Raw genomic sequence first — 144,179 nt, 5'->3', positions numbered from 1 at the left:
AAAATCATCATGCTGCTTTTTGGTCCAGAGGCGTTTTTCGATTTCTTCTCCGTTCACATTCTTCGGTGCTTCATAACCATATTTCAAAATTAATAAGATACTAAAATCTGTTTTAATAAATACCTCCATTCGTCGTTTCCAAAGCGCGAACTCCCCCTTGAATGTTGGTGGGTAGATGTTTGCTCCGGCCATCGATTCAGTTGCTTCGTTCGACGGTTAGTCCTCCTGAAGCGCCTTGGCTCTGATACCACTTGTTGGACTGTTGAGCCAGCTAGAAGGGGGGGGGATTGAATAGCCTACAAAAAAAATACAACCCTTCTCGATCTTTCAACAAAACACTTGCATAAATTATAACTTAAACAGAAAAACAGAAAAGACGAGGCACACCAGGATTTACTTGGTTACAACCGGAGAGGTTGTTAATCCAAGGAGAATGTAACACTAAATACTCCTTCAGGCGGAGAAGCCTTGTACAACGTTGAAGTGCAAAACAGAGAAGCTAATCTAGAAATTGAGCGTACAAGTGTTGGAAATGAATTGCTTGTGTTGATTAAAAGCTTCTGGACCAAGGCTGTATTTATAGCCTTGGTCGGGGCGCCCCAAAGGGGTTCCGGGCGCCCTGGGGGGGATAAAACTTTATCCCCCAATGTTCAAATCACGATTGACGCGATCCTTGTCAAAGTTCAGGTCCGGACGCTTGGAAGCATTCCGGGCACCCTGGACTGGTCCGGGCGCCCCGGCTGGAAATGTCAACCCCATTGACTTTTTTCAGCCCGGTTCTTCTGCTCCGGCTCCGTTCGCCTCAGACTGAGTCTTCCGCTTGCTTGGGTGATCTCTGCCATCCGGAATAGGGCTCACCCGAACCCAACTTCCGGTCTTCTCGAGCAGGCTTCCGCTCCGCCTTCTCGTCCCTCGGAATCGCCGCGTGCTTCCTTCTCGTCCGCCAGCATACTCATCCGCAGTCTTCGTCCCTCAGTCACACCCAATGCCAACCTTCTCGCTAGCTGTGTCTCTTGCTCCTCGAGCAATCTTCTGCTCCGGCTTCTCATCCCTCTGAACCACCGTATGCTTCCTTCTCGTCCGCCGGTGTACTCTTCCATAGCGCCTCGTCCCTCGGATGCACCGTGTGCCGTCCTTCTCGCTAGTTGCGTCTTCCGCTTGACTACCTGTGCTCCTAAGCTCCTGCACACTTAGACACATGGTTAAAAATACACAGGACCTAACTTAACTTGTTGATCACGCCAAAACAACCTTGGGTTTCCAATAATTTGTAGTAGTTAGAACTAAGTTTTGACACCATATATAGCTTCTCCTTTCTCAAATCTTCATAGGGAATATGAATTTAACGAAATCCAAGTACCATACGACCATCACTAGGTTTCGATTAAAATCTACTGATGAACCTAGATATCTCTGATTGCACCCATTTCAAGTCTTGTGAGTTTTTAGTCTTGTAAGGACTCCAACGGTGCTATCCATTACTTATTTAAAGATCTCTCTATAGGTGATCTAATGTTAAGAAAAATTTCAACATGATTATGGGCCTGATATGGGATACTATCAGGTTCAACGTGGGTCTGATAGATTGGGACCTTGGCTACTTTGTTCAACCAATCACTACTAAGTTTTTGATCCCAATATCTAAAACTTGAGACCATATCTCCCTTCTATAAACTAAAAACTTGCTACGGATTGTGACTTAGTTTAGAAATTCAAATAGGTTAGGTTCAACACTAGATATGTGATAATTTAAATTGGTGGTTGTTTTTGTAAATTAAAATTTGATAAGGTGTGTTGTTCATTAAAATCCTTAAGGTACACATTATTTAAAGCTCTCTAGAGGTACTCGAATGTATAAAAAAATTTAGCCTAATTGTGGGTCTGATATGTGATAATATCAGGCCCAACGTGGGCCTTATATGTAATTCAAACTCTAAAACACAGAAATATAGTTCAAAAATTTTACAACTGTTCAACTAAAATTTGATATAACATAATTTTTCTTTAAACAAATAGTATATCATTACAAGAATAACATATTATACTTATTTTTAATTACAAATATATAATTTACAATTTAAAGCTTTTGTCAGTCATTATTTTATATCCAAGACTAAATCTATAAGAGCATTTCAGCTTATATAAAGTCCGTTGATCTCTGAAACATCAAACTCTCTGCATAGCCCATCATAAAAAAAGCACAATCTAACCTATAAGAAAATAATATTAAACTTGTAAGAGTCTATTTTGAGGTAAAGATGATGTAACATAAACAAATACTTACAATTTACTTTGTGTGGGACCATTTACTTTAATCGATTTAAAGTCTCTCCTAGAGAAAGGTGCTAAACCACTATGACATATGTGATAGTATGACCAGTTTAGCTCCTTAAAAAATGACACCTACACATAAATGACATTAGTAATTAATACATATCCAATGCTTATTTTGTGTGTGTGTGTGTGTGTGTGTATATATATATATATATATATATATATATATAACATAATACTTATAGTTTTATCAAAAATAGCAGTGTAGTTTTCTGTGACGCCGAGAGAGTTATAATGAATTATATGACCTTCCTCCAGGTCTATGACCATTAGATGCCAATGATCATCTTCATTATTTAGAAGACATAAAATATGTCTAATGGGCTTGTCTTCATCAGTTTTAGCACTTTGTTTCAATGTGTCCACGTGCATTATTCCAAACATTTTCTATGTAAACAAGATAAAATTTAAGTTGACTACATCCAATATATATAAAAACAAGATCAGGTGCTCAAATACTTACTTTAAATCCAACCCCACAAAATATGGATGGGTAGTATGATGAGTTAGAGGTTTTGGCTTCATTAGCTAGAATAGTTCAATAAACATTTACGCAATCTCCATTGGTGTATTGAGTCGAATCAAATATTGTTATAAAAGATTGCATATATAATGAGAAAGTATTGTTGGCCCATATTGGAAGCACCGTAACCCTACATAATCAGTCAAGAACAAAAAAAAATAGTTAGCACTATTAATTATTATTCAACTCCAATAATCATTATTGGTTTACATGATTATTCAACTACGCTACCATAACTTACTTTAACTAACTCAGCTTTAATAATGCATCTACTATCACGCTATCTTTATTCTTCTTAAAAAATATTTTCACTTGCTGAAAAAATTCAAATACTAACATATCATTAAGGATTATAAAAGAACGAATTACCTATAATCGACCCTACCTTCAATATTTTGGTCTTGAGCTTCTTAAGTTCAACACATTTTATTTCTATATTTGATGAACATGTATCTTCAGTCTTTGATAGGGCAGGAGCTTCTGGTTCTACATCCTGAGCAATCTGTTTCCTTTTTTTTACATTCAGATATATGTTTTCTCTGAGTTCTTTTTCTTTTGGGGCCTAGTCCAAAATTAGTTAGTAGTCTTGGTGGCTTAGGTTATATGCCCTCTTTATCCGTGGTAGGGGATGCTCATGGCTCTTTTGAGACCTTTGTTTTACAACACTTTTTGGAGCTCTTTGATTTTATTTTGGGCATCGACTATGATTTTATCTTTTACAATTAAAATTCTATTATCCACAACAACATTGTTAGTGTCAACAATTTTGGCACTCCTATCCTGTATCTCACAAAGTTCACTTATTTGAAGATCTTTTTCTTTAAGCATACACTCCATCTCAGCAATTAAAATATCCTTTACTGTTAAGAGACTATCCTTTTCATTTATGACCATGGCCATGCTACTCTTAACATCCTCCAAACTTTTAACAGCTTTATGTAATTGTTGCTTTAAAATTTCAATTTGTTCTCCCTTTTCCTTACACTGACTACATTCTACCATCTCTGGGCACTGTAGTATACCTTCTTAGGCTTGATGTGAAGATCCTTGGCCAATCAACTCAATGGCTTGAGTTGGAAGAGCCCGGTGTGGTACTAAATATAACTCTGACTCTGCTAAAATTAAATTTACAATAATTTTATCTACAGTCACACGGTCTATAAACTTTTTAATTGGGTCAACATGATAGTTAGACCAACTCCACTGTAGGATTCTAGGAAATTGTTCAAGATGGTATGGATCAATGATATTGATGTGCTCACACACCCATACCTATAATGTGATTATAAAAATAAATAATATTCATAGCAAATATCATGAGATAAATATAATCTAACTTATAGCCAAAATATTTGGAAATCCCTTCAGCAAGGGTGCCTTGGGCGGTGAATCAACAATAAGCGGTTTTGATCTAAATATAAGCTCCAACCCAATGACTTCTAATTGAGGAGCCAAGAAACTGTATACCGTACTGCACCAATTAAACCTAGCTAAGTTGTCAAAATTATCTACACAGCCAATTAGGGATAACACAGGTATTCTAAGAATGCTGCTACTACCACAAAATAAAACAATTGCAAAAAAAAAAAAATACAAGATATACAGCTGACAGAACAACTTGTCATTTGATCTTGACTTCTTTATAAGTTTCTCCAAATGTTTGGTAGAACAATCAGACTCTTGGAAATACTCCATGTATAGTGGGTTGGAGGCCTTTTTTAAATCGAGATGGACTATCTCTCTATTATCAGGTAGGCTTAGAATAAATGCAACATTTACCTTTGTAAATTTCAATTTTTTCCCATGGAAGATAAAGTTTTGTTTCTCCTGATCCCAATTATCAAACATATTCTAAACCTGAGCTCTTACAAAAGAACTAATAGTGAGGTCGAGAATCCATGAAAAGGATGTGACTCAAATCATCTATTCTTGTTTTACAGCTGATTTAACAAAAGAAATAAATTTCCTGAAATGGCAAAGAGTATTTTTCCAATTCATTCTTTTAATTCTTCCTCTGTTGACATAACTTGGATAACTGGGTCAAGCAGCACCTCTACTTGTCGACGCTCCTTTTGTAGCCATTCTGAACTTAGCAACCATAAATCAACAATCACACACAGAAAAAAACTCATAGATTCCGTAATAATGGTTGTGCTCTTATTCTAATACGCCCTTAACAATAACAGAAATCCTAGGTGAAACCATTATAGAAATAATCACTAAATAAGCAACAGAGCTACGTACAAAACTAATGGTTGGATGTTTTGGTGCTAGAGGCACGCCTCGAATGGAGCTACGTAGGTTGCCTTCGAGAAGACGACGGCAGCCAAAGCAGGAAAGTGTGAGCTTGTGTTGTGATTCATACTATGACTTAATATCCCCCAATATCATGCCCAACGGCTGAAAATAATTTATTTTAATTTGTTAACTTTTAAGTTATTTATTTTATATTTAATCTATTTAATTTATTCTATATATTAATCCTTTTTTAATATAATACAAATGTATTTTATATTTTATTTATATATTTCATTTCTGATTTTTTAAATCTAATCTATATACTCTAAGTTTTTTATATTTTATTTTTCTTTAATTTTAATATTAATATATTTTTAATTTTTTTTTAACTTTTAAGTTATTTATTTTCTATTTAATCTATTTATTTTATTTTATATATTACTATACACTTCATTATATGATTTTCTAAATCTAACACTACTAGAAAAAAAATACTTTTTGAGATGCAACAAAATATGTCTTAAATTAAATTTAGTGTCTCAAAATATTTTTAAGACGATGATAAGATGGTAATGCAGCTGTCCCCAATACAAGTGTCTTAAAAAAATATTGAGACAGTTGTACTATCTCAAATGTTTTTTAAGACAGTGATGAGACAGTTGCTCAATTGTCTCAAAAGTATTTAAGACATTTATTTTTTTTGTCTCAAATGTTATGTCTTATCCTGTGAAAAAACTAGAGACACTAAATTGAGATGGTAATGTACCGTCTCAAATAAAAGTGAAGACAGTAAATTACTGCCCCTAATGTTTTGACTTGTTAGCGCCATTTGTAACGAAAATTAATAGTCTTAAAAGAACATTTACTATACAAATTAATTTAGATCAAATTTATCAAATTGTCATTTCAAAACAGAAGGAAAAACTTTCTCTTATAAATTAAAAGAGATATACATAATATAAAATTCTAATATTTTTTTAACTTACAAGTCAATACATATCCATCATTAATTTGATAAGAAAAAAGCTACTTTTCCCATGAAAGTAACAAGAAAGCCTAAACAACAACTCCTCATAATCTTGAGATAATTTCTATAATCCTTCTTCATTAGAATCCTGAACATTAAAAAAACTCTTATTAGAGGTAAAGATGATTTATATTATATACTATTCATAAATATCAATAAATGGAACTTTTCAATAAGAAATCTCATCATCTAACATATAATCCTCTTTCTTGCAACTAACATCCCAAATACAACACAAACAACCCCAAATTAAACAAACATCTTCATCTCGTAATAAGAAATGATGGTTCATGTGTTTACCTTTATCATTGTGCCTTTCAAGTTTTTGCACCTGTAAAATAGATTTATCTACAACATAAAAATATGTACAGTACATCGCCAAAATTTTTAATAAAACCCCCCCAAAAAATATTGTGAAAACTATTGGATCGAAGAGTTTCACTAGAGGGGGGAGGGGGTGAATAGCGATTCAAAAATATCGTATAGAGTAAGCAACGAAAAACTGAAAACACAACGCTAACAAAGGTCATTTTTACTTGGTTCAGAGCCATTGTCGGCTCCTACTCCAAGGCCTGCACACAAGGGTGCTTTCGATGGGCAATCACTAATTATTCAAAAGGTAATTATAGAATTGAAGTACAGGAATTAATTAGAAAAGGAAAACCGACAATAATTAGAAAGAAACAGAAAAGTAGAACTTGCCGGAGAGCCTTCGCAGCGTCGCAGGAGAACAGTTTGTGTGTTGTTTCATTGTTGTAGTGACTCCAGCCTTTACCCTCCTTATATAGAAGGTTCAGGGCGCCTGGATCCCTTCGGACACCCTGAATATGACGTAGCCGAGCCAACCAGGGATCTCCACGTGGCGATGCGACGTTTGTGGATAAATCTTGCCTCCGGGTGGTGGAAGTCCCGGTTGTTGGTGCAACCTTAGGTCAAGGTTGACCTGGTTGACCCGACTCGAGGTGACTTGACTCGAGTTGTATTTTGATGTTTGACTTGGGAAGATTGTCGGTGCAACCTTAGGTCAAGGTTGACCTAGTTGAGTTGCATGTTGATGTTTGACACTCGTGAGAGAGTTCTATTCTTGATGTGAGACAAGAATAGATGGTTGAGAATTTATTGGTCCAACCCTAGGTCAAGGATTGACCTGGTTGACCTGAAAAGTCCAAGTATGGAGACTTGGCACTGGGAAAGTCCAAGCAGGGAGCTTGGCACGCAAAAAGTCCAAGTATGGAGACTTGGCACTGGAAAAGTCCAAGCAGGGAGCTTGGCACGGGAAAAGTCCAAGCAGGGAGCTTGGCAAGTGGAAAAGTCCTAACTGGGATGTTAGGCAGTGTGGAAAGTCCTGGTGAGTGAAGCCGGGCAAATTGGAAATCCTGGTGAGTGAAGCCAGGTAAAAACCCTAGTGAGTGAAGCTAGGTGAAAGTCCTTGTGAGTGAAGCCGGGCAAGGAAAAATCCAGATGGATCAAGGGTGATCGGACATCTGGTGTTGAGAAGGTCAAGTAGGTCAAGGGAGTGACCGGATACTTGACACGAAGAGAAAAGTCCAAGTGGGTCAAAGGGATTGACCGGACACTTGGTAGGGAGTCTTAGCAGGTCAAGAGAGTGACCAGATGCTAAGCATGAGATACCAATAGGTCAAGGTTGACCGGATATTGGTTTGGAAGACTTGGAACTTGGTTTGGGCAAAACTCAAGCTCTGGATCGATCAGTGGATCGATCCAGCGATACGCTGGGTATCTGATCGGTCTGGTGACCGATCAGATATCGATCAGTGGCTTACTGAGGTTCTTCTGATCGATCTGCAGACCGATCAGAAAGCGAACAGAAGGCAAAGAGAAAAGGAGGGGATCAGTCTGTGGACCGATCCACATGCACCCTGATCGGTCCACAGACCGATCAGGAGACGATCAGAGAACTTGGGCGAGTTCTCTGTGAAGAGTGCTGATCGGTCTGGGGACCGATCAGCACAGGTCCTGATCGGTCCACGCACTAGCCATTGCGTAGCAACGGCTAGTTCTCTGCTCTTCTTCTTCGCAGGTATAAAAGAGGGCTACAGGACTTCGGTGAGATTCTCTCTGAAGCTACTTCTTCTTCCTTCTGGAAGTTCTCTCCTGCCTGAAGCTTCTGCTTCTTCTTCCTGCTGAGCTTTGTTGAGCTCGTTGGGTGCTCAAGCTTCGCGTGAGCTTCTTCCTGTTGCTGGTTTTCTAGCTAGGCTTGGATCCGAGAAGCTGCTGCTTCACCAGGGTTCCTGCTGACTTCAAGAAGGCAAGCAAGTGTTGTTTACATTTCTGTTCTTGTTTTCTTGTTCCTATTTGTACTCCTATTGCTGTTGCAAAAATTGTGGTGAGGTTTCTCCACCCACAAGGAGTATCTATTAGCCGGGTTTCCGGGGACTCATCCACCGACGGATTGGTAGGCTTCGTCCACCTTACGGACACGCCGAGGAGTAGGAGCCCTAATCTCCGAACCTCGTTACATCCTTGTGTTAAGGTTTGGTTTTCTTCTTTTTCGTTTCTTTGTTGTATTTTCCGCTGCGCTAACCCTAGTTTGTAGAAAGAAACGAGAAAGATTGGGGTCGGCTATTCACACCCCCCTCTCTAGCCGTACGAAGGATCCTAACAAGTGGTATCAGAGCAAGGTCGCTCTTCATCGGATCAACACCCGTGGGAGCAAAGCTAGAGATGGATCAACTCGGAGAAGACATCACCATTCCACCCTTCTACGATCGCGACGACTTCGCGTATTGGAAGGTAAGGATGAAGTATTTCCTTATGACTAACATTGAAAATTGGACTTGTGTACAATTAGGTTTCACTCTTCCGATGGATAAAGAAGGAAAACCTTTTGAGAAGATGAAGTGGACGAAGGAGCAAATTCACCAATCCACAATCAACGACGAGGTAATGAAAATATTTGAATTCTCATTACCTAACGATATATTGTGTAGGATAGATGGATACAACAATGCCAAGGAGTTGTGGAACAACTTGGCTAAGTTCCATGAGGGGAACTCCACTTCAAGCCATGAAGAGGAGTCAAGTGAGCCAAGTAGCTCACATCATGGAGAAGAGGAATTAGAAGTTGAGGGCTACTCAACATATAAGGAAGAAGAGGAGGAGAGTTCTTCTTCAAGAATGGAGCAAGAGGAAGAAGCTTCTATCTCCGGAAGGGATGAAGAAGAAAGCATACATCCCACCTCAACCCTAGGTAACTCAAGCATTTCAATTTCAAATAAATTACACATAATGTGCTTTGAGTGTAGGGAGTATGGACATTACAAGAGTAAATGTCCAAAGAGGGTTAGAAAGACTCCACCGGCACCAAAGGTCAAGGAAGCCGGAGTCCCAACACGCAAGGGCAAGGAGCACGTGGTGTGCTTCCAATGCAAGCGAAGGGGACATTATCGGAGCCAATGTCCGAGAGGAAGGCAATCTCACAAGGACAAGAGATCGAGCACATGTATAGGGGGAGCTAGGGCAAACCCTAAGGTAATCTCTAAGGCACATTCTTGCAATTCTAGTAGGATGCATGCTAGTAGCCTTATTTCTATTGTCAAGAATGATAAGCATGTTAATTATAGAAATCGATACACATGCTTAGGTGCCAAACATGTGAGCCTAGATAAGGATAACACTAGGAAAGCCAACCCTAGAATTAACTCATCTAAGGCTAAGGAAAATCTAGGTAGAAATCCCAAATCATCTAGACATATGCCTAGGAATACCTCAAAGAAAAATGACAAATTAACACTTGAGGTATTAGAGAGGGAAAATCAAGTCTTGAGGTCAAGACTTGATAATTTAGAAAAGGCTCTTAAAAACATGGAGAAGTCATCTCTAGGGTTTAAGAGTCAAAAACCCAAGTCCAAGGACAAGAAAGGTTTGGGTCACAAACCTAAGTCTCAAGTGGTCAAGCCCACTTATCATAGTGTTCCATTCGATTATGGAACAAAACCTAGGACTAGGAAGACCACCACCAAGGTCACAAGGGGAGTCACCCCTAGAGTTGATCTTGATGAGTCCCAAATGACCAAGGCTTCAAAGCCTAGGAGGGTCATTAGGAGGGTTGCTAGGGAAGTCATCCCTAGTGAATATTTAGTGAACCCAATGAGCTCACATAGATATTGGGTTCCTAGGAGTATCTTCTCTATCCCATAGATGGGTTAGAGAGTGTCAACTCCAATTAGAAGGGTAGTTAACCCAACTTTGAGGAAATTGACACTCAAGGAGCATTTTCAAGGTTTTGATAACCTTTGAAAATGAAAAAGAATTATTATTTACTCCTTGAAGAGTAAATTGTGCCATATTTGAAAAATATCGATTTTAATCTTATTTGGCACAATTTAAGAAAACCTAGAGAAATACCATAATTGGGATTTTGGTTTTCTCTTAGGGATATATGGGCAATCTAGGGTTAGATTTTAAGTTAGCTAAGGCTAAGGATACTTAGATAGGGAATTTAGGTATTTTATTTGTGCTAACTTGCCATGATTGGTTGTCATATGCCATGCCATGACATCATATTCATTTTATTATCATTTGAAATGTCATGATAATGCTTAGGCTAGTTTATATGTCATGCTTTATTTAAGTTTTCAAACTTTATGCCATGACATCATGACATTGGCACATGTTTTTACTTATGATATCATTATATGCCATGTCATCATCTCTTGCATTATAATCAATGAAATTGATTTGAGGACAAACATATAATTTGATATTGAGATCAAATTGGTGTTTAGAAAATGCATGAGAACTTAGCCTAAGTTGACCTTAACCCATATCTCACATCAAATTGACTTGAATGTGGTTTGATACACCTTAGATGTGTGTGAGATATTAGGATCATGAGTTAGGATCAAGGTGCATTGTCCTTGTACCTAGATGACCCTAATTCAAGAAATTAAGGATCATAGGGAAAGCTTGTGTACAAGTCATGTACATCTAGCTCTAAGATTATGGTCCTAAATTCAAATGGTTTTAAAAGCATTTTAAAATTGATTTGAAAAACCTTGATGAAGCTTTCCTAGTGATAGTATTCATCATTGAACATTGTGATACAAAGTTGAGTTAAACTTGAACTATTTCAAAGTTTTTGAACTTTGTATCAAGATTGAAAAATGGAAACTATATTCATAGAAAACTATTTTTCCTTGATAGTGTATGATATGAGGAATGTATCCTCAAAGTTTCGTAATTTTGGAATTTTCTGTAATTTTCTGTGAGTTTCTGAACTGGGAGATCAGAAAATCTACGATCTGAGGTCGGATCGGTCCGGGGACCGATCCGAGAAGATCTGATCGGTCTGCGGACCGATCCAGAGATGTGGATCGGTCTGCAGACCGATCCTGAGTTCCGAGTACGAGTGCGATCGGTGAAGGGATCGATCGGGGACCGATCGTATGCGTCAATTTCGATTTTTTCGTTGTCTGAAATTTCAGTTATGGAAGTGGTGTTTTGGATTTCTAAAGGTTTGGAACTCTCAAAGACATTGTTGGTGCAATGGTCAAAGGGGGAGTTGACCTTTAGGGGGAGTTTTACCTAATTGTCAAGGGGGAGTTGACTTTTAGGGGGAGTTTTTACTCCTTAAGGCTTTTGAGGATTAGTGATATGGGATTATCACTAAGTTGATTGTTGAGTTTAGTATCAAGGGAGAAATTAAGAGTTTCAATGAAAGGTATGGGACTTTCATTAGGAAGAAACTTTTGACCTTGATACCCTCCTTTTTCTTTTTGATGTGTGTCAAAAAGGGGAGAGTGTTCATTGGAGAGTTATTGGAGAACCCAAGTTAGGTTATCGGGTTAACCTAAGCTAGGGGAAGAATGTCAAGGAATGTTCGAGGAAGAACATTGGAATTCTTTTTGATGTGTGTCAAAAAGGGGGAGAATTATTGGAGAACCTAAGTTAGGTTATCGGGTTAACCTGAGGGGAGAATGTCCAGAGAATGTTCAAGGAAAGAACATTGGACATTGGAAGATGAGTGGAAAACCTAAGTTAGGTTATCGGGTTAACCTAACTTGATTATGGGTTTTGTCAAACATCAAAAAGGGGGAGATTGTTGGTGCAACCTTAGGTCAAGGTTGACCTGGTTGACCCGACTCGAGGTGACTTGACTCGAGTTGTATTTTGATGTTTGACTTGGGAAGATTGTCGGTGCAACCTTATGTCAAGATTGACCTAGTTGAGTTGCATGTTGATGTTTAACACTCGTGAGAGAGTTCTATTCTTGATGTGAGACAAGAATAGATGGTTGGGAATTTATTGGTCCAACCCTAGGTCAAGGATTGACCTGGTTGACCTGAAAAGTCCAAGTATGGAGACTTGGCACTGGGAAAGTCCAAGCAGGGAGCTTGGCACGCAAAAAGTCCAAGTATGGAGACTTGGCACTGGAAAAGTCCAAGCAGGGAGCTTGGCACGGGAAAAGTCCAAGCAGGGAGCTTGGCAAGTGGGAAAGTCCTAACTGGGATGTTAGGCAGTGTGGAAAGTCCTGGTGAGTGAAGCCAGGCAGTGGGAAAGTCCTAACTGGGATGTTAGGCAGATTGGAAATCCTGGTGAGTGAAGCCAGGTAAAAACCCTAGTGAGTGAAGCTAGGTGAAAGTCCTGATGAGTGAAGCCGGGCAAGGAAAAATCCAGACGGATCAAGGGTGATCGGACATCTGGTGTTGAGAAAGTCAAGTAGGTCAAGGGAGTGACCGGATACTTGACACGAAGAGAAAAGTCCAAGTGGGTCAAAGGGATTGACCGGACACTTGGTAGGGAGTCTTAGCAGGTCAAGAGAGTGACCAGATGCTAAGCATGAGATACCAATAGGTCAAGGTTGACCGGATATTGGTTTGGAAGACTTGGAACTTGGTTTGGGCAAAACTCAAGCTCTGGATCGATCAGTGGATCGATCCAGCGATACGCTGGGTATCTGATCGGTCTGGTGACCGATCAGATATCGATCAGTGGCTTACTGAGGTTCTTCTGATCGATCTGCAGACCGATCAGAAAGCGAACAGAAGGCAAAGAGAAAAGGAGGGGATCAGTCTGTGGACCGATCCACATGCACCCTGATCGGTCCACAGACCGATCAGGAGACGATCAGAGAACTTGGGCGAGTTCTCTGTGAAGAGTGCTGATCGGTCTGGGGACCGATCAGCACAGGTCCTGATCGGTCCCCAAGACCGATCAGGCTTCAGCCTGATCGGTCCACGCACTAGCCATTGCGTAGCAACGGCTAGTTCTCTGCTCTTCTTCTTCGCAGGTATAAAAGAGGGCTACAGGACTTCGGTGAGATTCTCTCTGAAGCTACTTCTTCTTCCTTCTGGAAGTTCTCTCCTGCCTGAAGCTTCTGCATCTTCTTCCTGCTGAGCTTTGTTGAGCTCGTTGGGTGCTCAAGCTTCGCGTGAGCTTCTTCCTGTTGCTGGTTTTCTAGCTAGGCTTGGATCCGAGAAGCTACTGCTTCACCAGGGTTCCTGCTGACTTCAAGAAGGCAAGCAAGTGTTGTTTACATTTCTGTTCTTGTTTTCTTGTTCCTATTTGTACTCCTATTGCTGTTGCAAAAATTGTGGTGAGGTTTCTCCACCCACAAGGAGTATCTATTAGCCGGGTTTCCGGGGACTCATCCACCGACGGATTGGTAGGCTTCGTCCACCTTACGGACACGCCGAGGAGTAGGAGCCCTAATCTCCGAACCTCGTTACATCCTTGTGTTAAGGTTTGGTTTTCTTCTTTTTCGTTTCTTTGTTGTATTTTCCGCTGCGCTAACCCTAGTTTGTAGAAAGAAACGAGAAAGATTGGGGTCGGCTATTCACACCCCCCTCTCTAGCCGTACGAAGGATCCTAACACCGGTGAGTGAAGTCGGGCCCCGATGAGTGAAGTCGGGCCCTAGTGAGTGAAGCTAGGTGGTGGAAGTCCCGGTGAGTGAAACCGGGCCCTAGTGAGTGAAGCTAGGTGGAGGAAGTCCTGGTGAGTGAAGTCAGGCCCTAGTGAGTGAAGCTAGGTGGAGGAAGTCCTGGTGAGTAAAGCCAGGCAATGGAAGTCCTAGTGAATAAAGCTAGGCAACCCTAGGAGGTAACCCTAGGTTATACTTGAATTCTGTTAATACTGTGCTAACTCAGTGTTGCAGGGAAGCTCAGCTAGGTCGATGGGCTGACCAGGTAGCTGACATGAAGTCTAGACGGGTCGAAGGGCTGACCGGACGTCTGGCAAGTAAGTGAAGGTAAGTCACTGGAGGAGAGTGACTGTGAGGACGCGTTCCCGGGAAGGGAACTTAGGCGCCGATCCGACTTAGAACCATTTCGAAACTCTAAATCGAGATCTTGACTAGATTCCGGTCTCGGAGAGACAGAATATAGCTAATACTCTAATTGTTTAACTTAAACTGTGCTAACACCTTGTTTTGCAGGATATATACATCATATGTTTGCCTTTGGACTAACATTTTCTTGCAGGAAGGAAGCTGCTGGAAAACTGGGGTCCAAGTGCTTGGGATGGATCCGAGCGCCCGGAGGTCCGAGCGCCCGAGAGGGATCTCAACGCCCGGAGGTCCGGGCGCCCGAGAGGGATCTCAACGCCCGGGAGGTGAAATTCTATCCCAGCGTTGCCTCACCAAGTGGAGCTCACTGATTGACTCGGCTACGTCACAACCAGGGTGCCCTGAAGGTTCCAGGCACCCCGAACCTCCTATATAAGGAGGGTCAAGGCTGAAACTCCAACAACAACGAACGATCTACTCTCCCGTGCTCTTGCGACGCCTCTCCGACAAAGTGTTGCTGTTTTCATTTTCTTGTTTGTCGATATTATTTTCTTAAAAGCAATTCTATACTTTACTATTGTAACACTTTCCGAATTGCTAGTGAATTGCCCAACGAAAGCACTCGACGAGTGCGGGCCTTGGAGTAGGAGTTGTCGAAGGCTCCGAACCAAGTAAAAAATACTTGTGTTAGCGTTGTTCGTTTATTATTTCCGCTGCGTACGCATCTCGATAAATTTTTAATTGATATTCACCCCCTATCAAACGTCTACGATCCAACAGTGCGTGGATGCTCGGTCCTTCTAAAAGAGACATTAATCTTGCACACAAGGAAACAAACAAAAAGATCCCCAATACTTGGTCTTGGATTAGCAGTGCTGGAGAAACAATATAATATTTCACAAAAAAATAATAAAATATTAATAACATATCAATAAAATATTAAAAAAATATTATTTCAAAATTTGGTAAATGCGGTATTTTATTAATATTAACCAATGGTGAAAAAATGAAAATAAAATTTTCAAAAATATTTTTGGAGGGAAAAAATGAAAGGCGTTTTAAGAACAAGCGATATCTAATTTTTCTTTTAAAAAAACCCCTTTGCCTGATTGGTAGTTACACCAAATCAGAGTGGTACCTGCTCTGATACCACTTGTTGGATCAAAGCATTTTGCTAGAGGGCGGGTGAATAGCGATTCAAAAATATCGTATAGAGTAAGCAGCGGAAAACTGAAAACACAACGCTAACAAAGGTCGTTTTTACTTGGTTCGGAGCCTTTGTCGACTCCTACTCCAAGGCCTGCACACAAGGGTGCTTTCGATGGGCAATCACTAATTGTTTGAAAGGTAATTACAGAATTGAAGTGCATGAATTAATTAGAAAAGGAAAACCCGACAATAATTAGAAAGAAACAGAAAAGTAGAACTTGTCGGAGAGCCTTCGCAGCGTCGCAGGAGCACAAGAGAGCAGTTTGTGTGTTGTTTCATTGTTGTAGTGACTCCAGCCTTTACCTCCTTATATAGGAGGTTCGGGGCACCTGGATCCCTTCGGGCGCCCTGAATATGACGTAGCCGAGCCAACTAGGGATCTCCACGTGGCGAAGCGACGTTTGTGGATAAATCTTGCCTCCGGGCGCCCGGACCCATGTTTTTCGGCAGCTTCCTACCTACACGAAAACGTTAGTCCGATGCAATTATATATCCTGCAAAATAAAGTGTTAGCACAGTTTATGATTAAATAAAATGTTAATTAGATTCCGTCTCCTCGAGACCGGAAACTAGTCACGATCTCGACTTAGGTGTCCGAAATGGATCTAAGTCAGATCGACACCTAATGTTCCCTTCCCGGAAACACGTTCTCACAGTCACTCTCCTCCAATGACTTACCTGTACTTACCTGCCAGACGTCCGGTCATCCCTTCGACCCGTCTGGACTTCGTGTCAGCTACCTGGTCAGCCCGTCGACCTAGCTGAGCTTCCCTGCAACACTGAGTTAGCACAGTATTAACAGATATCAAGTATAACATAGGGTTACCTCCTAGGGTTGCCTAGTTTCACTCACTAGGACTTCCATTGCCTGACTTCACTCACCAAGACTTCCTCCACCTAGCTTCACTCACTAGGGTCTGGCTTCATTCACCAGGACTTCCTCCACCTAGCTTCACTCACCAGAACTTCCACCACCTAGCTTCACTCACTAGGGCCCGACTTCACTCACCGGGACTTCCACCACCTAGCTTCACTCACTAGGGTCTGACTTCACTCACCGGGACTTCCACCACCTAGCTTCATCTAGACTTAACTAGACTTCTCTCTCTCTCCCAAACATCAACTCTTGTTTGGGTCAACGCTTGGTCATATTGTCAAACATCTAAACCCTAGAGGTTGATTGCACCAAGAAAATCAACTACTAATGCACATGTCAGTTACCCAATCCTTATACTTGTGAAAAAAACAACCAATAATTTCATATATCACCTGACTTTTTCATCCATCCCAACTAAATCATCTTCTAATCCAAATCATAGCTATTGTTGACAACAAAAACATCTTGAACCATCCTAAACATATTATCATCTATATCTATATCACTTGTACCTCCAAAAGATAAGGTTGTTTGTTGAGAACACTATAACAAAAATGACTATCCGCAGGACGCAATTATGCTATCCGCATTGCATGCTACATGCTGCATAACTACAAGCTGTTAAAAGTCATAAGACATCAACAACATGCGTCGCACACTGTGATTAAGAGCATTCACAGCTCTCACTGCGTGCTGTGGTTAAAGAGCATTTGCAGCGTGGAGCATGTGCTACGGTTAAGAGAAATCGACAACATTCAAAGCATTTGCCGCACACTGCAGTTAAGAGCATTCGCAGCGCACCCACATGCTACAGTTAAAAGCATTTGCAGTGCATTGTAGGAGTTGTTAAGAACATTCACAGTGCAAAACATTCGCAGCACGGAGCATATGCTACGGTCAAGAGCAATCAATAGCATTCGTAGAGCTCACTATTAATCAACTGCTTGTGCATTGACTACTTTGATAGGACTTAAATTATAATTGGAAACTTTGACTTTTTTTCTTACTTTAAACAAACACAAGGGCATAACCTGACAAGTCTTGGCACGGATAAAGGTTTGGATGTTTGATTATTGACCCATCACAAACTTTGCACAAAAAATCATTAAATAAATTGAAGCTACAAGACAATACCTTTTGTAGCCATTTTCTAATCCGTGTATGATACGCAGGGACCTCTTTTGATCTCATTTTCTTGTTTTTTATATTACATATCTTCTCGAGCATGAATTTCATCTGTAAATGAAGAACAAAAAAGTAAGATAGTGTACAAATTGGTATGTAGATAATAAAAGGAGCACATTGATAAGAATTCACTCTACTAATACTTTGCTTCCCTTCTTGACTGTCATCAGAAAGAGATCTAAATTCAGTTACTTTCTTCTGAATATTAAAAATGAAATCCTTCGTAGCAACGGGATCATCACCCCTGAGCTTCATTCCAGAATATGCTCAATCATCATATTGATCATATCAGCATATACCATTATATAAATATGTAGAACCAATATAGAGTCTTGTTACGAAATTAATGAAAAGTGTTGAACATGGGTTTGGAAAGAATATACTATCAAGAATGTATCAAAGGCAAACACATCCAACTCTATCAACCGCTTACTCAACATCGAAAGCAGGTCGCTACGAAGAGGGAACGAAGAGCGTCGAGTTAGACCACCACTGAGAGGGAACGTGTTGGTCCCTTGGTGGCTGGCAAGAGGGGAGGGGTGAATTGTCCTGCACAAATAAACTCAACCATTTCTCGACTTATAACTTAATTATGAACACTTGTATTAAAAAATAAGAGACTAATTAAAAAAACAGAGACACAAAGAGAATTACTTGGCTTACAATCAGAAAATTACTAATTTAAGGAAAATGAAGCGCACTTATGAAGATCTCCTTCGGGTGGAGTAGCCTCTTACAACGTTAATAGCTCACAATCAAAAGTAGAATAGAAAGAAAATGATTTACAAGTTGTTGTCTGAATTATTGAAATCAGGGCTATATTTATAGCTCTTTTCCGGACACCTGAAAGGGTTCCGGGAGCCTGGAGTGAGATAGAATTCTATCCCTGCCTGCACATTGATCATGATAAGATTTGGGTTTCGAGCGCCTAGAAGGGTTCTGGGCGCCCGGAATGGGTCCGGGCCCTCTACTTCGGTTCTGCTCGTCTCGGTCCGGATCTTCCGCTCCGGCTCCGCTCGCTTGGGTGATTTTGGCCATCCAGAATAGGGCTCATCCAAACCCCACTCCCAGCCTTCTCGAGCAACCTTCCGCTCTGGCTTCTCGTCCCTCGAAAATGCCTCACGCCTCCTCGTCCACCTGCGTACTCTTCCGCAGCACCTTGTCCCTTAGACACATCGAGCCCGTCGGCTCTCTCTCGTGCCGTCATTCATGCTACCTGTGTCTTTTGCTCAACTTCTTGTGCTCCTAAGTTCCTGCACACTTAGACACAAGGCATCAAACAACAACAGGACCTAACTTGACTTAGTTGATCACATCAAAACCTCCACGGGGTACTTACAAAATGAAGATTGTCAAGTTAGACCGCCACGAAGAGGGAACAGAGAGTGCTGAGTCAGACCGCTACAGAGAGGGGTTCGCCAGAGAGGGATTGGACAGAGAGGGAGTTTAGGGTTTCGACTGGTGAAGAGAGTCGTAGGAGGAGAGGGGGAGAGGGGTTCACGATGGAGGTGGAGAGGGATTCGCAAAGAGGAGTTCGCGAAGGAGGAGAGGGGGTTCGCGAAGGAGGCAGAGAGGGGTTAGCGAAGGAGTTTAGGTTAGTCCCGAAGGTTTTGAAAAATATAATATAATAAAAATTCATTTAAAATTTTTAAAATATTTTAAAAAATTCTATATAATCATATAAATTTATTTTCTTATTAACTATTAATTATATTATTTTTATTATTTAGCTAAATAAATTTAATTTAATTAAATTTTAATTAATATCATCCTCTCTCTATATATATATATATATAATAAATTTATTATTTATTCTCATGATTATTATGTTATTTAGTGCTTTAGGCATATAAAAGATTAGTACATCATTAAATATTTAATATGTTTTATTTTCATAATTCTTAAATTATCAATAGTTTAAACACAAATTATAAATTAAAAAAATTCTATTAAGTTAAATTTGTAAATATTTCTCTCTCTCTCTCTCTCTCTCTCTCTCTATATATATATATATATATATATATATCGTCAGGGGCGGATCCAAAGGGGGGGCGGCATCGGCGATCGCCCCTCCTTGTCGACGGTGTAACCCCTAGTATTATGGGGTTTCACGGGTGGAGATAGAGGATACTGCCTCTTGTTATGCCAATAATCGCCCCTCCATGTTTGAATTTCTGGATCCGCCACTGCATACCTGACTGTTCAATGAAATGATATTAGAACTGGAACGATAGAGTCCGTGACGATTACCATGACCTTTCTGATGAACAATATTCAATATAATCTGAGACATACTTTTTTTACCGTCTTATTTAAATGTCTTATATAATTATATTTTTAACTGTCTTTATTAGGTGCCTTATTTAGTTGAATTTGAGACAAAATCTTAAATACTGTATTAAATTTAATGTCTCCATATAAATTTTGAGACATCAATTATTATTGTCTTAATTACTTAATATTTGAGACAAATTTTATAGATAAATTTTGTCACTGTCTTAAAATTTTTATCTCAAAAACCTAGTTTTCTAGTAGTATAATCTATATACTCTATTTTTTTCTATTTTATTTTTATTTAATTTTAATATTAATATTAATATAACTATTTTTTTATTTTTTTTTATTTTTTTTAACTTTTAATTTATTTATTTTCTATTTAATCTATTTATTTTATTCTATATATTGCTCCTTTTTTATATTATAAAAATATATTTTATATTTTATAGATATATTTCATTTCATTATATGATTTTTTTTTTAATCTATATACTCTATTTTTTTTCTATTTATTTCACTTTAATTTTATTTAATATTAATATATATTTATATATATTTTATTTTATTTTATTTTATTTTATTTTATTTTATTTTTATCAAATTTTTTACTTTTAAGTAATTTATTTTCTATTTAATCTATTTATTTTATTCTATATATTACTCCTTTTTTTATTATAAAAATATATTTTCTATTTTATTTATATATTTCATTTCATTATATGATTTTTTAAATCTAATCTATATACTATTATTTTTTCCTATTTTTATTTAATATTAATATTAATATATATATATATATATATATATATTATTTTTATTAATTTTTTAATTTTAAGTTCTTTATTTTCTATTTAATCTATTTATTTTATTCTATATATTACTCCTTTTTTAATATTATAAAAATATATTTTATAGATATATTTCATTTTATTATATGATTTTTTTAATCTATATAAGTTTTTTCTATTTATTTTTCTTTAATTTTATTTTTAATATTAATATATATATATATATAGTTAATATATATTTATATATATTATTTTGTTTTATTTTTATCAAAATTTTAACTTTTAAGTTATATATTTATTTTCTATTTAATCTATTTATTTTATTCTATATATTACTCCTTTTTTATTATAAAAATATATTTTATATTTTGTTTATATATTTCATTTCATTATATGATTTTTTTTAAATCTAATCTATATACTCTATTTTTTTCTATTTTTATTTAATATTAATATATATATATTTATTTTAATTGTATTTTTAATAATTTTTTAATTTAAGTTCTTTATTTTCTATTTAATCTATTTATTTTATTCTATATATTACTCCTTTTTAAATATTATAAAAATATATTTTATATTTTATAGATATATTTCATTTCATTATATGATTTTTTTTAATCTATATAAGTTTTTTCTAATTTATTTTTCTTTAATTTTATTTTTAATATATATATATATTTGTATTTATATTTTATTTTTCTTTAATTTTACTTTTTTAACTGTGGCGTACTAGTCGGCATAGAACATTGCATCTGATTTGTATTCAATGAACAATAAACCTTATCAAATTTTATTTTAAAAAAAAATAATAAGAACCATTTTGTTCAAGTCATAACCTCATTTTAGTTTAAATCAAATTACAAAACTATTTTATATTTCCAAGCGCACCCTATAGACTTGAATCCAATTGTTGGTGCTAGCTTATTTGAATTTCTAAAAAATATCTCAGCTACTAGCAAGTTTTTTATTTACACACCTAAGATATGGTGTGAAATTTTAAATATCAGAATCAAAATCTTGATTGTGATCAATTAATAAAGCGGCCAAGTACAGATCATATAAGGCCCACATTGAGCCTAATATGATCTCATATCAGGCCCAATTATTCATATCAGACCCAAATTGGGCCTGATATGGGATCATATAAGACCCATGTTGGGCCCTATATAAGATCATATTAGGCCCAAGTATATATAGCACTGTTAGAGTCCACTCAACACCAGAAACTCATAAGACTTAAAATAGGTGCAATCGGATCTGTCTAGGTCCATTAGTGGATTTTGATCGAAACCCACTAATGACCCTAGGGTATTTGGATTTCTTCAAATTCACGTTCCCTAGAAAGATTTGAGAGAAGAGAAGCTAAATATGGTGTCAAAACTTAGTTTTAACTACTACCGATGAAGTTCTTGTGGCATGTCAGTTGGCATATAATAGTGCACCTGATTTGTATTGAATGAACAACAATCGTTGCCCTATTTTATTTATCAAGCACAACAATACTCATTTTGTTTAAGCCATAACTTCATTTTAGTTCAAATCAAATTACAAGACTATTTTATATTTCTAAGCGCCCCTTTTAGACTTGAATCTAATTGTTAGTGCTAGCCTATTTGAATTTCTGAAAAATATCTCAACTGCTAGCAAGTTTTTTGTTTATAGACCTGAGATATGGTGTGAAATTTTAGATATCGGGATCAAAATCTTGGTTGTAATAAATGAACAAAGCGGCCAAGGACAGATCATATAAGGCCCACGTTGGGCCTGATATGATCCCATATCAAACTCACAATCATGCTGAAATTTACCGTTACGTTAGAGCACCTCTAGAGAGCTTTAAATAAGTAATATATAACACCGTTGGAGTTCTCACAACACTAGAAACTCACAATATTTAAAATGTGTGCAATTGGACCTGTCTAGGTCCATCAGTGGATTTTTACTGAAATCCACTGATGACCCTAAAGTATTTGGATTTCTTCAAATTTACGTTCCCTAGGAAGGTTTGAAAGAGGAGAAATTACATATGGTGTCAAACTTAGTTTTAACTACTACCGATGAAGTTCTTGTGGCGTGTCAGTTGACATAGAATAATGCACCTGATTTGTATTCAATGAATAACCACTCTCATATTTTATTTTTTAAGCACAACAACACTCATTTTGTTTAAGTCACAACTTAGTTAGAGTTGAAAATAAATTTACAAGACATTAAAATTTCCAACCCCAAGCTATAGAGTTGAAATGTACTGTTGGACTAAACCTATTATATTTCTAAAAATTTACAACTACTAGCGAGTTTTTAGTTTACAAAATAGAGATATGGTGTAAAGTATTAGTTTTGCCTTGCTGGGATTGATTTACACTTATCATATCATAGATAACACTGTATTAAAAAATAAATACTACATACAAAGATATAACAGTAACATCACTTTGCACAGCTATTTTTCTTACAACACTATAGATGTACTGTATACAAAATATATGGATCCACTCCTCCTACTTACAAATTATATAAATCAAGCAGAGTATTCCTGTATACATATACAAGTAAGTCAAGAATCAGGGGCTGACAACATTCTACAAGTCCTTTGATTATGGCATAGTTGTTTGTACCGGCTGCATTTGATTTTTAAATTCCCATTATGTTTCCACTCGATCTATGCCTTCTTTCGCCTACCCGGCTGCACAAGGCTATGGGGACATAGAACTATAATGTTATTTATACCTCTAGGCTAAAATTCTTTTCTTCAACAGGGGTAAATATGATCCATGTATGTCGCATTCTAATTCTGTGAATGAAAATAATGCTCATAATATGGGAGTGTATCCATGTTCCGATGAATGATGATGGCAATAACATGTGAGCAAGGCAGTCTTGAAATTTGAAAGTCCCCAGAATTACAATATTTTCTTTCATAATCAATAATGAATGAAGTACCCTATATCTCTACTTCCATTTCAGATTAAGAGTAGGGGTGGACTTTATATCGTCTAGCTTTATCTCTCCTTGAATCTATTTCTTTTGTAGCATGAGGTGTCAAAGCAACATACCATTTTGAGACTTCCTTCCTAAGGTTAAAGAACCATTGAACAACCTCTCTTATGGTATTATCAATTAACCTATTTATGGGAAGTTCACGTATATGCTTGAACAAAGTATTTAAACTTTCTGCACAATTGGTGGTTAGCATTGTATACCTTTTCCTACTAAAGTGTGCATTAGCCCATCTTTTAGGGTTAATGTTCTGAAGCCACTTATGGGTATCTGGATGTTTTTCAAGCATGTTATGAGATCATATTCGAGTGTTGTGTTTACTTGTGCTACTGCCCAAAACAAGCCTAAAGCTGACCTACTACTATTATCTGTTATTATATTGCAAGACATGTGGTGGTAATAGAAAGCATGATGGGCGGTTGGGTAGACTTTCTTAATTGCTTGTATAATGTTACGATATTTATCTGGTACTATGATCATTGATTGTGCATTAACAACAAAGAATCTCTTCGCATGATCCAAAAATTACTCCCATATAGACCCACATTCAACTTCAGTGATTCCAAAGGGTATTGGGAGGACATTGTCATTAGCATCAATTGTTGTAGTCATCAATAACACATCCGGATACTTCCTTCTTAGATGTGTAGCATCAATTCTGATCAATTTATGTAGATAAGACCTGAATACTCTTCGACAAGCTCCAAACTCTGAAAACAATACTGGAACTGATTACCACCATTCCTGTATAGTGCCACATAAGTTTCAGGATCCCTGACTCTTAACTCATGCGAATATAGTAGAAGATCTCTATATGCTTGGTCATAATCTCAACGACCTTCTTCATCGCTTTCTCCCGAGCTATGTATGTTTTTCTGTATGATATGGTCACTCCAAACCTAGCTTTTATATCTAATATAATCATACTTGGTTTGTACTATTCATTAGCAACAAATTGCTCTTCAATAAAAGACGCTACAAAGGAGGAAGAGTATGCTTGATGATCAACTCTTTCCCTAATGGTGCCACATTGGTGTTCCATTACATATTCTGTAACAGTGAACTTTATATCCCTGGGCAACTACTCTCTATGTACATAGCTGATTGAAGTAGATGACTTTTACTTTATTTTTTCAGGTGTCAACTGGGTTATATCTCATTTGTTTAACTATGACATATTTCACAAGTGCATTCTTGAACTCTTGTCGAGAAGGAAAAATTTGTCTAACACAAAATTCATACTCATCTGTTGCATCTTCAATTGGCCTTTGGAGCAATCGAGAATTTAAAATATATCGATCGTCGGCTATTGGGAACTCCTCCTCTAAGTCACTGTACTGCTCTGGGAGAATTTCATATTGTTCAATCTACATATCATCAGCTAAGAATTCTTGTACATCTGTATTACATTGTAATTCCTCTCCAATTTAGTATAATGCCCTTCCTCCTCACTCCAAGTAGGTTCAAAGTAATCAACAAGTGTTGTACAAAGATTCAGAACCTCAACTTCTAGAATACTTACATCTTCATTTAGATCAAATGTCAAATTGTTACTTGTATTCTATTTGTGTTCTGCACACCACTATACTTAGAAGACGATAGAATATTTGTTCTGGATAATTCTTCTACATTAGCTCCATCTCCCATGTAAGAATTTGCATCAAGCATATTCCATATCTCAGAGAGAATTTCTTTAGTAATATGGTCGTCCCTGCTAAATAAATTACAAACTAATTTAGCAAACTTACAACTTCATAATCAAGTGTTGTTGTATATATTAATTTAGCAAAGACTAAGTAACGATAGATATGATGTACATATTAGATTTTTATAATTTATCAGTGGTTGTGACACAATCTGACTGATGACCTAGGGTTTTCGTAATTTTGCATAATTTCAAACACTAGGAAGGGTTAAGCGAGGAAAAAGTATATATAGTGTAAAAGTAAAGTTTTAACCAAAGATCATGTTCGGCCTGATATGCTCCCATATCAGGCCCGCATTGAAGCAGAAACTTCTCGTAACGTTGGACCACCACTGAAAGCCCTAAATAAGTAATGAATAGCACAATTTAACTCCTTGTAACACCAGAAACTCACAACATATTAAATAAGTGTAATTAAACAAGTTTAGGTCTATAGTGGATTTTGGTCAAAATCCACTGATGGACCTAAGGTAATTGGATTTATGCAAACTCTCAATTACTACTAAGGGTTGAGCGAGGAGAAGGTAGATATGGTATCAAACTAAAATTTTGATCAATGAAGAAAGTGGGCGTGATATGATCACATATCAGGCCCAACGTGCTAATACCTACCATATCAATCTAATATGCATGAGCAAGGTCTAGTTGAAATCTAATATCACAGTGGAGCACCTTGCAAACCAATTAAGTAATGGAATACATCATATTGCAGGTGTTGTTGAATATTTATTACCCACACATCAAATGACATCATAAACATGGTTTTTTGCCATCACCCTTTGCTACCAAACAACAATATTTTTACATGACATACTTATTTTACAGTAGTAAATTTATACATACATCGCTAAATCTTTAACTGTCTTTTTCTACTAATTTCACTCTTCCTAGAAATTTGTCCTTCAACACCGAGGTTCTTAATCACTATTGTCCTTTGAACTCGTCTCTTGAAACTCTTACGACAATATCCCTAAACCCTAAATAGCCTTTTGCAATCCTGTCAAACAGCACGAGGAGGTATGACAAGCGAAGGAGGTTAATGATCATTTCATATTTATAAGACCAAGAAGAGGGATGGAGGGAGAGAGAAAGTGAGACCACGTGCATCCAAACTATAAAATGATATTAAAAATATGACTTGGATATTTAGAAAATGTTGAATGAAAAGAAGAGGTTGATAGATTAATAGGAGGAGTAAAAGGGAAATTGTATATATTTTTTTATACCTTTTGATATAAATAGAACTACGATACATCTTTTTGATAAATACCATATTTAACATACACCTTAAAGCCGTTGAAATATGGACACTAAAATCTCTTTAGGTCAACTTAACTCAAAACAGAACCGTTGTGGTGTTTGTAAGACGAATCACGAATCCAATTCAATTGATTGAATTCAACTAACTAAATTATTATCTATATATTAAACATGCAATAGGTATAGTCTTGAGTTGACTAAGTGGGGTCCCACTCCACAGGTATATATCGATGGGTCTCATTTCATATGGGGTAAGTTCGATCTTCAACATGAAAGTTCGTATCCTCTGTACCTAAATTTTTCTATTTCCGTATTTCCTTGTCGATTGGACGGATTAGATTACATCTCAAGGATATTTTGCACATCACGAGGATACTGCACACATCTTAAGACTTAAGGATGTCATAATGTTTTGAAATATAATTTGGTCCGTTCAATAGATAAAAAACACGAGTACAAAGAAATTTAAGGACAGAGAATTCGAACTAGAGAATCCGAACTATAAACATGAGGACAGCGCCTGAATCCAAGCATGCAAAAGTGATTGAGTTTAGGGAATTTAGGGTAACAGCAACGCTCGATTTACAAAATTCAAAAAATTAGATTTTATAAACCTACTAGTATTATAAATGATATAGCTTTTATAAACCAACCCAGCATTCAAAATTTGGATGCTGGTCAGGATTGTTTAAAAATAAAAAAGAATTTGTGGTGGGATGAAAATTAAAAATTATTAAACTAATTATTTATTAAAAAACATTAAATAAAATTAAAATATATTATTAATAAATTAATCAATATGTATATTATAAATATATATTTATGATCATATATAAATAAATATTAAATAAAAATAGTAAATAAAAAATATAGATAATGATATGGTGGGACTAATATAAAATTATTTGTTGACTTTATGATTATAAGGAGAGATTTATAAAAGTTATGGAATTTTTACTTTTGACTTGACAATGATGTGGTATAGTAAATTCTACGATGAAATTGGATTTATAGATTTAAGATTATGGTTACTCTTAGAGTAAAGTAGAGAAAAATCCTCAATCACAACTTGAATTTTGCATGCAATCCCCACTCATAAAAAACTTTGTTTCCACTCCCTGCATGCAAAGTTTTATTTGTTTCAACTCCCTCATGTAAATATTGTGACCTAATTGCCCCTCAAATTTTTCAGGTACAAAAGGTCCAAAAATGAGTATAATTTAAAGAAAATCTAGTATATTTTCTATCCAATTGAGTATCATTTAAAGAAAATCCAGTATATTCGAGTATATTTTTAATTAAAATTGTCCTTCATATATTTTAGGTATAAATAGTCTAAAAATGAGTATAATTCATATTAAATTAAGTATTTTAAACTAGAATCGAGTATATTTTCTATTAAATTGAGTACAACTTTTTTCTTATTTAATATAATTCCTCCTAAATTCAGTACCATTTGAAAAAAAAAATCTAGTATATTTTTGATCCAATTGAGTATCATTTAAAGAAAATCTAGTATATTTTACATCTAATTGAGTACCATTTAAAGAAAATCTAGTATATTTTCCATCCAATTGAGGTAGAAAAAGAATTATACTCAATTTGATAGAAAATATACTAGCTTCTAGTTTAATGTACTGAATTTAAGAGGATTTATACTCATTTTAAAACTTTTTATACTTAAAATATCATGAATAATTAGATAAGTATATTAGACTAAGGAGTGAAAAAAAAAAAAATTCATAGAGAATGTATATAAAATTATGTTTATCAATAGGACTGCATATAAATTTTTCCTTACTCTTAAGTGATTCCCATCGACATGACAGTGTTTGAAATTTTTGGGTGATTTAATTTTTATGTATATGATAGTCTCTGATTGAGTTCGTGCGGCCTGATCGATACGATTGATTACTTCACATTTATATTGTCATGGGTCGGCGCCTGTAATTTCTAGTGGGAAGAATTATGAAGCATGTGAAAATGCTGATTGCCTTGCAATATAAAAAAGAAAAATGACAATAAAATATTATAATGATAATGGAGAATAGGACGTGGATAGTCTGCATGGCCATGATACAACAATAAGAATAATGATTTATATTTAAAGTATTTTTTAAAAAAAGAAATCTTTATTGAATAATTTATTTTGTATAATTCAATATCTCAGATATTTAATTAATATTTAACTATGTAAATTTACTCAAAAAATAAATATTATGAGCATGAATCACATGGCTGACTCATGGCTTAATTAATAGGATAAGGTATGGTACAAATTATTAAATAATAATAATTTTGGTAATTAAAAAATATATTTTTTGGATTAAATTGCTCATGCTACCGGTTAACGCCGGTATCCATTCATTCGATTCCCCCGTTTTTTTAAAAAAAAATATTATTATTCTTCCGATAAATAGTTTTGGAATTCCTCGCTCATCAGTTCCGTTCTGCTGCTGGGATTTTCCCAAATCTCATTCGTCGTTGATAGAGAGGCGGGCAAAAGGTAATTGTTGCTTCCAATCTCTGATCTTGGACGTTCACCGCCATGTTTGATCTTAGATCTTGAGCTTATTCAAGGCTCTCACGGTGTTATGAGCTAGAACACATAAGAAATTCGAACCTTTTTGGGGACTTTGATGCATTGTTTTGGCTATTATCCGCCAAAAGGATCGAAATCTGTGTTGTTCAACTGGTATTTTGGTTTTCGATTGTCCGAGAACCGTCGGGATTTCAAATTTCTAGACGTTTTTGATGGCCGGCCTTCTTCCGAAAGCTTGCTCTTGTGTGGATTTTGAAGTGGCGGCGTTCCAGATCTGTTCTTTTTGAACGCATTTGGTGTTACTCGAACGATCGGAGGACTCGTTTCACGGATCTGTGCCTCTGCAGGCGTTGCGATCGCGGATCTCGAAGACATTGGAGCAGATACGAATCACTGTGGGATGCAGCAGCAGGACGCCTTCGCCGCCGGCGAAGAGATCCGGGCTCCCTTCGCCGTCCCCGAGCGGAGGCCACCGGTTTTCTGCCCCAAGCCACGGAGACTGAGCCAGTTGACCACCGCCGTCGCCGATCCGTTCCTGCCCCTTCGATGTCATTCGAGGTAATTTCTTCTCTTATTCTCCGATCTGAAGTCTCGTCATTCACTCCGTCTCTTTCCTCTTTTTTTTTCAGTTACCAAAAGAATTTCTCAGATTCGAAGGCCGGAGCAGATCTCCTTGACATATTTCTCACAAAGGTGAGATTTGCTTTATTCTTGTAATCTCCTTCGATAAATCGATTGATCGATCAGTCTTTTTATGGAAATATGATTGTTTTTTTTTCTGAGCTCGTAGTATTCGATTTGCAGGGCGAAGATCAGAATCAACTAGCTTCCTCGCCGCCCTTCTTCTGTGGCTCACCGCCGACCCGTGCGGCGAACCCCGTCGTCCACGATGCCCGCTTCGGTGAGGAACGTCCGCAACCGGCTTCCATCGCCCCGTCCCTATTAACGCAACCTAACCCACCGATGTCGCCCAAGCAAGTCCGTGTGCACGCCAAGTTCGACCTGGCTCCGGCCGCCGTCCGCGTCGAGGGTTTTGACTGCCTCGACCGCGGCCGCCGGAGCTGTAGCAGCATCACTGCCACGGCCTGAACAGAAGAGAAAGAGAAAAGAAAAGAATAACATAAAAAAACCAAGCTTAACAACAGGGAAGGAGAAGAATTTTGAGGTAAAAATTGGAGCTTTGAGGTATTTTCCATGACCTTCAATTAGCTTTCCTTTCCAACTGTACATTTTGACCAGTAGCAATCTTCTTCTACGTAGAAACCAAATAAGGCAAACTAGAGAGGAACGAAAGGACAATCTTTTATTGTCTTTTTGGTTTTTCTTTTTGATCCATGAATTGGATTTGTTTAAGCTTCAAACTTGTTCCTAGGCTGTTCTTGGTTTGTATAACCTTTGAGAGTCCTGAAATATGTAAATATCTAATCTGTAAAAAGTAGGTTTCTTTTATCTTCCCTCTTCAATGTTCATAGTTTGTGGTTGGTTGTTGTCACCATTGGGAATGAACCAAGCGCTTCGAATACCTCTTTCTTCTTCACACTTGTTGCTTTTCTCCCTTTTTGTTGTTTTGTTTTGTTTTTGGAAGTTTGTGTTGTGGTTGGAATTCTTTATGTGGTTCAACTGCAAATTATGGACCCAATTACTTAGCAGGGTCAGTGATTTCGACTAGGGTGAAGAGTCAGGAAAAGAAAAGAAAAGAAAAGATCACATCAGACTCAATTTGCCTGCCGGAAACCCTACAGATCAAACAGGTGTGTCATGTGTGTAGCATCTGACACGCTGCGGGAGGGAGAGAAGTGACTAGCTAAAATCAGAGGTCAATTTTTTTTTAAAAAAAAAAAAACCTCCTTTATTTTTGGAATCATACGCTCCCATTTTTATTTTTTTTTTATTAGAATGACACCCCACCCTGTCGTAAAATGTTCAACTATCCTCTTGGCTTTACTATCTCTCATATACCTTTAGTCAAAATTCTAAATCTAGGAGACTTTGTAGCAACTAGGATCTATAGTCCATTAATCCCTAAATCTGTCAAATAATTGTAGCATAAATTGTAATGACTATAATATAATCTTAAAAAAATTAAGACTGAAATTATTTTGAACCGAATATTATCAAAAAAAAAAAAAATCTCAAGCTTTTAATATGAATACATACAGTTGTTCGAAAATATCATAATAAAAGGACCATGAAAATTTATCGCTAGATAATTGACCAAATAAGATTGTTCAGTTCCTATAGAACCTATCACTAAAATATCTCTAAAAAGGGATAGGGATAAATGGAGCGAGAAGGATTTTCCATGAGATGGAAAATGAAAACTATTAGCCTCACACGAGATTTGTGAATAAGTGATTGTCTGATAATGAACAACAAATATTCGTCTTTCTACTCAAGAGGATCTATTAAACTCATAATTCATTAGAGCTTAGGGATCGTTATGGGAGAAACCATTTACATTAAACTTGAGTTTGAAAAGGTTTTATAATTGTAAATCTCTAAATGAGTTTTGATTTGATATACAAAGATGGATCCTAAAATTAAAGATTGACAGACAAATCTCGAGTTAGCCGAGTTAACTATAAAAGAGATATGAGTTCACTACATGCAAGCACATTATCATCTCATCTTTTTCTATATTTCATCGAATTTTAAATTTTGATTGAATATATTTTTTAATTTACTAGTAATTATATCTAGATGGCAGACATTTAAATTTTAGAGGCTATGATGGAAGGCCTAGCCGTTGATATTGTGTTAGAGAGTATGTTGTTGGCGATGGAATTAATCTTGCCAGGGCATCAATCCCGGTTACTCGTCTCTTATGTATCCTAACGGGTAAGCAATTATATTATATTAATCATGAAATTATGCCTATGAAATTTTGAAACATAAAATTTATTTATAATAGTTTTTTTATTTATATCCTGATTTAAATCTAGTTCTAAACTGATAAAAAAAATCATCCTCTATTTGAATTATGAACCGTCATCCTTACTCGAAATTGAATACAATAGTTGTTCTTTAATTGAAATTGAATACAATAGTTGTTCTTTAATTCTTAACTCTAGAGGACTTTTTATAACCTCTTGGGACAAGCTACCATTGGTTGGAGGCACCTCCCAGGACACCTCTAATGAGGATAGAATTTTATCCACATTATTACGGTCATTACAATGGTCACATCAATAGTCACAGTAACTCAAGGCACCTACATTGGAGGCGCAAGGATGTCTCCATCTATGTTGGAGGCACCTTCCACCATGGAATTCGACCAGTTAACCTCCAAAAACTAGTGAACTTTTCCTCGCTCTTCTTTGGGTGATTTTTCGACCGTCCGGAGTTGAGCTCACCCAAACCTAATTCTGACATTCTCCTTGAGCAGATTTCCTTCCTGGCTTCTTGTCCCTCGTACTCCTTTTTCGTCCATCGGTGTACTCTTACGCAGCACCTCGTCCCTCGGATGCACCGAGCCCGTCGACTCGCTTCCCGTATCATCCTTCTCGCTAACCGCGTCTTCCGTTTGACTTCCTATATTTCTAAGCTTATGCACACTTAGACACAAGGTATCAAACACAAGAGGATCTAACTTGACATGGTTGACTACATCAAAATCAACTCAGGTACTTACAATCTCTTTTTTTTTTTGATGTACATCAACCTAAATTAAATTAGAGTAATAAATAATAAAATAACATATGAAATATTAAGTATAAAATATTTATAATTATTAAGTACACAAAAGAATTGTAATAATGGAAACATCAAAATATTTTCAATATCTTCTCCTAACTTAATACTTATATTTTTTTCTCTTTGATCACATAAAAAAAAATAAGAAAAAAAAAATAAAACGTATAGAAAATTTTGAAATTTTTTTTAGAGTTTAAAATAGAGTTTTTAGGAATATTGTTTTTTTTTATCAAAATTAATTGTCAAAAGTAATCATTTTTATCAATTAAACCTCAATTTTGACAAAAATAATTTAAAAATTATTTTTATGTTTTGAAAAATACTAAAAATTTTTGTTATGGTCCAACAAAAAAATTAGGACCAGGAAAACATTTTTATGAAAAAATTATTTTTATTTTCACCAGAATACTTATTTTTAAATAAAAATAATTATTTTTAAATTTAAATATTAACAAATATATTTTTTAACTCAAAAATTTTTGATAATTTTTCTTTATGTTCATAATACAATAGTAATTTAAAAAAAAATCAAAAATTTTAAAATTAATTTCGAAAAGAATTTTAAATTATATTTTTTATTAAAAATTCATAAAATATTGGATATTTACCAAAAAAATATTTAAAAAATTTAATCTAATAGAAAATAAATTTTATTATGACAGAAATATATTTGAATAAAAAACATGAATACTAGGTATATGAAATAATTAATTTTCCTAAACAATAATATGATTAAACTAAGTTTTTATTTTAGCATATATAAAAATTAATTAAATCAAACTAAACATGATTTGGGCATCTAATATAATTTTCTACCTACTAGATTAATAAGATAAATTTTTAGAATAAATTTTTGAGTTACTTTTTTAATTTGGCTCTTATGAAACATAAAATACCAATTTAATCCTTTATAGGTTTTAAGGTTATTTTGTGGAGCATAGGAGTTTGAACATGCAAAATATTTTTATGATTTTAACTTTTCTATTTGTTCAATTAATTTTGTATTTTTCATTTTTAATTCTATAAAAATCTTCTAATGGACATGCTTTAGCTAAAATAATTTTTAATTCTATGTTGTCCTTTTTCAATTAATTAAGTTAGGATTTGATCACATGATTAACCCTAATGGAACTCGTTTATCGATTGGTTCAATTAATTTGATCACATGATTAAACTTGATCTAACTCATGTTCAACCCTAGTTTAATCCATCCAATTAATTAAGTTAGGATTCTAATCATGTCATTAACCTTAATCTAATTCATTTATGTAATTAGATTAGGTTTAACCCTAAGCTAATCCTAATCCATTCCATACCCTACCTACATTAGGGTTTACACCATATTCCATCATCTAAAACTCACCAAGATTTGTTGTAGTCATTGATGGATGGCGGCTCACAACTGGGGGCGCTGCACAGTCAGAGAAGATGGGCAGAACTCTGGAGCTGCAAGAACAATGATACGATAGGGCTATCAATTCCAGAAACTTCTTCTTCTCCTGTGTCCTCCTACAGCAGTTAGTGGAACACCTGAGTCGAGTTTAGGTCATCAGTGGCAGTGCTTGCAACAATGGCAGCAGCAGCTGCCCTTCGCGATCGCAAGGACTCCAAGGATAACTCTCCGACTGGCAATTAGATTAGAAGAAGACTTGCGGTAGATACTGCGGCGACGAGCAGGCGCGAAGAGCACAGCGGCTAGGAGATTCGTAGCTCTCACAAAGGGCGGTGGCATCGCCTCCCACGATGGCAGTGACTATGATGTTGAGAAAAGGGCACTTCGACAACACGAGTGGAAGATGGCAACGACGGATCAGGGCGGTGCGAGTTGGCAGTTGTGCGATGGGGAGAGAGAGCGATTGGGAGGAAGAAGAGAGGGTGGCGGTGTGATGAGAGGGAGAAAGTTTGGGAATTTGGGGATTCGATGGAGAAGGAAAAGAAATGGAAGGGAAAAAAAAAGTAGAAATGAAAACCTAGGCTTTTAATAGGAACTTAGGTTTATTAATTCATTCAACTCCTAACTTAAATTGGATATTCAAATAGGCTTCCATAAACTCTAATAGATTTATCCCCTATAAAGGTATCATACAGACTCCATTAAATTTCGAAGAATTTCTAAAAATTTCAAAAAATTGTATAAGGTTATTTCTCATATAACGTTTATTATTTCATTATTATTTATTATTATATCTTATAACAGGACCCCACATAACTTTGTTGATCACATCAAAACTAATTCAAGATATTTACATGAGTATCCTATATTCTGTACAAAGATATGGTCTCACGTGCCTCTGACAATCTCACATGCAGCATTAATTGTGGAATGTGCTCTTGACTTGAAAGACCCATTGGATTTTCTGATCTTTGTCCAAAAGGAGACCCAACCTCCAATCATGGGTTGACTAGTCTGCTTATATGTCTATCCATCTTATAGGGAGGTGAGGGGAGCAGGGTCCTATGAGTCGGAGATCCGATCGAGCCAATCAAGAATCAAACAAGAGGATGTAGAGGAGCAAAGTCTCGTGATCTGATCGAGAGGACGTAGGGGAGCAAAGCCCTGTGAACATGTGAGCCGATCAAAAGGACATAGAAGAGAGATAATAGTGAGAACAATAAAGTGAATTACAGTTGTGTCATTTTACATAGCATAGTATCTTTTTGATAAAAAAATTAAAGTGAAATGTTCTTTATTTAAAAATAAAAGGCACTCTTTTTATTTTTATTTCCCCCCAAAATAAAACTTCTTATAGATGTAGTTTTCTATGTTTCAAATAGAAAATGAAATGTGAAACTTAATGAGAAGAAAATACTAAGAACTCTTGTGTTGAAGACTTAAACTTAATTGTAAATCATTAGAGTGTTTGAACACCTGAGCACTTATTTCTTTGAAGGATGATGCATAGCTCAAAACCCTTAGTCTCTATATAAGTGTAGTTCCAATGAGTAGATATTGTTCGTTTTTAAAAGATATCTGTGCAAAAGTCGTTTGAAAAATTGATCCAATCATAGCTCAAGATCCTAACTAGAAGCTCTATTCAATTAATTGTTACTTGAACAAAACCTTTGTGATCATCGAACTAGTCCAATTAGGTTATGGATTGACTAAACTAGTCGAGTGAACTCCCCTTTAAGCCTGAACAAAGATATAGCATCGAATAAAATCACCTACTACAATTTGAAACTTGTTGTCCATTGCTCTTAAATTTCAATAAAGCCATTAACTAGTGTAATTTTTAGAAATTTGAGTGTCATATATATATATATATATATATATATCTATATATATATATATATATATATATATATATATATATATATATATATATATATATATATATATATATATATATATATATATATATATATCACTTTAAAATTATACAATAATGTAAAAATTATTATGAGCAAGTATAAAACCGTTAGTATAATAATTTTAAAATGATTTTAATCAATTATAATAAATTTTGATAAAATAGTATTATATTTATAATGATTTTATCAACTAATAATGTTGAAATAAACATATTATTAAAATAAAATATACATTGGGTGTGTTATGTTGATTTTTTAAAATAAAAGGGGTACATTTTAATTTTTATTTATTTATTTATTTATTTTAACAAATTACTCTAATTCACTTTAGTCCCTCCGCATTTGCTCGCACCTACTCCAATCAAGTATTGCAATAGCAATCGATTCACATATTGTTCCCCAAATCGATTGCTATATTGTTATTTCTTTCGATATGACATATAAAAATGATAGTTGAGGGTATAAATATAATTAAGAAAATTATATAATACATGATTTCATATTATTTCGAGTTCTTTAAGTCAACTAAAATTGACTGATGGACACATAAAATCAAGTCATATGTGCTTGTTTAATTTTTTGATTATATTCATTCTCTCAAAAATTATTTTCATACGTTATATTAAGAATAATAATTTTTTAAACACGAATAAAATCTTTAATCAATTGCTAAATATAATAATGAATTCAGAATCAAGATATGTGATTTGATAATTTAAAAAGTTACCGAGGAGATTTATATCTAGATATAAGATAATGTTGATGAGGGGCTGGTTTGATAACTAGGGGTTTAGCCGTTGTCACATGACGAGGGGCTGGTTTGGTAACTAGGGGTTTAGCCGTTTAGGGCACGAAAATATAAGATGGCTATTCTCAGTAATACTACTTAAGTAAAGCAGTTGCAGTTTAGCGTTAAAAGCCCCGCGATGTCCTCCTCCCTCGCCGCCACAGCGACGCCTCTTCTTTTTCCCGATGACGATGGCGGCGGATGAATGCAAGCGATAAAGATCAGCACGGAGGTTGCTTCTCCAATGCCATCAGAGCCCTCCTCCGTAATGGTCGTAGGAAAAGGGGCGACCTCAGAGGCGATTGCCGCAAGGAAGGAAATCGAAGAAAACGAGATCCCTAATGCGGTGGCGGCCCCGGAGTAGCTCGATTCGTCTTGCGTTTGCCGTCTGCGCCGGTGGAGGGGGAAATGCGGACGGGGTGGGTGGAAGAGTCGGCGGAGGTCACCGATCTGTGGTGGTCTCTGATCTCTGTGCGGAATCGAGGAGGAGAAGCTCTCCCGCTGGTTCCCCTCCGTCGATGCGACTTTCTCTGCGCCGAGATCTGCGAAGAGGCGGTCCAGAGGTCCCGCGAAGGGCATCAAAGTGATGGCTGATCGAAGGCTTCAAATTTTCGCCAATTAGGGATCAATACGAACCGTAAAAGAACACCAGAGCTACCAAAAAAAAGAAACAGTAAGAATTCATTAGTTTTGACGATCGTTTTGATTCGGAGGTCTCAGTACAAATTGCTTAGTGATTCGAATCTTCTGAGTTTTGGTTCTTTCTCATCTCTGATATGTTCATTTACTTCTGAGCTTGAGATGATTTCCAATCACTTCATCTTTCCAAGAAAGCTCAGTTCTTCTTTTCCTTCTGCATATCGCACAAGAGGTCAAGTTCATCTGCTCATTCATGAAAGATGCCCGCAACTCAATATCTGAATCAAGATTTACCCTGAAAGAACTCAACAGTAGAAACTCTTCGGAGTTCACCAAAACTTGGATGTTAATGCAAACACCACTTCGATCGATGGTATGTCTCTGTATCACTTTGCTCGGTTTCTTTCTTGATTAATGCTTCATTATAGTCATTGGAAAACTGCAAGCTTGGATTTTTCTAGGCTCGAACGTATTTAGGTTGGGCAAGTGCCAAATTTTCCTGAATGTCAATGCAAACATCTGTCTCTACTTGAGATTCATATATGCTAGAGATGTAGATGAGCACAAGGGAGGAAAAAAAGGTTAGCTCTAGAGCTTGAAAACTTCTCCTCCATTGTTGTAGCCCATGTTCATCTCCAAAGTGGATATGAATTGTTTTCCTGTTGCACATCCCTTAGTTTTCACCAGATCTTGCTTAAGCTCCTCTGTAGTTTTGAATTGAGTTTGTTGGCCTTTCGATTCTCCATTCGTATTCAAAATTATCAAATTCGGGCCGAACTCAAATATATTTGATAATTTTTTTCGAGCTGAATTTCAACCCATACTATTTTGTTTGATTCTTCATGAGTCGTTCGCGAACTGAGCTCTAGTTATTTTTACACAATTTTAATTTACATATGCTTAAATTCATATTCAAATAACTCAATTTAAATCAGTTCAAATTATAATTTGATTATGCTTGAATTAAAGTTCGAACCATTGGAACCAAAATTGAACTTGAATTTTATTTAAACCGAGCTTAGTCAGAATTATTTATATTTTGGAGCTTTGAATTGAATTTGAATATCACATATATTTTTAAAATTTAAACTCAAATATCAATATTTTCATATTATTCGACTTAGATTCAATTGTTTTGCATCCCTATTTTTGATAGTGTGACTCTAAAAAAAGTGAATGATCTCTTATTTCCTTTAATTTCCTTTTAATGCGGTAAAAGGTGAACTCCAAGTGTCTCACATGGTCAGTCCTATAATCATATGTAGATGACTTTGTATTAAGGAGGAATCTCTTATTCTCTTTAATTTCCCTTTAATTATATATATAAAAAATCATTACACTCACCTCTCTTATAGCCCCTCCCATGAAAGAAGGTAAATCACTACCAAATGGTTAGGGATTGATTTTTACTAATGAGGTTTTTAGTTCATTGTTATTATCCAATCCTCTTTAAGTAGAGATACCTCAAGGTTTTACGTAGATGGCTTTTTATTGAATAACTAGAACGCATGATTAATTAAATTCTCTTTATTTTGTTCTAATTTAATTATTTCTTACATTTTCTTATGCTAATCTAATTGCATATATAACAATGTTCTTTTACTATTTCTAAATTTTATCATCAATAAGTTATTTTTTTTTGCTATTGAAGCATATCAACAATATAGAAAGTTTAGATTTTGTTTTTAATTTTTTAACATTTTACTCATTCTAATACAAAACATTATCAAGTACGGATTCCTCTCATAAATTAAAATCCATAAATTTAAAATTTTTGTGATAAGTATAAAAGATATTAAAGCATTTAAAGACAAAAATAATTTTCTTATTTATCTTTTCTGACTTAAAATATTTGAATACAATTATATTCTTAACCCCCTAAAATAACAAGTCAACAGATAAAGAAGATTTCCGATGCAATTATAGAAATAAATATTAGCAGATAAGGTATATTAGTAAAGATTACAAAAACAAAAATACTAAAATTGTTTGATAATTTCCTATAATTTGGGGGAATAAATATTTAAATTAATAATAATAATAATTCCAAATCATTTTATTTTTTATTCCAGATTTGTTCGCAACGATTAACAAAAAAATATTTGCCCATGTTCTTTCTATATATCGTTGTTTGCGTCTCCAACTTAACCGGCGTATGTATATCAACTGCTGATTTTTCTCTCTATTCGTTTGCAACATCGTGGCCGTCCTATAACCACGCCGCCGTCGACGTGGAGAATCTTAACCGTCGGTTGGTTATCTTATCCCGCCCAGTCCGCCGCTTTGGGGTTTTAGCGACGGCGGCTGCGGCGGCGAGCAGGCCGATAAAGCGAAAGGTGCAGAGGAGTGGGCAGCGGCGAGCGGTCGAATCGAGGTTTGTACTCGCAATAATGTTGTCTGTTGCCGTCGATCTATTCTTGTTCGCCGGAAAGTTTGAATCTTTCGATCGGCGGCGAGTCCGTTTTGATATCCCTCCTCTCCTCCCCGCTGGGGACGAAGAGATGTTGAAAAATGTTGATTTTGTGGGGGTTCTGAGGTTGCAGGTTGGATTTGGAGCGCAGTGCTCTGGATTCGTCTCGTTGATGTTCTTGAGAGGAGCTCGCGATTGAGTAAGGGAGCAGGAAATGGCTGCGATTCCACATCTGATCGGGAAGCCACGAGAAGAGGCGGCTGAGAGGAAGCCCAAGAAGAAGCGACACCGGCCATCTCATTCGGATCTCTCCGTGAGAAGAATCCGCGTGGTGTTCGATGACCCGGACGCAACTGAGTCGAGCGAAGACGAAGGGATCCCCCACAAGAGGAAGAGGGGGATTTGCGAATTCCGGGAGGTGGTTCCTTCGTCCTTCCCCGCCGGCCTTCCTCCGGAGAGCGGTGGGAGGAAGCGGAAACCGCCCGCCAAAACCCCGCCGAAGGCCAAGGTCAAATCGTCCGGCGGCGAGTTCTCCGGCAGGTTTAAAGGCGTCAGGCAGCGGCCATGGGGAAGATGGGCGGCCGAGATACGCCACCCCAGCAGGGGCAGGATCTGGCTCGGCACCTTCGACACCGCGGAGGCCGCCTCCGCGGCTTACGAGGCCGCCGCTCTCAGCTTCAAAGCCGAGGAGAACCAATCCTCCACCGCCACCACCCTCCCCTTCCCAGTCAAGAAGAAGCACTCCGTCAGCGGCTCCTCCTCCTCCGGCACCGCCACCCTCCGCTTCCGAATCAAGGAGAACCTCTCAGTCACCACTTCCTCCGCCTCCATCGATGTCCCAATCAAGGAGCCGCCTTCCCCTTCGTCCGTACTGGAGGTCTTCTCTTCCGACAGTCGCTCCTCGGCGGAGGCCGCAGCCGAGCCGGAGGGAGAGGAGGAGTCCTTCGCGGATCTCTTCAACGCTCTCCCTCTCGAAGCAGATCTCGCATTCGAGCCCGACGACCTCCTCTTCTCGGACCATTTGGAGTCCCAACTGCCGTTGGACGACATCACCGGCGCCGAAGACACCCCCATCACCGATTCAGAGATCGCCCGGTGGCTGGACTTTGACCTGTAACGCCGTTCAAAAATTTTGCAGAATAACCGCCACACCTCCCAACGCTATTTCTTTCTACTACTTTTTTATATATAATCAAAATAAAATTCAGAAAACATTTCTGAACTTCAATAAAATTCTTCATCCGTAACTTAATGTTTCCCAGATAAATTGATCAAACTTAAGAAGGTTACAAATTTTTGATCACTGGAACAGAGACATTCACAGGTTTAAAAATAAGATTACAAGCTTTCAGCCTTCGAGGGGCTGTCTAACATTTCTATTAAATTGATATCGTTCTCAACTTACCCAAGACTAACAATAAAATGTTCAGAATAGCTAGGCAGTGTTAATACATAAACAAGAGACCCTGCAAAGCGTCGGAAACCGAAAAACAAGTTTCATTGACACCGTCTTGTGCAGCGAGGAGGAAACCGAAAAACAAGTTTCATCGACACCGTCTTCTCGAATCATCCAGTTATTTAAAACATACAAGAAATGGTAATGCCTGGAGGAGGAAATATTGCAATGTGTTAGTTGTCGTCGCTATGAAAAAGGATTAAAAGTAGATTGAGTTTATGATGAGGGTTAAACTTTACCAGTCAGTCATGCATAATACAATCAGAATCGGCCTAATCGACAAAGGCAAATTCACACACCAAGGAAAGATGATCGCTACCCCATTGCTGCAAAATAAAATAGTAGCCAAATAAGAACGGGGAGACTCGGATTGTCGGGTAAAGAAGGAAGATGAACAGATTATCTTGTTGCTAGAACAAGGTTAACAAGCATTTGTTATATTATGAATTCCAGGTAAAAGCTTTGTATCGGAACTTTAAGCTCACTAGAGAAGGCATTTCAAGGTGGATCTCGCCATTGTGAATCTAGCTACACAAGTATCTGCGAAACTGGATCGTATCGAGGTTCGAAATCACATATGGGCAAAGTGGCAAAAGGCTGCATTGTGCTACAAATGTTGGCTCTAACTAAGTAGGTTGTTCCAAGTGTCACCTTAACTAAAAAATCCTTCATGATCAGAGATGTTTAGATCTCCCTTAAAATAAGTAATCACTTCATCATACTGCAATACCAAATTCCAGGAACGCAGAAGAGTCAAATAAACTCGACGTCGAAAGTTCACAAGAAATAGTAGCAAGAAATCAATGATCTTAAACGACATAAACTGGTTGAGCTGATCCATTTAATCAATGTAGTGGTTGGCATGGTTCATTCTTAAAACTCATATGATACATTTAAATTAAAATTTAATAAAAAAGAACTGGAATCAGAATTCAGCAAGGGTCAGCATTTACCTTATTTGGAAGACCTCCTAATCTTTCTAAAATTTTGATTGGCAAGGTGTCAACGACTCCAACAGGAACAAGGGACGAAGAGTGCCTGGATATCATTTGAAAAAGTTGCAACGACATTCATGCATTCGAACAAAAGAAAAATATTACTCGTAACAAATTCTCACCAGATGTAGTCAACTGTTCCCATGAACTTGGAGTGATAAGAAGTCGCCAAAGGTTCACCATTTTCATCTCTTGTTTTGCAACCACCCTGAGGAGTTGCAATACGAAAGGCGGTATGTTTATTGTTTTTATGATAGAGTAACAGACTGGAGCATAACTAAAAGCTCTAGGAAGGACATCCTAGATATCAGGCTCCTTGTGGAACTAAGAAAAGTGTATTGTGGGTTAAAAGCACATGGGCATACAACTAGATGTGTAGCCCAGTACATAGTCCATTTTTTTTATTCAAAGCATAAAGATGGCTAAGGAATATCTACAGAAAGCAAAAAAAGGGTCATAGACAAGAAATTACCGGAACCCCTTGATATGCACTTGAAAGAATAAGAGGGTTTCGCAGATGGGTGCATCCTCTTCTTCCAGATGCAAGGCATATTTCTTCTTCACTCCAACTGTACTTCATCTGACTTGTCATGCACCTCCACATCCTGTGGATTGGAAATATAAATATCACAATATTAGCTAAGAAAAGATAGGCTCTCAAAGTGATGATTCATGTTAACATAGAATACAACTCAAACACAATTCTGAAAAGGAAAAGGACCTTAGTCGATCATTCTGTACAGCAAAAGACACATGTCTAGTTGAAAATTCAACTTGCCCAGACATTTTCTTGCGATCATACTGCAGAATGTCTAGCTGCAAGTTAACTTGTTAGTAAATTTATGCTAATATGCTTTTTATTGTAGATAGACTTGAAAAGAAAAGGAGAACCAAATTACCACCTCTGTTGAAGATAAGAACTGGCAAATTGCACTCTAGATCATAGGAAAACATGTCTTAGTTTCCAGCAATAAGTAATCATAAGTACTTGAAGATGAAGTTCTCTTAAATAAGATCAAGGACATAATAATGTAAAGAAGAGAAAATAATGCGATATATCTCACCTTTGGTGTACTGTTTAAATCGCCAGATATTACAACAGGAGCATTGCCGTATTTTTTTGACAATGCATTTGCTCTCTCTAGTAACACTCGCATCTACCAGACCAAGAAAAGAAAACCAACAGATTAAATTCCCAGTTTTAACAGATAGCATTAATGCTTCATGATGTTACAAATCTGAATGCAAAGTATTACAGGCAGAAGTTATATGAATGGATGTCAAGATAACACATAGACATGAGTTTAAAGACTATGTAGACACAATCAATTCGTCATCTATTATATTAATATCTAGCTTCATTTTCATGGTGTCTCAAATGAATGATAATATTATCACCACAAAAAGATGATATTCAAAGGAAAATAAACATCTTGATAAAAGAGAAAACAGTTTGGAGGTTAGAAGATTTATATAAATTAAATATCTGTGAATAATTTGTTCTTAGTGCACAAAGAGGTAGAAAAGAGAATTAGGAAGGAAAGATGTAAATAGCATTTCAACATTCTCAAATGGAAAAGTATTGGAGAAAAAGCTGGGACTAGTTTGAAGGATATAATTGGTCCGCAGAAAGGCGAAGCATTGTCTATTAATGAAATCTTTCATCAAATTATAGAATGGTTAACTAAATGCAACTCTCAATAAAATAAAGAAAAGACAAACTAAATTGCAAGTTGTGAACATTCTAATCAGACATAATATTTGCTTAACAGAATTATCTATATGGCGATATATATAAACCAACAATTTCAATTCTATGACTATAGTTGTATGGATGAGTGTGAGAAGTATATACATATAACCAACGTTAAACTATAAAAAATATTCAATGAATGAATTCATTAAATTATTGTGTTAATGCTAGGTTGTTCCCGGAAGGAACATGTTACAGGTCCGACTATAACGTCTCGGTAAGAACTGCCTCGAAAGTCGATAATAAAAGTTATACATCTTCTTAGACAATTAATTGAAAAATATCGGGATCAAAAATAAGATCTACACATAATATTCATTGACTTAGAAAAAACTTATGATAGAGTTCCAAGAGAAATTATATGGAGAATTCTAGAAAAGAGAGTTGTTAGCATAACATATATTGAATTGATTAAATATATGTACGAGGATGTAACAACCAAAGTAAAGACTTTAAGCGGAGTAATTAAAGCATTTCTAATAAAGATAGGGTTATATCAGGATCAACTTTAAGTCTTTATCTTTTTACACTAATTATAGGCGAACCCACACACACATCCAAAACATAGTATTATAGTGCATGTTGTTTGTAGATGATATTGTTTTGATAAATGAAACACGTGAATGAGTAAATGCTAAACTAGAATCTTGGCGGGAAATACTAGAAGGGAAAAATTTCAGGCTTGGTAAAATAAAGATAGAATATATGAAATTTAAGTTTAGCAATATTAGATGTAATGAGACAATTGTTAAGATTGGAGACGTCAAATTGTCTAGAACTGAGAGCTTTAAATATTTAGGGTCCTTTTTGCAAAATGATGGAGAGATAGAGAGAGATGTCTTATGTAGAATACAAACAGGATGGTTGAAATGGATGAGAGTGTCGGGTGTTTTATGTGATTATAAAGTACCTCTAAAACTTAAATGAAAGTTTTATAAAACTATAGTTTAGCAATAATTAGACCTGCTATGTTATATGAAGTTGAATGTTGGGTTATGACTCGAACATATAAAAAGAAAATGAGAGTTGTAGAAATGAGGATGTTAAGGTGAATGTGTGGGTATATGAGGATCAACGTTGTAAATGGCGATAGGCGATGGTGGTGTTCAGTGACTGCCTACCAACGTGGTTGAATTTTTTTTTACTAATTTTATACATAATTAAATAATATATTAACTAATGGATAAAACATTGAATAAAGGATCAAAAATTTAAAAAAAATACTATAAAATATATTAACTAAAAATAAAAAATTAATCTAAATATTTTTTTTTAATAAATAATCATAATTTTTTAAATATATATTAAACTAATGGGACAATTTTATTTGGCTATAATTAAGCTTATTTAAATTATCCCAATCATGATTAAAATTATTAATCTAAAATTTTAATTAAATCCTAAGTTAAAAATAAAAACTATTCTATTCGGCGATCGACTTCGGCGATTCAGCTTCGGATGCGTCGCGTTCAGACCCGTCGATGGGTCCAGGCAACGAGTATGCACCCGTCGCGCGAGACAGACACATCACCCGAGCCCGACAACGATCTTGGAAGCATCGCCTGAGTACGGTGACAGGCCCTTCGGCGATGCATCCGGACACATCGCAAGCATGTCGAGTCCAAAGCGGAAACACTGAACTGCCGCCTAAAGGCGGTGCGATTGAGGTTCGCCTCCCGCTTAGGCGGTGCCTAGGCAGCCACCATTGCGATTTGATTAGCAATAATAAAATAAAATAAAATGTATTTAAGTATAGATGATGATATGAGACAATTTTATAATAGGTTTGACCAGAGAGGTTCTTTAGAAGAGAACCCTCTACCTAGGATTTTCATAGGCAAATTGTCAATTAACTAGCTAGCTTTTAAAATTCAAAAGACTATAGCTCTTTGACATAAATTCAAGTCCATGACCAACCTCACATGAGTAAGGCACTCTTTTGTCCAATTGATACTCATAATCGTATACAAATTTACACCTTAACTAACAAATAATTGTCTCCTCATAGAAATTGAGAAATTTAGGGGAAAAAAGAAATAGAGTTTCAAAGACATGAGCAAGAAATTAGTTAGATTACATTAGAAATTGGTGAATAAAATAATTTGGTCAAATTGATAATGGAAGTGGATGGAATCAAGTTAAAATTTGATCGAATTGAGATGACTATGAAAAACTTGATTGATCTAGCCTTCCTGTGATCACAGTTTGATTCTAGTTCACAAGGGAAGGAGAGAAACTCTTCGTCAACCGCTTGAATTGCTTAGCTTTGGCTAATTAGATTTAAATATAATCTTAATGTACGAATCATTACAAAAGAAAAACCAAAAGACTTCAAACTTGGTTAAATATGATTGAAGGAATAAAATAATTCCAACTTAACATTACATTCATAAACTTTGCTAAATAGAATCCGTTATTAATAAAGAAGCTAAAAATCCTGTGGCAACAAAATAGATAAACAACTCTTTGGACATTCCTTTTAAGTATAAATCTAGATATTTGAGCTTTAGAGTTGTTTAAAAAGTAATAATATTGATGAGTTAAATAGCATATCTATTAATTAATATGTTATTAATGGTCATTATGTGGCAAAAGGCGATTCGCTCGTTGCTCCCGCCAACCCGTCCCTGGGCTAATACGGAGAAGGTAAATCATGGGTGGCTACTAGCCATTAGTGCATGTGGCCAAGACATGAGGGAAGACATGCTCAGATACGCTAAGTTTCGACCCCTAGATCTCATGTAGTAACACCCCACCGTCCCAAGGGGACATTATTAATGATCATTATGTGGCAATCGCTCGCCTCCAGCGTCCCCGTTGCACCCGACCCTAGGCCATCACGAGGGAGGTAAATCACGGTAGCCGAGAGGGCAAGTGGTGGTGGGGTGAGTTGCACAGGGTCCGGGGATTTACACCCCGACAACCCTGCGGTTCAACCCCGCGACCTCATGTGGCAAGCATGCCACCACTTATCATCTCAGATGACCCGTGGGGTCATTATTAATGATCATTATTGTCGCAAAAGGCGAAACGCTCGCCCCCAGCGCCCCCGCCGTACCCGACCCAAGGCCATCACGAGGGAGGTAAATCGCAGCATCCGAGCGAGCATGTGACGGACAGGGTGTAATACGGGGATAGGGGATTATTAATGATCATTATGATACTACATTGAGAGGTTTATCTTCTTCATGACAATGACATTTGGCATATTTTGGTCCGCTTATGAATGCATAGGTAGATTAAAAAATACAAATGGCATCATGTGATTAGCCATTAAAAATGCTGTCTAAAAGCATAATTGGCAATAATATGAGAATCCATGTGGTGGATTATCCTTTTAGATATATATATATAGATAGATTTGGACAACCATACTATGAATATATGCTAGTAAACGAGATATTGCTCAAACTTCATGCGGTGTTGCTGGCATTTCATTATGCTGCATAACTGAGCTTAAGTTAAACTACAACATGAAAGATGTATTAGTTTTTCAATTAAATCATACCTTCCAAAAAAGTCACTGATTTGCATGTCTAATAGAATCAGAAATAAAACACATTATATAAATTGTATAGATACTGGAATCAATACCTGCCCCAACTTGATATCTCCGCGATTTGGATTGAAGAGGACATGTATGTTGCCAACAACTAAAGTCCGAGAAGACACTGGCGTAGCAAATTTGCATCTACATCAGTTTTCAATTAATGTTAAATAGACAAGATTAAAATTCCATCTAATCAGAAATGTGTAAATACTTGTATGATATCAAACAAGTAATCATGAAAGTTAATGTATTCACAATTACTTAACTCCATATGGATAACCCTAAAGCCAAAAATAATCAAAGTGCATAACATTGAACAATAGATAAACTACCATTTCAACAAGATTTGGCAAACTTACTCTGTTCCAGAACTCGTATTTTTATCCACCGGATGATTTGAATGGTTGTTAGAAACCTATGAAGAGGGAAGAAAAAAAGAAAAGAAATGATATATTATCTAATTAGAAATCATCCAGGATTTTCCTATCAGGAGACAATGCTGTGAGCTAAGTAAAGCATTTCAAATACTCATAGAAATAGAAAATTATACAATGCTAAATTACATGGCCAAACTGACAAAGTTAAATAACATAACTACAAAAAAAATGTTTCTCATTATCAATTATTCTGTACTAACACTCAATATTAGATGACAACTTCACAATAGGGTTGTTTCTAAACACAGCAGTAGAGCATAACTTGATGTTTTGTCCAAAGGTTAAGTGTTGGATAGATGGCACATATCTAAAAGCACATCATCTCCGACGAATAAGTATGACCCACCAAGCTCCAAGAATCAACAAATGTGATAATATATGCCTGTCAAACTGTTGTTACTTAAAAGCATTGAATCAACTGTACCTTCAATAGGCAAAGTTGTGCAACATTGTTCCGAAGGCCAAACTTTTGAAATTCTATGTCTTCTTGATACAAGAGAGTAAACCTAAAGAGTATACAAGATAAACAACTTCAGTATGATGTAAATGAATCTGAAGAGAGAGGTTCTATCTGCTAGGAAATATACTCAAATTGTGAGCAAAAAGATCAGATATGTTTACATTTATCAATACATGGAGTACACACTATGGTCATGTAAATTTTAATGTATAGTTTCTTGGAAGAAAAACAACTAACTAAGAAAATGATTAGAAAACAAGTCTTGTAGAGAGAGAGCGAGAGAGAGGAAATAGACTAGGCTTATGGTCATATTCCCAAAATTAAATTTAATCCCTTGAAGCTTTTGTGAAATGTCTAAAAGGTATAAGTTGAATAAAGAAACTATAAGTGGATTGCTAAATATTTTTGGTTACTAAAATACCCCATCCCTTGACATTTGCGATAAATACTTTAATAACTTGACTTCTTAGATGATCCATGAGTCAAACTACTGAAGGAATCAGACCGGTTTCATAGCTTTGCATATGTGAGTTGCAGATTCAACATATCATCATGTTCATCAATCATCCTACTAGAATCTTCTATTCAGATTAAAATAACATTACATTAAGTCAAATATTAGAAAAGTTTCACAAGATAGCAGGTCACTATAATTTAAACAACAAGGAATTTGATGATATACAAGCTTACTCTTTCTCCTTCCAGAAAATAGCACAACCATCATTTGCTTCCCCGGTCCGTTGCTGAAACAGCCAACATATGAAAAATACAACAATATAGGAGGAAAAAAAATCCAGTTTAGCTCAAAACACACCTTATAAATACCAGCATAGCCATCTGTCTGAAAAATACTGGCCAACTCATCAAATTTATCAACCTCCTGTAGATCAATGATAGTTGTCAACTTGAGGATTGAATACCCAAATTGAGTAACTATCCTGGTGAATCACCAAAGAATGTATAATATATACAACCACTAGAATTGTCCATCAGTAAGAATTTATGTCACGGACTCAAAAGGATATCATATACAAATGTACTACAACCATGTTGAAGATTCTTTTATTCAGCTTTTATTGGACAATGTACTGCCAATTTGACTATGAGAAAGACCACTACTCTACAATCACACTATCACAACATAACATGTACTATTAACACCCTTTTTCAACACCAGAATTAAGCACACGCATAAGCATAAGCATGATATTTCTAAATTGAACAAACAAAAAGGCATCAGGGAGTTTTACTATACCTGGAAGCATAATATGTTTGGATTATATAGAGTCAGTTCCTTATGTATTTGCCTTTTCCGTCTATCCCAATTAAGACAGTGAGAGGGAACTGAATGATATAAATCCAAATGCTTCGAAGCATTTTCAACACCCAAAAGGTTGTATGAAACAATTACAAACCTCTCTGCAAAATGAAAGACGCATTGATGACAAAATTGTACGATAAAAAGAGTAAAAATAGTTGCATTTGAAGTACAAAGGTTATAAAGGTGAAAAGGTAATACAATAGCAAAATAAAGCTCAAAAGATGAAAGTAGTAGTGCTACACAATTTAACACAACTGTATACCTGTAGCATTTCCAAAATGACGTAGTACAATCAGAAAAAGGTCACAATGGAAATTAAAAGACATAAGAATCATCGACAGAAACAAGTGTATGAAGTAAAATAACTACAAGAAATTTAAGAAGACGTATTATCATAAGATTTGAAATAATTAATTTGATCCACTCGAGCAGAGGAAGAGCATGGCGGGTACGAATCTACCACTTTCTAAGCTAAAAAAAAAAAATACATTTTTATCATATAAGATTAACGCTTTCATGGAAAACAATTACCAAGATCCCTATTCGGTCTACTTAGTTACGAACATTCTGTTCCGGGGTACGCCCGAACCCTACAATTCACGATTTCCAATGGGCGGAGGAGAAGAAACGGTTGGAAGCGAGTCCCTTACGCATTGAAGACGATAAATCTCGTGGTGAGAAGACCCATCGTCGAATCCCATCTTCCCCGCGTCCTCTAGTTCGCCGCCGCTTGGTCTCGACGGCCGTGTGCCTGTGACGGTCCGCTTCATGCTTTCGCTTCAATACCCGTGGTTCCGCGGAGAGAACAGGACCGGAAGGGAGCTTGAGAGGTTCCGGATCGCCCTCCCCCGTCCTCATCACAAGCTGCAGAACGCCGGCTACTCTCGGACCTCCCACTCTTCTCTCGCCGCCGCCGCCGCCGCACGCTTGGACGTTGCGCCTCTCGCCTCAGGTTTTTATTGGGCCCGTTTTGAGACATTGGGCCTGCCTTGAGAAAAATTCCATTCCACACCAAAGTTTTATTGAATTCCCCGCTTCTAATTTTACTTTGTCCTTGTACTCCCTACACTTATAAATATGACTGAAACACCCCTAATAAATTTCACTTTTGATGACAACAGAAAGACAAGTTAATTAATTGTGATCAAGAACAATAATTATTAGAAAACAGGTATTTTATCTATTTATTAATTAATTGTGATCAAGAACAGTGTATAAAGACCAGGTGCCAATATTTTTTTATAATTAATTCGAAGTGGCAGAAAAGACAAGTTAATTAATTATGTTGGTGTCGAATCACACAAGATATGCTATAATTATGGTGCTTAAATTGTGGATAATATTATAATTTGCCTGCATTAGTTTAAGTGATACGAATCTAATTAGCAGATTTTTAATCCTACTTTAATTTTCCCAACAAAAAAAAAATATACCCATTCGTTTATTTATATTAATCTAGCTATTCAAGCCTTCCGCCGACTCAATTAATTCTATAGATGGACGACTTGATTTCTAGGGGCGGAGTTAGAAATTACAAATCGGTAGATAATAAAAGTTATATATAAAAAAAATCCCAAGTTGATTGTAAAATTTAATTTAGAGATTTAGAGAGTAAATAATTGATTAAAATGTTAGATATATGGAAAAATTCATAATTACAGCTTCTCTCGTCCTAAAATACATTAGCCCATAAATTGGTCATCAGGAAAATCCAAGAAATCTAGATGAGTCCTGGCATGACATCTAATATCATCATTTATTTGAACTTCACGAGACATTAGGGAGTTCAATTAACTCAGATAAATATTTTTATTATGTGTTAGTCACTATTCCAAAGGTTAGTAGTCGTCTGTGATTTACCTTCTCTATGTTGACCCTATGACAGATTAACAGGGACACTGGGGCGAACATATTCGTCTTGTACCACCATGTATTAGGGAGCTCAAATCTCTTAGTACATAAAAAATAGATCACTTGTAATTACAGTCGAATTATAATCACGATTCGATTATAATTTTTTACGATTCCTCTTTAGGTTTACCATTCCCTCATATTATAATTTGGATCGGAACGGATGGTCGAAGACCATCCAGAGGCTACTCTCGCTCGGTGTTAGGCTACCTGATCATTTGTCCATCGTCAATAGTCTCTGACCATCCGTCCCAACATAAATTATAATCTTAAGGATCGGTACATTTAAAAAAAAATCATAATTAATTACAACCAAATATAATTATAAATAATTCATCTCTTAATTCAATTCTATGAATCTATTCTTCGTGTCATTATCAAGTAACAAGTATTCATCCGACTATTGTACACCCCTAAGATATTAGCGGAATAAAAAATTTGAAAAGTTCCTAGATGTGAATCCATTTGTGCTCCACGAATCAGGAATTAGTCTAAATAGATGGATTATAAAAAAAAAATCACCTAATTACGTACGTGTAGGAACGAGTCGAAGCGAATTGACTCGGCGACTGAGTCAGAACTCAGAACTCACAAGCGACTGTGAACGGAATTATCAACTAAATCAGATTTTTTTTAAAAAAAAAGATTGTTATTCAGTGATTCAAATTAATTAGTTGAATAACTCGAAGCAAATTATTATTATTTTTTGTTTTTTTTGAGGTAAAAACACTGCATGTTTATCCTGATTCTCCGATCCGAGTCACAACCCGGCGGGAGCGAGGCTGAGTTTGAGGTCGAGTTCGCACGACTCGGCCGGAACGGGCGAGTTGCCCGCCGAATTGCGCGTCCCCTTCTCAACGGAGATCCTCCGAACCGACGGTGCAGCTGGGTCGCCGGTGGAAGCGCGGGCGAAGACGGCGGGCCCCGAGACGGCCGGCGCAGTCGTGGACGAATAAGAAGGGAAGGCGCACCCGTGAGACACGTGCATGGGCGCCGCCGCCGACACAGGGGCCGTCGGCTCGTGCGTGCGGGAGAAGTAGAGCCACCGGACTGAGGCGCCTCGGAGTAGCTGCGCCGGAGGAGAGAAAGCCGACCCGATCGAATTCCGAGGAAACAGTAGGCCACCGCCGCTAGCGGCGGCGGAAGCGGCGAAGACGAGGTTCTGCTGCTGCAACTGCGCGCGCTTCATCTTCTGGCGCTCCTTCTTGTGCGCGTTCTGGTGGCCGCCGAGCGCCTGCGAATTAGTGAACTCGCGGCAGCAGTAGTGGCACTCATACTTGGCCCTGTCTCCGCTGCCACCTGTGGCGGCGGCAGCGTTGGCGGAGGAGGAGGAGACGGAGGCCAACTCGGCGGGCTCATCGGTCTCGGCCATGTTGAATCCAAACAGCTTCATCGCGTTGCCGCCATCGTCCATCGTCGTCGCCGACGAGTTATATAGAGAGGAATCGGAGGAAATGAAGGGATTAAATTGAACCCATTTCCTTTGTGAGCTCATTCATTTCTCCTTTCCCTTTATATATACCTCACCTTCACTTTGGTGCATTTACAATCACACTTAAGAAAATATTATATATATACATAGTTCCATATGCCCGAAACCCCCTCCTTGATTCACTTTTGATAATTGGGACATCTAAGAGGGCATCCGGATTTATGAAAATCGTTCAGGAGTGTGCAAGATAAGGGAGTACAAGCTATTTATATGATTGATACGTTAGACGATTATTCATTCGCGTCGATGCACAACAGGTGCTCGAGGCGCCTGGAATTAATCTAGGTGTCTCGAGCATTAGTTTAGCATAACCTTTTTTTAAATTCTAAGTTCTTTAAATTCTACCGTCCTAAAAATTATATACCAAATTTTAAATTCTAAACTCTAAAAAAATTTAAAAATTATATATACATCTTAAACACTATATCCTAAATACTAAACCTTAGATCCCAAATTTTAAATCATAACCATAAAGCTTTAAAAAAATACACACCCTAAATACTATATACACCTTGTGAGCATCTATTTTTTTTTAAACTTGAACACTATAACTCAACTTCTAAATTCTAAAAATAAAATTTAATTGGTTTAACTCATAAACTAAAAAAAAAATAAACAAAAAAAAAAGAATTTGTACCTATACTAAGGCATATGAATCAATTCGAGACACCTTAGTAAAAATCAACATGAAAAAGATAGATTTTACAATTGAGGCTCCTACGTATATTTCAGGCGCTTTAGTTGTGCATATATATATATATATATATATATATATATGGATGATCTAGAGGATAATTAATGAGCGTCACATGGATAAAAGAATATTGGAAACCTTTGTTGAGATAACGATTCCAACAGAGAAGTCGAGTTGACACCCCACCCCTTGGCATCTCGGCTCCTTGGCAATGCACATCAGAATGCATGACCATTTTAGGAAAAGAATAATCATCGCACAAATCTCTAATAATTTCAAGAAAAGAATAATCCTTGCATAAATCTTAGATTATTTCGAGAAAAAGATAGTGGTATGAATAAGTCTGACATTATTTAAGGAATTAAATCATGATAATGTAAATATCGTAATGAAAGAAAAAAAATTGTAGTCTCTCTATAAAAGGTAGCACTATCCGACATTCAAGGTACACACACACCTACATATATCAAAACCCTAATATTGTTCTTTTCCTCCTCCATCCTCTAACTTAAGCGCCAGAGTGGCTGCATTGGGAAACCCCTGACCATCATTTCAACCTCTTTTTCTCCAGTTTTGCTGTCATCTAGGCTCGTAAAACCATATCGTTCTCATTGTCATCCAATGATTAACGATTAAGTTGGCAACAAAGCTAATTCACCAGTGATTCACTCATCGATATTCATGAGCAAAATTAAATTGACACCGTCTGTGGAACCACTAAGTTAAAGACCTAAATTGAAACATTAAGATGAATAATACTAAAAGACCTAATGTCATCGCCATAGCAACAAAGGATTTTGACAAATCAGTAGCGACGACAATGTAAGCAGTGTTAAAGGGACAACCCTCGCATCCTCCACCAACGATCAATCCCTCAACCAAATTGCATCCTTGGTCAGTTGAAGCAACACAGTCATACCAGAGGGTACCTTGGCCTACGGGAATGCCGCAAATTGCTTCTTCCATACCGATTAATAAGTCTGTCACGAGAGAACATTCTGTAGAATCTTTAGGTGAAACCCCTCATCAAGATTTTACAAGCAAAAAGGACCTCAAATCTAATGGAATGAAAGCTCTTCGAGGCCATTCGTTTTCAAGGGATATCCTCCAGGATGAGTTGCTAAGATATTTTTGGGTGTTGTAGATCAAAGAATATAATGGTACTACAAATCCCAAAGATCACATATAAAAGTTGAGAATGTTTCTTTATTTCACTATTATATGGATGGTGTCAAGTGTCAAGGTTTCTTAACTACACCCTCAGGCTCGGTGCAGAGTGTTGGTGCAATCAACCTACGATTGATTGGGTACAATCATTGTTTTGATGTGTGTGTCAAAGAGTTTAAGTTAGGTTTCATATTGGTTTTAATATGTACTTAAGTCATGCAGGACTTGGTGAAACACACAAGCTTAGAAAGTCTCATCTTATGGCTCAGGTCCTTAAAGATTGGTGAAGGATGGTGCATCCGAGGGACCGTGGACAAGGAGTAACTGAGTGAAGCCGAAGGAAGCAGACTTCAAGGCAACATAAAGGATGACACGAAAAAGAGCTACGGCTTGAGTGCATCCGAGGGACGAAGGCTGAGAAAGAAGACTTCAAGGGAAACTTTGGAGAGGATGAGTGAGAGTGTGTAATTGGGACCAGTCGACTGATGGTTATGACAGTCAATTGGTCCAGTTAATTGATCAGTTAAATGAGAACGAACAGAGACATTTTGTTCTCCCAGTCTGCAGCTACCAGTTAACTGGTACTTTTACAGTTGATTGGTGTTAGATCGAAAAGCGCTAGGGGGGTGGTGAATAGCGCTCGTGGCTTTCACTTATAGAATTCGAAAACGTTCGAGTAATGCAGCGGAATAACAAATGAAACACACACAAGAATACCCAAGTATTTTTACTTGGTTCGGAGCCTTGGGTGACTCCTACTCTAAGGCTCACACTCGTTAAGCATTTACTTTAGGCAATCACTATAAGTTCGTAAATATACAACGATGAAGTACAAGAAATGCAATAAATAAGTTATACCGACAACAAAAATACTAAGTTTGAAGCTCCTAGTCGTCGGGGGTGTTGCTACAGCTGTTATGGATCGTCTCGTTCACAACACACGGAAGAAGGATTGTTTGGAAGTCGTTGTTATAAGCTGCTGGTCGAGACCTCTATAAAAGGGTTGTTGAAGGCACCTCAAAGCCCCTTGAGGGTGCCTCCATCACAGCCAAGTCAGTCACGCAGATAAGCCCAGACTCCTTCGTCGCTTATCCACTTGAAGGTGCCTCCATGCTCCTTCAGGGCACCTTTAAGGCTGTTCAAGGCGCCTCAAGCCTCCATGAGGGTGCCTCCAGCTCCGTTGTGTGCACCTCTGCCCCTTTGCACCCGAGGCGCCTCCAAGCTCCATGAGGGCGCCTCGGGTACTGTTCACTCGAGGTAAACTTTGCTCTTTTGACCATGCAAGACATGTTAGTTCACAATACAACAACATATCCTACAAAATAAAGTTAGCACATAATAATAGCATAAAAACAAATGTATGACAGTCACCGGACTGTCCGGTTCTGACTTCGGATTTCCGACTAGAAACCCTAGGTCGAACCGACGCCTACTGTTCCCTCCGCAGGAATGCATCCTCACCTATTCAACTCAGGAGAGCATACCTGATGTCAGTCCGGTCCTCGAGACCGACTGGACTTTCTACCTAGGGTTACCACCCCCTAGGGATTTCCGTCATCTAGGATTACCTCCCCCTAGGACCTAAGGTTACCCCCCCCCCCTTAGGATTTAATTTCTACCACCTAGAGTTACCACCTCCTAGGACCTAAGGTTGCCGCCCCTTAGAGTTTTCCTCCACCTAGGGTTACCACCCCCTAGGACCTAAGGTTACCGCCCCTTAGGGTTTTCCACCTGCCTAACCGCAGTTAAGACTTTCCTGCAACCTCATTCATACATGTTAGATAACAAGACAACTTAACTTTGAACACTTTGACATAATCAAAACACAGGTTCGATTATCGAATGCTTCCTGCACCAACAATCTCCCCCTTTTTGATTATGGCAACACAGTTCAAAGTTAAGTAAAAATATAATAGTAAATAAGAAATTTAGACATGAGCATTAATGTAAAAATTTATGCTCCTCCTTATGTTTAAATTCTTAATTTACTTAACTTCTTATTAACTTTAATTTTTCTCTCCCCCTTTAACATAAATCAAAAAGAATAGGTAGAGAGAAAAAATAGAAAAATATTCTATGTAATTCTAAGCTCCCCCTGAAGAGTAGCATTTAGCTGAATTTAGTTTTAAAAATGCTTAGCTACTTTAGAAATGCTTTGAAAAAATATTTAACTTTTTCAACAAAAACTTAGATAAACACAAGTTTTGTATCTTTTTTGAAAAATAAACTTAGCTAAATTTTCAGCTTTAAAATGGTTGTGTTGATAAAACACCTTGCTAAATAGCTAAGTTTAGAAAATATTTTAATTTAATATTTAGTTTTGAAAATGATCCTGTCCGAGTCGCTGAATCAACGAACGCTGGGTATGTGGCGCTCTCCGCCGGCTGACGTAGATCTCCGACTACTTGTGCTGACTTTCGGCGAACCTGCAAAGAAGTCGGGCCGGGAAGGGGTTCCCGGCGACGACCCTCCGACGCTCAAGTCAGGCAAGAGGAAAACTATGAAGTGGCTCCGAAGATGAAGAAATTTGTACCTCCGACGAAGTCTGAGGGCTCTTATATAGAGCTGTGGGGAGGCTTGTGCACACCTACCGAGGCATACACGTGTCCTGTACCATACCTTAGTATGGGCTTGCCAGAGGAGCATGCCTGACACTATACTGCTACAGTCTGAGCACCTCTCTGATAGGACAGCAGAGCCTTCCGTCGTACGATTCTGCGCATGGCCTAGTCGTCAAATATGCCTACTATCAGAAGATGATGTTCCCCAATGTCCCCTTGTCCTTGTCTCCTTTTTTCCCCGAGCCGAGCGTTCATCCGCTCGGCAGGCATAGGTCCGACCGGGTGCTCGGCTGAGAGTGTTCCACAGTAACGATATTTTATGCTTCGGCCGAGCGAGCTATCCGCTCGGCCAGGTGACCCTTTTCACTATGAGCGTCGGAAACCCGCCCATGGTCGGGTTGTCTTCTGTCCGGCTCGGGAAGCTCCTGGCCGAATGTCAGGTCGGCCCGGCATCCTTCCGTTCGGCCGGCATGCTTTCGTTCGGCGCGGCATCTTTCCGTTCGGCCCGGCATGCTTCCGTTCGGCACGGCATCCTTCCGTCCGGCTCGGCATGCTTCCGTTCGGCGCGGCATCCTTCCGTTCGGCCCGGCATGCTTCCGTTCGGCGCGAACTTGGGGTTGACCTCCACGTGTCTTTGACCCTCCGCCCATGAGGGTCCCCCGTCCTTACCACCGGATCACATGCCTCCCCTTCAAGTCTAGTCGAAGGAGGCGCATAGTCCGACTGACTAGACGCCCGTAGTGCCGAGCGGTGCATCCAAGAAACCATCATCCGCTTCTCCTCGTTAATCGCCTCTCATCCCACCTCTCTTGCGTTTTGCAAGGGATTTCTCACAAAGTATTTTGTATAGCTAGTCCGCTCGGCTGAATATATCTCGTTTCGCAAATGGGATTTTCGTCAGATGTTTACAAGGTACTCTTGGTAACCCGTCCGCTTGCACACTTGGTCCGCCGGACTCGCTTAGTTGAATACATGCATGACTTTAACTGGAATTACCGCTAAACAACATTACTTCCGGCCGGAGGGTTTATAGTCGCCGACGCGACTCTCGATATTTAACGTCGGAGCTCGACGGTCTTCCGGCCGGAGGGTTTATAGTCGCCGGCGCAACTCTCGATTTTTAACGTCGGAGCTCGACAGTCTTCCAGCCGGAGGGTTTATAGTCGCCGGCACAACTCTCGATTTTTAACGTCGGAGCTCGACGGTCTTCGGCTTGGAGTGTTTATAGTCGCCGGCTCGACTCTCGATTTTTAACGTTGGAGCTCGACGGTCTTCCGCTCAGAGTGTTTATAGTCGCCGGCACAACTCTCGATTTTTAACGTCGGAGCTCGACGGTCTTCCGCTCGAAGGGTTTAAAGTCGCCGGCACGACTCGATATTTAACGTCGGAGCTCGACGGTCTTCCGCTCGGAGGGTTTATAGTCGCCGGCTCGAGTCGATATTTAACGTCGGAGCTCGACGGTCTTCCGCTCAGAGGGTTTATAGTCGCCGACCCGACTCGATTTTTAACGTCGGAGCTCGACGGTCTTCCGCTCGGAGGGTTTATAGTCGCCGACCCGACTCGATTTTTAACGTCGGAGCTCGACGGTCTTCCGCTCGGAGGGTTTATAGTCGCCGGCTCGACTCTCGATATTTAACGTCGGAGCTCGACGGTCTTCCGTTCGGAGGGTTTATAGTCGCCGGCACGACTCTCGATATTTAATGTCGGAGCTCGACGGTCTTTCGCTCAGAGGGTTTATAGTCTCCGGCTCGACTCTCGATTTTTAACGTCGGAGCTCGACGGTCTTCCGCTCGGAGGGTTTATAGTCGCCGGCTCGACTCTCGATATTTAACGTCGGAGCTCGACGGTCTTCCGCTCGGAGTGTTTATAGTCACCGGCACGACTCTCGATTTTTAACGTCGGAGCTCGACGGTCTTCCTCTCGGAGGGTTTAAAGTCGCCAGTACGACTCGTCGGAGCTCAACGGTCTTCCGCTCGGAGGGTTTATAGTCGCCGGCTCGACTCGATATTTAACGTCGGAGCTCGACGGTCTTCCGCTCAAAGGGTTTATAGTCGCCGGCCCGACTCGATTTTTAACGTCGGAGCTCGATGGTCTTCCGCTCGGAGGGTTTATAGTCGTCGGCCCCACTTTCGATTTTTAACGTCGGAGCTCGACGGTCTTCCGATTCGGCTGGCGATGCCCTATACTTAGTTCTAATTTTCCGATCTTTTATTCCTGCATTTCAAGTACACAGCCGAACAGAAAATATGCAACATACAGTACATTGGCGCACCTTTCACCCCGCTTGGTAAGGCTGGAGGTGGTTCGCACTCCATGGTCGATCTAGTTGCCGTCCGTCTTCATCTTCCAGATAATAGGCACCCGAGCAGAGCTTTTAGATGACTTTGAAGGGGCCCGATGAAAATGGAACCGTGGCAGGCGGTGCTTCCGCTCGGCCACCTGACGCTGACATCGCTTGTTGCTCCATCCGTTCGGCGTGCGCCTTTTGTCTTTGTTGCTCCACAAGCTTAGCTGCTCTTGCCTCGATTAGAGCGTCGAGCTCCTTCTGGGAGAGCATTACGGTGTGTTGTCGTCCAGCTTCGTTCATCTCTTCCGCTCGGATGCAGGTGTGTTCCCACAGACGGCGCCAAATTGATCATGTCCGAGTCGCTGAATTAACGAACGCTGGGTATGTGGCGCTCTCCGCCGGCTGACGTAGATCTCTGGCTACTTGTGCTGACTTCCGGCAAACCTGCAAAGAAGTCGGACCGGGAAGGGGTTCCCGGCGACGACCCTCCGACGCTCAAGTCAGACAAGAGGAAAACTATGAAGTGGCTCCGAAGATGAAGAAATTTGTACCTCCGGCGAAGTCTGAGGGCTCTTATATAGAGCTGTGGGGAGGCTTGTGCACACCTACCGAGACATACACGTGTCCTGTACCATACCTTAGTATGGGCTTGCCAGAGGAGCATGCCTGACACCATACTGCTACAGTCTGAGCACCTCTCTGATGGGACAGCAGAGCCTTTCGTCGTACGATTCTGCGCATGGCATGGTCGTCAAATATGCCTACTATCAGAAGATGATGTTCCCCAATGTCCCCTTGTCCTTGTCTCCTTTTTTCCCCGAGCCGAGCGTTCATCCGCTCGGCAGGCATAGGTCCGACCGGGTGCTCGGCTGAGAGTGTTCCACAGCAACGATATTTTATGCTTCGGCCGAGCGGGCTATCCGCTCGGCCAGGTGACCCTTTTCACTATGAGCGTCGGAAACCCGCCCATGGTCGGGTTGTCTTCTGTCCGGCCCGGGAAGCTCCTGGCCGAATGTCAGGTCGGCCCGGCATCCTTCCGTTCGGCGAGGCATCCTTCCGTTCGGCCCGGCATCCTTCCGTTCGGCCCGGCATGCTTCCGTTCGGTGCGGCATCCTTCCGTCCAGCTCGACATGCTTCCGTTCGGCGCGGCATCCTTCCGTTCGGCCCGACATCCTTCCGTTCGGCCCGGCATGTTTCCGTTCGGCGCGAACTTGGGGTTGACCTCCACGTGTCTTTGACCCTCCGCCCATGAGGGTCCCCCGTCCTTACCACCGGATCAGAAAATTACTGAGCTAAAAACTTAGTTGAAAGGGACTTTAATAAACATTAGGGTTTGAAAAAAAATTCTTACAAAAATACTTAGCTTTTAAAAAAAAACTTATCCCCCCCCTTTCTTTTTTTAAAAAAATAACTTAGTTAAATTTTTGTTTTGAAAATATTTTTATCAAAGACTTAACTAAACTTTTGAAAATAATCATTTTGTCAAGTATTTAGCTTTAAAAAGACTTATCTTTAAAAAGACTTTGAGAATTTTAACACTTAGCTTCAAAACATAAAACACTTAGATTCAAGTTAAGGTTTTGAAAAAGTACTTAACTTAAAACAAATTTTGATAAAAGCTTTTTCTAAAGGACAAATTTAATAGAATCTTAGATTTAAAGTTAAAAACTTAACTAAAAAATATTTTCTTGAAAAACTACTTAATTAAGTATGTGATTTGAAAAATACTTGAGTAAATACTTAATTTTTGTAGATAATTTACTTTTCATTTTAAAAATAAATTAAAAATTTAGAAGTATTAAGAAATTTAAGAAAACTTAGCTCGACTTCCTTCACCACCCTTGATTAATGCCTTAATAAATTCTTAGGGTCCTAGAATCCAAGAATACAAATTAACAGAAACTTAGCAATTGTTACATATGATTTTCGTAAATTTCCATCTCACCTATTTTAGGTTATCAAACATGTTCAGCTTATTAGTGAGTGTGAGACAGAGTTAACTTTATTTAATTTTTTATCAATATTTGAAATTGAGATAAGTTTGAAAATTTAGTGAGTTTGAATTTCAAATGAGTAAACATTTAAATTTTTGAAGATTTTGAATTAACTATAATTTGAAAATTAATTATTATATGATTTGAAAATTCAAAATTTAATAATTGAAAATTATAATGATTTTGAATTTTGAAAATATTATGATTTGAAAATCATAATTTTGTAGTTAATGATTTTAAATTTAGAAATTATTATGATTTGAAAATTATAATTTTGTAGATAATTATTTTGAAATTTAGAAATTATTATGATTTGAAAATTGAAATTTTAATAATTGAAAATTATAATTTTGTAGATAATGATAATGATTTTGAAATTATTATGATTTGAAAATTATAATTTTGTAGATAATTATTTTGAAAGATTAAAATTAATTAAGTTAAATTTATTAAATTGATTAAATTAAATTAAGGTTGATTAATTAGATTAAATTAAATTAGATGAATTAAATTCGACTAAGTTCATCCTAGGTCCATCTCACCCGATTCTAAATTATCAATCAGGGAACTTTATGTATTTTTGTGAGATAACTATCTTTAATTTAGATTATATCTAAGGATTAATTTACATTTGAGTTAGATTTAGGTTTTTCAATTATTCAATTAAATACACATTTCTAAGATTAACTCACAGGCTATGGCAAGGCACTAGGCCTTCTTGGGTATGTGATCATCCACCACTTCTAGACAGAGCCTTTCAAAGAAATTATATATTTAATTTTCTTTTTGAAATCCCTAGGATTAACTAATCAAGTGTAAATTATGTCTAGGTCCTTAATCTAGCCTAATCAAAGCATGCATAAAAATAAAGTAGAAAATAACAATCATCAAGCAATTATATTTATTTATTAAGATAGTTTTTCTATTGACTCTCCCTGGATCATAGCCTCGATATGGTCTATCAAGGTAATGTACTTGATCCTTGGGGATCTAATATTGACCAAGTCCAACTTGATTGACCAAGTTGGACTTAGGTACCCATGTTTGGACTACCTTTCTATTCGGCCTGTTAACAAGCGATAGATAAGACTGGTACTTTCTTCTAGCTTTAAACCCTAGTCCGGATCGATTGTATACGACTTTTTGTTTTCCAAGAATCAAGTCAAGATTCTGGAAACCCAGTGTGAACCGTTCCAATGCTATCTTCAAATCCTTGACTTGTATTTTTAGGCTGGAATTATCTTCCTCAAGCTTTTGGACTTGAGTTGAGGTTCCAGTCTGAATCGAGTCAGTCAAGGATTCGGAGTTGGTCACTTCTTTAAGGGATGTTACCTCCTTTAGAAGTGATCTAATCCGAATGTTGGATTTAGCTAATTTATGTATTAAATAATTAATTAAATTGTATAGGCGAGAAGTACTTACAAAGAAGTTAGGCCCTTTGAAAATGAATACGGATCCGTGACTTCTCTCGGATTCAGCTTCCGATTCATCCTCGCTTCCGGATTCGTTAATTTGGTCTCGGGCCACCATTGCAAGGAAACTCGTCTGTTCGAGTTTTTCATCGTCGGACTCTTCTGAGAAAGACTCGTCCCAAGTCGCCTTCAGAGCCTTCTTCTTTCTTAGTTTCTACGCGTCTTTCTAGTTCGGACAGTTTGCCTTGATGTGCCCCTTCTGGTTGCATCTGTAGCAGGTGACTTCGACTTTCATCTGTAGACAGAGCCTTTCAAAGAAAATATATATTTAATTTTCCTTTTGAAACACCTAGGTTTAACTAACCAAGTGTAAATTACGCCTTGGTCCTTAAGCAATCCTAATCTAAGCATGCATAATACAAGTAAAATAAATAAACAATCACCAATCAATTTTATTTATTTATTAAGATAGTTTTTCTATTGGCTCCCCCTGGATCATAGCCTCGATATGGTCTATCAAGGTAATGTACTTGATCTTTGGGGACCTAATATTGACTAAATCTAACTTGATTGGCCAAGTTAGAGTTAGGTATCCATGCTTGGACTATCTTATTATTTGGTATATTCACTAAAGTTAGATAGGTTCGATATTCCTTTTTAGTTTTAAATCCTAATCCAGATCTGTTGTAAATGGTTCTTTGTTTTTCAAGAATTAGGTCAAGATTCTTGGAGCCCAAAGAAAACCGTTCCAACATTTTCTTCAAATCCTTGACTTGAGTTTTCAGGCTGGAATTTTCTTCCTCAAGTTTTTGGACTTGAGTTGAGTTTCCAGTCTGAATTGGGTTAGGCAAGGATTCGAAGTTAGTCACTTCTTTAAAAGTTGTTACCTCCTTTAGAAGTGACTTGATCCTAATATTTGATTTTGCTAATTTTTGCATTAAATAATTTACTAAATTATGTAACTGCGAGATACTTACAGCGGGGTCAGGCCCTTTAGAAAAGGATACGGATCCGTGGCTTCTCTCGGACTCAGCCTCCGATTCGTCCTCGCTTCCGGATCCATTGATGTAGTCCCGGGCCATCATTGCGAGAAAACTCGTCTGTTCGAGTTCTTCGTCGTCGAATTCTTCCGAGGATGACTCATCCTAGGTCACCTTCAGAGCCTTCATTCTCCGTTGCTGCTTCTTTGCATCCTTTTAATTTGGGCAGTTGGCTTTGATGTGCCCCTTCTGATTGCAACCGTAGCATGTCACTTCGAATTGTACGTTTGACTTCGGTTGAGCCTCCTTGGATTGGATTGCCTTCTTGAGGTCCTTCTTGTTGAAGCCTTTCTTCTTCTTGTAGAGTTTCCTTACTAATTTAACGAGTTCAGTCGTAAGTTCGTCGTCTTCATCGTCTGAGTCAGTTTCTTCTTCTGACTCCGGTTCGGTTCTGCGCTTTGAGCTTGGTTCGCGTGGTCTGCTACTACCTGCAACCAAAGCTATACCCTTCTCGACCGGGTGTGCATTAGTTTGCTCATGTAATTGAAATTCAGATAAGAATTCGTCTAATTTAATTGAAGATAAGTCCTTGGATACCTTGTACGCATCTACCATGGATGCCCACAAGGTATTCCTAGGAAAGGCGTTGAGTGCATACCTTATTACATCTCTGTTCTCCACTTTCTATCCTATGGCATGGAGTCCATTCAGCAAATCTTGAATTCTGGCGTGAAGATGGCTTGCTGTTTCTCCTTCCTGCATTTTGATATTATATAATTTATTGAAAAGCAGATCTCACTTACTTACCTTGGTTTCTGATGTGCCCTCATGTAGTTCGATTAGCTTTTCCCATAGCTCCTTTGCACTTGAGAATGGTCCTACTCTATTGAGTTCCTCCTTTATCAGACCACACTGGAGTATGCAGGTTACCTTTGTGTTCACCTCTACTTTCTTTATTAAGGATGTGTCATAGTTCCGGTATGATACTAATTTGCCCGTGCCGTCAAGTGGGAGTTCGAGGCCTGTCTTGGTGATCATCCAGACTTCGAAATGGGTTTGCAGGTACGACTCCATTCGCCCTTTCCAGTAGCCGAAGTCTTCGCCGGAGAAGAGCAGGGGGCGGACTGTGCTGTAGCCTTCTTGTCGGGCCATTTGAAAACTTGCACACAAAAAATAAACGAAAAGATTGTCCCAGGACTTGATCCTGAATTAGCAGTGCGGTATAAAAGTAAAAAATAAAGTGCGATCTCGAGTGGTGTTGTACCAACTTCGAGATAAATCTGATTATGAAAGAATTAAGATCGGAAGACGACAAGAATACTGATTCCGATCGACTCCGAAAAAAATGAAATCACCACGATAAGAATGCTTGATTGGTGGTTGCATCAAATCAAAGCGACCCCGCTCTGATACCAATTGTTGGATCGAGATCGCGCTAGAGGGGGGTGAATAGCGCTCGTGGCTTTCACGTGTTTCATATTGGTAAAATGATCAAACACAGCGGAAATAAATAAACAACCACACACAGAAGACCAAGGTATTTACTTGGTTCGGAGCCTGTGGCGACTCCTACTCCAAGGCCCACGATCGAAGATCGCTTTTGATGGGCAATCACTATCAATCCGAAATTCTTTTACAATTAAAGAGTACAAGTGCTGAATAAAGAAATAATACCGACAATACATAAGAATTGAAGAAATGAGGTCGTCAGTTGTCGGAGTAGCAGCGCGTGGTGGAAGCGTTCGGAGAGCGTTCAAAAGCACCGTTGTTCTGTTCGAGATTGATTATCAGGCTGCTTCCCGAGGCTCCTTTTTATAGGCTCCGTAAGACTGATCCAGATCCCCAAGTCTCAGGACCAGATTTGACCCGAGGTGGATCGGTCGACCGATCCCTGGTTCGGTCGACCGATCAAGTGATCTCCTCCTTATCCGATCCGCTCGCCCCGCTTCGATATGGTCAAGTCTTATCCCCGGTTCGGTCGACCGAAAACCCGGTTCGGTCGACCGATCCCCTGTTCGAGCCCGGTCCACTCGTTGGAAGTCTGATCAGCTGCTTTGGGAGTTCGGTCGACCGATAACCCGGTTCGATCGACTAATCCTGGTCAATTCTGACCCTGCACAGAAATTGTTAGAAATGTTCTCCTGCAAAACAGAGTTAGAATATAGCAGATAATATATAAGTAAATAAATTGACAGTATTCAGACTGCCCGGTTCTGACTTCGGATTTCCGGCCGGAAACCCTAGGTCGAACCGACGCCTACTGTTCCCTCTTCCGGGGAACGCGTCCTCACCTACTCCACTCAGGAGAAGTTACCTTTTGCCAATTTGGTTCTCCAGACCGACTGGACTTTTGCTCGACGCTCGAATCTTCCAATCTTCATGTTGGACGCCCACTCCACGACTAGTCCAGACTTCCACCTGGTTCGCGACACCAGGATTTCCACCTAGGGTTACGTCCCCCTAGGATTTCTGCCCGAAGACTCCGACCTGCCAAGACTTTCCGCCTAGGGTTACCACCCCCTAGGATTTAGGGTTATCACCCCCTAGGGTTTTCCACCTACCTAACTGCAGCTAGGACTTTTGCCTAAGTATAACTTAGAACTTTCCTGAAAAGCTCAATCAACATATCAGATAACAACACACCTTAACTTTGAATCATTTTACCATTATCAAAACTCTGATTCGATCATCAGATGCTTCCCGCACCAACAGGCTATAGGTCAAAACTTTTCAAACATACTTAAGATATTATAGGGACGATAGATTTTACTACAATAGTGATAGAGTTTTTCACCAGTGGAAGATTACTAAGAAGATGAAATTATACTTTGATAGTGTAGAATTGATGCACATGAGAGGGGAGGACAAATCACATGATTAAAAAATATTTCTTTTTCTTAACTTAAAAGTGAGAGCATAGTGGAATAAGATTAAACAAAAAGAATTAAACCAAAAATAGAACACGGTCAATTTTATTTGGTTCAGAGCCTTCAATAACTCCTACTCTATGACCTAGGTCATTTGGACCTTTCTGACGGGTAATTCACTATTATTCACAAAATCGAATACAAGATTTAAGAAAAGTATAACACTCGCACTTTCCTATGCAAATAATAAATATGAATGTACAACTTTAAATTATACCAACTTTTGTGGTTGAAGATCGTGCTCGAAGTTGGTGTCATTCTAACTGCAACAATCGAGCGTAGCATAGTTGTAGAGTAGCAACTTAAATGATTGCAGGAGTTAGTGTAAGAGTTATACTTCCAAAGCTGGTCGAACATCATTTATAAAAAGTGTTAAGAGTATCTCCATCCTTAACTAAGGCACCTCCAACCTCAAATTCAATCATATGTGTAATCGACGCATTTTATCTTCTTGAAGGTACCTTCAACCTCACTTGAGGTGTCTCCAGTCTAATATGAGGCAACTTCAACTGTTGAAATCTCATCCTTTATCTCTGCGGAGGTGCCTTCAGTTATCTAAGACACCTCTAGTCTCAACTAAGGCGCCTCTAGTCAGCTTGGTGGCACCTCACATTTTGTTCATCCAAGACTTATTTTTAGATTTTAACCTTGCAAAATGCATCAGTCCAAAAAATAAAGTGTAACATACAAAACAGAGTTAGCACTATTAAAATAAAATTACTAATTAGATTATAGTTTACTAAGATCAAGATCTAGTCATGGTCTCAATTTAGACTTTCAAAATGGATCTAAGTTGGTCCAACACCTACATCCTCACTAGGGCTCATCCTCACCTCTCCTTCAGCGCTTACCTTACTTACCATTTGCAGACTTACTCAACCCTTGACTCACCAGGTCTTCTTGTCAGATGCCCCATCTGGATTTCAGCCAGTTGTTAAGTTTCACATACCCAATTGGACTTCCTACTATATATCAACCTATATGATCCTCTTGTGCTAGTTATCAGGTCCTCCAGACCTAACTGAATTTCAGTCTGGTTTTAGGTCCCATCAAGTCTTTTAGTCATGCACACCTGGTAAGCATGTTAGAAAATACAATATATAACTTTAAACTATTTATCATTCATCAAAATTTAAGTTTGACTATCAGTGTTAATTGCATTAACAGATAGCTCTTGTTCCCAAATCACCACATGCTTGTAAAGTGATGGACTACTGATCAATTTCCTATTGTTTGGTGTTATATAAGGTCATATCCAAGTTATTAGTAGCTCGATTCTCAAAAGTAGTTCATGGAATCCTTCATTAGTCACATGCAATGTTCTAAAAATAAGCTTAGGAGGCCACCTAGGTGCCAGCCAGCTTAACCAAAAACATGCTAGTTGGTCAATCTAAGCGGTCTTGGCGCCTAAGCGGGATTAAGCAGCCCTAGGCGCAGACTAATCAGTCGAATCGTCTAAGGATCATAGAAATAGTGCAGAGTTTTCTTGATTTTTTTAGTTTGAGTTTTTAAATTTAAAGCCCAATTAAAAAAATTTAAAATGTAACCTTTTTGTGTTGGACTCAAGTTTTATAAGTCCTAAACTTTAGTCTAACAAGAAAATTGATTTGTTGGCTTGCCCTACTAGCTAGCACCAAACTTCATCTTCACCAGAGCTGGAGAAATCAGAGTAAATGAAGAAACTCATATTTTTTAAGAAATCAGAGAGTTAAAAGGCTGGAGAAATCGATTTAAAGACAAATTTGTTGGAGAGTCTTTCCTCAATTGAGTGACTTAGATGAGATTGAATTGAAGGTTGGCTAACACCTCATCCTTTGGAAACGTCATTTCATCGAACAACCTCGAAGAAACTCTAGAGTGAGAAATTTTCATTATGATGATTTTGCATTTGAAAAAGAAGAGAATCACAATAATGATATTAAGTTTGTGTCTGATGAAGAACAAATTGTTAAAAATTATAGAGAAGTAGAATTAATTTATGATATTTTATTAGTTGTATAATTTTGTACTCATTTTAAATTTGATATCATTGTGTTGAAGTTATAGAATGTGATTTATTATGTAATTTATGTTGATACCATGGAATTTGCCTGACGGTGCCTAGTCCCTACCTAAGTGTCTTAAGCGCAAGGCACTGGTCTAGCACTCGACTAACGCTTAATGAATTTTAGAACCTTGGTCACATGTAATTTTTGTGTTAGGTAGATTCATTATATATAATATCCACTTAGCACAGGAGTTTTTTTGAAAATATAAAAGGAATCACATTTCTCCTAGTTGTATTATGAAAAATGATCTCTAGAAGGCTTTTGATTTAGTACATTAGGATTTCTTGCATAATGCTCTTATTGATCTAAAGTTTCCTAAGAAGTTTATAGCATGGATAATGGTTGCGTGACTACTACATCTTTCTCATTGACTATTAATAGGGGATATTTGGGGTTTTCAGAGGTGCAAGAGGACTACAACAGGGAGACTCATTATCACTCTACTTATTTGGTATCTATTTGAGATCTTTGGGAGATTGATACAACAATGCACTGTCAGATCGAGTTTCAGTTTCTATCCCTAATGTGGCCACCTCAAATTAGCACACTTAGCCTATGCTGATGATTTGCTATGATTCAATCAGGGCGATTTAGCATCAGCGGGCACATTGATAGCATCTTTATAGGAGTTTGGAGCAACAACATGACTACATGCTAATTGTCTAAAGTCGAATATTTATCTGGCTAATGTGGATGACATCCTAGTCCTAAGAAGTCATGGGATAGACAGTGTGGAATCCCTATGTATAATCGAGTCACATAGGTACCTTTTGGATGCTAGCATAGAGGCATCTTCCCACTAGAGACAAACATGATTATATGGAGGAACGACATTTCACCTTCTGCAAGTAGATGCTAGAGATACAAGAGCATCTATTCTTTGGATGCCTCTCGATTACAAATCTATGGAGGAGAGAATTAGGGGTGCTACATATGAGACATGAGATGTCTCCCTAACGACGTATTTGAGAGTTTTCGGAAGATACTATTGTGGAAGTAGGTTGTTGACAAAGGCTAGATATCTTGTCTTGTCTTCTTTGATACACTTTGCATGGAACGTTAGAAATAGTAGTTTATTTGGTGAGAAGCAATTAGATAGTGATAAAATTTTTAGAAGGTACAAATTCATGTGTACTGGTCTATAGGAGTGCATTCTGATCTAATACTATGTCAGACATGAACCACTCCTAAGTCCGTCTATTGTACTCTTATTTTATGTTTATTCATTTTTACTTATCCAAAAAAGGTGAGGTGATTAGTGTCTGTCTTTTATTTTTATAAAAGGAATGTCCCACCTCATCAACATGGGTGGAGGCAGGTGTTAGTTTACCTAGGCTTTAGCATGGGATCCATTTTAGGGTTTAGAGAAGAACCCCATATATTTATGATTTTTTTCATATATTTAATGATTTTAGCCAATTGTTCATTCAATTAGCCCTAAATCCGCAAATCAAATTCCACGATCAACTTGGGGGATTTTTAATATATATACAACTCCTATCATTGACCGATTAGCCCAGGTAGATTATAATTTCTAGATCTGTTAGTGCCCATTAACTCCCTATAAAATGACACAATTACCCTCATTCAATATTATTATCTTCTGCCACCCACATTAAATTCTGCTACAAGTTATGATTTCATAGTGACTATCGTAGTTATACTAGTGACATTTTCATAGCTATTACAATATTAATGTTGTTGAACAAGACAAGTCTATGTTGTAACAACTATTAAACTATAACTGTTATAACCATGGTAATAGCTACTAAGTCGTAATCACAATAACACAAACTTGTGTTGTTTATACAACTAGCTGACCAATTTAGGATTTAATGAGTGTGACTTGAAATAATAACGATGAACAATGTACTTAAGAATAGCTGTGTTACTGGCGAGGCACTGGGGACGAGCGTATTCACCTTTTGCCACCAATAATAGCGTGTTACTTTATAGGAGGATGATGGGATAAGATGCTCTTTTAATTTTTGCCCATTTGTTATATAAATTTCTCTACCTATAATTGAAAATTCACTATCTTTAATTTCTTTCTTTTTCTCTCACTTTTAGCCCCCTATCTATATCCTTTTGACAATATTCGATTAGAAATTTAACTAACTTGGTTCAAATATTCACTAACTAAGTCCTAGTCTTCTAATATTGAAACCCTAAACGTACGAAACACTTATAAAATCACTTGATTTGAAACTTATTGTATGCACAATATTATTTATTTTCAAAGTTGAATATCAAGAATCCATAAAACAATCGATTATTAGATATCGATTTGTCATCTCTATAAGTTGGTAGATGCCATATCACTTGTTATGTAGGCCATGAATGCATGTATTATATATATTCCCCTAATTAAGTTTTCAACCTCAATTGGTGGGTAGTATGATGTTTTCCATTAACTAGATCCTTTGTTAATTAATTAATAACTATATTAGAGTAACTCAAAGAAATAACTCTATGGGTCTTAGGGTTTTAGGTCACGGAGTATATTTAAGGGTCAACTTTAATTAATAATCTCCATTAATTAGAGTTGTGTTGCCTAAGGGAAAAGTTAATCAATCATCTAGTGAAGTTAGACTAGGTGTTGCTCTCAAAGTTTACCTTTAATTATAATATTAGTGACAATATTATTCTTTTAATCGATCTCATTAGATGGAATCTCTTGCAATCTTACTAACCCTAAGCACCTAAACTACATCATTAATATTTCGCCACCAATGCAAGAAATCTATCTCCATTAGATTTTAAAAGGTTTCGATTCAAAAAACATTGCTCAAGTCCAACCTTTAGAAGAACTAGTTCATCAATTCTTTGAGTTTATACATGTAAAAAAATGAGAGTGGTTGATTCATAATGACAAATTAATTATCATAATTAATCAAATCATGCATGTCCTCTTCTTGCAACAAGAGGATTAAGTATTTAATTATTCTTTTCTTTAGGTCTAGAAATGACACATGAAGTCCATCTCAAACTTAATTATAACATAAGTAAACTCTATGGAGAAAATATTTTATGTGACTCCAAGTAAAAAGTGTGCTTCTTCTAATTAATAATATCGAGTTTTGTTACTTTACCCGCCGACACAATCTATAGGATCAAACCATTTGGATTTGTTTAACATATCATATTAAGCCAAACAGATCCTTAAGGTGATAGAGGCAATTAAAAATTAATTATATGGTGTTCGATGGGGGCATATCGCCAAAGGATCTTATAACTTGGGTCTAACTCAAGCATCCATTCTAATCTAAACTATGAATAAGTGTTACGTAAAGGCATCTCTCATTATATTGTTCATGGGCATGTGAAAAACATCTATGTTGTTGCTACATGAATCTTGACGATATCAATCTTAAAATAATTATTAGCCGTCGGCAATTTTATAAGATCCATTGTGTCATTGTCATATAAAATAATTATAGAAGACGAGAGCTTAATTAAAAAAAAACAAAAGATGAATTATTGAGATTATTGAATATTTGTTTAATCTTCTATGTTAATTGTGGACTTCTAAATAGTTAGTTAGTCTAGTGCTTATAAGTTAATTGAATGTATAATTAATTAATAATTGCAATAAGTGATTAACTAAGACAAAAGGCTTCACGATCATGAATGATAATTTGATTTTGTGAATTTTTTAATTCAATATAAAGTATTTGTCATTAACCTCTTAACATAGTTGAAATAGTTATTTGTATATATTTTCAAATAAAATATAAAGTTTTAGAATTTATTTATATATCCATAAAATGATAATGACATTTGGTAAATTAAGTTTACATATTCTTCTACGTTCTTCAAAGTTAATGGGCCTAGAGTCAATGGGCCGTCTCGTTACGCTTACAAGTTACTTCGGAAGCCGAAAAAAAAGCATTTAGAATTTATCAGAGCCAGGTTTCGATCCTGGGACCTGTGGGTTATGGGCCCACCACGCTTCCGCTGCGCCACTCTGATTCGTTGTTATTATCAAGAAATTATTTATTATTAAGGCCTACTATGTAAGTTCTGACTTAGAATGAGTTGGATTCTGGAGACCAGTTTGTTTGGGAGGGACTGGGTTGGAAATATGTTTAATTCACGTGCCTTGCCGAAAAATGGTAAAATGGTGGTGGGCCGTGGGCAGTCAGTCCGATGTGGCAGTGCTTTTCATTTTACTGGTTTCTCTTTTTTTCTTTGTTTTCTATGTTTTAAGTTTTATTTTAGTAAAAAAAATGGATATAAAAAAGATTTATTATCAAATTTCTAAAACCCTAAATCATTTGGAAAAATGTTGACAACTATAAAAGTTGAGGATAATCCGTTGCTTGTGCACTTGCATTTATAAAATTTTGCATATATTTATTCTTAAACGGCGAATTAGGAGCCGCCACGTAGTTAAAATTTTAAAATACCTAAATATAACTTTTAAAATTATCAAATAACATCACGAGTACCCATTTTACTTCTTTTATCGTTCAAAAATGATGGATAGATTTACCAATCAATTGATACAGTGCTTAAATGAGTTTAAAAAAAATCATTAAAAAGATTATTATTCTTAATATAAAAGAACAACATCTATTGATGGACTTAATCGATTAAATAATACCAATTAATTGGTAGCCATTGTTAATAGATTGGAAACTTGTATCGCGAAAATAGAAGGTGCCGAAATCAATTAGAGTAATTGATTAGGTACTAATTTCTCTGTAAATAGAAGGTTTTTAAATTGACTAAAGTAATCGGTTCAGGTTTCACCAATTTATTAGAGGCATTTTCTCAAGAGAACAGTAAGCCTCAGAATCGATTGGGAAAATCGATTAGAGACTAACCAATCAATTGGTATGACTCATCAATTGATTGGTCTAGCAAAAAGTGTCATTCTGCAAGTTTGACGGTCTGATTTAACGTGACAATCGATTGGGGATAAGGCCAATCGATTGGGAGACATTTTCTAGTTTGAAAGAAACCTTAGAAAAGAGAGTTTCATGAAGTTTTTGAGTTGTCGGTTCTTAGGGATTCTGAAGCGAAGTGCTTTTGCATTTCTGAGTCAACAAGAGATATTTTTAAGCAACAAGATAATAAGTTAAGCAATATCTCATTGTAAATTGTTTATTTTCATTTTCGCTTGTGTATTTTGTTGTACTTGTTGTGTTATTGTGAGAATAATTGTACGAGGCTTCTTCGCATCCGAAAAATTTCTGAGAAAAAGGTATTCTGTGAGTGTGAGGAGTGGATCTTTGAATTAGTCATCTCAAGGAGGTGGATACCAAGTAAAATCGAAGTGTTAGCATTGTGGAGTATCTTCACTTCAAGTTTCGCTGCACATCAAACTATCAAACTAAGTTTGAAGAAGTGATTGGAGCTATTCACCCCTTCTAGATCATAAGTTCCCTAAGAATCTAGACTTTTGTACTCATTTAAATCTTCTTAATACATTCTAGACATAAAAAATTATGTTAAATGTTTATTATTCATTATAAATACTACAACGATAATACTGTCTAACTGACATCACAAATGACTTTATACGACCCTCCTCTATACGATAATATCAAAATTTTAATTTTCTAAATAACATAGATTTATCAACCAATTTTATTCAAAAAGTGGTTGCTAGATTTAGAAAACTCTGAATCACTCCAAACTAAGGTTGATATACTTGTATAAGTTTCCTTAATACGTCTATGCCCAAAAATATCGATATGAATTTTCTTTAAACTCATTTTTGGTTGAGTAATTACTCATTTATCATATAGAGACCTCTGAATCTTCAAACCAAAATCGATATACTCGTCTAAGTCTCTTTAATACATCTATGTCATCAAACATCGAAGTAATACACTATATTAAAAATACCGATTTTTTCAACTCATTTCCAATTGAATTACATTCCAATCGAAGGAAAATATTATACGACCACATAATCATTCTCAATTAATTAATACATTTATCAATTAATTACTATACTATAGCTGATAAATGTACCAATCTATTGGGAAAAATAGGGATAACATAGATATTGGATAAATAATTTGATAATTTTAAAAGTTAGGTATGTGATTTAAGCATTCCAAAACTTTAATTACATGACTCAAGGGCTGCTTGTTGAGGGTTTGTTAAAAGAGGAATGAAAAAAGAATGAAATATAGATAGCTGATTTGAGGGTTTTATATTTGCACATTAGTTTCATTCTTTATTTGTTGATAATCATCCATTCTCCATTAAAACAACTTTATTGAAACTCATTCCCGACAAAAAAAAATATACGGAACACATTTTTTCCCACTCTTTTTTTCCAACCGAATATCTCTTTTTTTTCCCCAAATATATTAGTTATCATTCTTTTATCCTATCCACCGCTTGATAATCTCGATCACCCTCAATACCATCATCGTCCTCGTCACCATCGCTGTCATCACCTTCACCACCACAATTGTTTTTTCTCTCACTCCCCTTTATTTGCCTAACATCGAATTACATTAACTATGTCATGAAGCTTTGCATGCCTGGCATCGAATTTTTTTTTTCTTTTGGAAAACTGGTGGTATTTTGTGAATTTGTTCATCAAGATCTCGGTTGTAGCTTTTTATTCTTCAAGGGGGTTACGATTACTATTACAATATCGTATTTGTACTCAAAATCACTCGGTGGATTACACAGAGTGTGAAAGAAGGAATTTTCGTTTATGTTGTCATAGGAGTGAAAAATAACTTTATCAAGCAAAGAGTTCATTCTCATCTTTTTTTTCTTGGGTCCTCATTTAAAGAATCATTTCCAGAATTACTTGGACTTATATTTTCTATTGTCATTCTATCACTTCCAAAATAAATACAGAATTAAACTGCTATGTTGATGGGCTACAATCAAGAACACACACAAAAGAAAGAAAAGAGTATTGCGTTTGGTTGGAGAATCACTATTTTTTATTTTTATCTTATTTACAATTGTCTTACATTATTTGATCCACTACACTTATGATATCAATAGATCAGTTAGAGCTCCAAAAGCTCCTGAAATTCTTTCTTCAATTCTTGTATTGATTTTTAGCTTTTGATATGAAATATAGTAATCTAGCGAACCATGACATCTTGTTTGCAGGCTTACAAACAAAAAAATGTAAACTTTTGGAAATGATGTTTTAATGTGGTCATCAATTTGTGAATTACTAGTAACATTTTCAGTAGACACCCGGCTAATGGTAATTAGGTGCATGATATTAATTTTGCAATTACTCTATCAGTTTATTTTGTGTGTAGATTAAAATAGCTCGCTCGCCTAGTTTATTTTGTGTGTAGATTAAAATAGCTCGCTCGCCTATGATCAACTGAAGGCGCAAACTAAAAAAAAATTTGTTACTTCAACAAACAACCAATAATATGTTGGTTTTTTTATTTGCCACCTATTATGTAGTCCTATCTTTGTATCTTCGAAATAAGATTCATGAGTTCAAACTAAGAGATAATTATTAGTCGAATGAGATGGATGTTTAATTTGTCTATGGATTGTTATGCTGCTTGTAGTGAGCTTCAAATGGACAAAGATATTTTTAGAATATTGTATAATATGATAAGAGATGTTAGGGGTAAAAACCTAGTAAGAATGCATCCATAAAAGAGATTGTGTCATTTATTTACACCTTGACTCACTATTAAAAAAAGTAGAACAATTAATCTATTTTTTTTCAAGGAGTAGAGAAATTGTGAGTACTCGATTTCATCAAATTTTTATGTAATTATGAAATTACATGATATTTTACTTAAGAAGTCAGAACCTAGCACTCAAGATTATCAAGATGAGAGATGAAAGTATTTTCAAGTACTTGAACCATATAATTAAAATATAAATCACATTTAATGCACCCCCTATATCTTAATGAAAACAAACAAATAAACGAACATCTCTTACGGAATTGTTTAAATATTCAAATTTGCCATTAATATTCAAATTTTAATGGCAAGTCCAAATCCTCACCTTTAAAATGACAAATATATATAAATAGGAATTTAAAAAAAAATTATTAACCCATTATTATTCCCAAATAGAATATAATCAAGCAACATCTTTTAGAATGATACTCATCTCATTCCGTTTACTGAACCAAACAGCCCCTCAATAATTTATTCATAAAAGAATGCAATTATTCTGTTTAAATAAACGAAATTAATTGATGGATTTTAAAATTAAAAAAATAATTATAGTCCAGATAAAAAAAAATTATTTTTTTTAAAAAAATAAAAATTAGTAATGTGCACTCAATAGAAATTTGTAAAAAGAAAAAAAAAATAACATAAAAAATAAATACCTCATTTTCTTCTCCTTTCTCACTCTCTCTATCCAGAAACATAAGTCCTCGTTTCGATTCCGTCGAACAAAGACAACGGAACCCCTCCCATGTCTTCCGAGTTCCGACCATGGAATCATCAACGATAATCGCCACTGCCGAAGGATACGTTGAGTCCGCACTCCTCCCCTTCCCCCCGCGGCAGGGAATCATGGGACAAACCCTACTCCACCCCTGAGGCGCCCTCCTTACGGCTCCGCATCATGTGCAGCTCCGACGGACCCTTCCTCCCCTATGCACCAACAAGGACCTTTGCTGTCGCAAAGGCGAGACAAGGATGGTTGTCATCAATCACCATGCTCCCCTCGCCGACCTATCGGCGAAACTCTCTCTCCTCGAGGACACCTCCTTTTCTCTCAAGTACCTGTTCCCGAATGAGGATCTCGATTCTCTTATTTCCATCTCCACTGATGACGACCAGTAGAACATGATCGAAGAGCTTGATCACATCTCCACCTCCAGAAACAGAGGTGACTCGACGTGCTCCAGCCGCCTTCGCCTGTTTCTCTTCTCGTCAAAGCCAAATTCGGCCCCGAATTCAGGGACTTCGTCTACAATCGGGTCTCTAATAGATGATTCAAAGTCAGGGTTCATCGACGGTCTCAACAACACGATTAGGGAGGACACCCCTCGTGGTTCCAACTTCACCTCTATCAATTGCCTCATTAGCCGCAACGACAATTCATCCACCCACTTGCAAGGCACCGGTAGCTGACAGCCAGAGCCCGAGCCACCATTCCTCCCCTGTCACGGCCAAGAAGTCACCAATGCTCGACGACAAGGCATCTTCCTTCAGATCTCCGGAGTCGAAGACAACTTCTCCAGCACAATTCATTGTCCTGACTCTGCCCACCATCACCACCCTCCTTCCATTCCTCTCCTGGTCGCCTCTGATCTGACGATGACAAATCCAATCATGGCATATTTCGAAAGCCACCACAGCAGCATCCAAAGCCTACTCCAAACGACGGATCCAAACTCCGATCCAAAGGTACCTTGTAATCCTAGCTATCTCGTCAACGGACACCCTAGCTTATGTGACGCCGTGGCCGATTATGGTTATGATACCGCAATGGCCCTCAGCCATCCGCTGATGCATTACTCTCAGGCTGCTCCGCAACCGGCGACGCCCCGGCCGTATCACAGTCAGCGCCACAGCGGTTATTCCTGAAGGAGCAGCTACCATAGATTCGCACACCTCCAAAGTAACATGATCTCTATCCACTGGCTTTTTGCAGTTGTATGTGTGTGCGCCTGTGTGTGTGTTTCTCAAAGGGTATTGTTGTTGTGCTTCATCTATTGAGATAGGAAGAGAGGGGGGAGACATATTATCTTCTTGTGGTTTCAGCCTTCAGGTTTGATCGATGTGTTTTTGGGGCTTGTGAGGTTAACTTACAGAAATTTCTAATAGCCAATTCCTACTGGAGCTCCCATGATCAGCAAACTTAAAGTTTTTAACTCGAATGAAGCATCAGAATTTTAATCAGAATACAGAAACATAGAAGACTAGAACTTACTAGTTACTACGATCAAGCAATGGATTTAAAGAAAGCAGCACGAATTTAACATAGAAGACTCTAACAAAATGTTAAGACGAAGGCCCAACTTTAGGCAAAACAAGTACGGAGGTATTTAGCATCTCGAATGCAGAAAACATCCTAAATGTCGAAGCATTGAATGCTGATGCATAAACGAAAAAGAAGAATTTTTTAAGAGAGAGGGAGGACCAAACGAGACGGATGAGATCAGTCAATCTCCTGGAGGGAAGCAGCTCCACGGGCGGCGACCTCATCCACCGTGAACTTGCCCTTGGACTTGTCGGCGGTGCGGCCTCGGGCCTTGCGCTCGAGGAGGGCCTTGCGGTCCTTGTCGAGCTTGAGCTTGGTGATGACCACCTTCGAGGCGTTGATGCCGACGTTAACGGTGGATCCATTGACCTTCTCGCGGGTGATGCGCTCGACGTGGATTACCCACTTCCGGCGGTAGACCTGCACGACCTTCCCCTCGCGGCCCTTGTAGGTTCCGCGCACCACCTGCACTTCGTCGTCCTTGCGCACCGGGACAGACCTCACGTTGTACTTGTTCCTTAGATCGGTCGAGAGCGGCGCGCTCATAAGAATCCGCCGGACGCTCGATGGGGCAGTGAAATGCGCCTTCCGGCACTTCCGGCGGGAGCTTGATACTCTCGGATTGTACTTCATGGTGACCTACGCCGGAGGGAGTTGGATGCGGCGGCGGCAGAAGGAGGTGGATCGAAACAACGGGACAAAGTGGTATATATATACATCGAAGGCTAAATGGGATCCCTATTTAGGGTTTCCGTCAAATGACAACAATACCCTCATTCTTCCTACCAAAATCTACGGGTTTCCAATGAGTCGGTCACGGCTCGGCTTGATTTGGGCCGAATTGGCCCAAAAGGCCTAACTTTGGCCATTTATTTTAAATAAAATACAAAATAAATATAGTTTCACGAATCAGCGGCTATGGCGCCAAGCACATCGTTCGCCGTCGATCCGTTTAGGGGTAACTCGTAAGCCAAGTCGTGGTTGATAGGATCCTCCATTTAGATAAGACTAGAACTCGCAATCTATTAGTGTGACGTGAGTCGTGACTGAAAAATATCGTCTTTTCTTCCACGAATGTCCGCGTTGTTCCTCCTCGATCGGTCTACTTTTCGGGAAGTCGTCGAAGGCTTCGGCGATCGAACAATCTGAAGGTTGAGTGTGATCCTAGATGCATACTTGATGATCAAGATTTCTCTGCGAATTCCCATATCGATTCGTTTCCTATTTATTGGCGATCGACTCAACTTTTTTTCGAGGATTGGAGTCCAACTCTAGGGTTCTTATTCTTAAGATTTCTTCTTCGCCTTCCCTTTTATCGGATCGAGATTGTTGCTGCGATGTATAGCAACTTCAAGGAGCAGGCGATTGAGTACGTGAAGCAGGCGGTGCAGGAGGATAACGCCGGGAACTACGTCAAGGCCTTCCCCCTCTACATGAACGCCCTTGAGTACTTCCGCACCCATCTCAAGTACGAGAAGAACCCAAAAATCAAGGAGGCTATCACCCAGAAGTTCACCGAGTACCTCCGTCGAGCGGAGGAGATCCGCGCTGTGCTCGACGATGGCGGCGGCTCTGGTCCCGCCGCCAACGGCGACGCCGCCGTTGCTGCCAGACCAAAAACCAAGCCCAAGGATGGAGAAGGTGGCGGCGAGGACGCCGATCAGGCAAAGCTCAGGGCAGGGCTCACATCCGCGATCATAACCGAGAAGCCCAACGTGAAGTGGAACGATGTCGCGGGGCTCGAGAGCGCCAAGCAGGCCTTGCAGGAGGCCGTGATATTGCCCGTCAAGTTCCCGCAGTTCTTCACTGGTTTGTTTTTTTTCCCATTAACTTTGCAAGATGCGCTTTGTTGCCCGAAGCTTATCTTGCTGATTTTCTATACACACCAGAATCACTAATCTTGAAAATTTATGGATTGTTAGTTAGGGAGAACTTTGAAAATGTTAATTTGCCCTCGCTTGTCAGGCCCTTTTGTTCGTTAAACATCTGCTCTGCCTAATTGGGTCAGGGATTGCATATAGGCATTGAAACAAAGGAACTGTGTGTAAGTAATATCTATGCATCACAAGTAAACGTTTTGAGCTAATTGTGAGAATTAGGTAGAAAAATGACTTCGATGTAGCTTCTGATAAAACTCTCCACCGTAACATGGATGTGAGAATAGGAAGAGCTACATCTTCGTGGGTTGGACTGGATGAATTTAAGAGTAGAAACAAGGATGCATGTGGAAACATTTCTATTGATAAAGACTGTAATTGGGAAAAGTGAGATCCTCGCCTGTTTTTAGGATTTAAGATACAAGAGAAATGCAGGAATAGCAAGAACTTTTATTTCTTTCTAAAACTAGATGTTTCCCTGTTTGAAAATTTCACATCATTGTCTCTGTTTATCTTAGACAATGTAAATTAATAAGGATTAATCATGTAAAAAAGGGTCTAGTGATATTTAATAATTACTTCACCCGAAAAACATACACACACTTAAAAAGGCTGCTTTTTCCTTGCATAAAATTCAGTGGTGTGAGAAGATCCTGATGCTTGATCCAGATTCATCTTTACTAACTTTAAATTTTGCACATGAAATGATATTATTTTTGAAGAAAGTACATAATTCCGCATCTTTGGAAACACAGTTGTGCCAAATAGCACACTGTTCCTTAAAAACAGTTAAACGAACAAGGCTAAAATTCACTATCTTTTCTTGGTCAACAGTTATCAATATTGAACAAGATACTTCAGTGAATTTAGGATTTTTTTTTTTAATTTATTTTTTAACATGGGTAGCTCCTACTGGTGCAGTTTAATTGGTGCCATTTTCCAACATGATTAATATACCAAATTGACCATTAATTTTCCACGTTGTCTAGTTATTTTGATGCAAATTGTTAGTGTTGTTTTGAGCTTCTTGCTTTATTTTTTTTATGAGGTCATAAATTTTAGTTGGTTTGACTTGTAAAATAGTTAATCAGTTCTAATTTATTTGATGCTACTTTGGCTTTTTTTAATTGTGAATCTTTTCAATCAGTATATTACATTTGAAAACTGTAGGTAAGCGAAGACCATGGAGGGCATTTCTTTTATATGGTCCACCTGGAACTGGAAAGTCATATTTGGCAAAGGCCGTTGCTACAGAGGCAGAATCAACTTTCTTTAGGTTATTTTCTGTCCACAAAAACTATCATTAAACTATTATAAGAGAGGGAGTAAAATTATATTGTAGCTGTTAGTTCTTGGTATATTCCTACGATCTTAGATAATTTTTTGTTTCTTTTCTTCCTTTCCTTTAAAAATTTGTTGTAATTGGTTGCTCCTTGTTTAGAGGTTTTGTGGAATGGCATCCCTCATTGCGAATCTGTTCTATGGTCTGATCCTTTTCAATTAAACAAACTGAGTACATTGTTTACATGTCTTGTACAATTTATTTTATATACTGAGAATGTGATTTTTGGGACTTATTGATCTAGAATTTGATTTATTTTAACAACTTGGCTATGGTGGATGCTGCTTAATAGTCAGTGTTTTGCCAATGTCTACAATTTGATGTATGCCTATTTGTTGGGAAATCATTTTGCTACTGAGTTTGGTTTGTTCCAGATTTCTCCAACAACAAGATACTCAATATGCTAAAAAAGTCATTGTCTGCTCCCATATTGAGATGAACTTTAGTATCACAGTTTCTCCCTATCCAAAGGCATAAGATATCATGAAGCCCAAGGACAAGATCTGGAATTCAACTTTGGTGTTCTGATGTGTGCCTAATCTGAGGAAAACCCTTCTCTCCATCCATGATCCATGTGTTTAATAACCTTCCTGCTTCTCTCAGTGATGTGGAGTGGCTCATGGAGCTAGTTTTGATGTCGGCTAAACTGAGTTGCATCGATTATCTTATGGACTCATGTTTAAATCATAACTACTCCACAATATCTCTATTTACTTCATCAATTTTTGTGTTTCCTCTCCCCTGGTTGTTGACTGATTCCATGGGCAGCATGATTTATCCTTGCTCTTCACAATAAGTAAATGTGGGAAGTTCCATTTTTTTTATTTTTTTATTTTTGTAGAGAATGGAAAATTCCATTGGCCTCCTAGATAGAATCACCCTTTGGCTATATTGGATGCCTCTCTGCAGGTCAGGAAATCCTTCATTTAGCTAACCTCTTACATACATCACTCCTAGTATGATTTGAGTAGGTTTGATTCTCTTGATTTGTTTGTTGATCCCTTTGATGATTGGTTTTCTGAGTAGAAGTTGATTGGTTTACTAATAATTGGTAGAATACTTCTCTTTCGTCATAATCTGTTTTAGCAGCATAATGAGGCTAAACTAATTTGAAGAACTTTTAACTGCTTGGTCTGAGGATCCCTTGTTTAACTTTTCTACCATGGCACTACCTGTATAATATGATTGGTGCAATTGAAATTGCTGGTTTATATACCTAAATGGCTAAACAAAAGTAGTATCTGAGTGGTACATCGATGTTCTGAAGTTGATTAAACCATTGCAGTATATCATCATCAGACCTAGTATCAAAGTGGATGGGTGAAAGTGAAAAGCTAGTTGCCAATCTTTTCCAAATGGCTCGTGACAATGCACCTTCCATAATCTTTATTGATGAAATTGATTCTTTGTGCGGCCAACGTGGAGAGGGAAATGAAAGTGAAGCTTCTAGGAGAATCAAGACTGAACTTCTTGTGCAGATGCAGGTAAATACATAGTTATTTGTGTGCACATACAAAATCTTCAACTTTCAGATGGACATGGAGTAACATAACATCATGCATAAATGGATCTAAATTATTAATCATAAATAAAAAATAGAGCATATTAAATACTGAAATATAAAAATATTTGATGTCTAATAATTTAATAGGCAAAAAAGAAAAGAAAAACTAAAAAATAATAAATCAGAACTCCAAATATAGTTGTGGCTTTCTTTTATAGATGCTTTAACTTAAGGCAGAATATTCTTTAAATAAACCTACAATTAAAAGAATATTATAAAATAAATTACTATCAATGGATTTTGATTTCTAGATACTGAAAAATGTGTACATTGAACTCGAACAAAACATTATGAAAACATACTCTTGGTGGAAGTGGGTCAGTCGATGGGAGTTAGGGAATTTTTTTTATAGCTTATCAAATGAAATATAATGTTGATTCTGATATATAATACTAGCTCGTGGGGAGAGAGTGGAAATGTTCTTATCAAACTACTACTTACATGGGATCTGGATAATTTGTTAGGAGAGAGTGGAAATGTTCTTATCAAACTACTACTTACATGGGATCTGGATAATTTGTTAACATAGTTACGACTGAGAACGTCAGTGTGTGGCAAGAACTTCCACATGCAAATTTGGAAGAAGATTTCACATTCTCCTTATATAGAGAGAGATAAGATTGGCGTTTCATATGTATGCTTGAAGTGAAGTCTTTTCACCATGGTTGTGCTGGTATTTTTTTACCTTAAGCCAATCAGGCTTACGACCTTTGTTTGCTAAGATCATGTTTGAAATTAGTGTTTCTTGCTATATGTAGGGTACCCAAGATTGAGTTTAATTGTTGTGGTTGCCTGATAGTTCACAAGTAGCAAGGTAGTAGGCACGATCCTTTTTTTGTTTCTTTCTTGTTAAATTTGAGGGTGAAATAGACACTTGAAAAATTGAAGCTAATATATGGACTAGATTGACGAACTGTTCCTTCCGTGGCCAGTTATGGGCCATTTCTTGGTTAATATCATGATTTTGGTTAGTTTTTATATTCTAGTTCCATAAAGCTGGATTTTTGACAGGAGAACACCAATTTGTAGCATACAACAGTAGCTTCGCATATTTCTGACTATTGTGTTTTCTCCCATTGGATTATATGAATTTTTGCAGGGTGTGGGAAACAATGATCAAAAAGTTCTTGTTCTGGCTGCCACTAATACACCCTATGCTCTGGATCAGGTTATTATTGTTTTTGAGATTTTAATTTATTGTTGATGCTATTCTCCTTCTGAAGATCCTAACCACTTTCCTCTTCTATTTTCTTCGCTCAATTGCAACCGCAGGCAATCCGTCGACGTTTCGATAAGCGAATTTATATTCCTCTTCCTGATGTTAAGGCCAGGCAACATATGTTTAAGGTATTCACTATGAGTAGAAAATTGATGAAATAATCTTGTTCTCTGCCATATTAGCCATGGATCTCAGTATCATTTCTTGTTTTTTATCTTAGGTACACCTAGGAGATACCCCTCACAATTTAAGCGAAAGTGATTTTGAGGACTTAGCCCACCGCACAGATGGCTTTTCTGGTTCAGATATTGCTGTTTGTGTAAGTGAACTACGAATTTTTAACATCGAGGAAAATGAATCCGTAGGTCTTCAGTGGCCAGAGATGGCTGATTGTGTTCCTCCTGCATGCTTTTGACTAAGTAGGTTAAGGATGTGCTCTTCGAACCAGTTCGAAAAACACAGGATGCAATGCATTTCTACAAGACCAGTGAGGGTATGTGGTTGCCATGTGGACCGAGACATCCAGGTGCTATTCAGACCACATTGCAGGACCTTGCTGCTAAAGGTCTCGCTGATAAGGTGCACGCAAAGCTTTGTTTCAGTGTCATTCTGATCATTCGTTCCATTTTTTTCTTTCTTGCAGTCCATAGTACTAACTTGTGTGTGCAACCACCAGATCCTTCCACCTCCAATCGCACGGACGGACTTCGATAAAGTACTGGCAAGGCAGAGGCCAACCGTCAGCAAAGCTGACCTAGAAGTCCATGAGAGATTCACAAAGGAGTTTGGTGAAGAGGGCTAATTTGGTTGCCAGTCCATGTTCTTCAGTAATGTGATTGCAGCCCCCTACTTGTTTATGCTTTCATGAGATCTACTTGGAATGTTGCAATTTTAAAATAACATTGATCTCATCTTCTAATGTATTTGTTTTCATTATCTGTCTGTTACTTTCTGTACTATCTGTACTGTTGTCTGTATAGTAGGATAATAGCTTCCTAAACAACTATTGGAACGTCCCTCTGCATTTTTCACTACACTATTGAGGTTTGAGCTTGTTCTTGTTTGATGTATAAAGTCTGGAAATTGTACTCTTCCTGGAGCGGAGAGATTAGGCCAAACTGCAGATGATTGCTTTTACCATAAATGAGGTGCAAGTTTCATGGATGACCACTTTATCAGGTTTTGTGAAACCACCTTTTTCCCTGTGGCTTTAAAAAATAATGATAGATCCTACAGATTGTAGATTGCAGATTCTATATTATTTGAATGATCTAACAACAAATATTTTGTTAAATTTGAATAGACAAATCCTGTAGATGATTGCAGCTCTACTGAAGAGATGGTGATATTGCTTTGAAGCTCAGGTCATTCCTTGAATACGGGGCACCAACTGCTGCTGTCCCACTCCAACTCATGAGATGGGCGTAGACTTCATTGTTCCTGTTTAAGTATAAGCTTGAGTTGTCATTGCACAATAATTAACGTACAGATTGCGATAAGATCATAGAGTGCAGGTTGAGCTCCAGACACTGGTCCACTTGTGTGGGCATATTTGCCTTGATATTTCGATTGGTGAAGAGATAGCTCTCCTGTGATTCCTCTATCATTATCTTTTCTTTTTCTTTTCTAGAAATTTCGCACACTTTATGTGTATTCTTCATCCAGTGAGTGAGCGAGTGTGATTTTTTTTGTGGATTTCAGGCTTCAGCTGCAGCATTCCTTCTGTTCACAGGATCAGCCCAACTGGCAGTGGAGCGTGGGCCCAGTGTGTTCCCTGGCTGTCCCCACCGTCTCATTCCTGACACCTACGTGTGATCGATCAGGTTGATCCCACTAATCTCAATCTTTTCTTTTTCGCAGTAATTATTGCTCTGAGAAAAGGAAGAAAGGCGATTTAGCAGGAATGATTTATTTGGCAAATCAGGGATTTATTATGATTACGCTACACTTGAGAGAGAGAGAGAGAGATGAGGTAGAGAGAGAGGGGAAAAAAGGATTTTTTTAAAAAAAAATTTAAACATAAAGGAGGGAAGCAGAAAAGAGGGCCCACGGAGAGAACGTGGGGTCGAGCGATGGAAATCCAACGGCTGAGGGAGATCGCACGGCTGCTTCATGTTCCGCGGGCGGAGAGGGGATCGGCGGCGACCCGCCAGGCGGAGGCGGCGATCAGCGGGCGGGTGTGCCAGCCAAGGGTGAGGCAGCCCTCCTTTTCTTCTACCCTGTAACCGTCTCCTCCGGCGAAGAGGGCGAGCAGCATGCTCGCCTGCTTAAAGGCGTTGGAGCCGATGGGGACGGACTCGAAGCCGGCGCCGGTCATCCTTCCCCGCCACTGGTCCAACGTCTCGTGCCTCTCCGTTCGCTCTGCTCCCTCGCAGGCCACCACGTTGCAGATCTGCCGCCCGAGGTAGACCTCCGACATCGCTCGGTCCCGCCCGCCGGCGCTGTCCGCCGCTGCCACCCCCGGTCCGCCCTCCAGGGAATCGAACATAGTCGAGTAGTAGTGCAGGGCCTCGGTGAAACGTTCCTGGAACGTCCCTCTGTTGTGGTTCGCTTCCTGCTCGACCACCGTCACGATGCGGGGGCGCACCTTGTGGACAGTTCTCAGCACCTTCTCCAGCACCCCCGGCCGCGCCAGCAGTTGGTGTAGTTCGAGCACCGAGTTCACGGCTACTGCCTCTGGCTCATCGTTGTCCGCTCCGCCGCGGTCGTCGGTGTCTTGCCCGAGCAACATGTAAGGCTCCAGATCCGCGAGGCTGGAGGCCACGAAGCCGCGGTAGTGGAAGTCCACGCAGATGGTTTCAGCCAGCTGCGCCAGCTTCCATCCCACCTCTTGAAGGGCGTCCGAGTTGTCCGGCTGCGGCGGGCCGATGCCGGTGAGGCGGAATGAAGGCGGTCCGCCGGGACGGAGGGCAAGGGCCTGGAGAAGGGCGGGCCACTGAAGCCCCTGCCGCATCCCGAAGTCAACAACATGTACTCGGCGGCAGCCGGCGAAGGCCTCGAGGATTGCTTGGTTGGCGGTGAAGTGCGCGAACTTAAGATAGGGGCAGCTCTCGTAGAAATGCATATGCAGCATGTCGTCGAAGGAGACGGAATCGAAAGAGGAGCAGCCCACGACTCCCCGAGGAAGTGGACGGTATATGCGGCGGGCGACTGCTTCAGCGAAATAACCGGCGACCTTGCGCATGGCGCCGCCCTGGGAGGCGGCCAGCACCGAGATCTGCTTTACGAGGGTGTCCGACGCCTTGAGGTTTTCCTGTTGCACCGCCTCCGCGCAGGCTAACAAAGCGTGGACGAGGCGGATCCCGACCTCCTGCGTGTCGACTACCACCACCGGCAGCGGGGGCGCGGCCGAGGTCGCCGCATCCGTGGTCGAAGACGACGACGAAGGAGGCGAGCTGCAGAACTTGATCCTCTTCGAATCCCTCGGAGACGGCGCGACATCCAACTGGAAATCGGAACCATAGGCCAATCGTACCGGAGCACGCGCGGCGGGTAGAGCAGGGACCGGCTTGAGCTCGTAGACTTCCGCCGGGGTGCGCCGCGTAACAAGGGGAAGCTCGGTGGCGCTGGTGGATTGCTTAGACACAGAAGGTGGAAGATCCAGAAATCGATTCTGCCGATCGACAGGAGATGGGGCATCAAAACGCAGCGGCAGCGACGGTAGAGGGGGAGGAGGTGCGTTGAGCTCGGAGAGGATGTTATCCACCCAAGTCGAAATATCCGAGGGGTTGTAGTGAACGGTGTCAGCTGCGAGATGGGAAAGGAAAGCGTCGTCGCTGGCCGCGACGCCGCTTCCCATGGCCATCTCCGCCTGCTCCAGCTTTTGCGCGACGTCCGCCATGTCCGACGACCGGACCTTGTACCCCAGCGCCGCCAGCAGCTCGTCGACGTCCTCATCCTCCGCCCCTGCCTCCACTCCCATCATCGCCTTCCCCTTTCCCTGCTTTGCCGCCTCCACCGGCGCGCCGTACCAATCTCCTCCGCCGAGGAGGCCCTCTGGATGCTCCCGCTTCATAGTGATAGGCTGCAGGCGCCACGACGAGCTGTCTTGCGAGGAAAAGGCGAGGCCTTCGGGAATCAACTCGCGCAGAACCTCTAAGAAGTAAGGTGGGAGAGATTAATCAGGAGACACCTCTCCCTCTCCCACTACTCGATTCCACCCGCTTTCATTTTCACCGCACTCCAAATCATTTGCCAGCAGCGAAATCGTGAAGCAACAAACTGTGATTTTTCTAGCCAGGGCGAAAAATAGGGAGCGCAAAACCAAGTAAAAAATAAAGCAGCCGTACCGCCACCGCGAATCCTCCCGCTGGTATTTTTGTAAAAAAAAAAAAAATTGTGCCACAGTCTGCCCCCGCTGAGAACCCTGCAAACCCACAAGAACACTACTTCCACCTGTCCATCTCCATGGGTAGCGAGCTGGAATCTTCTTTAATTAAATTAGTTTCAGCATAAAAACTTGATTTCTTATCTGTCCAACCATTACATTTACTCGTGTTTTTGTATAAACAGGAGCTGGGTGGCCATGGAGCATGGACCAGCATGAGGTTACGGCATGGCAGGGGGACCCCGGGCGCTGCATCTGCGCACGTGGCGAGACCCGGCTGTCGCCGTCGCCGAGTTGCTCGCCAGGTCCCTGCCCCGGTCCGCGTCCGCCTCCACCTTCACCTTCACCTCCACCATCCGATGGGCGGGCCCCGCTTGCTGCTCTGCTTCGACGCCGTTACTCTCCCGGCGCAATTCGCCGCTAGAAATCGTGGTGGCGTGGCGGTGTGGGACGGCGTGACGGGATTCGTTACGGGGTCCCAACCTTTCCCCCATGTCTCCGTCCCGTTCATTGATTCACCTCTCCTCTTCTCCGTCGTCTAATCCAAAATTCGCTGTTAATTCTTTTGAAATTTTTTTAGTTTTTCGTCGATATATTCGATTTCTACGTGCAGGTTTCGTCACTCCACTCTCTCGTGGGCCACCACTCGGTAGCGATCGAGCACCGGGAAGACAGAGAACGCCGCGAGGGCGACGAAATCATACCGGTAATTCCATCCGGTAAGTTGCCTTTGGCTCATTCCATTTAAAACGCTTTCTTTTATTTGCTTTCTCCCCCATCTCGCAGTCGCTCGATGAAATGCGGAGCAGAAGATTACGCCGCTACCTTCCTTAATCCTCTCGCTCCAGTCATTAGCAGGTACTTCGCTTGCTCTTTTCTGCTAATTCTACTATTGCCGTTTCAATGCTTCAACAATTTAGCAAATCCATTTTTGTGGATTCCACGAATCTACCCCTCCTTTTCACATGAGTTAAAAAGGAAACATGATAGTGGCGGGTCCTTGTGCATCATTGGTAGATTAATGGGAACGGAAATCAAAGTTTAGAAAGGCTAATTTCGATCGCTTACCAAATGCGCTTTTATGTTCCCCTCAGGCCACGTGGAAGACACCAAACACTGACTTAGTTCTTTGTTTATGCATCAATGCCACGAGGAGTATCTGAGGATAAGGATAAAAGATAGACGATGGGGCAGAGGTGCTCTGAACTTGGCAAATATTTTATTCACATGTGACGATAACTTGATTTTAAAATAAATTACCACAACATTTCTTTGAGATTATCATACCTAGAAATAATGTTTTAGACTCTCTGTAGAGTAAGTTGACCTCTCCTTTTCTCTCTAGGTCGTCTCTTACATCCTGTTTCCTAGTATCATGGATTAGTAACTGTTGATTGATGAACGGTTCACTTAACTATCCAGTTTAAGAACAGTAATTCTGATCTGACCATTTTGGGAGTGGACAAGAAATATAGTAGTATTTTAACTTGCTTCTCTGTCATTTGAGCACGGAGTAGAGAATCTAATGGGGCAGAGGTAGCTGTAACCGACCTCAGATCGAGTTTAACTTTTATATTTATATATAAAGGTTTGATCGTTTGATACTTTTGTGCAAGTCATAGCCTGTGCGATTGGTGTACAAACAAGCCAGCCTTTTACTCAATGCTTGTGCCTATCAGCTGCGCTGCATGTGACATGTGAGGTCAGGCATTTAGGAATCCCATAAGCATCTGCCAGAAAGTTCAGTACTTATTTATTTATTGACGAGCATTAAGAAAACCTGGAGAGTAATTTTGTACACAAAGGTAGGTCTTTGATCTGTTGCTTCTCGCTGGAATTTGCAGACACAGTTAACCATTGCAACACAGAAATTAAATTACCAGCAGGACAGGCAGCCTTGAGCCTTTCAGGTGACAGACAAGTAGCAATGTGTTCAGGTTTACGGATCTGCAATTGTGAATGGTGACAAAGTTTGGAAAGTTTATTCATTGTATTCTTCGGTTTCTTGTACAGTCTTTACTGTCAACCCACAATACATGGTAATCAAAAGAATAGAAAATAATGGAAACACAATGATCTTATGGTTAGATATCTCGGTTGGATATTTTTGGGACCCATTATCGATCGTTCCTACCCTTCTCAATTACTGATTTAGATTGGATAGAAGAAGACGAAGATAATCTTTTCGGGGGGAAACATGTTGGGAGACAACCAAATTACAATCTACGTTTCTAGATTATTACAGAATTTCTGTTTCACGATTCTGTCGATTACGACTTACTGTTACAGTGACTTGAGCATATAATCTCAAGTTGTCGGCTGTCATAAGCCGATTACCAAGTTTGTTCGAGATCTAGCTTTTGCTCGATCCGAGTTGAGCCAAGTTGAGCGGAGATGTTGTCACTGAGTCGGTGTGAGTCAATCGATGAGGAGGAAGCTCACCTGAGCTCTTTGCTGAGTCAAATCGGTGAAGTGCTCTCTAGTCAGTGAGTCAAGCCGCTAAGTGAATCGAGTGGAGGCCAAGTCCTGCAGAGTGCAGTCTCCTTAAAACAGATTCGTCCCCTCTAGCGGTGCTCGGAGGTTTCTATGGACATCTAATTCCCTGGATAAAACGGCAAGATTACAAGCTCAACCAAGCAGTCGTGGCGATTTGAGTTGATACCCAAGAGCTATCATGTTATGCCAATCGAAAAACTGAAAGGCAACAAGAGAGAAAAATTGCTGACCGAACAAGTATACGGCAACAAGAACAAGAGGGAGGGATTGCTTCAGAAAAGATTGCACTTCTCAATCTCTCAATCTCTACACTACTTGTTCCATCTACTCCTTATATAGAAGAGTAGAATTGAAGAGCAAGTAAGGGTGCGTTTGGTTTGCACCGTTTTCATTTTCATTTTCTGGAAAACGCGCGTTTTCTAGAAAACAGAAAATGACTTTTTGTCATTCTCTGTTTTTCTAGAAAACGATAGCCAATTTTTTAGAAAACGCGCGCGGAAAACGCAAACCAAATACCATTTTCCAGAAAACGCGCGTTTTCCAGAAAATGAAAATGGAAAACGTGCGTACCAAACGCCCCCTAAGCTTTCCAAAGCTTGCTGGACGTGTCATGTTCGATCACACCAAGCTTTGCTTAATCAACAAGCAATGCTTGGTTTGCTCAACAAGCCACCAATGAAGCAACCCACATGGAAACACCAAGCATTGCTTGCTTGTGAAGCAACCCACGTGGCAACGCCAAGCATTGCCAAGTGTTGCTTGCTTGTGAAGCAACCCACGTGGCAACGCCACTTTTGCTTGAGTGTCTGAAAGAGACAAGCGGCAATTCCTGGTTGATCTATACAGACACATTGTGTCTCGACCAATTCATTTATGAGCAAGAGGGTTCACATAAGAACCCTTGGGTTGGTGCAATCCGGACCCCGGATTCTCACCTCCCTTTGCTCCTAATTTTGGTCGTAATGCCTCTCTTTCGCTGTGGGACTAAAACTTACAAGTCGTGTTTCCATTCAAATTTTTTAGCAATCCTCCACATGAATGGAAACAAGGATTTGTGATAGCCTTTGACAATTGAGTCGAGTATACGATAAATAAGTATTACCCTTTGAACCTTCCTTTGTAAAAATTTGTCTGTTCATTGGATGATCAGTAGATGCAATGTCTTTGAACTGTTCGATCGTTGATGTAAGCATTAACATAGCTTACCTAGGACTCTTCCTAATATAGCTCAGGTCTAGTGTGTTCCTTAACCATGAACATGTCTGGTTTTGTGAGAAGCGCTGAGAATTGTGCCTCCAATTCTTTTCGAAGCGGTAATCCCTTGAGAATATTTCTCTTACTCTACTATGAACTATGGTCATTAAAAGCAAAACTACTTACCCTTCATCTTGTCATTGCCTAGTCAGTTGTAGGTAGGTTGTCCTTTTGAACCTAATTATTGGGATGTCCAGTCAGCATAAGTTGTGTTTCTTTTGTACTGAACGCTGGCATTGACATTTATCTCAAGCCCATTCCTTTCAAGTAGCTTGCAACTAACTCTCGAGTTAACCCTAGTTAGCAGATCCGCTAAATTATCCTTTGATCGTATATAGTCAACAATGATAACCCCCATTAACAGCAATTGTCTAATGGTGTTATGTCTACGACATATATGTCTAGACTTAGCATTATATAGATGGTCAATTGTTGATTGACTATCACAATGTATGCATATTGCCAGCACAGGTTTTAGGCATCTTGGAACATCTTCAAAGGATTGTCGTAACCATTCAGCCTCTTCACCACATTTGTCAAGAGATATAAATTCATATTCTATCGTGAATCTAGTTATTACGGTTTATTTAGACGATTTCCACGAAATGACTGCACCTTCCAAAGTGAAGAAATATCCACTTCTAGACTTAGAGTCTTGTATATCAAATATCTAATTTGTATCTCTATAGCCTTCGAGCACAGCATGACATCTATTATAGTGTAGTCCATATTCACAAGTATATCGTAAGTACCTTAACACTCGTGCTATCCGTTTTCAGTGTTCAACATCAAGATTACTCGTGTATTTACTCAGATTACTAACTGCGTAGGGTAAGTTTGGTCATGTAAAACTCATCAGGTACATCAGACTTCCAATCACTCGTGAGTATTCTATCTAAGAGATACTTTTCTTGTGATTTCTCGATAGATGTAGACTTATATCTATCGACGTTTGTGTCAACGCATTATCACCCTTATTGAATCTCTCAAGAATCTTATCCACATAACAGGATTGACTTAGAACAAATCCTTCTGATGTCCTAAGAATTTTCATTTTTAGAATGACATCAGCTAGGCTCATGTCTTTTATGTCAAATCTTGAGTTCAATAAAGTTTTAGTGAATTTTAAGTATCTTATCATTACTCCAAATGATAAGTATGTCATCTACATATAAGCACAAGATGACATAGTCATGCTTTGTGACTTTCATATAGATACATTTATCACATTCATTAATGTGAAATCCACTGTCCATGCCACTGCTTTGGAGCCTGCTTTAAGCCATATAATGACTTTACTAATCTATAAACCTTATTTTTCTGCCATGGTGCCTAAAACCCTTTAGGTTGCTCCATATAAATTTCCTTTTCTAAATCTCTATTTAGAAAAGTTGTCTTCACATCCATCTGATGTATGTCCAGATTCCATAGAGCAACAATAGTTAACAGGACTCTAATGGAAGTTATTCTCGACACCGGAGAATACGTATCAAAGTAATCGAGGCTTTCAAGTTATCGGTAGCCTTTAATTACCAATCTTGCCTTATACTTGTTAATTGTGTCATTTAATCTCATTTTCTTCTTGAAAATCTACTTAGAACCGAGTGGTTTACTTTCCGGAGCAAGATCCATAAATTTTCAAATGTGGTTTTGCAAGATAGAGTCGATTTCAGATGCAGTCGCCTCTTTCCATTGAGGTCCCTCAGAACAATTAGAATATATGTGCATATCCGATAAATATGTCATCAACAGTCTTTGGTTATATCTTGATCCTCTCGTATCAAACACCAATACTTTAGCAAGACATCCCATACTCGTAAGTATTTGTAGGATGGTTCCAGTCCACAACTCATAAGGACTCTTTTTTATTTTATTTCGGGGTACTTTATTTAAAAGGTAATTTGCTGATAACACAACTTCCTCCCACATTTGCTTTGGCAACCCATAACTCAATAGAAGAGCATTCGTCATCTCTTTCATAGTTCGATTCTTACGCTCAGCAACACCATTTTGTTGCGGCGAATAGGGAACCGTTGTTTCGTGTCTGATCCATGTTCAACACATAACTCAGCAAACGATGGTACATATTCACCGCCTCGACCACTTTAATCTTTCGATTAAGTTGGTTTTTAGCCTTCTTCTTATATAGAACAAATTTCTTTATAGCTTAATCCTTACTTTCGATAAGATACACAAAATAATATTTTGTGTTATTTTCTACAAAAGTGATGAAGTACTTATTCTCACCACGTGTCGACGTACCTTTCAGGTCGCATATGTATGTGTGAATTAGACCGAGTGGTTTAGTACTTCTTTCAACGTGTTGAAAGGATGACCTTGTCATTTTTGTTTCAACACAAATCTCACACTTGTGTTTCGGGTCAAGGTGGAATGTAGGTATGCTTTGCATGTTAATTAGTTTATGTAATAGATTGTAGTTAACTTGTCCTAATCTATCATGTCACAAAGTGGAAGACTCAAGCATATACATAGAAGAGCGTTCGACTTTATTTATCTTAGGCTGAATCAAGGATATAAATTTCGTTCTGTGTCGGGCGGAACGGGCGAAACGGGCGAAACTTACCGTTCCGCCTGCACACCGAAACTGCACCGGCATTCAGAAGGTTTCGAAGCTTACTGCTGGCTTCAGAGGTGGCGCGTGAGCCCTGCGGCCGTTGAGGAGGCGTCGCGCGAGCCCCGCAACTGCGGCGAACTCGTCGTGCGAGCCCCTTGGTCGTGGCAGACTCGTCACGTAGCACCGTGGTGGTGGCGGCGGGCTCATCGCGTGAGCCCCGCGGCTGTAGTGGAGTCGTTTCACGAACCCTGCGGTGGTGGCGAGGCGAAGGCGGCGACTGCGGCGCAATCGCGAGGAAAAGTTAGGTTTTATAAAATGTTTTAATTATATTATATATATAATATATAATTTCTAATTAATTATTGTAATTATATATTATATAAATTAATAATTAATTAAATAAACACTTAATTAATTAATATAATTATAATGCATATTTTTATTAAAAATATAAAAAATTAAAATAAAAAATAGATAATTTATATAATATATACTTATATAATTTAAAATAATTTTTAAAATAAACTTAAAATTATTTTTTAATAAATTTAAAATAGATTAAAATTTTATAAAAATATTTAAAATAACTTTAAAATTTTATAAATAATTTTAAAAAAATAATTGTTAAATTTTTTTAATAATTATATAAATTTTTTAAATAAATTTGATTTTAGAATTCAATATAAGCTCTATGTATATATATACACACACACTTTAGAATATTTATGAACTATAATTATATATTATATAAATTAAAAAATAAATAATTTATATAATTATTAAATATATATTATGATCTTTATGTTAATTTATATAATTATTATAGATAATAATTTTTTTTAACTTATAAGTAAGATTTGGAGCCATGAATATTAACATATTCAGCTCTCTACATTTTAGATTTTCGGTTCCTATCGTAACACATATTTGCTGATATGAATGTCTAGGAAATACTTTAGATTACATATTCTTTATTTTAGAAGTTTTGAGAAATGTATATGGTTAAGTTACATAAAACTAATATAACAACAACCAAGCCTATATATATATATATATCGAAACCCTATCGGTACGGCACGATACGATACCGAAACCGTATCGTTCCGGTGTAAGGCCGAAACCTCGGCACGGGTCAAGATTTTAAATCTTGGGCTGAATGACCATTACATTAAGCTTAAACAACCTATCATATACATCACCTCTTCCTACAAACATTCTCTTTTTAGACAGCACAATTTTGTCCGACTCAAAAATAATGCAGAAACCATGCTTATTCGAAAGAGATTCAGATACTAGATTCTTTCAAATGTCTGGAACATACAACACATTGTTCAGAGTGAGCTTCTTACCTGAGGTCATCTTTAGCACCACTTTACCTTAGCCTTTTATATTCGAGGTTGCTGAATTTCCCATAAATAGATTGTTGCATCTTTGTCTTTCTCAAAGTTGTGGAACAGCTCCATGTTACAACTCACATGTCTAGTGGCATTGGTATCGATCCACCATTGCCACGGATTGGAACCTATCAGGTTCACTTTAGAGACCACGGCGCAGAGGTCCATATCTTATTCTTCCATCAGGTTGGTCTCATGCTTTTTCTTTTTCGGCTTTTTACCATCCAAAGCCTTGTGACCCACATGATCATAATTGTAGCATTTCCTTAAGAACTTCTTTTTCATAAGTCCTTTGGGTTGCATTTTGGAAGCACGCGTAGTCCTCCACTTCGACTTTTATCCGTGTTCGACAACGTTGGCTTTCACAGTACCATGAGAGAACAGTTTTCTTTCTGAACCCTTGTCCTCTTCAATACGAAGTCTAACCGTAAGTTCTTCCACGTTCATTTTCTTCCGCTTGTGCTCCACGTAATTCTTGAAGTCCTTACTGTAAACAAGTAGTTTTTCAATTATAGCTGTACCGGGAAGGTTTCACTTAGAATCATGCTCTCTGAGGGAATTTCTTGCAAGATTACTTGAAGTTTCTAGACTTAGTTGATCTGCCCCAGGGCGTAGCGCAGACGGTGAGCACATGGTATCTCTGGCGTAATGGTCAGGGGTCGATTCTCAGGAACTGACGACCTGGGGTTTACCTCGTCATGCGCCTATGGCCTTTGTACCTGCATGAACCTCCCTCCATATCCGTGGGGCCGACACTAGGGGGGTCGCTAAGGTAGCAGATCTACCTTCTAGACTTAGTTGATCACTGACTTAGATTCAATCATCTTATAGTGGAGGAAGAGGCCAACAATAAACATTTTTCCCCAGCATCCTTCGCTTTATATTTCTTATCCAGGGATTCTCACAGTACTCTTGTCTTTTTTTCTCACATATACAATATACAACGAATCGGTAAGACTATTGAGGATGTAATTTCGATAGAGAAACTCAGACTCGTTCCATTTGTTGACTGCCATGATGGTTTTCCATCATTTACACCCTCAACCAACTTGGGAGGTTCTTCAGTCAAGAGACATGTTAGATTCAGCATGGTCAAGTAGAAGAACATCTTCTGCTGTCAGCGCTTAAAGTTCAAGCCCATGAACTTCTCTGGTCTTTCCCCATGTGTGATTGGGACGGGCCCAATCGGGGCGAAGAAGGTTGGCACCTGTTGAGCCTGTTGCATCTCAATATTTTCTACTGCCATTGCAACAGAATAAGTAAGTTTAAAGTTTGTTCCACAATACCTACAACAAACCGGATTTCCGCTTTAAGTTTGTTACACACAAACTCCGAAACACCAAGTTTGTACTGAGGTTTGCTAGAATCAAACCCAAACACGAATTTGTTTTAAGTTTTGTTGGGAAATAACCAAATTACAATCTATGTTTCAAGATTGTTACAGAATCTCTGTTTCACGATTTTGTCGATTCTGACTTACTGTTACGGTGACTTGAGCATATAATCTCAAGTTGTCGGCTGTCGTAAGCCGATCACCAAATTTGTCCGAGAGCTAGCTTGTGCTCGATCCGAGTTGAGCCTAAGTTGAGCAGAGATGCTGTCGCTGAGTCGGCGTATGTGTCGACTGTTCTCCTGAGTCGGTTGATGAGGAGGAAGCTCACCCAAGCTCTTTGCCGAGTCGAATCGGTGAAGTGCTCTCTAGTCAGTGAGTTAAGCCGCCGAGTGAATCGAATGAAGGTTGAGTCATGCAGAGTGCAATATCCTTAAAATAGATTCATCCCCTCATGCTCGGAGGTTTCTATGGACTTCTATTTCCCAAGATAAAACGGCAAGATCACGAGCTCAATCGAACATTGATTGTTGTAGCAATCTTAGCTAATACCTGAGAGCTATCATGTTCTGCCAATCGAAAATTGAAAGGCAACAAAGCTTGCTGGACGTGCCATGTTCTATCAAGCCAAGCTTTGCTTGATCAACAAGCAATGTTTGGTTTGCTCAACAAGCCACCGATGATGCAACTCACGTGGCAATGCCAAGCATTGCTTGCTTGTGGAGCAACCCACGTGGCAATGCCATGTGTGCTTGAGTGTCCGAAAGAGACAAGTGGTAATTCCCAGCTGATCTATACGGACACATTGTGTCTCGACCGATTCATTTATGAGCAAGAGGGTTCACATAAGAACTCTTGGGTTGGTGCAATCCGGACCCTGGACCGTAATGCCTCTCTTTCGCCGTGGGACTAAGACTCACAAGTCGTGTTTCCATTCAAATTTTCCAACAAAACAATGTTCCCAAGTTGTTTTGATGTGGACTTGGTATAATACACATGGAGCTCGCAAAACAAATTGACTTGATGTGATGGATTTGAGTCGGATTGTGCTTAATGACTTAGAGGTCTGGTGCAAGGTGAAGACAAAAGTAAAGAATATTGGATGGGAGGTATGTTTGCTCGATGGCTAGATGAGAGCTTGGTGCATCTAATGAATTGAAGGTCTCACAAGGTGAACTCTGGGGTGATGAATATTGAGTAGTTATAAGTTTCAGGACTCAAAGGTCTAGTACAAGCTGTACTAGGAAGGCAAGTAGGATCAGATGACACAATACAAGCTTTGGGAGCTTAGTGCATCCGATGGATTGGAAACTTGACGCAAAGTGAACCTTTTGGTGATTTGGAATAAGGTGAACTTAGAGGTGTAGAGTATCAAATGGCATAGAGCAAGCTTAGGGAGCTTAGTATATCCAATGGATCAAATGTCTAGAGAGGTGGACTCTAAGGTGTTGATGCCATGGAGGTATGAGAGTGTGTGAGATTATGTGCGTGAAATGTCATCTTAACACTTGAAATGTAATTTATGATCGCAATTTGCTCTACTCAAAATGCTAATTCATGGAGGACTTAACTTGAAATGTTCATCCCGTGATCAAAAAAGGCCAAGGATGAATAATTCAGGTTAGTAGTTGTTAATGCAGTAGTTGGTGCACTCAGTGATCACTGCCTTAACTATCTATTTCAACTTTCTAGGTCTAGTACCTGGATCTTCTTGAGTAAGTTGATGCTCTAGGCTAATACTTTGCTATTGAAACTTCTAATGTTTAATCTTATACCATGTCTTCTTAGTTACCACTTCACTTCAGTAATAATGATTCAGCATCTTGGGCGAGCCACCGACATGTTTTACTTCTCCAAGGAAGGTAATCACATATTCTACTTGTCCAAATAAGCAATCCCAAACTCTGAAATATCTAGTAGAGCATTATAACTTAGCCGAAAACTAATCTACTCGATCAGCTGTTCTTTAGTGTAACATATATGCTCAAAATTAAGTTTTGTTAAATTTTCTCACGAACAAAAAGGCAATCAATTTCAATGTGCTTAGTTCACTCATGAAACACAGGATTCGATGTAATATGAAGAACAGTTTGGTTATCACACCATAGTTTAGTTGGTATTGAAATTTTAAGTCCTATTTCAGTCAAAAGTTGATATATCCATATTATCTCTCAAACAAACTATGTTATAGTCTTTATATTCTGACTCTGCATTGGATCGTGATACAACGTTTTGCTTCTTACTTTTCCATGAAACTAAATTTCCTTCAACAAAGATACAATAACCTAAAGTAGATCTTCCATGCATTTTAGAACCTACCCAATTTGCATCTGAAAAACATTCAATAGGAGTGTGCCCATGATTTTTATATGCGATATCATGTCCGGGTACTTCCTTCAAGTAACACAAAATTTGATCTAATACTGTCCAATGATGAACGGTTAGAAATGACATAGACTGACTAACAATACTGACCGAATATACAATATCACGACGAGTTAAAGTAATTGAACTTCTCAACCAACCTTCGATTTGGATGTTCAAATAGTTCCCCACCTCCTATGAGATGCATGTTTTGAGTCATTAGAGTACTACAAGGTGTTGCCCCTAATTTTTCTATCTCAGTTAATAAGTCGATGATATATTTTCTAAGATAGAAATATACCTTTTTTACTCATAACTTTAACACCCAAGAAATATTTTAGCACCACCAACTCTTTCGTATGAAACTGAGTATGAATGAAAGATTTAAGAGATGAGATTCCCATAGTATCACTTCCGATGATAACAATATCATCTACGTATACAACTAATAGAATGATATCATTTCTTAACTGCTTTTAGAATACGAAATGAGTAGACTTGTTTTTCATCATATCAAATTTTTTAACAATCTGACTAAAATTTTAAAACTAAGGACGAGGATTCTGTTTCAAACCATACAAAGATTTTTGAAGACCACAAAACTTACCCTAAACTCCCCTGAGCAACCAAGCCAGGAGATTGCTCCATATACACCTCCTCCTAAAGATAGACCCGACCCCGGGTCGGGTCTGGCTCGGACCCAACCTAGGCCCATAACTGGGTCAACGGGTTGGTTGCCCATTGACCCGGTTCGCTGGGTCGAATCGGAACCGGTCCGGCAACTTGCCGACTCAGTTCTGGTTCCTTAAATGCAAACTCGACGGACCGCCGGTTCAACAAGATTTTTTTTTTTTTTTGCCCTTTGGAACCGGCGATTCCTAGCCGTTGGGGGAGGGAAGGAGGTTTTTTTGGGTATTTTTTTCAACGGTTAGGAACATTTGACCGTTTTTTGATCAATGACTATGATTTAGTATTTGTTACTATCCAAACTCTATAAATAGAGAGCTCATTTTATTATTTTCACACACATCTTCTCTACTCTTAATCTCAATTTCATATTCTCTATACACTTTCGTTTTCAATTTTCAATTACAATGGAAGGAGTCATCTTGAGCTCGGAAGGGAAAAGAAATAATGAATCCGCGATAGGAGGACCCTAATATTCAATCCACCGATAATGAGATCGAGCACGTTCCGAATCCGACACCCGAAACACAGGGAAGTACTGATGCAATTACTTCTAAGGTTCGGAAACTTCCTCCTCTAAAGTCTTCTATTTTCACTAAACATTTTCACTAAACATTTTCCGAAACACAAGGAAGCACTGTGATGCTTCCTACAAATTCCAAGCTGGCGGCGACTATGGGTCGTTGAAACGACATGTAGAAACGAAGCACCCGACGGAATATGGACTCGACCATTCTCAAACACAATTATTAAGATTTTCTTCAACTAGCGCTAGTACTGATTCCGGTTTATTTTTATATTCGGATAATAAATTAAAAGAACCATTAGCTAAATTTGTTTCGAACATCTTTCTTTTAGTTTTAGATCTAAATGCAGACTTGAAGATTTTTTATAAAGAATCTCTTAATCCATGTGCTAAACGTGTTCCTAGGACTATACTTACTCGTACAATTAAAACATTAGTAAAACAAGGAAAAAAGAATTTAATTGATGAATTTAGTAAATTAGATAATAAAGTTTCTTTATATTCCGATATTTAAAAAGATTATTGGCAAACACATTCGTATATGGGTGTGATTTACCATTGGATCGATAACTCTTGGAACCTCTAAAAAAATATTGTTAGCTTATAGAGTTTTTGATGAATCACATAATGCTTATAACATCGCATAATTTTTATGTTTAATTTTAAAAGAAGATAGCTTAACTCATAAAATATCTTCAATATCATTAGATAATGCTAGTTCCAATACCGCTTCTATAGATGATCTTAAATTTGTTTGTCAACCTATTATTGGTGGTTTATTTTTTCATATTCGTTGTGTATGTCATGTTTTAAATTTATGTGTTCAAGATGAATTAAAAATTTTAAAAAGTTATATTAAACCAATTAGAATTGCAGTTTCTTATTTATGGTCTCATCCATCTATAATAAAACAATGGGGTAGGTTTTGTAAAACTAATGGAATGAGATCTAAAAAATTTCCACGTGATGTACCAATATGTTGGAGTTCAACATACCAATAATTACAAGATTCATTTCAATATAAAGAATTATTATGTTCATTTTTTGCACAAAATATTAATACTAATATATATTTATTTTCACAACAATGGAATATTTGTAGTAGTATTTGTGAAATTTTAAAAATATTTAATGATATAGCCGAACAACTTTTCGATGTTTATTATCCCACTGCTCAATTAGTTTTAGAACATTTTTCTAATATAGTATTAGTTTTAAATGAACATATTAATAATGAATCTTTATCTTCTTGCACCATAGCTATGAAAACTAAATGGGAAAAATATTTTTATTTTATTCCTGAAATTTATTTAATTACATTTGCTTTAGATCCTAGATTTAAATTAAAAGTTTTATAAGAAATGTTAACTTTATATTATGACGCTTTAATTCCAATTAAAAATTCTTCTTCTCCTGATCTAGTTAATATTGTAGATAATGTTAGAATTTATTTATATGATATTTATAAGCAATATTATGCAAAATATGAAACACAAATTAATATTTCTAAAATACAACAAACAACTAGTAGTAATTTAAAACTTACAAAAGCACAACTTTTATTAAAAGAACGGACAAAACGTCCACGAGGATTCTCAAATTCCACACAAGATCTTGAGAATTATTTTACGACTTCTTTTGATTTTAATAAAGCAGATAGCAAAAATTTCGATATCTTAAAGTAGTGGTCCCAGAAGGCTCGAAACTTTCCCGTTCTCTCCGTGATCGCCAAAGAAATTTTAGCTTGTCCAGTGTAACTGTTGTTGTGGAGCATACGTTCATTGTTGGCGGCAATATATTAGATGAACGACGATTAACTTTGTCTCCCGACTGATTGGAAGCTCGAGCATTATTTGACGATTAGACTAGAGCGGAGAAAGGAATCCAAGGAATGCAACTTTTAGATGACGAAGTTGAAGATTTTGATTCTGAAGGAACGAATACGACAGGAATGGGAAATGGAAGTGAGTGACAATGTAAAAGGATAAAAATATAAAAGAACTATGTGGACTTTGATTCCCCTATACTCTAAGGGGATATGTAGACAACTTAAATAAGTGCAAGCCCCTTTTTGCAATAAATTTTAATTTTAAAATTTTTAAATTTTAAATTTTTATTTTTTTTTAACATAATAATCTTGAACCGTGGCGTGAACTGAACCGTGGACTGGCAGTTCCGAACCGTGGACCGGCGGTTCCGAATCGTGAACCGTAATTGTCTTGGGCGGTTAAGGTTAAGGGGTCGACCTACCTGGAACCGTTGAACCGGCGGTTCTAAACAGTTGAACCGTCGGTTCTAAACAGTCGAACCGTCGATTATGAACCGTGATCAGGTCTACCTAAAGATCACCATGAAGAAAAATATTCTTGATATCAAGTTGATGTAAAAGTCAATGATGAGTAGCGGTTATTGAAATAAACAATCAAACAGACTTTGCAACATGAGAAAAAGTGTCAGAAGAATCCACCCCATAGATTTGAGCATAGCTTTTAGTGACAAGACGGACTTTTAATCTAACAACTGACCCATCCAGATTAACTTTAACTATGAATACACATTTGCATCTAATAGCCCATTTCCCTGAAGGTAGATCGACCAAGTCCAAGTGTCATTGTCATCTAAAGCATTCATCACCTCTATCATTGTATCTTTCGAACCAGGATGAGATATGACCTCACGCACAGTCCTAGGAATAGAGATAGGATCAAGTGAAGTAATAAAAGAACAAGAGGAAGACGACAAGTTGTTATAAGAAATAAATCATTTACCTTTGTGTAACGCTATAGGAAGATCATTGCTTGGAACTGGATTTGATGACGAAGTAGTGGGTCTAGAGGGTGACGCCTAGGTGCAGAGGGTGTGATAGATTACACCAACAAATCATCATCCTTCCTTTGATGAGTCAGAATAGGTAAAGATGGGAAATAAGATGTGTCTTCCATGAAGGTAATATCAATTAAGATAAAGATATTTATTAATACGAGGCAATAACACCTATAGCATTTTTAAAGACGAGAATAACCAAGGAAGATACGCTTTAAAGACTTGACATCTAATTTAGTGACATGTTGATGAACATCCTGAATAAAACAAGTGCTACTAAATATCCTAGGGTTCAACTGTGTACTTACATTTATCTCCCTCCATATCCATGGGACCGGCTTTAGGGGGCCGCTGATGTGGCGGTTCCACATTTTTTTTGTTAATAGGAAATGACTTATTGGTAAAAAAAAAATTTGTAAGGGATTTCACCGAGGCATGCGGTTAATGAGAAAACATGCTCTAGAAATTGCATAAGCCCAAAAAGATTTGAGAACATTAATTTGAAATAAAAGGGCCTGTGCAGTTTCAAGAACATGTCTATTTTTACGTTCAGCTACACTATTTTGGGATGGAGTGTCATTACAAGAGGTTTCATGAAGCATGTCATTCTGATCCATATACGATTGAAATAAACTAGACATATACTCCTTCCTTAACATTATCACTTTGCAAAGTACGGATGGATGTATTAAACTGAGTTTTTAATCTCAGCACCAAAGGCACGAAATAGAGAAAATAACTCAGAATGATTTTTCATTAAATATAACTAGGTTACATGAGAGTAATCATCGACAAAAGTAACAAAATACTTAAAACTATGTTTAGATAAAACAAGACAAGGACCCTAAATATCGGAATGAACTAATTCAAAGGAATAGTAGCATGTTTATTTACTCTAGGACTCGAACTAAGACGGTGATGTTTTGCAAACTAACACGACTCACAATCTAATGAAGACATCTTCCTTACATTGTGGACAAAGCTTTTTGAACAAAGGTAGAGATGAATGCCCCAACTTACAATGAGTCTCGAATGGAGAAGTGACACTCAAGTAGGCAAATGAATTTGGGGAGTATTGTGTCAAGAATATAAAGGCCTCCAGACTCCTGGTCTTTACCAATAAGCTTCTTCATCAAAAGATCCTGAAACAAGCAATGATTAGGAAAAATTGAGATGCAACAGTTAAAATTACTAGTTAGTTGATGACAGAGAATAAATTAAAGGATAAATTAGGTAAATATAAGACAGATGACAGAGAAAGCAAAAGGGTAGAATTGATATTGCTCGATTCAAGATGGAGACCCATCAGCTAAAGTAACAATATGAGTATTAGCTTTGGATTGAAAGTAGAAAATAAATTAGAATTACCTGTCATGTGATCCGTGACACCATAATCAATGACTCTTTGGAGAATAAGGAAAGAAGACGTGCATTTTGTTTACCTGAATCATCAATAGCAGTGAAAGAGGGAAATGGCGATTTGAATGATTCTTGATATTTTGAGAACTTGACAAACTCATGTACAGAAATAAAGACTGATTTATCAAAGGCATCATTAGTAGACGCAATATGGGCGAAGTATTTTTGCTAATTTTTGTACTAAAACTTTCTACACTCAAATTTTGTATAGCCTGATTGCACAAAATACTACTAGAATTACGCGTTCGAGTTTGAAAGTCCTGGGACCACCTCCTTTATTTCTATTGTAACAAGTTGATCTTTTAGACACATAATTAGTATTGCAACTTATTAGAGCACCACTAAGTGGTGTGGGTGTAGTAGTTTCTGTACGAAGAATGCGACTAAATACATCTTGTAGAGAGGAGACCTCAAACCCAGAGAGAACTTGTGACTTAGAAAACTCAAAGTCAGGAGATAAGCCAGCAAGGAAGCTTATGACCGCCATCTGCTCTCTCGTTGGATTTGTTGAACCTTCACATCAAAGCTAAAGGGCAGCAACATATTAAGCTCTTCATATATCTTTTGTAACACCATAAAATAACTGATCAGCGGTTGATCTTGTTTTTCCACATGGTAAAAGACTTTATAAAGCTCATACATGCAGGAGAGATTCCCCTTTTCAGAATATAAAAATTTCAAATAATCCATTAGTTTTTAACAAATTCATCAAACCAAGTACCTTACTATCAATACAATTTCGAATATGAAGGAACAAGCGATGATCCTCTCTTAGCCATGTCTATTTCAAATCATCTTTAGGAGGATCATCAATCAAATGACCATCTTTATCAATACTTCGTAGATAAAGACGATCAGTTTTACTCCAATCCAAATAGTTCGAACCTTTAGCTTATGGTATGTGATCTTATGGGCACTACATCTGTCACAAGATAAGGCTTATTCTCAGTCATAAGATTTTATCTCACGGGAACACAACAACAGGAAGGGGAGTCTTGGCGCAACGGTAAAGTTGTTGCTTTGTGACCAAAAGGTCATGGGTTCGAATCCTGAAAACAGTCTCTTGCAAAAAGCAGGGTAAGACTGCGTACAATGGATCCTTCCCCGGGACCCCGCATAGTGGGAGTTTCGTGCACCGGGCTGTCCTTTTTTTTTTTAACACAACAACAGGAGATGGAGCCTCGATGCATAGATCTGTAGCTTGCACCAGAAAGACAAAACACAACAACGGGAAGAAAGCACAACAACATGACAAGTATAAATGCAGCAACAGAAAAGGATTCTGCTATGATGGACGGATCTCTTGCTTGTGCCGGGAGGATATGAGGGCAGACGCCGACGGTAGCGAAGTGGGACAAGAGAAAACGCAGCAACAGAAGAGAGCACAACTACAGTGGACAGATCTCTTGCTTGCACCGAGAGGATATGAGGGTAGATGCCGACGGTGGCAAAGCAGGACAAGAGAAAACACAGCAACAGAAGAAGAAGAAGTCCTGTAGTAGTGGTGATGACTTAGCCGGGGTTGGAAATGCGCGTGATTGTCGTAGCAGGAAGCAACGCTGAAGTCGTCGTTGCAAGAGGCGAGCGCGATCACGGGATAGGCAGCATGATCGCAGTACATTAATGGGGCAGAGGCTTGGAGCTCGTTGATGGCTAGGGTTCGTGGGAGGAGGGATTGAAGATGTTGCTACGAGTTGATCATTGTTTTAGCAAAGGCGGAGGTGTCGCCAAAACAAGCGGAGGGTGTCAAAGGAGAATTGGCGAAGGAGGAGGTGTCTCTGAAGAAGCCTGGCCGCCTCTCGGCTAGCGAGCGGAGGGTGTTGAAGGAGAAAGGGATCATAGGTTGAGAGAGAGAGGGCATCAAAGGAGAATCGGTGGAGGATTAATCCTAATTTCTAATCGCTAATGCTATCATACCATGTAACTTGAGATGAAAAGAATAGGGGGCCGCTAAGGTAGCGGATCTACCTTTTTGAGATGAAAAGAATACATAAACTTTATTGAAGAGTGAGACATATTTATATACAAATTAAGGATCTATTTTAAAAAATTATAATTAGGCTAATTGACAATTATCCTAATTGGAACATCTATTAACTAATTTGCTCCGATAATATGGTAATTAATATATACACATATGGTAACTAATATACAAATAATAACTCTTATCACAAGATTGACTTGTTTGAAAATCAAGTGACTTGGTCAGAGTTGTAGTTCTTAAAGTTTTCGAGATATTGATTCTATTCAATCAATAGCTTTGTTACCAGGTTAAACAAATAATTGGCATAAGACCAACTCAAATCTATTTAGTTTTCTTTCAGTTATCAATTTGATTATCTTGATGCTTATGAAAACCAGTTATCAGTCCTTCAAGCAATACTTCTAATATGAGAAATGTGTTTGCTAACACTGACAAAACTTTGAGGAAGATATTTTACACATGATGAACCGCCATGTTCAGCTCACTGATGATGCTTATGATTGGTTATCTTTCATCTCCATGTTCTCCATTCTGGAACACCCCCCACACCATATTTCATGTAACCACGTTTTATTATTGTGTCTCTGCACTGTGTCCCATTTTGCACACACTGTATGGGGTACTGCATCATCTGGGCCCTGCCTGTTTTCTTCTGTCGATATGATTGATATTTGATTGCATAATTTCTAGTGTGTTAGGCCTCGGAAGCTTTTATTCACAACCTCTAATGTCTGATTTATTCACAGAAGCTTTACTTTGCCCAAGTCCAAAGAAGATGAGACAGATGAACTGATTGATCAAACAGGAGTCTGCTGCTCATACAACAGTCAATACATGCATATCTGACTTGAAAGCTCAATTATGGTCTGGTTCATTCAGTACCGGTCTAACTCGGGCCGAACCGGTTTGGGCGTAGTGCTGCTCATTGCCCTCCACACTCATTCTGCCTGTTCTTCTCCTTCTCCTCCTTCTCGTTCTTCTAGCCAGTGGCCATGGAGGGAGATCCAGATGTGGCGAACACGAAGGAAGGCGTCGAGGCGGACATATCCGCACTATGCGAGCACGTGTGGGTGACTTCTAGGAGCCAGCTGACTGGGATAACCCTGATCCTTCCTCTTTTACTTATTTTCCATATGTTCGCTATTGTGTTGCCTTGTGTTACGGAAATATGGCAGAAATGTCTGTTTTTTTTTAGTGTGCAGAATGTGTTTGGTTGCCCTCGATGGGTTGGGTTGGTATTGAGTTTGCCTGCCTCACACATGAATTCAAGTTTCTTCTAAGTTTTCAGTTGAAGAAGATGGTTTAAGATGTTGTGGTTTAAATTCATGTTGCATGTGCATTAGAAAGAAGATGGCTTATTAGGAAGCATGCGCATTCATTCTTAGAATATTTAGGCTAAGTTGAACAAGAAATGCAACATGAGTAAGTCAGTAGTGTTTCATCTAACTTTTAAGTATATTTGACCATGGTCTACAACTTGGAAATAGTCCATGTAATTGTATCATTCATGGACGTTAACTCTTCAAATTTCTTTTACTCCTGTGATATTAACTTTGTTTTGACCAGACCTTCCTTTGTTTTGTCTTCCAGCACATTGACACTTGAAGGTGTTCGAAGAGCGCTAGAGAAGTACTTGGGGATGAACACATTTTTCATCGGTGTTCATAAAAGGTTGTTTGGAGGAGGTAGCCTACAAGCTAAGCTTTGCGTCTATACATATTTTATATATATTTTACATAGTATAATGCATCATGTTCTTATAGGAGGTTAGAAGCTGCCATGACTGGTGACTTTCTGCAGCAGCTTCATCAAGAACATTAGCACCAATGTAACTCCTTTCACTAATTAGCTTAAGAAAGGAGAGATCCACTGGACTAATTTTTTCCTCTTTAGCATTTCAAGAATAAAGAAAAAAATGACTAATGTCCCCATCCAAACATCCCAACCTCTCTAAAACATTCTAAATAGTCTGTGATGCGTTTGGAATAAGAATTGGAGGTACCTTGAGCCAAGAAGGAAACCTCTATGCTTTTAGCAAAAAAAAAAAAAAAAAAAACCAATGAAACTTGACTACGCTACTATACGTGTGATAAAAAGTTTTATTCTATGATCCTATCTAGAACATTCCGTGTCTTGAGTGCCATGATTCATGTAATTCACATCTGTGTAATATATTTATTTATTTGTTTATTACACAGGTCTTTAGGTTTACTATCAAAGAGTTCAATTCCACATAGTTCTTAGTCTTGAGTTCTTTATGCTATTTGGTGCTTTTAAAGTGCAATTTGGTGAATTCTGATCTTCACTCTTTTCTCAGTAAACTTTTGAGATATTGCACCCTTATTTTGTTCCTTAAACCCCTTGAGAAGCCATACTTTCCATCCTAACTGCTTTCTTTTCTTTCTTTGCAGATGAAGACGAAGAAGATGATGAAGAAGAAAGTGACTGAGGTGTGTAACCAAATACATCATCTTGTCCATTCATTATGTTTGTTGATTTCTGAATATATTGTTAGCAAACTGGAGTGCTCTCGTCAGAAGGACAGTAAGCATATCTTATTCTGTTAAACATTACCAGCCATAGAACATTTTCATATTATCTTCAGAAAATTCTAAGATTTATTTCTTTTAATTAAAAGAAATTCTCTCCATCACTCTTACTACTTGGGGGATAGTTTTCTCGTCTATCCTTCTAGTTTGTCACCACTCCATTGATATTGATAGACACCCAAGAGTACAAATGGCTAGTCCATTATTGTATGCACAGTATCATCACTTATTCAAAAATCAAAATATTATATATTCATTTACGAACAAGATATTACTGCAAATGAATTACAAATTAGAGTTCGTCACGTTACCTGTCTGAGAACAAATATCTCCCTTTAGATTTCGTGCACAAATATCTTTGTTCCTTAAGATATATCACCAACGACATTAAATTAAATGCTAAAAGAATATTAAAAAAGATAAGAAAAAGTGAAAAACCGGATGAAAATCGCCTTTTTCTTCTTTCTTCTGCTGCTTCTTTTGCATACAACCCCACAAGAAACCCATCTGCGCTGGCAAGGTCCTTTTTTGGAAAGTTGATGTTTATATGGATCCATGACGGTATTATTGGAGACGTACTCGTGTTGTGATTGGATGGGAGGGTAGCCGCGTATACTTTGGCGGTCTCGACAACGAAACGTTCGTGGAGTTAATTATTCTCGTCTGGGTAAATTGTCATTTTTGAAAGTCTAGGGACGAAAGCGAAATTTTGCTCCTCCCAAAAATATCTCGATGGAGTCGGAGAGAGTCAGTGGGCCACCTGCGCGCTTTCCAGCTGGCAAACCGTGACACGTAGGACAAACAAACAAGGGCCCCACCGAGGAGCGCCGGCATAAATATCTCTGGTTCGCCACCTCGCTTCGATCTATCGAGTCCGTTTCTCCTCCGTCTCCGTCTCCGTCGTCGAAGAGAAGGGGCGATCCAGAGGCAGAGGATTTCGAAGAAGTTTGTTTGTTTGTTTGTTTTTCGGATTCTTTTATTCTACGTTCGATCGAGGTGGGAGGCTTCCCGGAGACTTATCGCCGTGCACATGGGCGAGTCGGATCGGCCGAACACGGAAAAGATTCCCAAGTTGGAGAGCCCTAGCACTGTGAGTAATCGTTTACCCCACTTCTAACTCGTCTAATCCATAGAAGCCTACTTCCTTTGTCGTTTAAGTTGATCCTCTTGAGCATCAGGATCTTTCAGATAGAATTTTGACGGGTATTTCTTTGAATCGTAACGATAAATTTAGGTTTTCCTGGACTCATCCCCAATTCTTGCTTTTCTTTTTTATATGGTAGTTAGCGGATTGGATATTAAGAAAGCTTTTTTCTTTTTTCTTTTTTCTTTTTTAACTTCAATATAAAGGTGATGTTTGACCAATTTCTCTTTACGAAAAAGTGCATCTGTAAACTTTACGAAAAAGGAAAATTTACCTTAATAAAGATATTTTTTTCCGTCGTAAGATTGTTTACTTGCTGAAAATCTTTGATAGTGCAAAACGCTGGCTTTTGCGTAGGTATATTGAGTTTGATGTATGCTGGTTCGATCTACGTTCATGCTTATTATGCAGGAAGATCTAGTGAGAATTCCATGGTCTGTAAGGTGAATCCCTGAACCAACATGATGGTGAAGGGGAGAATGTTTACTCAGTGTACCAGTTAGACACCCGTAGTAATACTAGTCATACTCTATAGTTTAGACTCGCGAATTGTTGATGCCCTGGTGGACTCCTGAAAAGTAGTAGAATTTATCTGGACGAATAATAGCAGGGATCGGGTTAGCAATTCTTCTAGTAATGTATAATACTTATCTTCTTCCTCCTTTTTCACTTGTTCTCTTATTTCATCTTTTGTCAAACAATGATAATTTCCCATATATCTGATTCCATTTCTGAGACACCTCAAGAAAAATTGTAAAGTATGCTCTACAAAGGAGGTGCATTCAACTTGAGTTTTTATCATTATCGAATCTGGTCAATTTTCAGCCAGAAAGGTGGAAGGAAGTGTGTGGAATTGTGGATGTTATAACAAGGAAAATACTTAAGGTTCTTGAAGTGGAAATGGGAACATTTTCAGGATATTTAATGCCTGTCATCCATTAAGAGAAATCTACGAGAAGAAGAAAAAACAAAACACAAAGATCAACATGCTGTGAATTTTGTTGAATATTTTATGGATTTTTGTTGTTTTTCTTCAGCAAAAAATTTTTACCTTGGAATTTGGCTGAAGACTTCTATAGCTCTGTCCTTCCTTTAACTCACTAAAAAGTATTGATAAGTGGTCACACAAGGTCCTCGTAGCTCATCTACTCTCCCTGATCCCTTGTTGGAATTTTCATACTATAGCAAGATGCAAGGCCGTCATGTTCCACCATATGATAGCAATTTTTATCATGTTTTTGATACTAAGGCACCTTAGACTTCATGACATACTCTTCATCTAGGTCTCATGCTAGACCAATCGTTATCTAAGGTTATAGCCTGTTCTAACTGCACTTATTTCCACTGAAGTCAGATTTGCTTAATTTGTTTTGTTCAATTGCATGCTTAATTCATCTTTGGTATTACATTCTCAACCGGGCACATTAATATCCATTATACGGATTCTCTATTCCATCTTTGGTATAGAATAATGAGTTAATGTATATCTCTTACCTTTCAGGACTCTCAGCTGGTGGGTTCTCTATCAAATGGATGGACAGATGAAAAACATGTAATATTTCTTAATTGCATTGAATCCGCTTTTGTTAATGAGCTATACAATGAGAAATACGAAACAAATGCATTTCACGGATGGTTATCAAGGATGAAAATGCCAAAGGGATCTTGTGGACAATGTGAAAATGATCAAAAAGCTGGTCAGGTTGTTAGAGATTTCTACTTTTAGCCCTGTTCCTTTCCTTTTGATACCTGTTTTTATTATGTCTTAAACTTTCTGATCAAGAACCACGTCAACTCTGTAGTTCAAGGTATTGCGTATGAGTTCTTGGAAGAACTTTATATATGACATGGACAAGATAGATGCAGAGACTGAGACTGGTCTCATGCCTCTGTCTGCAAATCCATGGATTCAACATTTTCGACCAACTTGCATTATGAAGGAGAAGAATCTTAAATCATCTGACAAGATTGATTATTCTCATCTCACTCGACCTTCAGTTCATCTAGAGAATGATGGTCATTATGGAGAAGGAACAAGCTCAAAGCACAACTGTTGTCAAGATTCTGTTGGTAGCAACGCAGGTACTTATTATTTAAAGGTGTTTTCTTAGCTTGGTTATGAAGTCCATTACCTTTTGAGTTTGCGTCCAATTGAAGGCAGGCTTTTGTATGTTTTGTGTTAATTGTGTTGGTGTACATAGGTATATGGCAAGGAATTTCTGTTTGATTCAAAAACAAACCTGAATTTTTATAAGTGCTCCATCACCATTATCCATACATTTTTATGTTGTTTATAAAGTGTTTTTTAAGCTAAGGTTTTCATGTTTAGCCACACCTTTTGACTCTTCCCATAGGTTACGTAAGTTAACAAGGGAAAAAAAATAATTCTACATTATTATTTGATTCCTGCTTGTGAAAAGGTTTTTAGGCTACCATAATAGTTATCTTTGACAACATGGCTTCATTCATGATGATGATGATGAAGATGGTTACATTATTTGGGAATGCACTACTCTCCTTTGCCACTGAATCCTCATATTGCTGATTTTGCAACTCAACCATCTTTTCTTTTTATGGAGAAACTCAACCATTTGATATTCTAGTTCTGTGAGTCCAAAACCAGTCTTCAGCTGGGCAATGAAAAATGTATCAAGTTTGTTGAACTCCACAATTTATTTGAAATATCTAGCCTGAAAGTTGATCCTTCATCTTGCAGAGGTGTCAGACCAGAACTTCGTTGATGACGAACTTATATCTGAGAAAAGAAGTACAATAAGTCTGAAAAGAAAGCCGGGTGCTCAAGTTGCTCATAATTCTATCAATAATCAAGTATGGGGTAGACTCCGTATTCCTCATTTATGCATAGGAACTGAACAAACATTTATGCATAATTCCTCATTTTGCAATTTTTACAACTTTCAACTGATAACTTCCATTTGATTATTCTTCAGCTCCCCTCTAAGAAAGCATTTGTTTCCCCAATTTCTGTTGCGAACCATACTTCTCTATGCACAGTAAATTCAGAATCCAGCAGCAGAACATGGGAAGTTGATTCAATCTTAGTGCTCTCTGAAACTGAAGCACCATTATATGACGACGAGGAGGTGAACAGTTGAATTTTCGGAAAATCAGAGTGAAGATAATGGTGTACCTAGTTTCCATGTAGATAAGTATGGTTGTTTTTTCAGATAGTTTCAAGCAAGAAGTTAATGTGGAATCAATTCAATACTGACTAGGTTTTTAGCTTCCTGTTTGGAAGCTTGTGCTATCACAAAGTAGTATGCTCACGGTTTGTAACAAAAGCGGGAGAGTCATCTCCTGATCTTTTCTATTAATTGTTTATCTTGAGGAGAAATCCATGTCTAGTTATGCATCTCTGGGATTTCATTAGGGTTACAAACGGATCGAGCCGGTTCGCGAGCTTTTCAAACTGACTTAAAAAATATTTGATTCATATTCAAAATTATCGAATTCAGACCGAACTCGAATATGTTAGAATATTTTTTTCAAGTCAAATTCAAACTTATACCATTTTATTCGATTGTTCACGAACTGAACTCAAATCGAATTCCAATTAAAAAGGTTCAAATAATTCAAATTGAATTCGAATTTAAATCATTTTATAGTTTGAATATGAATTTAAATCATTTTGAATTATAGTTTGAATATGCTTGAATCAAGGTTCGAACAATTTGAATCAAGCTTAAGCGAAAATTATTTGTATTTTCGAACTTCAAATGTCATATATATATTTTGAGCTTCAACTCAAATATCAATATTTTCATATTATTTGATTCGATTTGATTCGTTTACGCCCCTAGATTTTAATTCATATTATTCAACTCGATTTAATTTATTTATGCCCCTAGATTTCATTGAAGAATTCTGTTTCTTGTTCTATCTATCCATGTTTTACTAACTTGTGGCAATATTTGAGTATTCAGTTAACTACTGAATAGGAATGGTTTCATAATAATAATCCTTGGAAAGATATGATTCATTTTATTGGTTTCATAATAATAATCCTTTGAAAGATGTGATTCATTTTATTCTCCCAGTCTTATAATTTAAAAGTATTCCTTCTTGTCCCCGGAATAATAGTATAGCGGTAAGATATGTTCTTAATTTTTTAGACATCTACCAATCGAGTCTCAACTTCGGAAAATTAATAGATGACGGTTAAAAACTTCCATGGAACTGAACCAATCACTTCCAATAAACTAGATATTTGATCTCAATTAAAAAAATATGGATATATATTCTTCAAAGGTAGATCCGCTACCTTAGCGGCCCCCCTAGTGCCGGCCAGGATATATATTCTTCAAGATATTACATGGATTTGATCATACAACAAAACATTCACATAAACAAATAGGTCGACCAACTCATCACCAACAATGCAGGTATTCGATTCATGCTATGGATTGGAAGATCCAACTCCATGATTTTTTCTTATGTATGTACAGTATGCCACCACTTAGCAGCATACATGCTTTAAATTCCATGACCAACTAGTAATTGACCTACACAAGATTAAACAAAAAAAATAAGGGTTCAAGAACAAGAAGTGAGAAATTAAAGCTTAAACAGATGAACAGTTTGCACGCTTAATATTTGATTTGCGGATGCTTGTATAAAATAGATCAGTCTCTACTTTCAGACTCATAACATCAACAATGTGCATAATCAACAAGTAAATGGCAAGTATTTGGCGCGCACACATTATCATTTGGTATGTCGTGGTTAAAAAGTTTCGCAAGTGCCAAACATTTTCCAAACTAATAAATACTCGAGAGCGATTCAAGCATCTCATTTATCTGTATCACATTGTCCATTAAGATGGAAGATTAATAGACACAAGATATGGTAGATGAATCTTCTTTTGCTTTGCGAAACAATTAGTATTTATTGAAAGTATCATCATGTGTAAATAAACACTACACACTACACACTACACACTACACACTACACTGATGAAGAGAGCAAAAAAGTTTTGCAGGCGGTAAACAGTTTCAAAAAAAAAAAAAAAAAAAGACAGCTCGGTACACGAAACTCTTGCTATGCGGGGTCCCGAGAAAGGATCCATTGTACGCAGCCTTACCCTGCTTTTTACAAGAGGTTGTTTCTAGGATTCGAACCCGTGACCTTTTGGTCACAAAGCAACAATTTTACCGTTGGGCCAACAACTTTATCAATATGTGAAAAATAATCCTCAAAGATTAACTGATAATACTGAAGGAGGCAGCATTTTAACATAGCGATGAACTTATCTAAGGAATATTACTACATCATTAGGTGCATGGCTTTGGAAGTGCCCTAAACTCTAATGATCATATTGCTTAACCTGCTCAAACGAGGTCATAGGTGGAAAAATTCCATTAACAAACTGATGGAGCGAAGCATAAGATTTTGTATCAACACGACGGTTTACTGCAACCTGACCCTGAGCATTCACAAGCAATCATGAAAAATATTAAAAAAACAATTCTGCATACATTTTTTAACATCAGTAAACACTATCATTTGGATGAATACCTTAGGATTGATAATGAAGATCTTGCCTATAGGAATTCCAACCTTGAGGTAACTGATCTCATCAGTGCCCCTGTTTCCAAAACCAGCATAGAATGGATTGGAATCAGGTGGGAAAAGTGCTTTGATAGCCTGAAAGTTATGACAACACAAGAGCTTATGGCATCTCTTAGATGAAAAAATAAAATAAAACTATCAATTAAGCTAGAAAAAATAAGACACGGAACCATCAATAAGTTATACCTAGAAATTAGTTCAGAAAATGAAAAACAAGAAGATCAGAATAATATGGTCAGACAATTTGTATGATGGACACTTTCCGCTACTGAAGCAATAAACAGTGTCAAAGCTACAACATACAAAAAATTCAGTAAGCGGGAGAATTTATCTTTTTCATTGCACAAAGTGACTAAACAAATACTTCAAGAAACAAGCATTAATGAGAAATCTAGCAAAAGAACATGTCTTGCCTCTAAACATGAGATCTTGAATTCATGAGGAGCTCTTCTGATAACCGCGATAAGTAAAAGTTCAAGAATTAAAATATATTGATTGGCCAAAGCATTACCAAATATGTTAATATCGCAAAATCAAAATTTTCAAACATTTTGAGTTCCTTATGTGATCAAAGTTTTTTCAGACATCTAAGTAAGAGCAAGGGTGATGTATTAGAACAAACTATTTAGAATATGATTCAAATTGCTTCCACTTAGATAGTAGCCATCATAAATGTAACTCCAAAATTTCCTACATACAAAGATGTACTAGGCAACTTAAACTTACTATTACATACGCTATCCAACCTTTCAATCAAGCAGTACAAAATTCTTAAATGGGATTATATGAAGATTCAAACAACGAAAACTTTAGGCAAGATAAATCCTACATTTTCTAAATTTTGGTACTTGTAAAATGTATGACAACTTTCTCATTGACTGATCTATGATGCCAGGTACGCAATTTGTGCTAAGTTGTTTTTAGCATCAAATTATGTCTTCTAAATGAAATGAATATACAAATAAGTATGACTATGGATTGATTTGGTATATGTGTTCATGTTTCTTGGACAATAAGATTTTTTTTTTAGATAATGAAAATCCTTAAAATATTGATATTTGAAGTTATATCACAGAATCTTTAAGAAAGAATCCAACATATGAGATTGTTAAGCAACTCATCACCTCGATGGGTTCATTATTCCCACCTCAACTATCATCAATTGGGAATCAAATTCCACAAGTTCAGGGAAGCGCACTAAGGTAGTTTACTGACTCATAAATCAAATGATGCCTAGAGTGTAAGAAGTTGAAAGGAAAAAATTAATATTTAGGGGCTCAATTGATTTTTCTCATTTGATAAGATTAATGGAATAATTTTGAAATAGATTATTATTTCAGTTTAATTTTTAATTATTTTCCTATTTAGTTTTCACATGCCCAAGAAGTTTTCTTTATAGAATATGTTGTATAGTTTTACTTAAAATCTTATATCACATAAAAAATTTCTCTAAAAGTCTTAAACTACACCATATGAACAGATTTTCCCATCTAACAACAAAAGTTTAACCCGCTGAATTTTTCCAACCAATCCTCAAACTGAACAGTCTCAAGACACTCATAACCAGAGTTCAAAAGTATATATCTGAAGCTACATTCAACAAGGTTTGGGAACTTGTTCCATTTCATAACTATGTAATGGTTGAAGTAATATAACACACATCTTAGGCAATAATCAATATATAGAGCCTTCAGAATATAATCAGATGCATGACCATAAGAGAAATTAATGAAATTAAGATTCATTGACAAAGAAGAGGTAAATTAAGAAGGTTGTGTTGCAATTTGATCCACAGATACACTAAGCAATGTTAGATAGAGGTTGGAAAGGCAAAAAAAAGTAAGATGGATCCAAATTATCTATCATCTTCTACCACAATTGAAGGTGAAAAAGAGAAAAAATTGTAGACCTTCTCTGTAGAGTGAAGGAAAGAGACCATCGGGAGATATGACCACTGGACCATCTGGCAATGGCTTACCATCCTGCAAACTGAATATAGTAAGAATCCTTGAATTGAAAGACCATAAGAACATGTCACGAATCCCAATCATCTCTGCTATAAAATCAGTTAACAATGCATCACCTGTTTAAGGTTGAAAAGGAACTGTATTGTTAGATGAGCCTGTGAAATTGCTCTGGCACTCAGAAAGAGCAATTGATATCCATTGTCCTGAGAGACAGAAATATTCATATTATATTTGTTTAGCATCATATATATCTGGCATCTTAATGAATTTGCTGATTGATTGGTTCCTCTGAAAGATTCAAAAATAACAAAGCTTCAACAGGAATATAATAGAAAATAGCAAAAAATTACAATAAACTAAATGCATATGTCAGTTGATGTGAAAACTTCTAGTAGTTAAACAAATATCCGCTGACAATTTGCATTGATTGTTGACATGCCTTAGAAGAATTCTTTGGCAGTGTACCAGAATCTAAGGGTGAATTGTGCTGATCAAGGCAGATACATAATTGATAGATCGTTTGAAGCGATAGATGGGGGGGGGGGGGGGGGAATATCGCGCGTTTTAAAACTTATCTTTTTCGTATTTTGAAACTAAAGTCGTGCAGCGGAAATAAGAAAACAAGACAAGGTATTTTACTTCGTTCGGAGCCTACTTCGACTCCTACTCGAAGGCCTGCGGTCCTTGACCGCACCGATGGGCAAAGCACTATAACCCTTCTTTCCGAAGTCCTTCGGAAAGAAGCAGATCGTACAAATGAGTAAGATAGTAACACCCTACTATCTTACTAAATAATAAGTACAATGTAATATGAAAATATACCGACAGTAATAGAATATGAAGCGCAGTCGGTACTTCTGGACGGAGTGGCTTGTTGAGCTAATGAAGACGTGTAGCACGATCCGTACGCAAAGAAGAGCTTTCGAGATGATCAGAAGAGTTATACTTGCCTCAGACTTCGAACCTCATTTTATAGGTGCCTTGGACGTTTGGTCGACCGATCCCTCTGTTCGGTCGACCGAACCCGCTCTCTTCCTTCCTGGCTAGAGTCTGACGCGGGCTCGATCTCTGACAATAACTGAACTTTAATGGTTCGGTCGACCGATCCCATTTTTCGGTCGACCGATCAGCTTCCTTTCCTTCTCGCCGAGATTCGCACTTAATGCTCCATTAATGCTTTTATTTGTTCGGTCGACCGAACCTCATTTTCGGTCGACCGATCATGCTGTGATACCATATTTCTGAGCCTGATCTGTTTTGCCAAAATTGCCTTTTCGGTCGACCGAACCTTTGTTCGGTCGACTGATAAAATGCCTTTTTCGGTCGACTGAACCCTTGGTAAATTGAAGGTTTCTGAGTGCTGGACGCGTGGCCGCTGACAGAGCCTGATTCTGAGTTCTGAGTCAAAAGTTATGACCATTGAAGTCCAAAGGGTCATATGATTCTGCAACACAAAGTTAGTTCGATATAACAATAATATTCCTGCAAAACAAAGTTAGCACAGTTATAATACATGAGTAGTAATATGCACGAGTAATATAAGACAGTAGAACTGTCTTGATCTCAACTTATAAACCTTCCCGGTTTCTTCAGTTGGATTAACGACCTTAGGTTGTTCCCTTCAGGAACCGACCTCACCGTCGCTCCTCCAGTTATTTACCTCACCCTACCTGCCAAACGTTGGGTCCTCCAGACCTGTTTGGACTTTATTGTCTGGCAGTGATTAGGACTTTCTCGATAGCCTGCACACTTAGCCAAATCATCAGATCATTACAAGACTTAACTTGAACCTTTGACAACATCAAAACTTAGGTTTGATTCTGGTGCAACTTGTACCAACAATCTCCCCCTTTTTGATGTTTGGCAACCAAGGTTCAAAGTTAAGTTAAAAATATGCAACAACTAAATAAACAAGCAATATAACTTTTAATTCTCCCCCTGAGTTAAGCAACTCCCCCTGAATTCACTATCTCTCCCCCTTTGACACACATCAAAAATAGGGGAAGACTAAAAAACCAAGCATAAGTAAGAATACATAAAAGTGAAAAGGTTTAACACTCTAAAAAGTTTAGCTATGTTTAAAAAGAGAGTTAACCTTTTGTTTGTAAAAGAAAAACTAACACCTCAGTATAATTAAACTTCTCAAGGTATAGTAATAATTTACCAAATCAAAATAAAATTATTATTTTTGAAAAAAATAATATTTTGATAAAAATATTACTAAGGCAAAAAATAATTTTGAATATACATTCTAAGTTAAAAAGAATTTAGAAAAAGATAGAATTTTGAAAATTTTCGCTAAAACATACTAAGGCAAAAAGAAATAAAAATTTAAAAAGATTTGCTAAGTAAAATAATGTTGAAAAGAATAAAAGTTTGAGAAATATTACTAAGAAAATAATTTACTAAATTTAAAATTAATATTGAATAGAAAAAAAATAATTTAAAAATTTACTAAGTAAAATAAATTTGAAAGAATTAAGTAAAATTGAGTTTGAAGCTCCCCCTAGAATTGATAAAACCCTAAAAGTCCAAGCATGGTTAGAAAAACTAAGGAAAATTTGTCCTTATGATGAAACGTCCAACCCTTGTCCAACCCTTGATCTTAAAAGTTTTAGTGAATATTTCAAAAATAAAGAAATTAATTTTGAACATTTATTAAAGTTCAAAAAATATGGAAGAATTATACTAAGTGAAAATTTTTTGAAAAGGTTTTCAAGAATAATTTTGAACGCTTTAAGAAATTTAGAAATCCAAGAATTTTACGAAGTGTATAAAGATAATTTTTTTTTTTTAAAAAAAAAGTAGATAAATTAAGTTTTAAAATAATTTTAATTAAGTTTTAAAATAATTAAGTTTTTTTTAAAAAAAAATTTAAGTTATGTTTCGAAATAATTTTAATAATAATTTTAATTTAAGTTTTAAAATACTTTTAATTAAGTTTAAAATAATTTTAATTAGGTTTTAAAATAATTTTAATTAAGTTTTTAAAATTAAGTTTTAAAATAATTTTCATTAAGATTTTAAAATAATTTTTAATTAAGTTTTAAAATAATTTTTTAATTAAGTTTTAAAATAATTTTAATTAAGTATTAAAATAATTAAAATAATTTTAATTAAGTATTAAAATAATTTTAATTAAAATTTTTAATTAAGTTTTACAATAATAAAAATAATTTTTAATTAAGTTTTAAAATAATTTTAATTAGGTTTTTAAAATAATTTTAATAAATTTTTGAGTTTAATTAAGTTTGAAATTAATTAAGTTTGAATTAAGTTTAGATTAAGTTTGAATTAAGTTTAGATCAAGTTTGAATTTAATTAGGTTTGAATTATGTTTGAATTAAGTTTAGATTTAATTAAGTTTGAATTATGTTTGAATTAAGTTTAGATTAAGTTTGAATTAAGTTTGAATTTATTTGAATTAATTAAGTTTGATTTTTATTTGAATTAAATTAAGTTTGAATTTAATTTGAATTAATTAAGTTTGAATTAAGTTTAGATTTAATTAAGTTTAGATTAAGTTTGAATTAATTTTAGATTAAGTATGAATTATGTTTGAATTAAGTTTAGATTTAATTAAGTTTGAATTATGTTTGAATTAAGTTTGAATTAAGTTTAGATTAAATTTGAATTTTAATTAAGTTTAAATTAAGTTTAGATTTAATTAAGGTTGAATTAAGTTTAGATTAAGTTTAGATTTAATTAAGTTTAGATTAAGTTTGAATTATGTTTGAATTAAGTTTAGATTTAATTAAGTTTAGATTAAGTTTGAATTTAAGTTTAGATTTAATTAAGTTTGAATTATGTTTAGATTTAATTAAGTTTAGATTAAGTTTGAATTTAATTTATTTAAAAAGGTTATTGAACCCATGTTAGATTCAAACTTAGCTTTGGGTTAATCAAGCAGACGTCCTAAGGATAAGCTTTCAGTTCAGTGGCGAGGCATATGGCCTACTTGAATATCATTAGACCACTTGCTGAAGACTTTCCAAACTTTTCCCGCCCAAAAAACTTAATACTAAATTTTGGTCTAACTAGCCCATGTTTGATTGGGGTAGCTTCGGTCAGATCCATTAAGTCTAGTGCACCAGGTAGAATTCCATATTCAGCCTAGACATGCCTTCGACAAAGCTTCCTTGACGTACTATCATCCCAATCCATTCCGATGCTATGTTGTAGGGTTTGGTAAACCTTTTTCGTCTAACCATTCTAAGCAGAAATAAACCTAATCCTAAGTATATGAGTTTGGTTAATCAAGTTGGTTGAATTATTTTTCTAGTTGCTCCCCCTGAGTCATAGCTTAGATAAGGTCTATTTAAGTAATGAATTTGACTCTTAGGGATTAAATAGATGTTTGGTTTAATTGGTTTGATTAAATGTTTTGTTTGGACCCATGCTTGGACTTGACTTCTAACTTTTTGACTAATTAGAGACAAGTATGATTTGTTTGTTTGTTTGGGTTTGTAACCGAGTCTTGATTTGTTGTACACGGCTCGTTGTGATCCAAGTACCATATTTAGACACTTGGATCCCACATTGAATTCTTGAGTAGCTCGGCTTGACCCTTCAAGTCAGAATTTTCTTCCTCAAGTTTTTCAACTTGAGTTGAAGTTCCGACTTGAACTTGGTTAGTCGAATCACTCAAGTTAACTTGTTGCTTAAGGTGTTCTATTTCCTTAAGTAACAAGTTATTTTGTTTTTCTGATTTTGAAAACTTTTTAAACAAACACTTAACTACTTTGAGCAGATTAGACTTAGAATAAATCGTTACCATATTTGGATCTTCCGATCCGTGGCTTTTGTTAGACTCGATGTCGATCTCGGACTCGTCGTCAGACTCTGACTCGTACTCATCTTCAGACTCGGATTCGGACTCTTCTATCTTTGCCATAAATGCTATATGACTCAAGTGCTTTGGTTCTGGTTTTGTTCGGGGCTTAGCTTCCTTGTTTGGTCCTACATACAAAGCTAACCCTTTCTTGGTTTGACTCAAGTTAGTCTGCTCATGTAATATTAATTCACAAAATAGTTCATCTAATTTAATAATGGAAAGATCCTTCGCAACTTTATAGGCATCTATAATAGATGCCCATAAGGAGTTTCGAGGGAATGAGTTAAGTGTATACCTGATGATATCACGATTCTCAAGTTGATGGCCGATGATATGCAGTCTATTTAGGATGTCTTTAATCCTCATGTGTAGTTGGCTTGCCGACTCACCATCTTGCATTTTAATATTTAGTAATGAATTTAATAAAAGATCACGCTTTGTTACCTTTGTATCATTTGTCCCTTCATGTAGTTTACTTAACTTATCCCACAAATCTTTTGCATTGTCGAAGGGGCCGACTCGTTTGAATTCTTCTTTTGATAATCCACATTGTAGAGTGTTGAGTGCCCTTGAATCAATTTGTACTTTCTTCTTTATTTCTTCTGTCCATTCCTCTGGATTGTTGACTGGTGATGTGTAGCCGCATCGGATAATAAGCCATTGATCAATGTCTGTTTTGAGAAAAACTTCCATCCTCTTTTTCCAGTATGAGAAATCGCTTCCATCGAATAGCGGAGGACGCACGGTCGAATATCCCTCGGATTGCACCATTTGTTCTTGCACCAAAAATTGAGAAACAAAAAGAATTTCCAAGACTCTTGTCTTGGGATTAGCAGTGCGAGATAAAGAAGAAAAAAAAACTTAAGAATTAAGGAAAACACTTTTAAAGAAAAAGAAAAAGTTTTTAAAGTTGCTCGAAAAACGGTTAAGTAATTTCAGAGCTACCAGGCTCTGATACCAATTGATAGATCGTTTGAAGCGATAGAGGGGGGGTGAATATCGCGCGCTTTAAAACTTATCTTTTTCGTATTTTGAAACTAAAGTCGTGCAGCGGAAATAAGAAACCAAGACAAGGTATTTTACTTCGTTCGGAGCCTACTTCGACTCCTACTCGAAGGCCTGCGGTCCTTGACCGCACCGATGGGCAAAGCACTATAACCCTTCTTTCCGAAGTCCTTCAGAAAGAAGCAGATCGTACAAATGAGTAAGATAGTAACACCCTACTATCTTACTAAATAATAAGTACAATGTAATATGAACATATACCGACAGTAATAGAATATGAAGCACAGTCGGTACTTCTGGACGGAGTGGCTTGTTGAGCTAATGAAGACGTGTAGCACGATCCGTACGCAAAGAAGAGCTTTCGAGATGATCAGAAGAGTTATACTTGCCTCAGACTTCGAACCTCATTTTATAGGTGCCTTGGGCGTTTGGTCGACCGATCCCTCTGTTCGGTCGACCGAACCCGCTCCCTTCCTTCCTGGCTAGAGTCTGACGCGGGCTCGATCTCTGACAATAACTGAACTTTAATGGTTCGGTCGACCGATCCCATTTTTCGGTCGACCGATCAGCTTCCTTTCCTTCTCGCCGAGATTCGCACTTAATGCTCCATTAATGCTTTTATTTGTTCGGTCGATCGAACCTCATTTTCGGTCGACCGATCATGCTGTGATACCATATTTATGAGCCTGATCTATTTTGCCAAAATTGCCTTTTCGGTCGACTGATAAAATGCCTTTTTCGGTCGACTGAACCTCCTGTTCAGTCGACTGAACCTCCTGTTCAGTCGACTGAACCCTTGGTAAATTGAAGGTTTCTGAGTGCTGGACGCGTGGCCGCTGATAGGGCCTGATTCTGAGTTCTGAGTCAAAAGTTATGACCATTTGAAGTCCAAAGGGTCATATGATTCTGCAACACAAAATTAGTTCGATATAACAATAATATTCCTGCAAAACAAAGTTAGCACAGTTATAATACATGAGTAGTAATATGCATGAGTAATATAAGACAGTAGAACTGTCTTGATCTCAACTTATAAACCTTCCCGGTTTCTTCAGTTGGATCAGTGACCTTAGGTTGTTCCCTTCCGGAACCGACCTCACCGTCGCTCCTCCAGTTATTTACCTCACCCTACCTGCCAAACGTTGGGTCCTCCAGACCTGTTTGGACTTTACTGTCTGGCAGTGATTAGGACTTTCCCGATAGCCTGCACACTTAGCCAAATCATCATATCATTACAAGACTTAACTTGAACCTTTGACAACATCAAAACTTAGGTTTGATTCTGGTGCAACTTGCACCAACAATGATCACTACAGCTTACACATTCTAGTAGGAATAGCTTTCAGGTGCTTGATTTTGAGACCAAGTCCAGGGACGCTGGATCACAGGTGAAACAAGAATTGAGTGTGTTGGCGGCGAAAATAAGGTTCAAACTAGGTAAGCTATGTGAGCAAGTCGTCAACCGATGCAAGAAGAATAACGTTAAAGGAAAAGAGATTTAATTCATTAGAAGGAACTGTAGACCTTACAGGCAAAAAAGAGATTGAATTCCTTAGAGGGAAGCCTAGAGTCTAGACCTCACACCCCTTATATTATTGTGTAAAACTGGATGCCTACTTGATTCCTCCTGACAAAGCATATATAAGACAATATTAATCAAATATCACGTAAGCCTTTCTATTGGATCTAAATTGTAATCGATCAATGTATCTGATCCAATATCAATTATGTTGAATTTCTTGCGAACTCTGCCTATTGGCACAATGAAGAAGGGAATGGTCTCTGCATCTCTTTCGTGTCTTGACCCAACTCCCTGATTTCCTCATGCTTGCTTCTCTTGTTGTTTGTGTCTGTGCTCAGTTCAATCTTTGTGATCTATGGGCCAGTGAAGAGTTTCACAATTTCTTAGCATGATTTTCATGTGATCACTTCCCTACTCACCAGTGCCCCTACTTTCTGTGTCTTCCATTTGGGTTTTCACCTTTAGGTGCTGATGCCCATAATGACATGATATGTAAGAAATGCAATGAGCTTATATAGATTAATTTTTGTAGTAGTTCAGAAGAGGGACCAAATTGAAGCTTGCTGTCAGATTAAACAATGGCCACTTACAATGAGGAATGACCAATATTAGTCACAGGATCCTAAAACATTTCGATGGCAAACAACTAGACCCAGTTTGTCTCTTCAATTCATTGTTGATTGGTTGTCATCATCCTTTCACAAGAGAAACTAAATTACAGCTAGACTAGCAACAAATAAGGTAAGTTATACAAAGCCGGTAACCATTAGACAGACAATACACTGAGAAAGTTCCCTTAGGCTTTAGCACACAACCTTCTGCAAATGAAGTTACTGTAACCAAGTCAATGCAATCTATGGAGATAAAACCATGATAATCTATAGTCAGGATTTGAAACTTAAGCACAATCTGCAGTTAGAGTAAGCAATTCTTGATACTATGAATGCTAAGAGTTGATAACTGGCAATGAAGAAATATGGATCAACATTTGAGGATAATATGAAAGGTTTATCTGACAATAACATAACCAAGAACTGCAAAAGGTAACAAAAAAATACAGGTTTACTTAACCTTGATTCCAGAAAATAAATGAGCAACACCAGTCTGGGACCAATCAATACCAACTAATGGCATAAACTGTCCAAGAACATCAGATCTGAAAAATAGGCAAAAAAAAAAAAATAGATAATTCACTATAAAGTACACATCAAAATGTTGCAAGTCAATTCAATTATCCATATAAACAAAACAAGAACTTCATTTAAAGAAGTGATCTTTTATCAAATATAATAATATATGCAAAATCACTTGTAAATTGTTGATCCACACTATCAAAAAATAGAAAAGGTGCAAAGTTTAGTATCGCTTTGTGTTGGAGTTTCAGGCTCTGGTCAAAGCAGTGTGTGTTTGGTATCATGATGTACCAACATTAAGTGTAACAAGATCAACTTAATTGAGTTTTAATTCTCTAATAGCCTCTAACTAGCACAACTGGAATTGGATTAGACACAAATACAAGATATGGATACATCTTGGCTTCTCTCTTCTTTTATGTAGTTGATGCTTGTGCTTCCCGTCTCCTCTCTTTATATAGTATTTCATCTCTTCCCCATAACTGGTAAACAAAATCGAAGGATGAGTATCGGATAGAGGATCTTTATGTCTAGGTCAATACAGGTTGATATAGAGTCCGTCTCTGTTGGTACCACCATACTGTTCTGGCACAGGTGGCATAGTAACATTTACCTATGCGGACACATTATCGATATAGGTTGTTGACTGGAAAGATACATTTTGGCCATGCCAACTAGTACCAATCAGTACCAGCTGGTATTTATCTACTGAGAAAACATACCTAACCAGCTAGTAAATAAATTTGATAAAATGCATAACTGACTTTCCTTAAAATAAAATATAACAGGCTTATTGTCAGTTTCATGCTTCAATAAAAAAGGTCATTTAAAGTATTCATTATATCCATGTTATTGGGTAGTAAATTAATGGACCGCAAAATGCAAAACTCTGAACAAAGAAGGAATTTGGCATGGTTTAAGGAATTTTTGTCAGACTAACTAAGCTGCCTAAAACAACAAAAATAACAATACACCCTATTGACTACAACACATGGAGAATTAGTTAGCCATATAAAAAGAAAGAGGCAGACAAGCATGTCATGTAAGAAGTACACACTTGGTGATAGTTCCATCTACATCTGAGATAACTATCTGAGTATTCCATTTCCAAAGATAGATCCTTGCATCCACCTATTAATTAGATACAAAATAAGCATGATATAGAGAAAAGAACAAATATCACCACAACCAGAAAGCAAGGGCAAAAGCAATAGGAAGAACCTGTTGCAGTCCAAGCATTGCAGTTGAGAAACTGAATGTCACTACATTCTTTCCCTCTTTAAGATTCAATGAAGCAAGTTCTTGGGAAGTTGGAGTAAGCAACTGCACCTTCTTGGAATTCTTGATTTTTATCATGTCACTTGCTTGTGCTATTCTTCCATTGCTTTTAAAATCAGGATCTGCAATCATGTCATTGCTAACTTCAGTGATTGCTTCTGGATTACTTAAGGTTTTGGACCTTTTAACAAAAGGCCATATGTTCCAATTTCCCCGAGGTTGTATGGGCATACTTTTTGAAGTTCCTAGTGTTTTCTCAGCTCTCTCCACATGTATCATACCTTCAGGCTCAAGTACCACTTTTTTCCCAAAACAAATAATTCCCAAAACAGTAGGTGCTGCTGCACTCCATGGAAAGTACTGATCACCAATTCTAACCACAAGCCTTTCATTATTCACAACTGAAGGACCTAATACAATGAATTTCTCCAAATTCACTTTTTCAGCATCAAATTCTCGACAAGCTGCATCTTTTCCCATCCCTTCAAATAACAAGTGTTTGCATAGGGATATCTCTGCATACAAACACCAAATACCTCAGTCCTTAATATCGGGATATTTTTTCGTGCACTGATATGTATACTTGCATATAGTATATGACTTCATCATCAATTTATTCTGAGCACTTAACAATTCTTTATCACAATTTAACCATACACTAGGACAAGATAGGTAATTATAAATATATTCATCCAGAAATTTCCTGGTCATTTTAGCATAATTAACCTCAATGAAGATATGTCATAGATTCTTGTTTCTTCAACAATCTTCAAAATCAGGTCAGCCAATAGAAATTGGATCAAATAAGGATGAACAATGAAACAAGCTATTAAAGAAAGTTGATCATCTTGAGTTTGCACATATATCTTCCATAATATGTTATACTACAAATTTAACAGATAGGTTATTGTGACGATGAAAATGGATGGTGCAGGTAATCTTTACCAATTGTGACATTTGTGAAGCTTCTTCTTGATTCCTCTTCACTGTCATCAGAAGTAACAGTCTCTTGCATGTTATTTTCTTCAACCAATGAGCAACTCAATGAGTGATGTAGAGCAGATCCTTCAAGATCCTCGATATCACTTTGGACAATGGGCAATGATCTGGATGACCAGTCATTTTCTCCGGAGCATCTCTTACAACTTGAAATACTTATTGAACTAGAGTGAGAACAGAAGACATCAGAGTTACTTAGAGAGCTTTTATTGTTTCTTATTTCCAAATATTTTTCTTCTAGATCAATTTCTGCATTCAGTAATTGGGAATCTTCTGTTTCACCAACTTTTTCATTGCTAGATAATTCTGAGTCAATTTCTTTAGCACCAAAGTTGTCTACATCACTGAGTGGGAATTGAACATCATCTGAGCTCTCAGAGCATGGAACACTATATTCAGCTACTTCTTTATGCTTACTGATGATGTCGAGATCTTGAGCAACATTGATATCCTCCAAAGAGTGTGATCTCTTCAAATTATACTTTATATCAAAACCTTCACTGTTTTGAGTTGCATTATCTGATTTGTAGGAATTGAGAATTTCAGGAGTGCTAGCGGATTTCATAAATACATCATACTTGAGTGGATTGCTGGGTATAGAAGCAGATAAAGAAGCAACTTGTGCAGTTTCTGTTTCCTCCATGTGATAGCAATTTCCCAGCAAATCAAATTTCTGAAAATCAATTTCTTGGGCATGAGCAAATTCCCCAGCTACAACATCCACAGAAATAATTTCAGATGGTATCTGCTTATTCAATGAAAAAGGGAAAGTGCTTGAAATTTGTTCAGAACATGGCATAGGATTGGAGATAGTACCAAAGCCGTTGCTATCTGACCCTATCAAGGCTTCTTCTATGGGAGAGTCATATTGAGATTTTTCAGACCCAGAAAATTCACTTTTTCTAGCTATTTCCAAGGTCTGATAATGGAGATATTCAGAATGTTCATTACTTAATGCTGCACCCTCTTCTGCAATTGAACTAACTTCTAGGACCATGTTAGTTGATTCGCAAAAAATTCCATTTTCACAATGTTCGAACCCACCAGAAACAAGCTCCAGGTTATCAGAAGTTTTGTAATCTGAAACATTAAGCCTATCAGTTGAGCTTTCTAAAGTCTGACAATAACTGAAAGAAGCAACCTCCCTGTTTCCTGTTTCCAGTTTCCAATGAAGATATTGCTAACGTTGAATTCATTTGGCTTTCAGTATGAGAATGCATTTCATCATGACAATATGCAGTCGAACCAGAAATCTGGACGCCAGTTTCCTCTGACTGCACTGCTACCAAATCTGGGACTATTTTATTCCTCACTCCTGTATCAGTAATCTCCATGGTCTCGATCTGCACCTCTTCATGGGAGACCATTTGTTTTGAAAATTTTCCAGTAAGCATGTTATTCATAACCAGACTTAGACCATCAACATCAGAAACAGAAGAATCACAAGAAATTCCAACACGATCTAAGTTAGCAATCTGAGGATTGTAGCCAGGACTTCCAGAAACAGACTCAGGGTTCTTTCTCACATTAGTTGATTTTTCACCATTCTCAGATGAATATACCTCTGCAGGCTCCTCAATGATTCTATATCTTGCTTCTTCCAAATTATCTCTACTTGAAATTGGTTTTTCAGGATCATTATCCATTTCCTCACCATAAGAATTCAAATTTTCACTGTGATGCAAACAATCTTTTCGTGAAGGCGTCTGGGGACCATATTCTTTGTCAGAAACATAGACACTCATCTCACCATTCTCAGGTGGTTTTATGTCGTCAACTGTTCGATCTCGAGACTTCATATTCGTTGACCACTTTACCTCTAGCAGGTCAGCTGCAATCTCTGCACGCTCCAATGCACTCACTCTCTCCACATTCTCACCACCATGAATTTCTTTAAATGTTTTCCGTCTAAATACAAAGCCAAGGATTGTAGATCGCTTGGAGCTCATTGTCACAAGCTTATCATTTTCATTATCCACCTGGGTGACCATTTCCTTCTGTCCACCCTCAACATAAAAACTCTGTGTCTTCTCAAATTGGTCATTCTTCATTCTCCCCTCTATCTCATTCCCAGAAGTTGGAGGTGACATGAAAAATTCTTGTTCTCCATCTTCAGCATCCCTGAGGAAGAAGGCTTCCCCTTTATGGTCCAAATACATGTTGAATCCAGCTTCAACGCCATTAACGGATATCTTTACGAGTTTTTCCTTCATCTTCAAAACACCTTGAAATTTCTCAAATCGTACATACCATGGCGAGGACTTGAAGCTCCCATCTTGCTGTTGGACGACAATGATGTCCACGGCTCCTCCAAATGGATGAAAGGGGCCGGAGACAGTGTACACGCCCCGGGAGATGTAGCTACCGAGCTTCTCCACAGCATACATCTATCCAAACCTCCACCTTTCGTGCAGTTATAATCATAAAGCATCAAAACAAAAAAATCACCTTTGTGCCAACAAACGACTGATCGGGAGGGATTTCAGAAGACCTCTCGACAAGCTATGGAATTGGCAAAGCTAATCGAAGCCATAGAAGCCTCCGAAATGAGACATCAACCGGCCATTGGCAATCAAAATTCAAAATCTGCACTTCTCAGCCGTAATCTCACAGAAAAAAAGGAAAGGGAGATTGAAGAACATCCAAGAACCTAAAAACTCGAACAATTATCGGGGAGATGCAAAGGAATGCAATGAAATGAACACGCGAGAAGAAATCTCACCAAGGAGTGATATTTAAGGGATCAAGGAACAAGAAAACCTCCTCCAACAAAGAAAGAAAAAAAAACAGATAAAAGGGGAGGGCAAAATTACCCCCAAATCGCCTGCAGCGAACTCCGATCCACACCAAACAGCGGACACTGTCAAACCAAACGCAACACCGCCATCAGGATGGCTCAATGAAAACTCTAACCACAAGAAGGAATCGAAGCATATTTCATTCGAAAAATTCCAACGGACAAAAGAGGGGAGGCGACACGCGATCTCATTAATTGCGTCTCGACAGCAAAGGAAAACAAAAAAGAGGCTTCATTTATTGCAATGGCTGGATAGCGATCAGAGCTCGTGTCGCATTGCCATCACAGCAACCACCTCCATCTCCATCTCCATCTCCATCTTGATCCCAATCCAGCGTGGAATTCATTTTCCGGCAACATTGGAACGATGACAAAATAAGCGTCCAAAGAACCATAAAAGGAAAGAAATGATATTGGATCACAAAAATGCTTTTGTAGTTTAACACTTTAATATTCGATTGTTTAAATTTATGCCCCCATAATTAATAATTTTACGTTAAAACCTTTTAAAAGCACCCTTAATTTTCGAAATCATCCCTTATATTTTTTTAAAAGAATGCAAACGTTTTAGTTTTATAAAACTGATGGTTCTCTCAATTTGGTGAAAATTGTTAAAAGACCTATAAATTATTTTATGGATAATTTTTTTTAAAAAAAATCTTCTATTATCTGATCTTGTCTGTGACAAAATATGATAACTTTTATTTCAAACAATCTAATATCTTTGGCCTGGATTAAATATAGACATGTAAATTTACAAGGCCTAATAACACATACAAAAGATGAGATCATCCGCGAGCTTCTACCCTTAGAGGCTTATCAAAAGGCTTCCTTTATTTATTTTCGTTAAAAGGATATCCTGATTTTTTTAAATATCGAAACAGATTTTGTACTTACAAACCACTTGAGAGAAACTTCACTCGGGAGAGAGATTAACTCTTGGTTTCTCTTTATCGATATGATGATTTTAAGATAAACAAGGTTGACTATCCCTTATTAAGTTTGATGCATGTAAATTAATCTTCTACGATAAAGTATTCAAACGAACATTTAAAATTTAAATCTCAACTGCCGCGTAAGATTATCCTTCAATGGAACAACAAATCTAAGAACGTTAACCGTTTGGATAAGTCTTCGTGAACATTTCCGGCTTTACTCTAATGACAGATAGAAAATTTTCATATAACAAGACCAATGTGATTAATCAATTCAAAAACTTAGATACTGAATTACTAAAAAAAAACACTCCGTTGACATGAGTTAAAATAAAAGAACATTCAAAAGTCAACTGAAAACTAATCAATTGCAAGAATAAAAGAATGCACTGGGTTGACTTTAGTAAGAAGAGTCAATTGAAAACTAATCATTTATGGGAAACATGTCAATCCTTACAACAGCTTACTGAGTGCTTAGAAGGGGATAGAGGAACATAGAAACTAAAGAACTAGAGCAGCTAGAGTTGCTAAAACACATTGAATGAGCACAACAATGCACAAAAAATAAACACACGGTTGACTTCGCTAACAACTGGATTATGGCAATTCTTGCAAGAGCTTGCTGAGTGCTTCAGCGGGTAGAGGAATGTAGAAACAATCTTGTCCATCTGAGTGCCGTCTCGCCTTCACTAACTCATGGTCTTTGAACTCTGTTAGATGGGAATTCAGTGTTACTTGGTTGCTAACTAGGAATCGCGCGCGGCACTTAGTGTACAAGGTGTTGTTTGGCATGCCTGAAAACAAAAGAAGATTAGAGTCTAACTACCAATGTATTACTAACTACCAATGTATTGTGATTCGACTCGCCTTCTTTCTCATTGGCTAGCTGATGCTCGGCAAGGATTTTAAAAACACTCTGCGCATTGGGTGTCAAACTCTGTAGAACAACCAAAGCAGTTTTCGTGGTTTGGGCATTGCCATAATTTGCCAAAATCAATGGGAAAAAATTGCCCTCCGCCTTGTAAGGGGCAAAAGTTGGGACGTGATGCCACGACCACTTGAACTGAGTGTGCACCATCTTCTTGTCCCACACTACAAACAAACCAAGTGAGCATTAAAGCAGCGCAAAACCTTGAGCAGACTCATTTAGCAAGGACTGAGAAACAAAACATGTATAGCATAAAAATCAGATTTTCCTCTCTTCCACTCTCTCATCGACCTCCACCTCTTTTGAGTAAGTCCCCTCCCATTAAATATAACTTTGAGTGAACAAAGCCTTCTAATGATATCAGCCACTAGGTATCTAATGAAACATTCAACTATATCGCTCTTCTTTCCAAAATCAAGATATCAGCCACTAGGTATCTAAAGAAGCATGCAACTAGTAGCCACAGAAATTCATTAAACGTAGTGACTTTGATGCTAACAAAATGCTATAACATGATTAACTGATCAGAAGCATGTGAGAAGTAGGTAAAGAACCAAAGAAAAATGCTAAACTGTCAAATAGGAAATGCAAGTTAACCAAAACTTACAAAGAGGTGCATTCACATGGTCAATCGATGCAACCATACGGACTCTAGAACAGCTTGCTAATTGCGCAAGATACTGTTGTGAATCAGGATCTCTCAAAGAAGGACCATCAATGTTGTGTATGATAACAAAGACAAAATAGTTATTGTCTTGTGGAAGTTGCACATTCAGAAATGAGAGAAGATCTTCAATTGACAGAAAACTAAAAGTATGTTCAGTGTTCGATTTGCTTCTTGTAGAGCTCTTCCTTTCATTTTTTAATTGGTCCGAGAGGACTTCAGCTAGGGTTATCAGGGCCTTTAAGAATGAACACATTATAAATAAAGAGTGTAAGTGATTAAGCTATAGAATATAAACTAGTACAGATAATTGCTCTGGAATGATGAACATACTTAAAAGCTAAGCTGTTTCTTATATTAAAAAAACATAAAATTTGAATTAAAATGTGCAATCTAAGAGAAAAACACCCATATCACCATATCAAATTTAAACATTGTTAGCAACAATACTAGATTATCACCACAAAAATTGGTTGGTGTGCCGAAAGAATGAGAGAGACATCTAAGCACATTAAATATAGAAAATCTCTCTGACCAAAAGAATATAATAGAAAAATATAAATTTCTTTCAGTTGATAATTATTTGATACCCCAGCAACTTTAGTTTTCCAATTTTTTTTTTAATATTCCTTGAAGTAATGTGCATTCACTGGTTCCAAAAGTAAAATTAGCAAAACTAAAAAAAAAACTATCAAAATATAGGTTTTGTAAGCCACAGGGTTTAATTGCATAGAGGGAAGAAAAATCGTACTTGTTTAAGATTGTTTGATGGAAGATAGCAATTGATCACGACCACTCTAAAATCAGTTAAGCTTGTTGAAACAAAATCCTCGAGCAAGGCTTTTTTAGAACCAAATCCATACATTAATAAACCAAAACCACACCTGCAATAAGTGCAATCCTTCAAAAATACATTAAAAGAGAACACAGTTCTGATGAATTTTATGAATTCCTAAAATAACTTGTAGTCAAAAGCATATATCTTCATAGCAAGAAATATAATTCCTGTTCATGTCAGAATGTTAAGTGAAGGACTACAAAAATCTACATAAGCAAGCCTACGTACCTTAACTTAAAAAGCCACTTAGGGTATAAATTTCTGTAACTTTTGATTAAATGTTGGATTTCGTTTTCATGCTTCATTGGAATATCAAAGACTTCTTTTCGGAGGACCTGAGATCAAATAATGTAAGCATTAGAAAAAGGATAAGCATGTTATTCCAACTGTCATATGATAACTTTAACAGTGATGTTTTAAAAAAGAATAACATGGTGAAAATTTGATTACATATTCTTCAACTATTTCACATGAGTAAACTGATTATTCTAATCGATTGGTTATTATCTAATAACAGTATATTGACATATAAGTAGTAAACTTGTCTGGTTACTATTTGTATTCACTTGTGTGAAGCTTGAATTTGCTAAAGAACAGCCAAAGGAGGGACTAAACTTGGGAGCAGCTGTAGGATATTCCTTTTTAACCCTCTAAGCAACGTAAATCTTTTTCATATAAACAACAATTTAAGAAGTCACAGAAAGCTACTCCAAACAACATCCCACCAAGTCCAGTAGAATTCATTGGAGTGGGAGATAAGATATAGCCACAAGGGAATCTTGATACCAGTAAAAACAAGGGGGTAAGTTCAGAAGTAAAAACTAAACAGTAAACAAATATTAAAAAATCAGATAAGAAATGCAAAAATGTTATATTAGATCAAAAAAAGTATCTATGCATTTAAGCGATATGTATCGTATGTTGAGAATACGAGGTAATATTATATATTGCTAAATAACAGGAATAAGTTACACCATTAAGAAAGTAGCTTAAACATGTGCATTTCTCTCTCAGTATACTAACCTAGATTCTCCAACTTACCAATAGGAAAATCCATAATAGGAGAGTATAATAACTAACAAGGAAGTGACAAACTGTGCCAAATAGCAAACAATAATATGTCGATGGATAACTGCAATTCTAGGGAAAAGTAATATGAGGATCACAGAAAGTGACTACAATTTGCACTTTGGAGGTGAATCAAACCTGTTCGTCAACATGATTGATGTCGACGACGTGTTTTTGCGAGGATTTCTTCCTTGAAGAGCTGCCAATTTCTTTGGCAAGGAAGTAATTTCTTGACAGCATGAAGTCATCTTCTTCATCCTCCATAGTCATCTCATGAACCCCAACATTCATCTTTTCAACCAAGCGTGTCCTAACAAAATATTTTTTGTTATCTATGAGAAATTGTAAGAGTCAACTTGATGTAGCATTCAATTTCTATATAGACTTTCTTATCCCGGGAAAGGTTAGACAACAATCCAACGAACTACTACGGTAAGGAGGAGGACACTGAAATCATTTTTTTTCAAAGCAACTATGAAATCAAACCTAATGAATAAAATACAATTGCAGAAAATAATAGTCAACATGAAGTAATTAACGAAACTAAGCATGGAACAAAGCTTAGAGCATTAAAGAAACCTAATCTAACTTAACCTAATTGAATTTAAATGAAGACATAAAACTTAACAATTGAAAGAGCAATACAAAGCAAGAGTTAAGTAAACTAAGATGCATCAGATTGAACCTAACTATTGAAAGAGACATTTCACCGAACGTGAAATGAACACATGACATGCAAAAATTAGAACCTAACTACGGAACATTTTATCAAACAAGTTGGGTGCATGAAACAATTAAAGCCAAGTGCGTGCATTCTAATTAAGGGAGATCAAGTTTGATATAAGCATTCAATAAGAAACATAACACACATCCAACATGATAAAAGAAACAACCTAATAAATCTGATCAGGTTCAGATTACTACCCTTATCAGCAGTTTGTGGCTCTTCCGACGATGGTAAATCTGTCCAACAACCCTCACCGCCTCAGAATTCACCGATACACGACAGTGGCACAAATCCAAGCACAAATGGGGTCACCGCAGCAATGGATCTGCAATCCAGAAGATGCCAATCCGTTGATAAGTTGTGACGGCTGTCAAACAGGGAAGAGGAATAGAGATGACAACATCTCATACCTCCTTGTGGCTGACCGGATGGCCACGGCACAATTGAAGGGGGCAACGCGTGGTAACCCCTCGCAACTGCTGATACGCGGAAGAACAACCCTACTCTCCTGTGTACTCAGCTCTCCGACGGTGGCAGATGGAAGAGGAAGAAGTGGCAGCCGGTGAAAGAGATGGCGGCGACGCTAGCCGCCCAAAATTGCAGGTACTGTGGTCGGATGCGATGACGCCGGCTGCATCTAGGGCAGAGACTCAAGGGGAAAAGTAGAAGAGGATCGGGCCGCCTGATAGCCCAGAGAGCTTGGTGTTGGTGAGGCTCGCGGAGAGAAGGACTGCTGCCGGCGGTGCTCTCGTGACAATCGGCGTGGTGAGGACCTCCGCGACGAGGAGACGACGGCAGAGGAGGGAAGATGACGCGGAAGAAGAGAAAGGGGCGCCGGTTGGAGAAGATGAGGAGAAGAAGAAGAGCAGAGAGTAAACGGCGTGAGAGAGGAGGAAGAATCGGGGCGGCGACGAGATAAGGTGGGGAAGGATTCGACGATTAGGGTGGAATAGGGCACGGTGAGGAATTATGACCATTAATTAAATTAGATAACTAGGTTTATTTTAATTAAAACTTAAGTAATTTCTTTTATCAACTCCTATTTAAATTGGGTATTCCAAATAAATTTTTCTCAAGTCTGTAAATGTATCCCCTCTAATTACACAACTCCGAAAAATTCTTAAAAAATATCTAAAAATTCCGTTAAGATTATTTCCCAATTAAACCTTATTATTTAATTATTATTATTATTTTTTTATTGCCGTATTTTACAATAAAAGTGCACAATTATTAGTAAAAATCAATAAAAATAATAAGAATTCAGGAACTGTAGGGTGGACGACCTCACGGTCGCATGAGGGGGTTAATTGAAAAGGTCGCGAACCTTGCGGCCTTGAGAAGCAACTGTAGACAACCTTAAGTGGGTGTGATCGTCCTCACAACTACGGTCGACCTCGCAGCTGCGAGCAACCTTTGCAGCCGTATAAGATAGCCACCAAGCACGAGAAAAATAAAATAAGAGGCGGGGGAAAAAGAATTTGTACCTGCTCTGATAAAGCCAAAGCCAAATTAGGACGAGGAAAAAGGGTTAGAAAACCTAATTCATATTTATTTTTCTTTATGAAAAGTTATATATAATTTCATATTAAATTTGGTTTAAATTCTTTCTTAAAGTTTTTTCATATATTATATTTTATCAAAGTGAATATATTTACAATTTCATGTCTCTGATTTATATAAATATAAAACAAATTCTATTTTCGTTTAAAAATATTTAAACGATCACAAATTCCGTTTATAATCCATATTTATTTTTTTAATACAATTTATACATAGCTTCGTATCAAAATTTGTTTTAAATTTCTTTTCAAATATTATATTTCATTAAAGTTAAACAAATTAATTATTATGTAACAAATCTGTATCTGATTTATATAAATTTGAAATAGATTTTATTTTCGTTTTAACTTTAAATTAATTTATAAACGAAATTTGTCACATAAATTATACAGTCTTCTGTTTATAATTCATATTTATTTTTGTTTATAAAAATTTATATGTTCGTTTCAAATTTGTTTTAAATTCTATCTTAATTTTTTTTAAATATATAATTTACTAAAATGAAACGGATTAATAATTCTGTATTAAATCTGTCTCTGATTTATATAAATCTGAAACAGATTTTATTTCCGTTTTAACTTTTAATTAATTTATAAATAAAATTTGTCACAGAAATGTTACAGTCTCAAATTCTGTTTATAATTCATATTTATTTTTGTTTATAAAAATTTATATGTAATTTTGTTTCAAATTTGTTTTAAATTCTGTCTTAATTTTTTTTTAAAATATATAATTTACTAAAATGAAACGAATTAATAATTCCATATTAAATCTGTCTCTAATTTATATAAATCTGAAACAGATTTTATTTTGGTTTTAAAAATCCGTTTCTGAAGCTCTGTTTTCTTGTAGTGACTACTGCTGTCGTTGGCATTAATTAACGACAATAGAAATCTCTGATAGCCATGCGACAGTAGCTTCTGAGCTTGAATCGCAGAGATAGTCGAGATACCGTCATCCCTGATGCAGTGAAATCCCACGAGGGTTGGTTCAGCGGTCGGAATGTGACCACCCTCGCCTGACAATCAACCGTGGCATGATATGCTGACAGCTAATTCATGCCAAGGATAATGTCGAACTCGACCATTTCCAGTACTAATAAATCTACCGCGAGTATATTGTTGCCAAAGTCCAATGGGCATCCTCTGACCTCCTGAGTGACGTTTAATGTATTACCGAATGGTAGGGCGATGGTCAGTCGCCGTGGTCTAAGAGTAGGTAGTCTACCAATCTCTCTCATAAAAGCACGAGAAATAAAAGAATGTGTGTCCTAACAAAATATTTTTTTGTTATCTATGAGAAATTGTAAGAGTCAACTTGTTGTAGCATTCAATTTCTGTATAGACTTTCTTATCCCAGGAAATGTTAGACAACAATCCAATGAACTACTACGGTAAGGAGGAGAACTCTGAAATCATTTTTTTTCAGAAAAAATAAAAAATAAAAATTACATATCAATAGGATGCACAAGAACTTCACCGAGATAGTAAAAAGAATGTAGGTGACGTCAAAAGGCCGCTGGCGCCGAAGAAGAGGCCGGAAGGCGATCGGGGAAGGAGGGAAGAATATAGGGATTTTACGCCGATGGAGAAATCGGATAAGGTGTGAGATCTTGCCACTCGACTTTTAATTAGGTCGGCGGAAGGGATCGAGCTTTGGAATCTTGATTCTTGGTAATATCTTTTAATGAGAGATTGAAAAGGGAACAAGGTAGAAGAGCGGAGCACTAACCTTGCACCCGCCGGAGGAGCAGTACAGTGCACAGTCGGACCTCTAACTTCGCAACCAGACGAATCCGATGTAGACTTTTGGAGCGGCAATCGGTAAAGATCCCTATTAATAGGAAAAAATAAAAATGATAATAGTAATTTAATAAAAACAATAAAGAATGCCCTTTTAGAAAAACTAAATAGCAAAGAACGTCGCCCCCTCACATTTTGGGGCTTCTTCTTTCTGCTTGCCATCATCTACCCTAGTAGGTTAAGATGTCCAAAAGATGATAGTTGCCAAGACCGTCGGCGTGGAGCTCAGGATTGTGGCAAGATCTCAAAGTGGAGGCGCGGAATTCAGATCGTCCGACGGATTCAACAAATGACTAAAGACAAGAATAGGATTCTCCCGATCAAATTCAGCACTGGCTGAGACCTCCCTTCCTCCTTCTCAAACTGTGGTGTGTTTGGGACGATCATCCTCCGCCCTGTAAATCGATGTATCTGGTGGCCAAGCTCAGGTTTGATATAGAAAAATCTTTCTGGTGTGGAATGGTTCGATCATCATTTGCCTATAAACATGTTTGCAAATTCTGCAACTAACCTTGAAAACACCAGTTATTTATGCAGTTATCAGAATTCCAAGAAGATATGTGCAAAAAAAATGATGGAGGCCTTCCTCTTCAGGCGAAAAAACTGAGAATCTTAGGAACTGAATGCAGTTTGGATAGATTTACATTAGATAAATTTAAAATAAATAGGGCAAAAATTGTTGGTGCAATTTCCCTAGGTCAAGGTTGACTAAGCTTGAGTTGGCTCAAGCAAGCTTGAGTCTTGACGTTTAAGTTTCGATGTTTGACAATGGTTGGAGATTGCAGGCGCAATCGATTTGAGGAGATTATTGGTGTAATTTTTCTCTGGTTAATTTTGACCAGTTTGATGTGAAGAAGAGTCAAGTAGGTCAAGGTTGATTAGATACTTGACTGGGAAGTTCTAACTGGAGGTTAGGGAAGGACAAGTCCAACGAAGATGTTGGCAGATGATGAAAATCCAAGTGGGTCAGTGTTGGCCGGACACTTGATGTTAGAAGTCCTGGTGAGTGAAGCTAGGCAGATGAAAGTCCCGATGAGTGAAGTCAGGCAGATGAAAATCCTGATGAGTAAAGTCAGGTGAAAATCCTAGTGAGTGAAGCTATGTGAAAGCCCTGGTGAGTAAAGCCAAACAAAGTGAAAGTCCTGGTGAGTAAAGCCAGACAGTGGAAAAATCTTGGTGAGTGAAGTCAGGTGAAAGCCCTAGTGAGTCAAGCTAGGCAGAAGGAAAGTCCTAGTGGTAAAGCTAGACAGAAGGAAAAGTCTGGTGAGTGAAACCAGGCACGTGGAAATCCAGGTGGATCAAGGTTGACCGGACACCTGGTATTAGAAAGTTCAAGTATGTCAAAGGAGTGATCGGATACTTGGCACAAGGAAATCGGATGGGTCAAGGATGATCGGGCATCTGGTGGAAGAAAGTCCAAGTGAATCATGAAGGACCGGACACTTGGCACGAGAAAGAAAGTCCAAGTGAGTCAAAGGATTGACCGGACAATTGACAAAGAAGTCCTAACAGGTCAAGGTCGACCAGATGCAAAGCAAGGAGGAGTCCCAATAGGTCATGGTTGATCGGATGTTGGATAAAGGAACCCTAGACTTCAATTGGGAAGTTAGGGTTTGATGATCGACTATGGTAGTCGATTACCATATCTTAAGCTACTAAGGTAGTCACTTAAGCTTAAAATCACGAGAAAGGTTGTCTAATTGATTAGTGTAATCGATTAAGACATGGTAAGCGATTAGAGTAATCGCTTACGGTGCTTTTTTGCTTCGAACAGAATGGTTTTGTTCAAAGCTTAAGCGATCGGGATGATCGCTTAAGCCTGTCTTCGCAAAAGGCAAAGAAGATTCGGTAAGCGATTAAGCAGGAAGGCTTAAGCGCTTGCATCTTGTTCTCGCGTGAACAGAAAGATTCCTAATCGATTAGGAAGGCTTAATCGATTAGACTAGTCGATTAAGCTTGAAAATATAGCCATTGTGAGCCTGATAAAAAGGGTTCGCGTGCATTGTTCCAGATATTGCTCACAGATTTCTTCTCCACCGAGCTCATCGATACGCACCAGATCTTGGAGGCTTAGAGAGGAGTGTTGTTGTACTTCCAAGCAAGTCAAATACAAAGCCAAGGATTGTAGATCCCTTGGAGCTCATTGTCACAAGCTTATCATTTTCATTATCCACCTGGGTGACCATTTCCTTCTGTCCACCCTCAACATAAAAACTCTGTGTCTTCTCAAATTGGTCATTCTTCGTTCTC

General features: G+C 37.6%; 10 protein-coding genes, 1 non-coding gene and 1 pseudogene across 17 annotated transcripts; 5 read left to right on the top strand and 7 right to left on the bottom strand.

Annotated features, from left to right (window-relative positions):
- Positions 1-29,055: 29,055 nt before the first annotated feature.
- LOC122022510 lies at positions 29,056-30,688 on the top strand. Its single transcript, XM_042580530.1, has 4 exons — positions 29,056-29,178; positions 29,562-29,772; positions 29,844-29,907; positions 30,019-30,688. The coding sequence occupies exons 2-4, from the start codon at positions 29,615-29,617 to the stop codon at positions 30,301-30,303; spliced, it is 507 nt and encodes a 168-aa protein (XP_042436464.1). The 5' UTR covers positions 29,056-29,178; positions 29,562-29,614; the 3' UTR covers positions 30,304-30,688.
- A 6,425-nt stretch (positions 30,689-37,113) lies between these two features.
- On the top strand, positions 37,114-41,302 carry LOC122022726 (pathogenesis-related genes transcriptional activator PTI6-like). Of its 2 annotated transcripts, XM_042580802.1 has the most exons (4): positions 37,114-37,679; positions 37,876-38,018; positions 38,107-40,019; positions 40,189-41,302. In XM_042580802.1, the coding sequence occupies exon 4, from the start codon at positions 40,270-40,272 to the stop codon at positions 41,170-41,172; it is 903 nt and encodes a 300-aa protein (XP_042436736.1). In that variant the 5' UTR covers positions 37,114-37,679; positions 37,876-38,018; positions 38,107-40,019; positions 40,189-40,269; the 3' UTR covers positions 41,173-41,302. The 2 variants fall into 2 exon arrangements, with proteins under 2 accessions (XP_042436736.1, XP_042436735.1); XM_042580801.1 differs by having other exon boundaries at positions 37,876-40,019.
- Positions 41,274-51,006, bottom strand: LOC122022725 (carbon catabolite repressor protein 4 homolog 5-like). 5 transcript variants are annotated; one of them, XM_042580800.1, is made up of 16 exons: positions 50,678-51,006; positions 50,122-50,125; positions 49,962-50,022; positions 49,521-49,586; positions 49,397-49,449; positions 48,671-48,752; positions 48,169-48,224; positions 47,854-47,950; positions 43,571-43,663; positions 43,406-43,441; positions 43,228-43,322; positions 42,979-43,111; positions 42,629-42,714; positions 42,465-42,549; positions 41,751-41,837; positions 41,274-41,659 (listed from the first exon to the last, which is right to left on the bottom strand). In XM_042580800.1, the coding sequence occupies exons 1-15, from the start codon at positions 50,883-50,885 to the stop codon at positions 41,784-41,786; spliced, it is 1,209 nt and encodes a 402-aa protein (XP_042436734.1). In that variant the 5' UTR covers positions 50,886-51,006; the 3' UTR covers positions 41,274-41,659; positions 41,751-41,783. The 5 variants fall into 5 exon arrangements, with proteins under 5 accessions (XP_042436734.1, XP_042436730.1, XP_042436731.1 ...); XM_042580796.1 differs by having other exon boundaries at positions 49,962-50,125; positions 50,678-51,005; XM_042580797.1 differs by having other exon boundaries at positions 43,409-43,441; positions 49,962-50,125; positions 50,678-51,004.
- A 1,608-nt stretch (positions 51,007-52,614) lies between these two features.
- Positions 52,615-53,472, bottom strand: LOC122022727 (zinc finger protein GIS3-like). The gene has a single exon (XM_042580803.1). The coding sequence runs from the start codon at positions 53,431-53,433 to the stop codon at positions 52,699-52,701; it is 735 nt and encodes a 244-aa protein (XP_042436737.1). The 5' UTR covers positions 53,434-53,472; the 3' UTR covers positions 52,615-52,698.
- A 19,928-nt stretch (positions 53,473-73,400) lies between these two features.
- On the bottom strand, positions 73,401-73,472 carry TRNAM-CAU. The gene has a single exon. It is a non-coding gene; the product is annotated as a tRNA-Met (tRNA).
- Positions 73,473-79,382: 5,910 nt separating this feature from the next.
- Positions 79,383-80,102, bottom strand: LOC122025654 (60S ribosomal protein L26-2-like). The gene has a single exon (XM_042584491.1). It carries the CDS (start codon positions 80,040-80,042, stop codon positions 79,587-79,589), a length of 456 nt encoding a protein of 151 aa, XP_042440425.1. The 5' UTR covers positions 80,043-80,102; the 3' UTR covers positions 79,383-79,586.
- Positions 80,103-80,443: 341 nt separating this feature from the next.
- On the top strand, positions 80,444-86,445 carry LOC122022455 (protein SUPPRESSOR OF K(+) TRANSPORT GROWTH DEFECT 1-like). The gene is made up of 8 exons (XM_042580473.1): positions 80,444-81,218; positions 82,457-82,562; positions 83,914-84,112; positions 85,292-85,360; positions 85,465-85,539; positions 85,632-85,730; positions 85,835-85,990; positions 86,088-86,445. Exons 1-8 carry the CDS (start codon positions 80,747-80,749, stop codon positions 86,211-86,213), a joined length of 1,302 nt encoding a protein of 433 aa, XP_042436407.1. The 5' UTR covers positions 80,444-80,746; the 3' UTR covers positions 86,214-86,445.
- A 190-nt stretch (positions 86,446-86,635) lies between these two features.
- On the bottom strand, positions 86,636-89,621 carry LOC122022454 (DELLA protein RHT-1-like). The gene is made up of 2 exons (XM_042580472.1): positions 87,462-89,621; positions 86,636-87,282 (listed from the first exon to the last, which is right to left on the bottom strand). The coding sequence occupies exon 1, from the start codon at positions 89,424-89,426 to the stop codon at positions 87,522-87,524; it is 1,905 nt and encodes a 634-aa protein (XP_042436406.1). The 5' UTR covers positions 89,427-89,621; the 3' UTR covers positions 86,636-87,282; positions 87,462-87,521.
- A 59-nt stretch (positions 89,622-89,680) lies between these two features.
- Positions 89,681-110,986, top strand: LOC122022457. 2 transcript variants are annotated; one of them, XM_042580475.1, is made up of 5 exons: positions 89,681-89,822; positions 89,924-90,457; positions 90,525-90,596; positions 110,181-110,261; positions 110,354-110,986. In XM_042580475.1, the coding sequence occupies exons 2-5, from the start codon at positions 90,231-90,233 to the stop codon at positions 110,409-110,411; spliced, it is 438 nt and encodes a 145-aa protein (XP_042436409.1). In that variant the 5' UTR covers positions 89,681-89,822; positions 89,924-90,230; the 3' UTR covers positions 110,412-110,986. The 2 variants fall into 2 exon arrangements, with proteins under 2 accessions (XP_042436409.1, XP_042436410.1); XM_042580476.1 differs by having other exon boundaries at positions 110,181-110,275; positions 110,354-110,985.
- Positions 110,987-111,001: 15 nt separating this feature from the next.
- Positions 111,002-115,638, top strand: LOC122022456 (cold-regulated protein 27-like). Its single transcript, XM_042580474.1, has 5 exons — positions 111,002-111,040; positions 113,785-113,985; positions 114,086-114,365; positions 115,000-115,112; positions 115,235-115,638. The coding sequence occupies exons 1-5, from the start codon at positions 111,002-111,004 to the stop codon at positions 115,397-115,399; spliced, it is 798 nt and encodes a 265-aa protein (XP_042436408.1). The 3' UTR covers positions 115,400-115,638.
- A 1,204-nt stretch (positions 115,639-116,842) lies between these two features.
- LOC122023383 lies at positions 116,843-134,124 on the bottom strand (annotated as a pseudogene).
- A 617-nt stretch (positions 134,125-134,741) lies between these two features.
- On the bottom strand, positions 134,742-139,526 carry LOC122023382 (origin of replication complex subunit 2-like). Its single transcript, XM_042581456.1, has 8 exons — positions 138,978-139,526; positions 138,765-138,892; positions 137,979-138,150; positions 137,001-137,107; positions 136,686-136,818; positions 135,878-136,172; positions 135,210-135,434; positions 134,742-135,136 (listed from the first exon to the last, which is right to left on the bottom strand). Exons 3-8 carry the CDS (start codon positions 138,129-138,131, stop codon positions 134,940-134,942), a joined length of 1,110 nt encoding a protein of 369 aa, XP_042437390.1. The 5' UTR covers positions 138,132-138,150; positions 138,765-138,892; positions 138,978-139,526; the 3' UTR covers positions 134,742-134,939.
- Between the last annotated feature and the right edge of the window lie 4,653 nt (positions 139,527-144,179).

The sequence above is a fragment of the Zingiber officinale genome, chromosome 9B, assembly GCF_018446385.1.
Source record: "Zingiber officinale cultivar Zhangliang chromosome 9B, Zo_v1.1, whole genome shotgun sequence".
Lineage (NCBI taxonomy): Eukaryota > Viridiplantae > Streptophyta > Magnoliopsida > Zingiberales > Zingiberaceae > Zingiber > Zingiber officinale.
The sequence above is the reverse complement of the archived record's forward strand: the minus strand, read 5'-3'. Positions and strand labels throughout refer to the sequence as shown.

Coding starts and splice junctions, on each gene's coding strand:
- LOC122022510 (XM_042580530.1), top strand. CDS start 29,615: ATGCAGCAGCAGGACGCCTTCGCCGCCGGCGAAGAGATCCGGGCTCCC. Junction 29,773..29,843: donor CCCCTTCGATGTCATTCGAG/GTAATTTCTTCT, acceptor TTTTTTTTTCAG/TTACCAAAAGAATTTCTCAG. Junction 29,908..30,018: donor TTGACATATTTCTCACAAAG/GTGAGATTTGCT, acceptor TTCGATTTGCAG/GGCGAAGATCAGAATCAACT.
- LOC122022726 (XM_042580802.1), top strand. CDS start 40,270: ATGGCTGCGATTCCACATCTGATCGGGAAGCCACGAGAAGAGGCGGCT.
- LOC122022725 (XM_042580796.1), bottom strand. CDS start 50,885: ATGAGGACGGGGGAGGGCGATCCGGAACCTCTCAAGCTCCCTTCCGGT. Junction 49,587..49,961: donor CAAACATATTATGCTTCCAG/GTATAGTAAAAC, acceptor ATTGATCTACAG/GAGGTTGATAAATTTGATGA. Junction 43,442..43,570: donor ATTTAAACAGTACACCAAAG/GTGAGATATATC, acceptor CCTATGATCTAG/AGTGCAATTTGCCAGTTCTT.
- LOC122022727 (XM_042580803.1), bottom strand. CDS start 53,433: ATGAGCTCACAAAGGAAATGGGTTCAATTTAATCCCTTCATTTCCTCC.
- LOC122025654 (XM_042584491.1), bottom strand. CDS start 80,042: ATGAAGTACAATCCGAGAGTATCAAGCTCCCGCCGGAAGTGCCGGAAG.
- LOC122022455 (XM_042580473.1), top strand. CDS start 80,747: ATGTATAGCAACTTCAAGGAGCAGGCGATTGAGTACGTGAAGCAGGCG. Junction 82,563..83,913: donor GCAGAATCAACTTTCTTTAG/GTTATTTTCTGT, acceptor AAACCATTGCAG/TATATCATCATCAGACCTAG. Junction 85,991..86,087: donor CTAAAGGTCTCGCTGATAAG/GTGCACGCAAAG, acceptor TGCAACCACCAG/ATCCTTCCACCTCCAATCGC.
- LOC122022454 (XM_042580472.1), bottom strand. CDS start 89,426: ATGAAGCGGGAGCATCCAGAGGGCCTCCTCGGCGGAGGAGATTGGTAC.
- LOC122022457 (XM_042580475.1), top strand. CDS start 90,231: ATGTCTCCGTCCCGTTCATTGATTCACCTCTCCTCTTCTCCGTCGTCT. Junction 90,597..110,180: donor CTCGCTCCAGTCATTAGCAG/GTACTTCGCTTG, acceptor TTTGTCTTCCAG/CACATTGACACTTGAAGGTG. Junction 110,262..110,353: donor TTCATCGGTGTTCATAAAAG/GTTGTTTGGAGG, acceptor ATGTTCTTATAG/GAGGTTAGAAGCTGCCATGA.
- LOC122022456 (XM_042580474.1), top strand. CDS start 111,002: ATGAAGACGAAGAAGATGATGAAGAAGAAAGTGACTGAG. Junction 111,041..113,784: donor TGAAGAAGAAAGTGACTGAG/GTGTGTAACCAA, acceptor CTTACCTTTCAG/GACTCTCAGCTGGTGGGTTC. Junction 113,986..114,085: donor ATGATCAAAAAGCTGGTCAG/GTTGTTAGAGAT, acceptor TCAACTCTGTAG/TTCAAGGTATTGCGTATGAG.
- LOC122023382 (XM_042581456.1), bottom strand. CDS start 138,131: ATGAATGTTGGGGTTCATGAGATGACTATGGAGGATGAAGAAGATGAC. Junction 137,108..137,978: donor TCAATCATGTTGACGAACAG/GTTTGATTCACC, acceptor ATTTGATCTCAG/GTCCTCCGAAAAGAAGTCTT. Junction 136,819..137,000: donor AAGTGGCTTTTTAAGTTAAG/GTACGTAGGCTT, acceptor CACTTATTGCAG/GTGTGGTTTTGGTTTATTAA.